The sequence below is a fragment of the Brienomyrus brachyistius genome, chromosome 13 (genome assembly GCF_023856365.1).
Source record: "Brienomyrus brachyistius isolate T26 chromosome 13, BBRACH_0.4, whole genome shotgun sequence".
NCBI lineage: Eukaryota > Metazoa > Chordata > Actinopteri > Osteoglossiformes > Mormyridae > Brienomyrus > Brienomyrus brachyistius.
Genome location: NC_064545.1, coordinates 2,447,501 through 2,548,608, shown reverse-complemented (window position 1 = coordinate 2,548,608; position 101,108 = coordinate 2,447,501). Strand labels below are relative to the sequence as shown.

Sequence of the window (101,108 nt, the reverse complement as noted above, 5' to 3'; positions counted from 1 at the left end):
AACAGTTAATGATAATATTCTATCTGTCGGCCATGTGGCTTTAAGAGGTTGCTAGATGTGTCTCCTGCTATGCATAATTGCATCATTTGACATATCACTCTGGCCAGTTGCTAGGCAGAATGCCTCTATAACTGATCGGCCTGCAGCTACATAGCTAATCCTCCTTTTTCTCTCACACTCCTAAGAGAACCATGCTGGGACAAAGTTCATCCATGTATCCTAAGGCATTCAAATGTTTCAAAAGGAGAGCAATCTGCCATTTGTTAATCAAAAGCCCAGGGTTTTAAAATGGGTTTTACTTCCCTGTGAGTGTAGTTTACAGCATAGGAATAATGTCAAAACAAGACATGTTAATCTAAATAATAATAATTCATAATGAGTTTTGTAACATTCATTTTAATTTACTGGCTGTCTGGCTGTTCAGCTTAATTTCTGCCACCAGCCACATTTTATGTACATATAGCTCTGTTGGGACAAAAATCTGAGAAGACGTAAACATATCAATGGTTCATTTATTTTGCAGCGTTATAATGATTCATTCCACTTTGATGCTTTTTTTCCCTAACAAGTTCTCCTATTAGGTTTGTCCTTCAAATGAATAGAAGATGTTCTATAAGATTTAATTAAACCACCATTGCTGTGATATTTTCTCCACACTCTGTTAACACCATTTGGGTTTTGTGTGAATCATTCTGTTCCCTAAAGCCACAAAATCATGCAGTTTTTAGAACGAAAGCTAAAGTTATGTTGAATTTAGAATTAAGAATTGGCAACAAATGAAATAAATGTCTATGCAAAGATTAGATGAAAAGCTGCATTTCATTGATATTGTCCTGTAAATAAAAATGTATCACTCTAACCTTTAAATTCAAAGTTTATATATATTACTCTACAAATTGTAAGTTCAAAAAACTTTGCCTCTAATATTGTACAACATAGATAATTTTGCTTTTTACAAATTTTTACCGTAACATTTTTTTTTCTGTATTTCAGGACCTGGGCACAATAAACATTAACTTTTCATCTCTGTCAGCAATCTGAATGGCTGTCATTTGCCAAAAATAAGATGCAGTGTAAGTGAAAGTGGCTTTCTGGGAAAAGCAGACGTCCCTGCCAGGATTTGGATTGACTTCGGCAAGCAAGCAGTAGTTTGCAGCCCTTGCAGTTTTACTGGTTGAACATTTCTTCTTTGCGTGTGCTTTACTCACTGCAAGTATTTATCAAGCATAGCAAATCTTCTGAGCCAGGCTTGGAATCTAAGTACAAACATAATAATAATAAAACAATAATAATAATAATAATAATAATAATAATAACAATAATAATAATTTAATGATCAGTGCTTCATTCTGGCATGCATACACCTAAATTCACTAGGATACTTACATTTTAAATGAGAAAGATTAAAGCTTTCAGGCTGTGTCACGTGACCATCGAAACAGAGTCTGCTGGAAGGCACATCAGACTGATCACCAAGTTCACACACAAACAAACTTGCAAACACAGTGATATATTCATCAGAACAGCAAGCACAAATTTGTGAAACAAACGATTTACCAGCCGGTTCTCTTTGTTTTCCTGGATCCTTTTTTGTCTTCAACGTGTATTTCAGCCATTGTATATTGTTCAGTTATTCAAATAATACAGCAAAAGGTATTCCAGTAACAATCCTACCAATTCTATGTATGTTACATGTTAGAATTGCTAAGGGATTTTCAGTGTTCCTCACTCTGGACATTTCCCCAGAAAATGCATGCCCTATCTTTCTCTGCCATTTTTATTCCAACGTGTCTTGAATTTGTTTGACCTCTGTTGTTATGCATGTATCTTAGAGGATAATTTATATATAACAATTTACATAGTGCTATTTCATGCCAGGCTTGTAATTATGCACTGATGACTCTAGGGATTATGAAGTAATTAAAAGTAGGAACAAGCTTGTCTTTATATAGCTCTGCCATTGTGTGTGATTTCAGCACCTACCGCATAAGATCTGCATAGCCATTTAAGCCATGAAAAGAGAGCCTTGCTTTGCGGATAGACTGTGATGCCTTCACAAACTTGGCATCAATGAGTCAGACTGCCAAAGGGTGAGGGGGCTGTCATTGTAAATTCTTTTCCATCATTCAGAGCTGATTATTCATTAATGCTTTGTTCATTAAATCATTGTGCGTATTAAAGCTTGACTGTTGTTAGCAACCTCCAACCACTTAGAAAGTGGTATGAACTTATATTTATGGTATTAAACCAGCTTACAGCCCCTCATTGGTTGCTAAGCTAGGTATATTATTGTTATTTATCTCCAAGATGTTTTATTTTTGATGAATCTCATGATTCAAGTTTGCTCAATATGTAGTTTTTTTTTCTTCATTATGCATGTTGAACCAGGGTTCAGTTAATTATATCTCATGAGTGCTGCCCCAAAGTTTTCCATGGTATAGGGAAAATGATCATTTTGGTCATGTCAAAACTCAGTTTTTCTTTAGAGAGACTCTTTGAAGCTCTTTGAACTGCAAATGCAGTAAAGGTCAATGTCTGGGAAGCTCTTTGACCAATAAGAGATGCATTTTCTAGTTTTTGTTCATTTATAAGAGAACTTGGCTCTCCGAGATATATTGTGGCATATATTCAGTCCTTCTGCATTTTTTCCTATAAATTATGGATTATATTCATACTGTTTAGGTACCAACACCCACAGACCGAAGAAAATAGGAGCAACTGCCTTAATTAGAAGAGAAGTCTTTTTACGGGAAAAGAATTTTTTCTGATAGTTTGTTAACAGTCATATGTATAGCCAGTTATGTATTTATCAATGTTCGTAACGGAGCAGTGGCTTTGAGAGACAGTAATTGATGATGTCATTGGCTACTGCTCTCAGGTGAGTGTGGCATTAGCAGTCATGCACAATGACAGTGAAGATGAGACTGGCAGTGTGGGAGGAAGTCTATTCACGGAAATGATACCAATGATATCAACATGCATTTTTCATGAAGTGTACTTTCAGATACAGAGAGTACTTCAGGAAAGCTGAACCTGATAATTTCGGACTATGGACAATGTGGTGGACCAGATATTTGCATATTATTAAAAGTTATAAAGCATATATATATATATATATATATATATATATATATATATATATATATATATATATGCATTCAGTACAGTTAATTCAATACTTGCGAGACATAGGTACCTGGAAATAGTGTTTGAACTGAATGGTAGGATTTCAGAATCTTGACAACCTTGGTATTTGCACAGTATGCTATGAAACAGCAGTAATAATAAATGTAACAGTAACAGTGAAGCTGTGCCTTACTGCAGTAGTTGTGCAATAGTGCATCTAAATACCAGTGTATTGAATTTCAAAGAATTAAAAAGCTGGTTGGCACCCCTGTTATTTCCGAGGCATGTGTCTTCTGCCCAGGTCCATGATGTTTCCTGGAGCTCACTGACTGGTTCTCCATCCTTGAGTTAAAAGGCCATTCTGCCCTGTAAACTGTTAATGCCCAAGCTGGTAACCACAATTATGAAGTGATGTTGGGGAGAGGAGGTAGAGTGGGGAGGGGTTATGGGGGAGAAGAAGAGACGAGAAGGATTTATTTTAGACGTGTGACTCATGACTGAAAGAAACCGTAGCACAGTCCACAGTTAATCTATTTTCATCTTTTTCACTGTAGTTGAAAGAATTCATATTCAAGGTCCCAGAAAGGTGATAACATGGCCAGTAAAGAAATGGCTACATTTATTCACTGTCCTGTTCGGAATGAATAGCTTAGCTATAGTTAAATGAATACAGAGCAAAGTCAATAAAGCCAGAAGACAAATATAAACAGAAATTGCTTGTAGGACATCTTTTTCAGAAGTAGAAGTTTGTGTGATTATTATTTTTGAATGTTTTAATCGTCAGTACATTCCGTACTATAATCAATGGATTATATTCTTCATAAATGTTTCTTATTTTGACTTGTACTTTTACTTTGTAAAATATGAACATTGTAACACTTAAACATGAAATAAACATCTATCCATCCATTTTCTGTCCTTCTTGTCCTGCATAGGGGGTCCATAGCCTATCCTGGAAATTCCGGGCACAAAGCAGGGAATAACACAAGATGTAGCACCAACCCATTGCAGGACACCAGTTAAACAAGTGCTTCAATTTTCTTGAAATTTGATATACAATGTATATATGCTTGAATACTTAGGTAGTAGCCACTTTTCAGCTGAGTTTCAGCCATTAAATCTTTTGGGTAGGTACACCACTCCTCCAGCGTAACACACCTGTATCTGGCAATATTTGGCCAATCCTCTTTAGAAAATTGTTCTGTATTCTGACTGGGTCACTCTGTGTTTTATACCTTTTCACACTGTATATTCTCCACATTTGGTTTGGGCCATTCTTAAAATGAAAGGTCTTTTTTCAAATTTCAGTTTTCTGGGAGAGGTCAGCAGGTTTTCTTCAATAATCTATCTATATTCAGGACCATTACAAGTGCTCCAGTGCCTGATGAATTGACACATCCAAGGAAGGATGCTGACTCGAATGCCTCAGACCAGGAATAGTGTTATTTAAATTATATTCGGGATTTGTTTTAACTACGCACAATGCTTTGCATTGAGGTCTCATGTTTTCATCAAACCATGGACTCAGAATCCATCCATCCATCCATCCATCCTTGCATCCATCCATTTTCTGAAACCGCTTATCCTGTTCAAGGTCATGTGGGGTCCAGAGCCTATCACGGAGGCTACAGGCACAAGGCAGGGAAGAACCCAGGATGGGGGGCCAGCCCATCGCAGGGCACACTCACACACCATTCACTCACACATGCACACCTACGGGCAATCTTGAAACTCAAATTAGCCTCAGCATGTTTTTGGACTGTGGGGGGAAACCAGAGTGCCTTGAGGAAACCCCACCTTTCTTCCCCCCGTGTTCTTCCCCCACATGGAAGGAATATGCAAACTCCACAAACTTGGAAATCAGGTCCCAGAGGTGTGAGGTGACAGTGCTAGTCATTGCACCACCGTTCCGCCCCAGCTACAGAATCCACAGAGGGAAACTGACCTCAATGTGGGTCCCTTTCTTCCTGGAAGAATTTCATGTGGCACAGATTTGTGTAGATACTTCTGTAATTTTCACAAAAAGTCCTACAGCTACTTCACAGTGGTCATTAGTTTCTTAGTGGCCTCCGATCGGATTCTCATTCAGCTTGGTAAGATTAGCAAATCTAAGCGAGCTGCTTGTGCTGTGTCATGCCTTTCACTGCTTATCTCTGATTCTTACTGTGTTCCACATATATTTTGATCTACTGTCTTTTTTGTTCCTTAATTTTGGGTCCCTGCTTTCAGCTGTAACAACTGGAATGGTTCTGTGGATTGTTAATAGCCATGAAGAATGTAAAACTCATTTTAAAATTGCATATGTCTCAACTTCGGAATCATTTTTTTTTCCACAGTTTGCTTCTCCCACAATCTAAAACCTGCGGTCCTCTACTTTCATAGTCTACATACAGTATAGATCTTCACTGCAAAGTACATTAGCAAATGCTATATTTGATCAGGTAGACCATAATCCCCTCTTTTAACTCCAGAAATCTGCTTTAAAAACCATCAAAATAAATGACAACATATTAAAGTTTCAATACATGTCTGTCACATTTTGCACAGATAGTATTAATATTATTTCTGCAATCAGCACCAGCTTCTGACGTCATTCCCTTTGTGCTCTATTGCTTTCCAGTTTTATTCCCTTAATTAATTATTTATTCCTTATTTTTATACAGTGTGTACAATGTCCCTCATAATATTAACCTCAAGTAAACACACTTTCATCCTTCTCATAGCCTCATATTGTGACTGTCACCATTCTTTTCCCTCTTGATACCATTTTAGTTATCTGCATTATCTAATTATTATCAATGACCACCACAAAAATCTATCTGTCAACCAATTTACACAATGAAAATGGTTTTGGTTCCATAAACTCCAGAGCATGAATCATCTCTGACGCAAGTGCATTCTCCTCTTCCACAATACTGCTTATTACAGCAAGACTAAATGTTAACCAAAGGGATGACTGATCTCTAATACACAAGGACAGCTTGTTCCTCATATGTATGGAATTGACCCTGAAAGTTTTCCTAGCATTTTAGAATATTCTTAACTTAAAAAAACGCTGCAACATTAAATACTGCTTACCTGGGCATTCAGCAGTTGGCCGGCTTGCCATTTATGTTCATAATGTGCTATTTGCCTCACTTATGGATCACTTTCGACAGAAGCATTTGCTAAACAAAAATAAATATAAGTAAATGTAAATAAATTATGTTTATGGTGTTTTTCATCTTCTATACCCATTATCTATGTCAGTAAGATTGAGTCCTATCTCAGGAAGCACAGAAGGTACAGTATTGAACATCCAGAAAAGGATTGATTGATTTCCATGCATCCATCCATGCATGTATCCATTCATCCATTAAACAACCATTTATCTAGTACAGGGTTACAGTAATCCTAGATTCTGTCAGGAGAAGCCCAGGTCACAAGTAATGGGACACTATGAAAAATAGCAATTTACCTAATTTTTACAGAGACCCAGCCCCTATCCTGGGATTGTCACATACTGCAGTGTCTGTAGCTTACAAAAAAATGATGGGATGAACAAATGCATCTAGTCAACAGAAGTCATGTGGCCGAAAACGTCTTGCTAATGAGAGTGGTCAGAAAAAAAATGCCTAGACTTGTTAAAGACAAATAATCTAAATACCTTGATTTGATCCTGGAAACAAAATGGGGACCTTGGTACTAGTTTAAAAAGTGGCCACTGTTGTGTTTTAAAGTTTATTTAACAGTTAATTTAGAGAGACAGTGTTCATAGAGCTGCCTTTTCATATTTACTTGATTGTTTTTAACATTCATTTGCTTTGTTCATGTATCTTAATTTATAGATACATGTCTGTTTTGATATATTTCCTATATAGATGCAGGATCAGATAGAAACAGTTCATGTCATTTTGCACAATACTCTGTTTTGTACTATGTGTACTGTCTTTGCACTTTGTGAACTTTATGTGATTCCTGCTGTTTGCAAAATAATCTCCCACTTGGATCAATATCCCAATATCTTAATTACCTTAGGATGTATATTGCACGCCAGTCTGTGATTTAGGGATATTTCAAAATCAATTACATCTTCAGCTTACTGTTTCTGTTTTTATGGAACAGATACATGGTAAGTTTACAGAAAGCAACATTTTTAGGTTGCATTTTTTTGGTTATTGGCTGGTATATAGTAACCTCACCCTTTTGCATCATTCCAGTGATTAATTTGGTATATATCTGGAACCTCTTGTTCTTACCCTATTTTTGGTCAGTGGTATATTTACAGAACTTCAAGTTCTGAAGGTTTCTTGATACCACATTGCTTGCAACCTACTCAGATTCTCCAGCTTCTCTTGTAACCACACGTTTGTGTGAAGCATCAATATTAGACATTTAAGGTAACCAAAGTGAGAGTAGCAACTGTTTTCAAATTTTCGCAATATTCCAAAATTCTTCATTTTTGCGTGTGTATTGAGGGGGAGTACCGGCAATAAAATTTGTCAAGTGTGTGTGTGTGTGTGTGGGGGGGGGGGCAGGCTGTACAATTAGCATAATTAGATCATGTGATACGCAAACCATTATTTTTATATCACAACCCCATAACTACTGTAGGATGACCCACCAGGAATTCTCCTGACGCTCCTGATTAGTCACTCCAGCACCGAGTCCTAGAAAGATTCATTTAAATACAGGTATCTGATGACTTATGTCCTATCGCATAACGTCCAATCACATTTACATCCGAGGTTCATTGTAAATAATATACACTGATTGAGAGATGCCTGAAAGCAGAGGCAGTGGGACATTATACTGTAGCTGGTGTATGGCTTAGTGTAACAGGGGCAGGTGAATGGACAGCTCTGTCAGCCGCATGATGAATCACTGGCCATATCGAGTTTGTAATAGACCTACAATATGCATACAGTAATGTGTATGTGCTAGACAGCTACAATAATCAAATATGATGCAGATACTGTGCCTATACTGTGCTATATCATTACATGAAGTTACTTACTATACCGGACAATAAAATATTTTGCCAGTTTCAAGCGTCTTCTTTCTCAGCTCCTATTGTTTGCTACAGTGCACATCTTTTGATTTTATAGTGCAGTTTATGTCTTATTTTTTGTGAAACCTAAGTGCAATCTCTTTTTATTCTAGTATATTTACATTATTATTTGTTGTAGAGTGCCGTGTGTATATTACAGTACCAAACTTAATGTCTTGTTTCTGCCCTATGACTATTGATAGGCCCAAATTAACTCGTGTGCAGAGGGCCCAGTCACAAATGCAGATGAAAGTTGGCAGATACCTGTATACTTTTATAAGAACAAATATTACTCAGTCATTGTCTTTTATCTGAGTCTTTTATTGCAAAAATTAAGATACCATAAACATAAAAAGGTCAAGTCAATAGTCCAAGTAAACGAAATGTTTAAAAAATAAAAGTTCACATCACATACTTTATTGCTTCTGTTGCATTCATTCATACTAGGAGTGTTTATTAGAAGATGGTATAAGAAATATATATTTTTTAAAATACAAAATACCAGCCCATGATCTTGCACCAGTGTACAGTATGATCACGTAGATGTCTAAGACAGTGGCGTTTACCTCATCTTTCTGACCTCATATACGATATAAGTGCATATCTTTTACCTTGCTGAGCAGTTAGACCTACAGCTGTGCCTCAAAGCTAAAAAAATTAAATAAGTACAAATAATATTATTTTTATAACCAAACCTTTCCTACAATAAGCTTAAATTACATCCATAAGCCAAATTCCTAATTATTTACGCTAAAGATGCAGTTAAATAAATAACTATACCTTCCTTAAGATGTGTTAGAATATGGTTACCATATGTATTACTATATGTGTTATCAAATAACCAGAGCTTGTTTTTTTTCTTCGAAAAATAACTTTGAGTAAACAAGATACAGAGTAAATATATTTGTGTAAAGTCTGTTTAGTCCTGATGATGGTGTTGAAAACACACGTTCGTGTCACAGCATGTGGTCATGTTGGCACAAGCAGAGCTTCTGGGATTTAAAGGACACTGAGGTCATGGCAGGACTTTGACTTCTGCTTGAAGGCCATTTTCTTGTTCTTTCTGGCAACTATCTGACGAATGAAGCGCTTGGCTTTCTTGCTGACGCTCTCATGCCTCCTACAGGTGGCCTGCCGCCGGGCGTTCTGCTCCTTGCTGTCTTGGCGCAGCCGGATCTGCCTCACGATGCCCTCGAACAGCTCCTGCACGTTGTGGTTCAGTGAGGCTGACGTCTCTATGAACTTGCAGTCAAAGACCATGGCGCAAGCTCTGCCCTCTGATGGGAACCAAGAGGAATAACTGAGAAGCTGGCTCAGCAGCCCGGATCAAACCTAGGATCTTTCCAGATCCTTCATGCTTGATTCATCCCGAAATAAATTAAAGAGCAATGACCTCGGGAATAATTTGTGTAGCATCAATCTGTTTTTATAAGATGTAATAAAAGCAAATACCAAAATTAGACATTTTGCAAAACAGTAAAATTCTAGCAATGTAATGACAACTTTTATGCTGGTAGAGAATTATTATTTGAGAAAAACCAGTCTTACCATCCACAGAAACCTCTCTGGAACGAACCAGGTCACTCTTGTTCCCCACCAAAATAATGGGGATGTTGTCTGTTTGCCTAGCACTGCGCAGCTGGATACGCAGTTCGGACGCCTTCTCGAAACTGGTCTTGTCCGTGACTGAATATACAATGATATAGGCATCTCCCATGCGCAGACACTGCTCTCTCTGCCATTGGCTGTTTTCCTATAGGTTCACAGAGATGATGCACGTTATTTGGTCATGTTCCACGCAACTTACACTTCAAACATGATAACCTGTTTTATTTGCATTGCTTTTCTACAAGAAAAGTACAATTTCTCAATAGTATTTTATCGTCATGTAACATATAAGGTCAAATTAACTATTTGTAGCTGCATATTTACCTGCTCTGCGTCATATAATAAAATTGTGGCTTCTTCTTCATCCACAACAATGCACCGGTTATACATGCCTCCTGAAATGAAATGAGTTTTTCAGTTGGGTGGTTGGTCGAGGTGCAAATATCAGTAACATATTTGTAGCGCATGAGAATTATTAAAGAATCAGAGTATAATCATTCTACTACAGTCATACATCCGTTATTATCCGTTATTTCGTTTAAATAAGAAATGGATGTGCTTATACTGAGTTATCTAATCAAAGAGGTGAAAGAGAATATAAACTTTGATGAAGCTACGCGTCTCGTTTTAAACTGTCTATTAATGCGTGAACCTACACAAAGGTGTTCTTTTAATAAAAATTGTTTCTATAACCAAAAATGCTCTAACTGGTTCTTACCAGGTCATGGATTGTTCATTATTATTATTATTATTATTATTAGTAGTAGTAGTAGTAGTAGTATTAGTACTACTACACGCCGCCTCCAGTAAGTTACCTGCTTCGTCGCAGTCGTGCCCGTCCTCAACTTGCCCGAAAATCTGTGCGAGACAGGACTTGCCAACGCCATGTTCACCCAGGAGAACGACCTTGTGCACGTGTCCTTCGGGGCGACTGCTGCTGAACGGCTCCAGGGCATCGCTCCGAAGCACAGCTGCCTGCCTGCCCAAGAGCTCGGAGTTTATACCGCTGTCCGCGGTGAGGCTTCTTTTGTGGCGACTTTGATGGTATCCCGAAAAAGGAACGGTATTCCTCTTTTTCTCCGTATTCCGCAGCTTATTGCCTTTGTTAAGAGTCATGATTGGGATCTGTGAATTAAAGACGGGAGTTAACAATCACACGTACAGTTTTTGAAGCTTAAGTTAAATTCAAAAGTATATAACGCACACTTACAGCAAATTTAGTCGATGTCTTCCAAGAAATGCAATTAAAGATATGCATAGCTAAATTATGTTTTGCAAAATTATGTAAATTTCCAATAAGTATATTAAAAAAACAACGAGGATTCGATCAGACAAGTATTTTCATACGCAAACCAACATTTCTGTCTTTTCCCTTAAACTGCTTCTTCGCCTGTTAAAACGATGTTTGATGTCCTAAAGGAAAAAAATATTTTGTGCTGAATTCTCTTGCACTGTATTTGTTCTTCCTGTGCTGTTCAATACCGGGGAGAAGTCGTCTTTCCATATTTATGTGCCCGAAAAGTGACTGACGTCAGCCGCAGGAAGTGTATGTCGGCGAAAGTGATGTCGCTCTTTATAGTAGTGACATCATAGTGTGCACGAACGGAGGGCAGGTAGCGATCTCAAGTCTGCTTCATCGAGACGTGAGTCACAAACAAACGTCGACCTACCTACCCGGTGGGAGGAGAGAAGGAGGGGTGGCAGGGATTCTCCCTCCGTCTCCAAGCCTACAGGAATGATGTAATACAGTTGTGCGCGTCAAGGACAGTCAACGATGTGTCTGCGGAATGAAATGCAGCAAGCTGTCGGAGAATACAATAATGCATGTTTTTTGATGTGTTGCGTTTTACTTTAATGTTAATTTTGTGATTAGCTACTAGATTTTGCGTTTTTTAAAATAAATATTAGTATATATTATATTATTTTGTATAATAATATACAAAAGCAATCGATTGAAAGTGCTTTTCAAAAGACGTGCTATTAACGGGTGGGTCACCTTCAAGGAGGGAATTTCTAATTTTTATCATGGAAAACAGGCAACTTCTCTCTCTCTCTCTCTCTCTCTCTCTCTCTCTGTATGCACACACACACACACACACACACACACACACACACACACACACACACACACACATACAGCTCAAGACTCGTTAGTCAGTATCAATGCTGCAGTACAAGCAGAAGAGCACAAGATCACCAGAGCAGTGTCAGAAATGAGATGTGTGAAGCATGGAATCAAAGAAATAGCCATAGATGTGATAATACAGAAAGCTACCAGCAGGGGATGTGTGAGCTGTGTATGCTAAGAGTCCCCAACCTTTAAGGCTAGTTCATATTTCACTTTTCCACACGTTTTCAGGCTGAAGATTTGTTCTGCGGGCGGAAATGGTTCACACATTTTAGCATCTGTCACTGGTCTCGTGATCCAGTGCCCTTTTGCTAAGCCTAGATTTCCACGGACAGGTTAGCACCATATAAAAAAATGTTATGAGCCCAGTAGGAGAGATGCCCCAAAACTAAAATTTGCCAGGGTGGGTGAGCAATATGAAATGTATACAAAATACAAGACATTTTCGTGGATCCATATGGGCAGGGGTGCTGTTAGGTCAGTTCCACAGCCGATTTAATGCTAAGGAATTTGTGGAGGGTCCAGCAGGAGAAAAGAACCTCACACATCATGCTTCTGTGGGGGTGGCGAGCTAGGAGTGTCCTGGATTACATTTTGAGGAAATTTATTAATTGTTATCCTGAAATTTCATTTTGTAGTTAGCTAACATTTCAAAATATTCCATACGACATTACACCAGTGGTGCCCAACTACAGTCCTGGGGGGCCGGAGCCCTGCACATTTTTGGGTTTTCCTTCATTTAACACACCTGATTCAACTCCTTGTGCTAATTACCACACAGCTCTTGAGCTGAATTATTCATGGTGGAACAGGGAAAGAACTAAGCTACACAGGGCTCCAGCCCTCCAGGACTGGAGTTGGGCACCACTGCATTAAACTGTCATTAGAGTGTCAAATTACCAATCATGGAAGTTGTAGTCTTTCAATTGTAAACACATCTGAGAAACATTAAAAAAAAGCTGTCAGTGACTCTCCAAATTCAAGCTGACACATCAGATCGATACCACATATTAGAAAACCATGAATAACATCAAAACAATGCACATTTTATTGCACATTGTGAGGCATCAAGATTGCACATCATAGATTCAAAAATATACAGTTGTGGTCAAAAGTTTACATACACTTGTAAAGAACATAATATCATGGCTCTCTTGAGTTTCCCGTTATATCCACAACTCTGATTTTTCTCTGATAGAGTGATTGCAACAGATACTTCTTTGTCACAAAAAACATTCATGAAGTTTGGTTCTTTCATGACTTTATTATGGGTTAACAGAAAAAAGTGATCATATCTGCTGGGTCAAAAATATACATACAGCAACATAAATTCGCAATTTTGGTGACTTAGAAAGTTGTGTCAGTGAAATGAGCTTCATAGCATGGCCTCTTAACTTCTTGTGAGTGATTATGAGTGACTACAGCTGGTGACTTCTCTGAGGCCATTTAAATAGGGCTCATTGGATACAAACGCCCACAAACGCTACAATGGGAAAGTCAAAGGAGCTCAGTATGGATCTGAAAAAGCGAATTATTGACTTGAACAAGTCAGGAAAGTCACTTGGAGCCATTTCAAAGCAGCTGCAGGTCCCAAGAGCAACAGTGCAAACAATTGTTTGTAAGTATAAAGTGCATGGCACTATTTCATCACTACCACGTTCAGGAAGAAAACGCAAGCTATCACCTGCTGCTGAGAGAAAATTGGTCAGGAGGGTAAAGAGTCAACCGAGAACCACCAAAAAGCATCTCTGCCAAGAATTAGAAGCTGCTGGAACACAGGTGTCATTGTCCACAGTCAAGCGTGTTTTGCATCTCCATGGACTGAGAGGCTGCCGTGCAAGAAGGAAGCCCTTGCTCCAAAAGCGGCACCTTAAGGCTCGACTGAAGTTTGCTGCTGATCACATGGACAAAGATAAGACCTTCTGGAGGAAAGTTCTGTGGTCAGACGAAACAAAAATCGAGCTTTTTGGCCACAATGCCCAGCAATATGTTTGGAGGAGAAAAGGTGAGGCCTTTAACCCCAAGAACACCATGCCTACCATCAAGCACGGTGGTGGTAGTATTATGCTGTGGGGCTGTTTTGCTGCCAATGGAACTGGTGCTTTACAGAGAGTAAATGGGATAATGAAGAAGGAGGATTACCTTCAAATTCTTCAACATAACCTAAAATCATCAGCCCGAAGGTTGGGTCTTGGGCGCAGTTGGGTGTTCCAACAGGACAATGACCCCAAACGCACATCAAAAGTGGTAAAAGAATGGCTAAATCAGGCTAGAATTAGGGTTTTAGAATGTCCTGACTTAAACCCCATTGAAAACATGTGGACAATGCTGAAGAAACAAGTCCATGTCAGAAAGCCATCAAATTTAACTGAACTGCATCAATTCTGTCAAGAGGAGTGGTCAAAGATTCAACCAGAAGCTTTCCAGAAGCTTGTGGATGGCTACCAAAAGCGCCCAATTGAAGTGAAAATGGCTAAGGGACATGTAACCAAATATTAGCATTGTTGTATGTATATTTTTGACCCAGCAGATATGATCACTTTTTTCTGTTAACCCATAATAAAGTCATGAAAGAACCAAACTTCATGAATGTTTTTTGTGACAAAGAAGTATCTGTTGCAATCACTCTATCAGAGAAAAATCAGAGTTGTGGATATAACGGGAAACTCAAGAGAGCCATGATATTATGTTCTTTACAAGTGTATGTAAACTTTTGACCACAACTGTAGCTGTGAAGGTAAAGTATATGATAATAAAAAAGACCATTATGACTCAGTGCTTTAATAAGGGGGATAATTAATCTTATATTTGAAACATTATACCATGTCATTGTTCACCACATCAAAAAGCTTCAAAATACATCACAGCCCCAGAAACTATTATTTGGTTATTTACGAACAGATAAGCAGAGCAGGACCACCTAGATGGCAAAATTCAGTAGGGTCCCAATCGACCTGGGTAGGATCGGCTGACATTTCACTATTGTAAGCTATAGCTTACCTTTGATAGGCCTTCCACTATGGGGCGCCATTTGTCAAGTGCAGCAATGCTGAAATTAATGCCTCCAACTTGGCAACATTTAGATGCTGGGTTTGCCTGTCAGTTCGAGAGGTGTAGGGTTATGTTGGGGTACATTTAGTAGTGGTTGGCTCGCCAGGGAAACGCTGTAATTGAGGGGCCCATTAACAGTTCAAAACTCTATGTTAGGGACCACAGTCCCAATAATGACGCCGACACAATGCATTCGTGTCTTCCACTTCCCCAATTCTCTGTGAAGCAGCCCCAGAACCCAAGGACAAGAACCAGCCCCCCCCCAAGGAGTGGACACGGGATCACAGCCTGTTCCCAAACCGCCCCAGATTTTCCTGAAATATTGTAGTTACAAGTCTAATAAAAGCAGCTGAAACTGGATATCATTTCAGCAAGCAAGCCTTCTGCATGTTCTGCTTGCCTTCTATAATTGATTTTATTAAAGCTACTCCATCGGCAAGCAAGAATTAATCACCTGTTGTTGCATTGCTCTCCAATTCATTGCTATGCCTTCAGAACAATGCACCCTTTCCACCTATACTGGTAGTACTAATGATTGAGGAGCCATTTTACAAAACTCAGTTCACAGGATGCACTTTTGAGAATATTTTCGTGGAAGTTATTCATGGATTATATGCGGACTCAGTGAGTTTTGGCTCCCAATACTGTAAGTGAAACTTCTGCTGTTACTGGTTTGCCAGTTGCTCTGGGTACACTTATAGAAACACATGCATACAGCATTATACATCTTTAATGTGCCTATGGAGTGTGGGTTGTATTTCACACCGATCTCCCAGATGGTATTGAGACTTCAGCCACTCATTTGAGGTACCACCATTAAGAAAACACTATTTCAGGACCTGCTTGACAGGCTTGGCCTTGTGGCCAACTAAATGATCAATGTAATTTGCAAGTAATATTACTTAAAATCCAGCTAATTTGGTGGCATATTAATTAATGTATGAAGTAACTGTGAATTAACATTCCTTAACTTATGACCTACTTAGTGTGAAGTTATTACATAAGGCCACAGTGGTTCCATCATTAGTCGATGGTGAATAACAGGAAATCATGGTAAATATTGTATTAATTCATGCATTAAATCATCAAGAAGATAGATAGATAGATAGATAGATAGATAAATCGATAGATCGATCGATCGATCGATCTTTATTAATCCCTCGGGAAGGTTCCTCTGGGAAATTCTAGTTTCCAGCAGCAGTACACCAGCAAGTGTACTTCAGTATATGATTTGTGCCATTATTATAAAGTATGACCTTTTTTATTTTTGTGGTAGCAAGAGGCTACTTAAGTCACTGTCCTGATAAGGGAGGAAAACCTGATTGTAGACTTTAGTACATTAGTAGATGTGCCATTTGCTTGAGGGTACTACAAGTTCAAGGCGAGTATATTTTCATAAAAAGCAGGCTGCTATTTTTATCAGAATCGGAAATGCTATTTATTTGAGGAGACAGCTAGCCTTCGAATGGGTGAAACTCCAGTCATAAAAGCAAATACCATGCAAAGCATTGAGTTTTCTCTGTAAAAGCAATCCAGTGGAGCAGTTTATTAATCTGTATGTCTTGAAGTTAGTCCAAGAAGCCTGATGTCATTGTGACCTCAGGTTTGCCAGAAAGTGAAGGACAACAAGTCTCTCCCTGTCTTACCATTTACACAATGTGCCATTTAGTTTCCTTCTGTCCAGTGAAGAGGCTTTTCCATTCTTTCACCAGTTTGACATAGTGATGAGATTTTAATCAATTCCCTGTAACAGTGGATATTTTAAATCAAAATTCATTAATTTAGTTAGCTACTTTGTGTCACCATTGACTTAAAAGTTTTATTGGAATGTTTCCATTAGCTCAGAAACTCAGCGAATCTTTGAACTTCATTCTATGTACTTCACATGCCCTTGTTCAAGGGCCCAATGATGAAATCATTCTGCCAACCCTGGGATTTGAACTGGCAATCGTCTGACCATAAGAACAGAACCTGAACACACTAAGCCAGACACCACCCCCATGGCTAGAGATTATTTTTTATGTGAATACTGACAGGCTGAGAAGCAAATCCCACAAAAGGATTAAATTCTGTTTTGCAGAATAGTGAGAGATCCATAGCTTCACCTAACACAATAACATCTGAGCCAGAAAATGACTGACGAGTGAAGCAGTGAAGATCAGTGTTTATTAAGGAAATTGCTACAAATACAGAGTAAAGTTCTTATTAAACTGAAATATTATAACTTCTAAATGCACATGACCATCATCATTAGTTATGTGTAAATGCATGAATTGCAGCCAGTGTATGGGAAATATCTTTCCGCTCATGTGTGTGTCAAAAGGAGTCTTCCTGACTTGCTATGTCTACCGTGGTCCATCGTCATCAAAGGAGGCTTTGATGGTGAGGTTCCAGCCGCACGGAGCAAGGTGGGCGATGGCAGTGCGATGCAGAGGATTCAGGGCAGAGTGCTGCCGTGGATATGCGGCGACTTTCATTCATTCTTCCACTGCTTTAGAAGACCGAGGTCTTCATCATCAGGTAACCACATACCAAAACAGGAAGCATACTGGCCAGGTAGTCTTTAATTTTGCATTTCTTTGAAGGCCACCTTGCAACTCTAACCAGAATATACAGATAACATGATGGATGGATGTTTCGTACTCTCTTTCTACTACTCCTTGATTATTTTTTCTGAAAAATATTTCACTCACCTGCACCTTGCTGGTGATATATCTTAGGATTATTTGCCAAGATCAAAAGTAAAAAAAGAATGGAACACAACACCAACAACGCTGGAGAGAGAAAAATCTCTGCTTTACAGCAAGGTTCTGTCAAGCATTTTCACTTTAAAAAGAAAGATAGCTTAGAAATATTTACAAAATGGGATTATCTGAAGTAGTCAAATATAGAGCCTAAGGTGAAGGAGGAGGTTTTACATCTATTAACAGCCTTTGTTAGCCCAGATTTTAACCACTGTCCGAATACTTATTGCCTCTAATAGCAAAAGTAATAACACCACTGGTAACAGTTTAAATATCCATTCATCCATTTTCCAACCGGTTATTCCGGTCAGGGTCCCAGGGACAGTTAACATTGATATACTCATTGTAATCCAAAGACACTGAATTATAATTTAAAAAAAGCTTAATAGCTTATATATGTAATTTTCTTTATAATCTTAATGCTTTAGGCTTGCAACTTTTTAAAATCATGCTGACAATACTTGTTAATCACTCCAACACCATGTGCACTCTTTTTAGTGCTTTTAAGATGTTGGGGAACTTCTGCAAATACAAATGGCATCTTTGAAAGGACACCCTCCCCATTATAAAACACTCTTAAACTACAGTTCATTAAACACAGGCCTGTATCCCTTCTTCTTGTACAGTAATATAACCCGAACAACCACTTAACACACATTTGTATTGGTTTAAAGGAAGCTGAAATGTGCAAAAGCTAGAAAATGTTTCTTAAAATAGTATTATGAAGTCATTTAACTTAAGTGCCATACAATGATGGTTAGCAGGTAATCTCACTAGCAAGTCGAGAGCTCGCAGGAATTAGCAGGTATTTGCTGGCCACTACCATTGCAACAAGGATTTGCTGTACTGTCAACTGCTCACATTCTTTATCTGTAGGACTGAAAACTACAGGGAAAATAATACGCAGAACGCTGAGGCACAAAAACAAAGATCAGAGACACGCACGTGCCTTGCAGGACTGAACACCAGGTCACATGTGCGTGATAAAAGCGTTGAGTCATCTCTTGACCGGTGGTGTAACTGAGGTCCTGCTTCATTCGTTTTGCCTGCATAGCTACAGTGCTCTACCAAGAAGCATCTCTTCCAGCACAAAACAGCAGCACATTTATCAAACTTTAAAAGTATTACCAGATATATAAAAAAAAAATCACAACTGTAAATGACTTATCTAAAAATGCTATGTAATGGCCTGAAATTTGTACTGTGTATAGAGATAGATATCTCTCCTCCTGCCCAACTACAGAGAGAAATTTGCATACAAGCTTGTAACAGTTCTGTACATCCAGGTATTACACATGCAGAAAGCTTTATGTTATTAATCCCACTCAGTGATATCCCTGGAGCTCAGAACAATATCACAGACAGAATAAGGATGCTCGAGTTGTCTGCTGCCCGTGAACACACTATACAAATCAGGTCTGAAACAGTCTCAATCATCCTCACCTACCAAGGACAGGGCCCTAAGTTAATGGACACCAAAAATATATAAGCAAATGAACCAACAAACCTCTAGCAGTCAGACATGTGACTTACTTTTATGTTAAGTGCAGCAAGTGAAACTGAATTTTGTTTTTCAAAAATATATACTTTTTATATGCTTCATAAAAAAATACTATTGTAGCAATTTAATCAGGTAACAGCAGTATGAAGAATAAATGCATTTCTATTCCGTTTAAGTTCAAAATAATACAACAATTTAATTATGTAGAAAAACGTGAATGTTTGGAAGTATTCAAGGACCCTAATAAAAAAAGGTAGAGTTTGTACTGGGGATGGTCATTGCATAACCATGATGTCAGTGGTGAGTCTGTTGCCTTATTCTGTGCTGAATTTGAACAGTACTCTTTACCGCAGTACACACCACACTCACACACACTACTCTGTTTGTATAGGAGATGTAACAGCAATTTGGTCCTTTCTTCAACACAAAGAAGTGAAAACAAAGCGACCAAACATGAACTGCATGATGTGGTTTTCCCAAATCAAATACCACCACTTAAAGGGTATTGTCATCTGAACCCAAATCCCGCCTCTTCATGTACTGCAGCGTTTATGTTTCAGACCCGTTTTTGCGATGGATAGCTGCTCCCCCTAGTGGGCAAATGGAGGAGTTGGTGCTGCAGCGGGGCTGAGCAGCAGAGTGTGGAACAACTGCAACCAGAACAAGGAGGAAGGGGGTTCAGTTCTCTGAAAGTGAGAGAGCAAGAGCAGCTTGCAGGGCCTCCTCTTCATCAATGCTGTAATCCTGCAAAAGGGAAATGGTATAGCTGGTCAGGTGGCTGATTTTAATCTGTCTCAGGAGCAACCAAGGTGAATCAAAATGGAGTTTTTCTGATATAGTGACATGATCTCCATCGACGTCCATTCGAAAAATTTGTGATAACAGACAACTGAATCAGACTGATGGTTCAGCACATAACGCAGACTCATTTAGCACCTGATGACTGTAAAGAAAGTATCATATACTGTCCCAAAGAGGTGAATTTAAAATCCTGGGGCGGCAGTACATACTTGGTTCTGTAAAGAGATATAGTGTTATAACAATGGTCATTAGTTAATTTCTCTGCTAGAAACTCCTCACCACAAACGTGTCATAGGAGAACTTGTGTCGATGCAGGAGGTGCTGCAGGAAGTTGGAACTCTTGTAGCTGGGGTCACCCCAGGGCATGGCAGAACACACTGGGCAAACCTGGCACAGGGACGGAGCACCACTTATTAAAAAGAAAAAAAAAAAAACAGTGTCACCACTGTACAGGAGCTCATGTATAAATACATGATGTTTCTTCCCGTCTCCTTCTGCTAAATCGGCTTCAGAGACGTCCTGTGCTCTACTAATGGCAGACCAGCCGGCTGGCAGACTCACCACTCTGTTGGGATCATTGCGGTGATTCTCCATGCAGTGCTTCACCAGCTCCTGCTGGTCCAAGTTGCGGGCTCCACAGTACGGGCACACGAAAGTGGAGCGGTTTGGGATATTGCTATGGGTCAGAACCATGATGTTAACCACACAGGGAAACGGGCATGTTAAGCCTGGACCATACCAGTCCCCGTTCCCTATGTATGGAAATGACAAAGGCTGAAAAAAAGGCTTTAGCTGTTATACGATCATTGGTTACACAAGAAAACGCGACACGTTAATAGAAACCAATGTTTCTGTTGACATGTAAAAGAGTGTGGGAATGAACACCAAAAGGCAAGCGTGAGTTTGATTTATCAGAATGCATGTCTTTAGATCCCATGACAGATCTTGATGAGGCACGCAAAAAGCCTAGTAAATCCTAGTTGAAAAATATACCACCAGATGGCGCCATACTCCCAGAATGCCATAGCAAATTCTATTCTTCCTCAAACAGAGCAGATTAATGACCAACAGGGCTTTCTTAATTTTTTTTTTCTCAAAACAGACACCCTCCAACTCTGTATGTGCCTCAATTTAAATCACATGCCTTTGGATACTAGTGACAACAATCAGTCAGGAAGCTTGCCTGAAGATATACCACCTTTACCTACTTTTAACGGATGTTTACAAAGAATGTCTTTGGAATCTTGTATTGGGAAAAAAAAGACTTTGGACTCTTTAATAGCCATAAGAATGAGGTTAAAAAAACTGTGGAGTTTTTAGAGGAGCCACCAGGAACTATTCGAGGTTTGGTCGTGTAACGGTGAGCGGCTAAGGCAAATGACATGCTTACCTGGGAATAGGCTGTGAAGTGGGCACGACTGGCACAAACTTTGGACAGTTTGCCATCTGTTCCTGAACTTTAGCGCAGGACGAGATGTGAGAGCGCATTTTCACCAGGGTGACCTGCAAGCAGACTGCGGCGTTCAAACATGGTGTCTCAAAGGAAGAAAAACAGCTGAGAACAAAAGTCATTTCACACCAAGTCTGATCTTTCACAGCAGTACTGGTTGGAAAATAGTACGATAGACTGGCATTGCAGGAACAGAGAACAGCGGGTTAGGTGCCCCTGGCTACTGAGAGGCATCACATAGAAGTGCTGCATGCCATCAGGCTTTGCGGCCAGGATCCATCCCACCCCCAATCTCATGTCCCAGGTTCTGACCTTTTTATTGCAGCCTCGGCATGGCGCTTTATAGGAGGAGAGCTGCTTCTCCGCGGCGGAGCACTTGTCCACCTTCTTTGGGTCGAAGGGCATGCGACATAAGGGGCAGAGAGGCGAGGCCACCTGCAGGCAGGGCTGTAGACACTCGCCACAGAACCTAGAGGAACACGGCAGGGCAAGGATCACAGTGAGAAGGACCCGAAATCTACGCTCCTACCTCATCAAGCACCAAACAATGCAGCCAAAACATAGTTCTCTTACACAGCCTAGTGTAAGATATATGTGCTGAGCAGGTGACACAGGAAGACACCCAGATTACTGTTGCAATATTATAGCACAGGGGCACAGCAACCTGGAAATGTCTAACAGTTAGCATTACGGACACAGATCCCTAAAAGCTGAAAGTAGAAGACAGCACCTGCGTCCTGGGGACAAAAAATGCCTGTTTAATGCGCTGAAGATAATCCTGTAGTCAGCACTTCTGATACGGGCAGGAGTTCTAAAAACAGAGTTTAAAAACAGCCCATAACATGTGATAGCCCTATGACAGGAAGTCAGGCACAGGGTAGGCGGGGTCACACAAAGGCAATTTATGGAAACACAAGGCACGAAGTTGCTGGCAGTCTGAAGCAGCGCCTCATGCAGCATACTCACATTTGGGGGGGGGGTGCAATTTAAAGTAAGACTAGACATTTGTGAGAAGAAAGACATTCCGCATTGGAGATGGCCTCCTCAGCGCCTGTTTGTGAGATACATCTGAAAAAGCCCGTCAGTCAATGAGCACATGTTGTGGTGTGGAAAGTTTGGGTTTATTTTGTAACTTGTATTTTGTAATGCACACAAGCGATACGAGAAGGCCTACTCTCGAATCACAAACCTCACAACCCGCTGTATGAAGATAGCAGTCAGAAGAGAGTAGCGCCTCCATTCTGCTCTGCTATTTACCCAAAGGACACGCAAACGAGGTTAAAGACGACAGGTGAAGCCACACACATTCCTTTAAAAATATATCCAGTAGCTTCGGCCCGTTCGAGTCTCCGCCTGGGTCACATGTGTGTGGAGTTTGCATGTTCTCCCCATGTTGTCGTGGGGTTTCCTCCGGGTACTCCAGTTCCCCCCCCCCACAGTCCAAAAACATGCTGAGGCTAATTGGAGTTGCTAAATTGCCCGTAGGAGTGCATGTGTGAGTGAATGGTATGTGAGTGTGCCCTGCGATGGGCTGGCCCCCCATCCTGGGTTGTTCCCTGCCTCGTGCCCATTGGTTCTGAGATAGGCTCTGGACCCCCCGCGACCCAGTAGGATAAGCGGTTTGAAAAATGGATGGATGGTTAAATTAGGCCAAGCCAAAATCTTTTGTAAATACAGCAGAACCTTGGAACGTGAATGCCTCTGAACTAGACCAACTCAGATATCGAACGGATCTGTTGAACTTATTTTTTACTTGTATCTTGACATAAATCTTGGAACTCAACCATTCCTGCTACAACTTGTATGGGTTGAGACGAGATCGACCAATTCGGACCTCGAACAGGCCGGTCGAGAAAAATGTAACCAAACAATTTGACCGAAAATCTGGAAAACAACAAAACAAAACAGACCTCCTAAAGCTTGTATAGATCGAAACACATCTCTGATGGGCTGACATAAAAGCAAAGGGACGTACTGGGATGCTGATGCCTATGAATGGCTCTCAGTCTCACGGTGCCTCTCGACTGAGCTCGACGTGTGAAAGCTGTGTTCCAGTGTTCAGTCTGATTTTTGTGCTTTATCTATAGTACATTTAGTGATCCGTTAATCATGGTCCTTAAGAAAGTTAGCAGTGATAGCGGCAAACCAAAGAGGAAAGTAGCGAGAGTAATTGTAAAACTTAAAAAGGCAATTATAGCAAGACTTGAGGATGGTGCACGTGTGTCTGCTCTTTGGAGAACTTTGGAGAATGGGATTGTCATTTATTTTGTTTATTGCTTTTGCATGTGTGCTTTTTCATGTGTGTTTTATTTTGATTGTTAATGCTTTTTATCATTAGGCAGGTAGATAAGTTTAAATAGGCAAACATTTGGGGGATCTACAAAGGATTCATTTACATTATTTCTTACGTGGAAATTCGACTTGGACCTCAACCAATTCGACCAGCCTTCTGGAACAAATTAAGTTTATGTTCCAACATACCACTGTAATTACTACTGGGTATAAAGTGATAAAAAGGAGCAATAAATGATGAGAAAAGCTGATGGGACGCTAAAAAGAAGTCCTGGTGGCTCTAGCTTTGTCTGAACTGGTCCATGTGGTGCAGAATGAGGGTGGCATCAACCAGTCAGCCATTAAAGGATTAACCTTCAGTTCTAGTTTGATAACTGGCCACAACAAGCAACATCCGAATACTAATAGCAAATCAAAACTCACTGTTGTTGCTGGGCAAAAACTAAATTGGTAGGATATCGCTTATATTTACAGCATAGCTGAGATCATTACAAGTGAGTTTCAAAATGTAAACACCTGGAAATTTTACTGGAGTAATTCTGACTGAAGGCCTTTATCAACAGTGATTCAGTAGGGTTCTTCCAGGGCCTTGAACTGACAACCTTTGAAAAATTTGCCTTTTTAAAACAGTTCAACCCAGATGATCGTCTGACATGAGGTATGATCACAATGCCATCTGATATCAAACAGATCGGGTTCAGACATATCCAATAACAGACATGGACACGACTTATTCATTGTCAAACTTTTCGACAAAAGAACACAGAGGCTTTTACTGCCTTGAATTACTTATGGCTAACATAAAGTGTGCTTCAATATTCAATCTCATTAGTTTTCAGCTAAAGCTTCAGTGTTATCAGGAATTTGCTACTGAGAGTGCAGAATCTTATACACAGACATGCTAAATAGCCTTTTGAATCGCTTTTAAAAAACAGGCAGGGGGAGAAGCCTGGTTCCTGAGAACTGTGGATACAAGAAGTGTCAAAAACAAGCAGAATAGACTCCAGGCGATAGGAAAGTTTTTGTGCACATCCTCTAAATAGGGTAAAAAACACTGAGCAAAGGTCTGGTGGAGTGAAGGAGGAGGTCAGCTGGAGAAGGCAGTAGAACATTAGTGATCTCATTCAGATCACATGACCCAGCCACCACATTCAACTTCATGTTGCATATCGAGCTAATTTTAAGCACGGAACACCTTCCGCACCTGTTAAAAATCCACCGCTTGAACACAAATTCTGATACATCCTAGCAAATGTTAACAAAAAAAGGAAGAAAAAACAGGAAATAATAAAATATTGACAATGCACTGCTACACTGGAGCTACACTGAAGTAAATCTGTAGCAAGTTGTGAAATTATAAAGAAACTCCAAACTGATAAGCTGCTACAATCCAAATACAACAAGACAACATTAACAAAAATAATGGTTCTCACATCTCTAGGGTTCTAGGTCCAACAATGTATGCAAAGAGTTTGCAACTCCATTTACATGAGTTTACTTCCTCAGAGACATGGTTTGATGTGTACTGGGGTCATATAAGCCACTCTCAGTGTGTGACTGCATGTGAAAGTCTGTCATCCTGTCCAGGGTGTCCCCTGCCTTGTGCGTCTTGCTTCCTGAAATAGACTTAAGGCTCACTGTGAACCTGTACGAAACTGGTACTCATAATTAGGGATTATTGTAGTAAGACTTCATTCAATTTTCAATATGTCAGCAGCTTCACATCTTAAATTTACTGCAGAAGTCTTTGCTGAACACCAAGCGGAGACTTTTTGAAGATGCCCACTGTACATTTTGAAGAATACTGCCCCCACCCCCCAGAATTTTAGTCAATGTGGAGTTTCAAAACCTAAAAATTTTCTTTTTATTTCAATCGTTGACTCCAAACGTCTCTTTAATGTGAAGCAGGCCAATGATGTACAAAAAGAAAAGAGTGGAGGGCTCCCGTTCTCCCCCTGTTTCCCTTCTACTCTGCTCCCTCCCCCCTTCCCCCCTGACCCAAATAGACTTACATCTCGCCTCATGTCTTCTGGGCCTTTCCCAAACTCATCTTGGGTCTACGGAGAGATCACATCTCTCATCTAGCTTTAAAGATTCCTATGAGCCGTGGTCATGGAGAAACACTTGCATCTATTATTCTGAGAAAGACATTTCTGAAGATGTGGTGGGTGCCTTATTTTACATGTTGCCTTAGTGGAAAAATATTACTGTTTGACATACCCATCCATAATGCTGGTTTTGATACTAAATATTTAAACATGTTATAAAGGGACTGGTTTTGTTTTTTGAAATGGTCTAATACTGAATTATTTTCAAAGTTGTCATGAGTAGGGTGTAGGTACAGCTAGGAGCAGAGATGCTAATGCTCCCTCCTTCTAAAGGTCGTCTAAAGTTATTTTATCCTTTAAATAAAAATCAAGTGGTACAAAATTATTATTATTTGCATAACTGGCATGGAAATTACCAGAGGGACGGAGTGAGTGTATGCGGACAAGTAGACACCACGTGATTCTGAGCTGGACTTCCTCCGCGAAATTCACTATATACAAATGTACCACATGTGCAGTGTTACAAAGCTTCAGTTAACATGCTATGCAAATACATGCCATTAAGAAAACAATCCGACCTGATTCATTCTTTCACTTCTTTATATCCCCAGTAACAACAAGCACTGAGGAAGTAAAAGAATAAAAAAATGACTGTTCAATGCATGAATACCTGGATGGGAAATTTGTGTGTGAGAGAGTGAGTGTGAAAGAATAAGGCAACAGAAAGTAGTTGTGAAACCTTGCAGGAAATGGCAGATGTGCACACTAGTGTGTCCTTTTTAAGTCACTTCTTACTTCAAAAGATAGCTGCCTAACCTCTGAGCTACATCTTCACCACAGTGTGCACTCCAGTGTGCTCAAGCGTTTTCTGACTTTCAAAATAGTCAATCCCCAAGTCAGAATGAGGCAAACCTCAAATGCAGCATCGTAAGCACTAATGCTTTCACCCCACTAAAGCTGCAACACCGTTTTCTTGCAAATAATCTATTCTACAGGAAGAAAATTACAGCCAAAAAGTCTGCCTTTTTGCCTTTATTACTAAACTCTATCTCAAAAAAATCCCCTATGCTTCAAAATACACAGCAGAGACACATTCAACTTTCTGATAACCAAACTGCTTGGTCTGACCACGTCTAATGGATACCAAAATACTCATTACTCTGTTGTGTCGAGTTCCTGCTGACATACAAATATATAGATATATGTAAACCATCTCAAAAATTCAAGAAAGATTAAACTGATTCAGAGGTTTTCTGAAACGGTACACAGCTGTGCCTGTTAAAATCATCATCTAAAATTGTCAGCAGGAAACTATCATAGACGAGTCTGAATAAAAGGCATTGCTTTCCCACAGCAAGCCCAGGGTCATGCAGAAAATCCCCTTGGGGCAGCAAACGTACCGGGCTGCAAATCGGTAAATAATAGTAACATGACCTTCACAACATAACATGCTCCATTTTTAAACTACAGAAATAACACTTTTAATAATATGCCAGTGGGAGACATTAGGTGATATTTTCAGCCTAAAAATAATAAAATGTCAAGCGTATGTGGTTTTTTAAATTGCCTGGATTATTTCCTACATTATTTTAAATATAAACGCCCTCATTAACTAGCCTACATATCTTTAATTGGTAAATATGAGAAGAAAGACGAGTAGTCTTTATACACACAACATGTCTCATCTTGTCTGCACAATGTTCGATTTTATCGCACTCTTCATCAACAGACTAACAATTACCCTAAGGATGTTCTGCATATTTCAAGTTTCTGGAAAAGAAAATATCTTAAACATGCGCAAAAAGAAAAATAAATAAATAATAACACTGCCTACTAATAATCAATCCACCGACGACAACAGAAAAATCCCCGTCCCGATACGTCACATGCTCCCGGGTAGCCTACTTAAAATCATTTCCCCTTTTTTGTTTCACATTTTACACATATTCTTATATTGACTCCAAAGGAAAATCCTTGTTGAACCACACTGTTAGAGCTGAGACGGAACAGAGCGTGCCGGCCGGCTTTCCCATCGGTGCTACCGACGCAGTCGGGACGCCGGGGCATCGTAAACAGCACCGTACTGCAAGCACCTTAACGAGAAACGCATATCGCTGCGTTACATCTCCCCGGTTTTGCATGATTTCGCCGCCCCTTTCGTGCCCTTCTATAGGACAGCGGCTCTCATTCCCACAATCAAAAAATAAAATCTACAGAACCCTGTTCTGAGCCGGTGCCCATTAATATGGGACACCTGATCGTGACTCCACGAGTTACAGTGACAACAACTACTGCTAAAAATATTGTTAAAGCCTTTTATTTCGACAGAAATTAATCAAAATTGCAGTAGCTTATTTATGAAGGTATTGTTTCGGAACCAAAGCGACCCGGACACTCACGTGTGAGCGCAGGCGGCGATGCTGACAGGTTTGTGGTAAACCTCCAAACATATCGGGCATGAGAACTGGGCTTCGATGCTCTCGGCAGAGGCGGCCGCCGCTGACCCGCTCTGCTGAGCGTCTTGCTGCTGATGTTGCCTGAGCTGGGCAGCCGAGACAAAACTGCGGAACATCGCCATCGCGGACGCCGTTCCCCTTCGACACTCCAGAGTCGCCGTTCAGTGTGGCCGCTTAGCGATCTAGCCCTGGTTTTGCTTCACCGACTTAAAAGGTGTAGCATCTGTACCGTTCAGAATAGACGCTGATGCAAGAGAAAACATTGACCGTAGGGCACTAACGCTGCCTCTGTGTCGAAGATGACATACCGCGCTCGAAGGAAGTAAACATTGCAAGACAGCTAAAACAATATACTTTAAAGTCCCTTTCAGCTGCGGGTATCTCTGGATACTGTAGTTTACTTATGGTTTCGCTTGTATGAAATATATATATAATTGAACTACAATCCCCAAAACCATCGGTCTAACGTATATGCGCGATCGCTGTCTGGTTTTTGTGCCCAAAAATAGCTTCAGATACAGAACCGTCACAAACGCGGGTTAACTGTGCATCTAACGGACGCTATTCTGAAGCTTTAGTGATATCTCGGCAGCTGTTGTGCAGTTTTGACGTGATAGGACAATTGATCCTTCTTAAACCGTATACTGTAGGCTTTTGGCAGATAAGTGTATTGTGAAAACAACCAGATTAAAGTTAATTTAGCTAAGCAGTCTATTGTGTTTTCTCTATAAATAGACTATTTCAGTACAAACACACACAATGCCAATAGTGCCTTTTAATCGCATTCGTTATTACTGAAATGACAGTAGACGAAGACCCGTTGTCTGATATAAACAATCTAAAATATAAGCAATTTCTGGAACTATGTTGCCCTTGAGAGATTAACCAATAAATCGCCAACTGTTTTATCCATGAAAATACAACCTTTTTTGTACCAAGATCATTACAGTTTATCGGGTTACGTCTTTGTTTAGCACCAGTAATAAATAACAGTAAAGTATCAGTACGTTAAACTTGAATAAGTTTAATTGTTAATCACTTACATCAATTTCAACTAATAAAACAAGTTTTTTTCTTTTATTATACAATGACCACAAGACCTCAAAGAAAAAGTTCCTCTTGAGTCATGAAAAATAAATTATTCGCTGAATATAGGGCAGTTGGGGCTGAATATAGAATATTAAATATTTGTGTACTCTGATGAACTGTCTAGGGTCTGTTTGTCGATGCTGATGGGCTGCAGCTCATAGTGACTCACCAGCTTCTGTATGCCCAGGGCCTGACATAGTGTAGAACCTATAGATGAAATCATAATTTATTTTTACACCTATCACCTCTTACATGTAACTGTCAACAGCATTCCAATTTGGAGGTCATACAGCCACATTTAATAAATGATTCTCACAGTCAGCAGATATTTTATGTTCATTACAAAAACAGAATAGTTATAAAAACCAATGATGTGTAAATAAGATTTAAAACGTGTATACAAATGTGCTGGCAAAAGAAAGATTTTGACTAGTTTGGAATGTACTTATTTGGATTGGATTTTACCATAGTATTGCAATGGGATAAATACCGATAAATGGTTTTCTTCAAAGTCAAGGGATTCTTTGTGCATCAGGAGCTTACAATTACCGACAAGATAACTATTCATCTAGCCTGTAAGAATGCATGTTGATTCACAGAGTGTAGGTATACTGCATTTCAGCACAGAAGCCAGCCCTAAGAGAAGTGTCATTTCATTGAGTTATGTAAAGTGGTCCCCCATACTAGGAGTCCAGGGAGAGAAGGATCTGAGCTGTCAAGCTGCTAAGTAACTATTTCCACACATTATGGCACTAAAACATAACTTATTTCACCATTAATTCTTTCTTTAGCAGAAACTCATAGCCAGGGCACCTGAAGAAGAGAATTCCCTCATAATCCCTCATCTGTGTGTGTGTGTGTGTGTGTGTGTGTGTGTGTGTGTGTGTGTGTGTGTGGATTAGGCTTATATTACTTTGTGGGGACCATTTTTCAGGTCCCACAAAGATCTGTGAATGCAATCATCCATCCATCCATCCATTTTCCAACCCGCTTATCCTACTGGGTTGCGGGGTGAATGCAATCAAAAAAGTACAAATACCAAAAGCCTAGTATTTTGTTTGGTTACTTATTTACTTATGGTTAAGGTTGGGGCTGGGCAGGGGTTAGGGTCATCATGTTGAGATTAGAGTTTTCCCCATAGAAATGAATGGAGAGTCCCCACAAATATATAATTTCAAACCTGTGTCTTTGTGTGTGTCACCCAACTTAATAATGTAACACGCTTCAAACACCTACCATGTGATTCACTTAAATTATCCTTCATATGGAATGAGATTTTATTTCGTACTCATGAGAGTCATTCAGCGACTTACAGGAGGATAAGCACTTACAGTAACTGAGGAAAATTGTTTAGAGACCAACATAAGCATAACAGTTGTATATTAGGTTGTTGCACGACTGGGTTTCTTACTCTATTTCTCTGCAAAGAAATCAAATGAAGGAAAAGTATTGATCGAAAGGTGCAGTTTTCTTAAAACCCACATGTCCTGGTTCTGCTGTTTTTCTAACTAGAGATGATACTCAGCCTTGAATCATAACTGTGACTTTTCTTCACAGTCATATCTTTCTTTACACTCCCACTAATCCACATTGACAGTGTATCATGGCGAGATACTAACTCTAATGCATGAAAAACAGACAAGCTCTCATTTAGAGAGAACAGCATGTGGGACAGCGGGGAGAAGATGGATTTCTAGTCACGTAAAAACGCAGTGCATGTTTTATTGCCTCATTTGCGAGTCCATCAATACAGTTAAACCAAGACATCCCCAGCTACAAGCTTCAAATGAAAGATACTTGTTCTTCAACAGTGATGGTCCTGTAAATATGTTTCTGTCATTTAATAGCAAATTCTCATTCAAACCAAAATGCTGCAATAGGGACTTGATGTGTTCTGGGAATGAGGAATAATGGCATAATGTCATAGAAGAAACTAGGCTCCGAAACCTACACTAGTGGCCAAAATTGTGGAAACACCTAGCATTTCTGCTATTATACTTTAAAAAATACTACGCGAATATCAGCAGTGATGTTCATAAGAAATCAAAGAATGTAACAAATACCATACATTGTACGATTAAATAAGCAACTGGATCAACAGTGCTAATCCTGCAATCTCTAAAACTTGGAAGTGTTTCCACAATTTTGGCCATTAGTGTACATTCTATATATTTTTATTTTGTGCTACATTTTCTGTGAAATACACTCTGAATCCCAGAGTATGTCCCTGCACCACTTTACTTCTCAGGTTTTAAAAATATTATTCCTTGAAACCTTCTACAAAGTGAGGAATTCAATCTAAAGTTAAGTAAAACTGCACCATGAAACATAAAAAGTACTTATCAGCAGAGGACCTCAATGTTAGATGAGAGTGAAATAGAAGATGATAGTGTCAATTTGCCACTCAACAGCTTCTGGAAGATGTTCTTTCTTCACAGGTGCATCAGTTTGCTCAACAAGTAGTAAATCAACCTGACCTTACCTCCAGGCTCGATTACTGTAATATCTTATTCTCCGGCTGTCTAAATAGGTCATAAAATAAACTCCAGCTAGTCCAGAATGCAGCAGCCAGAGTCGTCACCAAAACTAAAAAATATGATCATATTACTCCAATTTTATTCTTAACCTATAAAGCCGTAAATGGTCTTGCACCGCAGTATGTGAGTGACCTCATTTGCAACTACATTCTAAATCGTACACTTAGATCACAAGATGCACATCTTCTATCCATACCCAGAATAAAGAATGTTTCTTTTGGGAGAAGGGCATTTGCTCATAAAGCACGACAGTTATGGAATAAACTTCCTATTAGTGTTCGGAACTCACACACAATCTCTGCTTTTAAGTCAAGGCTTAAGACGTACCTCTTTCGCAAGTCTTTTGGATAGTCCTCTTTTCTAAGGTGAAGGGAAATCTGGAGGTTCATGGTCATTTGAGATTAAAGGTGAAAGAGGGGATTGGTGCTGTCGTCCTGCCACTCTCGCCGATCACTTAAGCTATTCATGGTAGTTTGGCTTCACACCAAAACCCCTGGAAACCCTCATGTCTGTGCTTCCTTCCAGGTTTCTCTTTTAGCCAGGTTGTCATAGTTACTTTAGTCCTACCTGAGGTTAGGTTAGGTGTAGGGCAATAACTTTTCTCCATCTTCTCGTTTCCGAGCTGATCCTGAGCCGACTCTACACCATGTGAACCCGCACCTGGACTCCTGGAGATAACTACATGAAACTAACTGAGACTTTAAAACTAACTCTAATGAATGCCAATATAAATGCAGTTTCATGCTCCCCGGTCGCCCAGAGGAGGATGGGGTCCCCTTCCGAGTCTAGGTTCCTCTCAAGGTTTCTTCCTGCTAGAGGGAGTTTTTCCTTGCCACTGTCGCCTCAGGCTTACTTGGTGGGGTTCTGGCCGGTTAAATGTGAAGTGCTTTGTGACAATGACTGTTGTTAAGAGCGCAATATAAATAAAATTGAATTGAATTTGATTACAGAGGTATGTTACAAACGTATCAGTACCCCCAAAGATCATAAGAATGGCTATCAATGACATCATCAGCTAATAATTATTATTCAATATGAAAGCTGTGCTTTTATCTTTTAAGTATGAAAGAGTGGTCAAAATAATTAATTAATTAATTTTATCGATAGATCACTTTTAAACAACTAGAGTTTAACCCAAAGTGCTACACAGGCAATAAACCATTAAAAACAACACAAATGACAAAACAATGTAACAAGAAGAATGTAAAACAATACAGAAATAACTGAAAAGAAAAACAATAAGAGACTAAAAAGAGTGACAATCGATAGTCAAACAACTATTGTAATAAAAGTGTGTTTTTAGACTAGACTTAAAAACAGGCAATGAGGGTACCATACTAACATCCAGGGCTCAGCTATTCCACAATTTAGGGGCCATGAGAGAAAAGGCTTAGTCACCTCTCTGTTTTAGCCTAGACCTTCTGGTGGTCAACATAAACCAATCAGCAGGCCTGAGAGACCTAGCTGGGGTATAAGGAGTAATCAGGTCAGTAAAGTAATTAGGAGCAAGTCTTCTAATAGCTTCAAAGGTGAACAGGAGAACCTTGTAGTTTATCCTAAAATAATGCAAGTACTGACGTGATGTGGTCATGCCTCTTAGTGCCTGTTAATCTGTAGACAGGAGAGGGAAGCTGTACTGACTCCCGAATATGGGGTGTTAATCGAGCTGAGATGAAATAAACGCATGTATATTGTTTTCAAAAATCATCAAATGATAAAAAGGGTTTGACTTTGGATAAAAGTCTTAATTGAACGAAGTTCGACTTTATCACTGAGCCGATCTGTTTGTCCACTTAAAAATCACTAGGGGACCTAGGTTAATATGGAAGGACTCATTAGTCCTACTGGGCCGAAAAATGAGGACCTTAGTTTTACTCTCATTGAAGCTTAAAAAATGTAAGGCCATCCAGGCTTTGATGTCCTCCAGGCAGTTCAACAACAGTTTTAAAAAGTTGTTATTTTTCTGTTTCAGAGGCAAGTAGATTTGGGTGTCGTCTGCATAACAATGAAAATAAAAGCCATATTTTCTTAAAATAAATTCTAAAGGAAGCATGTACAAGGCAAAAAAGGAGAGGCCCCAGGATAGGTCCTTGGGGAATTCCACAATGGAGAGGTGCAGAGGAGGATATACAATCACCTATGATGACAGAAAAACGTTTGTCAGGTTACATTTAAACCACTCCAATGTGATGCCTTTAATGCCCACACAATGCTCCAGACGAAAGATGAGTATGTTGTGATCAACAGTATCTGCTGTAAGATCTAAAATAATCAAGACGACATGATCACCGAAATCAGTGGATAATAGGTCATTAAAAACTTTTAAGAGAATTGACTCAGTGCTATGAAGGGCTTTAAAGCCTGACTTAAAAGGTTCAAGAATACTGTGCCTGTCCAGGTAAGATTGCTATTGTAAAAGAACAATTTTTTCAAGTAGTTTGGACAGAAATGGGAGCTTGGAAATTGGTCGGAAATAAAAAAAAACTGAGGTATCCAAATTAGATTTCTTTTAAGCAGAGGTTGCACAATAGCACATTTAAATTGCTCTGGAACAAAACCTGCAGCCAAACTACTATTCATAATTGCTTGGATGCTTAGTCCAATAGTCTCTAAAGTCTCTATAAAACGATATAAAAAGAACAGCATCTTTGGGGCTGGCTGATAATCTTATACACTGAATGATTTCCTCGAGAAGAGACCCAGGCTCAACCCAGCTAAAGGAGGCTGAGCAGGAAACAGCAGTTGATGGATCACAGGAAGGGGATACATTAAGCGCTCAAATGTTAGCAATCTTATCGACAAAAAATTGCAAAAATGTTGCACAGGTGTCATGGGAAGCCTCTAAACAGTGGGTCTGTGTGGGATTAAGAGCAGCGTTAATGAAGCATAGTACACGGAAGCAGACACAATAATAACCATCCAAGAACATTATACATAAAACTCTATTCCTCACATCTTCTAAAATGTTGTAATCTGCTACATAGGGCACAAAACCTAAACTATGTTGATTAGTGATTTACAGATACCATTTCCCCTAACTACCAACTGTATAAACACACAGAGCAGAGGCAGGATGCAAACGCAGAACCCCGGTGGTGTGAGGCAACAGCACAACTCACTAAGCCACCATTCCTCAAGATAAATAATGTCATTTTGCTATATATTATGTATTAAATGTAATTATAGAAAAGCCTTAGTCATGAATTGGTTATTACTCATAAGTGATAGTGCCAACTAGTGACCCATTTCACCTCTAAATTCTAAAAACAGGACATTTTAGAATAGGCTGCTTCATCAGCTTTATTGGGGAATGTTCTAGAACATTCTTAAAATATAGTACTTGTTATTTTAGGCCCTAAGATGAGATTTTTCTTTCCTTTTCTGATAACACAGCAACAATTCACAACAACAGTTAACAACATAGTGGTCAATAGTTTACCCACTGCTGTTTTCATGTCCAGCAATGAGAAATGAAGCCTATCTTACATTCACTTCCCAGGTTCATGAAGAATTGCTCTTCCACACATCCGTTCGCATTAATGCTTGTCCAGTGCAGGATTGCACTTATACTAGAGCTTATTCTGCTAAGAATAGGGCACGAGGCAGAGGACACTCTCTGTGGGATGCCAGTTTGAGGAATTGTGTATCATGTTAATGGATTTGAGTGCTCAACGGAACCACACACAGAAATAAGCAAGACAGGAAGAAATAAAAACCAAGCTTGTGCAGCACGGGATGTGGGATGAGTTTGCAAGGTGTAAGAGGAAATATTAAAGTGATCAACAGGAAAAGAAGCAGGTGGAATTAATCAGTTCAATACATTCAGTCACCCCCCGAATGACCATGCCCCCCATAGGTGACTCTAAGCCTTTTTCCTAGAGTTTGCATGGTGAGAGAGCCTAACCAGTCATTCACCCAGATAAATATACGTAAAAAAATTTGATAACACTTTTCTTAAGGGTGCTCTTCATAAAGCTACATTATGCCAACCTAAGCCCTTCATGACAGCCCACATATCTTGACAAAGCTTTTATAAATGCTTGTTCCAACTTTTATAGCTGTCAAAAATGCTGACATTGGCAAATCCAGTGTCAGGTTGACATATCACCCTATGACTGTTTCTGCACTTCAGTGTTTCAGAGTGACATAAAGTGACACAATTTGTCATGTAAATCCAGAAGGTGAATACTTTTTAAAAGAGTGTTAACATGGCCACAATTAACAGTAGCACAGTCTCACACCTCCAGAGGCTGGTGGTTTGTATCTTGTCTGTGTGTCTGTGGTTCTGTGTGTGCAGAGCTTAGATGTTCCTCCTGTGTCTGTGGTAGATTCTATCTTGTCTCTGATTCTGCGTGCAAAGCTTAGATGTTCATCCTGTGTCTGTGGTTCTGTGTGTACAAAGCTTACGTGCTGTCTGTGTCTGTGGTGGGTTTCCTCTAGGGTCTCTTGTTTCCTCCCATCAACAAGATTATGAAGAACCGGTGATGATAAGTTATTCATATTTGAATGTATCTGTGTTCTGGTCAATAAACCAGAACTTTTCTCAGCCTGTCACATATGTGATATACGTATATGCATTTTCGACAGAACAAAAAGGTGCAATCTACATTATTCCGCACTGGCAAGTTTATTATTAATCAGAAATATGTAGAAATTTCCGACACACAACTATGGATACGCAAGCAAATACGTATTCATGAATGCATTGCATTTAACTGAAATGCAAAAATAATTCCTTCCACTAAATTTCTGCTGTGCTACTTACACCTCTTTTACCAGCACTTCCGTGTAAGTTAGCGTGACGTGGTCAATCAATCAGCAAGTTTATTGCTATAAGACAACGAGGTCATAGAACAAGACTAGACAACAGTTAATTAATATGCAGACACGCCACCAATTGGACAGGTGAGTGAATTACTCACAGTTATGGTAGATTGCCCTCAGTAATATGTTAAACGAACGGCTTTCATATTTTCTCATCATTATTAAAAATATTCCATCGAAGACAGAAAATGTTAAGGAGACATCTGATCATGACACAAAGTAAAACCATTATGGTTTCAGGTGTCTATGGGATTTACAGAAATTACTTTACAAAGCAGCGTTATTATAGCTAACGAAATCTAAGACTAAATCTGAGTGAAAAAATTATTTCGTTCTCAATAAATGAAGACTAAATAAAAAATATATTGAATAATGTAATACGAACTAAAACTTCCGCCATGTTGGTGCATTTATCATTTGGTCGAGGTACTGGTATGAACTCTTTTTTCGTGTTTGTCAAGGTTGTGTATAATGTTTTCAGCAGGAATAACAACAGTGTTCACAACAAACGTGAAGAAATTCTTCATGATTCCAAAATAATTGTTAAAAACTGCAATCCAGAGAGGAAAGATCACGTTTTATCTAATGAATGCGGCTGAACATTTTCTCTATTCCCTCTCTCTGACAGCATGTGTTGTGCAGTGGCTTATGTAAATGAAAATGACTACTCATTGGATAAAATATGAGACTTTTGCTAAATTGAAAACAATTACCAAGCTTTGTTTAATGGTTTGCCATTGGATTTAAGTTTAACTTTCTTGCAACATTCTCAACGGTTTTTACAATAATTTTCTTATTGCTTTACTTTAATATTTCTAGTAATAATTCCTCACTCTGTAACTCTTACTTCTTTAAAGGTTTCACTGGAGGACACCTAGGTAGACTTCTCCAAAAGTGCCATATCCTATAAAGTGTGTGCATATTGTGATCAGGAAATGGGAGCGTCAATAAACCAGGCCCTTCATAGCTATAAAAACATTATGGTGTTGCAGGAAAGAGGTGAGGGGATTGGAATGGAATGTTAAGGCAAGAAATCAAAATGCTTCACACGTTCTACTTAGCTGATTCTTGTCCAGAGTGTAAGTCACTATGAATGTGTTGCTGAAACATGGTACTGAAAACTAAAATTAGTACTGAAACTAAATAAAAACTGAAACTAGAAATGTTCATAGCCTAAGAATGAAACTAAAACTATTTGTACAGTTCATTCATAAAATAAAATGAAACTGAACTAAAACTGAAGAGCAAAATGATAAAATAAAAATGAATGCAAATACGAAAACTATAATGTAATAACAACGTTAAGACATGGATTAGTAATGAGGCACCTTGCAGTGTATAAGATTTGACAAGAAATTAAACAGTAACTCATTTTGTGGACAATTAACATATATGATTTTATTGGTTTTAAAGTAGAACAGAATTTCCAGTTATTCATGTTAGGCCGTCAGTTGTATGAAGTCAATGCACGATACTCTTATTTAGTTTGTAACATCCATAAAGATAAAAATACAACTTAAGAAAAATAAAACTAGAAAAATAAAACTTCTCAGGATTCATAATTTCCAGATGCTTTTGTGACATTGAGATTAAGCTTTTGTTCATTGTGGTCCTGTAACCCTCCATGTAATCCTCGTCACAATGTCACATATGGGTTAAATGTAGAGAACACATTTCATTGTTGTACACTGTGTGCTGTGGTGTGTCAACAATGATCACTGATCAGCAAATTCTAAAAAAGTATTCACCTTTTGTTTTACAGATGGCTTTACTTTAATTGTCAGTTTATGTCACTCAGACACACCGAAGTGTAGAGTCAGTCTTATAACCTTTTATTTCACTTGAATGAAAAAAGTGTCATAACACAACTTTATATCAGGAAAAACCTATGACAGCTGACATAGGGAAACAACTCGACCCACCAGTTGCCAATGTCAAAATGACGTTTTTTGTATGCTTGAGTCCAGTTTTACTTCTATTTTAACACCTGTTCATCAGAGCCAGATGTAGATTTTCAGTTCTCTTTTCTTGACAGTGCTCTTTGAGTTTGACCTTTGATCCTGAGTCCTCCGGCCCATTTGGTGAAACCTTCCCCCTCAACATGCAACAACATAAATCATATGCAAATGATCTGATAAACCTATGACAATTGACATAGAGTGACATGTCAACTTCACACATGAGTTGCCAATGTCAGCATTTATGTCAAGATATGCCGGCTGACATGAAGGGCTTATGTTGGTGTCATGTAGCCTTATGAAGGGCACCCTTAAGTAAAAAGTTAATAAAATTTTAAAAAACAATCTAAATGCTTTTACAATAAATTATTACACATTAATATGACTAACATAAGCCACATTTTCAAATATAACTTTACATTATAAATAAATTTTTATTGAATTTAATATGTTCAAACTGAGGGCGGCATAGTGGTGCAGTGGTTGGCACTGTTGCCTCACACCCCTGGGACCCAGGTTCGAGTCTCCGCCTGGGTCACATGCGTGCGGAGTTTGCATGTTCTCCCCATGTCGTCGTGAGGTTTCCTCCAGGTACTCCGGTTTCTCCCCACAGTCCAAATACATGCTGAGGCTAATTGGAGTTGCTAAATTGCCCGTAGGTGTGCATGTGTGAGTGAATGGTGTGTGAGTGTGCCCTGCGATGGGCTGGCCCCCCATCCTGGATTGTTCCCTGCCTCGTGTCCATTGCTTCCAGGATAGGCTCCGGACCCCCCGCGACCCAGTAGGATAAGCGGTTTTTTAAAACGGATGGATATTCAAACAGTATTTTCATCCGACCAGTAGGAGGAGCATTTGCAGAATCACATATGATGCCCCCCATCCTACAGGAATCAATAGCAGATGTTGCTTTTTTTTACTTTTTGAGTTTTAGTAAGATAGTCTGTTAGTAGCAGAAAAATCACAGATAGAGCCCGCTTTCAGTTTTTAGTCATTTCCATACACTGGAACACTCTGTCTTGTACCAGATCAGCCTGGCACTTGGAGTAATGCAGTCATTGCCATATTGTCACACACATTAATTCTGGCCTGTTTTCCTTCCCATCCATGCCCCAGGTCATTTTCCACCACAGTGCTTATACTTTTCGAACCATAGTAATGACAAAGCTATCAATAGATTGACCAGAGTGTCTTTGATAGCTTTATATGTCACTGGTGGGTAGGAGAGACATTAAATAAATTAGCCATGTTCTCACATCCAGTCTTAATCAAGATTACAAGCAGCTTTAATTCCAAACATTCCTAAACAAACAAACAAATTTTTGGCTCGATACCATCCATGTATTTAATAATTGAAATATTCACAACATGACACTTGGGGGCAGTGTTGTTACACTGTTCAATAGCACCACTTGTCAAACCTTCAAGCTGTTACCAGAAAGCTGAGTATAAGTGGTTTTCTAATGATGGCGCAGGCAGTTTAAAGCTATCAAGACAAACAGCTCAGATCTCCCTGGGTGTAATGGGATAGCCTTTAACAATGGAAAGATATAAAAAATATTCCGGTAAACAAACCTCTAATTAAATGTCTAGCCTGGATCAATAACGTCCCACAGAGATGCGTGTGCCAAGTCCACCAAATGTATTACCTATAAAATTAAATTAAATAATAACAAAGAGATATATTGTTTGTTATTTGAAATTTTATGAGTATTGCTTGTTATTACGTTTCCACTTCGGATATACGAGCACTCAAAAGATGTGTCTGTCACAATACACACACACACACTGGGGGTCGAAGCCGCTTTCAGTACAGTAGCAGACATTTTGCCACTGCAATATAAGCAAGCGGACAAACACCCCTGATACATAAAGTCAATGTATCACGCCTGTACCATGTAACACAGCAGTCTATGTTACATGTACATACACACAGATATTCCTATGTATGTAACATGTAACAATATTTTAAAAAATGATGACTTATTTTAAGATGAAAAACCTTTTTTTTTTTTTTTTAAAAAAAAAAAAAACATAATTCAGCAACAAGAAAGCAGCTTTTTGACAGTATATTGTCTGTATAAATGCATTTGTTTTTAAATAAAACCATATATTTCCTCAGCTGAACTGAATGCAATGCTTCCCCTGTTTAACCCATCACAAACATTGGTTATAAAAACCAACCCACCCCATTGTGAGACTCTCCTGTTCTCTGTTGAGTGTTATTTTTTTCAGCTGGTGCAGACTGAACAAATGCTTTATTGCAATACTCTCCCCCCCGGGGGGCAGACGTGGGCGCAGATTTGCCTGTGCCTCAGGGACCTCTACTGTATACTGCTTGCATTCCTTTTTTTTACCTTTATCAACTGTCCGCCCCTCCCTCTCCCCCATCTCCTAATTATTAGCTGAGGACACCTGTGAGCACCCCTGAGTTTTATTAAATTCAGCGAGTATGACTCAGAAGACCCCAACACCCTGAACAAGACCTGTATGGTTAAAGAGTGTGTGCAGGATGTTTTATATGTGTGTGTGGGAACTGTGGGGGTGGCAAGATGGAGGAGGGGGGGGGGGACAGTAAACAGATAGAAATATCTCTTCAGGGCAATTACATCCCATAAAATAGGTGCACACAGCATCTGTGTGGCTGTCTAACCCCCCTACTCCCATTCTGCTTCTGATTGGCCCCTGGAGACTGTGTGGGTCTTTGTGTGTGTGTGTGTGTGTGTGTGTGTGTGTGTGTGTGTGTGTGTGTGTGTGTGTGTGTTTGCAGGGGGGGACATAGTGTCAATTAGAGTAAGGACCCCTGGCCCCATCCACCCAGAATTTCACCCCCACCCATCATTGCTTAACACTGTGTTTGAGGTGAACAAGTACCCCCCCCCCCACACACACACACACAGCACAATGGTGCTCTGCATCCCCGCCCCCATAGCCCCAATTCACCCTCCTGTGCTCCTTTTCTGTGTGTGTGTGTGTGTGTGAGAGAGAGAGAGAGAGAGAGAGAGAGAGAGGGAGAGAGAGAGAGAGAGAGAGAGAGAGAGAGGGATGTTTGACATATAGTTGGATTTGCAATAAGGCAGGTTCTCTGTTTGAGTTTCTGACCCTCAACATGTGCTTGACTTGGTTCTTGCCAGCAGACTTAATTGAAGGTAGGAAAAGCAACAGCTGAGTTGTTTTATTTTGAAGTGTGTTTGAGTCCAGTTTTACTTCTATTTTAACACCTGTTCATCAGAGCCAGATGTAGATTTTCAGTTCTCTTTTCTTAACAGTGCTCTTTGAGTTTGACCTTTGACCCGGAGTGAAACCTCCCCCCTCAACAGGCACCAACACAAAACATATGTAAATGATAAATACATAAAATGTTATTCATATCACTGACTATACTAACAAGCCCGAGAAGTAAAAAAAGAAATAAGAATGTAATACAATGTCAGTTTCAATAAAACCCAGAGCAATAATATGTATTTTAACAATGACTTTTCTCTTTTTTTGAGGAGGAAAAAAAAATCACATTCATCATTGGCTTATTGTCACACACCACAGCTGCCCTTCCAAACAGCCATGCAGTCTGTAACAATGAGAGGAACAACAAATGCAAATGGAGACCTTGATTTATGATGTAAAAGACCCGAGGGGAAATGGGACATTGCACAAGTGTGCAACTGGACTGATTAGGCATTCATGGGCTTCACTGCTGCTCCCAGAAGCACGTGTGCTACTGCACAGTCAAAGCAGAGGCCATAATGAGCGTCACATGACCTGGCAGACACACACACACACACACACAGACACACACACGGGCATGTGAAGACAGCATCTCTTGTGGATGCCAGGCCATTCAGCAGACTATTGATTGGTGTCTAAAATGCTTGTCAGGACCAGATGAGGCCAGAACACGATGGGCTGGTGGCTGCATTTGCCAGAGGCTGGCTGGGCTTTAAGTGTTCCCTGTGGAGTGACAGGGGAGCAGGGGGGGGTGATCTACATCCACTCCCTTCGCTGTCAAATTCTCTCCCAGGCTCAGAGGAGTGAGGCAGCCCAAAAACAGCAATAACAAGAACGGTGATGGTGAATGTTACAGAACCACCACAGTGTTTTACATGGAGGAGTAATTTATGGAATTGCTGACGACCTTTTCTAACCAATCAGATTTGTAAATACAGCTGGCAGGCTTTTGACATTGTGCATACTATCGCAAATGGAAAACTGGTGCAGGCACTTAGCCAGCTCCTGTGAAGACTCTGGTGTTTGCAGTCAGCGGGTGCCTTAGTCGTGGCAAACACTACCAGACTGAAGGCATGTGCAGTGACAGCCCCTGAATCTTCTGAAGTGCCCCTTTAAGAGCAGACAGTGAGTAATGGCCACCTGGTCGTCGCATCTGCCAGGAACCAATCAGAGGCTTCATAGGTCTTTAGAACACAGGCAGCAGTAGGAACCCCCAACAGACTTGGGCACTGCATGCTCAACATTTTTTAAGGGTTTTTAAGGAATTTAAAGGAGATAAATGGGCATTTATCAACACTCATGAGCGCATACACAATAATTCAACACAAAAAAACAAAACAAAAACACCAGAAGTCAAAGTACTATATATATTAATTGGGTGTTAATGTAGGGTTAGGGTTAACCCTTTGTAAAACTTAGTAAATTATAAATTATGTGCTAAGTATTTTAATATGAAATACCCCCCACAGCCACATGTAAAATATCACTGTATTGATTCACAAAAAAAAATCTGTATTCATTTCTGCTCCCTCCTCCCTTTTTGCTGCCACAGCTCTTTTACAATTCCAGGTCAGGGTAGTGGCTGTAAAATGGGATAGCGATCTTCACAGCGCAGTCACAATGGGAACCATTTAATCAGCCTGCCTGGGAGTGCGACCATCGATCCTGGCTCAGTCTAGCTCTTTGTAAGAACTAGATCAGTATTGATCCCATTGATTCCACTTCCAACATTTCACAGTAACTTGTTTTCCTCTTCTTTGTGTTCAATACCATGCAGATCTACCAGGAGTCCCAGAGACCGGGCTGGATTTTTAGAAAAACCGAGCGATTACCTGATGCAGTTCAGTCATTCTCAGTCTCAGAGGCCTCCTAACAGTCCACAAGGGCTTGTTTTGCCTCAGCCCAGCATGTACTGAGGATTGATGGGCGGCTCACGGCAATCAAAACCATTTGCGGAAGTTATACTCCAGTTCACACTGACTGATAAAGAAGGCTGATATTGATTCAGAAGCTCTTCAGGAGACAGCAATTTGAACATCCTGTGGGACCACAAACAGCTCCCCTTTCAGTAAGGCAAAGCCCCGGTCCTGAAGAGCAGGTAATGGACCGTCCAAGAAATTCCATATTAAAACACATCTGCCCTATGAGTAATACAACACTCAAATATTTATAGAGCATGTAATGTTCTGCCGGTACTTAAACCCTCTATGTGTTTTTCTCATCATTTGTAATCTCCTAGTTGATCACCTGTTGTGGAAGAGATCTACATCAAAATAAGGAGTTAATAAACCAGGTTTGAGGCAAAAAACAAACAAAGTTTAATACCACCCCTGAGCTGTAACCTGCGTAAACGAGTCACTCCCTGACTGGCATGTGTCTTAGTGGGTAAGTTTGCTGGTGAAAGCCCAGGGTTGGCAAAGAGATGGCACAGTACCTTTCAATTGAACTGAACCCCCATTGGCCCAGGATGCCCACATGTGTGTATTAATAAACACAATGAGAGAAAAAAGAAAGAAAACAAACAAACAAACAAACAATTTTTTTTTGGATAACTGTGTCTGCAGTAAATAAAATATAATTGTTTGGATCCACACCATGCACTTTACCTGCCTGTAATCGCCTTGATGCTGAACCACATATTTTCTGGCTCTTGATCTAGACATACAGTCCCTTTATGATAATGTTTTATATTCTCTCATAAGTTCATGTTCCATCTACTTGTTTGTTCAATTTATTTATTTGTACAGCCCAGCACATCCCTAATCATCACGTTCATTGTGTACACCTGTATCTAGGTCTGCATGTATATCCCTGCCAGTAACAGCACTGCAAAGAAAAATTCACTATCTGTTATGCTCAGTGAATTAAAATGATTCTGATTTGGTGATGACAACTTCAACTACTGGGAAATGACTGCGATTGGAGGAAATTCAGAACAGCTGTTTCCAGCTGATACTTTGTTTTCTGATTGGTTGGTCCCTCATTACCCAGGCAGCTCTGATTCACAACCCGTCCTTCTTTTCAAACCATTCGGGTTTGAAAAAAGCTTGTTATCTACAGAGAAGGTCCTTACTGCGTTACTGTCCTGTTCGTGTGGGGAAGTGCGTTTGTTGGTTTCGGAAAGGTACACAGTCCGTGAGTAATAGTGCATTTTTCAATTCTCTTTTCAGATATTCAAATAATATATTGGGAAATTCCATACGTTCAAACGGTTCGGTTGTTTATTACTAAAGGCATTTGTTGTATGAGACACAAAAGTTTTGTTTTAGAAATCCACTCTAGGAATACAGTCTAGTATGGCATAAACTGTAATGTCATTGCCATCATGTCATTGCCATGGTAACTTAGGCTGGCGCTGCTAGGTAGTAAATGGGTTTTCTATCTGCTGGCCCCCTTAGATAAGGAGGTTTTGGCTTCTCTCCCTGCTAAGAACCAGGTTTCTGTGTCTCATCGTATTACATGCTCAGTGGAATGCCCCATCCATAGGACCGCCATCTCTCCGAGGCCCTTCCGCTTGGCACTTCCCAGGAATCCCTAATCTCCTCCCGAGCTTGCATCCAGCATCATAAGCTACAGGGAGATTTCGTGTAACTACACATTGAATGCGTCCATCAGGGCTGTCAGGGAAATCACAGCACTCACACCAGGGAATCTGCTTGTTGAGATTTGTACTTCCAAAAGATATCCTTCTCTTGCCTCCCAAAAAGAACGAAAAGTCAGAAGCTGGCTAGTAAATGGGCGAACCACTGAAGATTCAGCTCCACGATGGTGAAGCTCTGAGTTGGGTTGAACCAATTTAATGTTCTCCAAAAGGCTATTAAATACCACAACAACTATCATGGAACTTTTTTCCCTCAAATTACAATTTGGTCATTATTATTATTATTATTATTATTATTATTATTATTGTTATTATTATATTGCAGCAGAAATTCATGGAATATAAAATTTCGCAAGCAGGGAATTTCTAATCACATTCCCATTCCTACATGTGCGTTTTGGAGGGAGAATTGGGATTGATGTGCAGAGCAAAACCTGCTTTCAGTTCACAGGCATGGAAACACTGCTATACCTCAGTGCTCACACACACACACACACACACACATACACAAGCGTGCGCACGCTAACAGACACACCAACCTATCCCTCTCTAGGCATGAAACTCAACATGACAGCTCCATGCAACAACTTATGATATAGCTACGAGAACATCCTTTTTTGGGATGGAGGTTCAGGAAGTCCAATGGATGGGCATTGTACCCAGATAACATATTTCATTGGTCCCCTCCTGTAATCTGCATTCACGGGTTTATTATAAACCTCATGAGTGTTTCTGTAAAGTTAAAAAAAAAAACTGTTTTATAACTACCGAGACCAAGCTGTGGGGGGTGTTTATCTATTTCTCCCAGCCCTCTGAAAAGCTTTATTTTATTTATAAACTTTGAACCGTCTTCAGATAAGGTGCCATTTTCTGCTGCTGTCATCCTTGATCTCTCCCACCATTCTCTCCTGAGCGTCCCTTTGAGGCTGCCGGCCCTCCCACCATCAGATATGGCTATCTGCCGTTAGCAGCTGCCGCCGCGCGACGCCGTCGCCTCTTCCTATCGCCAGCGTGGCCAAACGCCAAGCCCCGCAGAAAATGAATCCCCCCTTTTCTCCAGAAACCCTCCAAGCTCCCAGAAAGGGGTTCTGCAACACATTCCATTATCTGCACTTTCAGGCTTGGCGTTAAAAAAATGGAGGGAAAGCAATGGGAGGAATTAAATGAGTCCATTAATAAAGTGGACGACCAGCAGGCGGGGCAGCCCATTGTCCTTCTGCAGAGGGGAGCATTTACATTTTCACAGTGATGCTGTCCTGCCTGTGTTTCTGTCCTAGATTTTTTTTTGTGTGTGACTCTCTTTTCATCTGTTGTTTCACCTTTTTTCTCTGGGGTGCTCTCTGTCTCTGCTAAATCCTTGCAGTCGTTTATCTGATGCCGTAGTCTTGTTGATCTGAGGTGGCCAAAAGGATCTGACAGTCTGTTTTGGGGTGACAACACCCACATCTCCACTAAAAGACCTCTTTTGGATGACAACAGTATGGCAGTTTTCCCACATCTCCACTCAGAGATACCCCTCTCTCCTCCTCTCTCTCATGACCTATTTAACCCAAAGTAACCTTTTCCTTGTGTTCTGGCACCTTCCATTGCCCTGTGGAAAATCCCGCATGTGGGTGTTTTCATGTATCAAGCAGCACATTGTCATGCCATCAGTTGCTCAGTGAATCATTTGCCTGAAGCTGCAAAGGCCTGAAATGACCAGCATGAAAGAGAATATAAAATGATTCTGCAAACTCTAATGATGGTGCAGATGCACAGTTTGTCTTCTCTCAGCAGTTTTGTAAAAATTCTACAACTTTTCTTATTGATTTATTATATATTTCATCTATCTATCCATGCTCTAGCTGCTCTCAGGCTTTCAGGGAGCCTGGAACCCATCCCAGGGAAGACGAGGTACGAGGCTAAGGTCTTTCTGATTGAGATGGAGAGTTCAGACATAACACACACACACACACACACACCTGTACTTGTATCTTTGTGGGGAGCTTCAATTTATTCATATGGGCATAACCCTAATCCCAACAATGACAACCTTAACCCCTACCCAGCCCAAACCTCACCCATAAGAAATCGAACAAAATACAAGTCTTTTTTTGTGTTTATTTTTAGTTTTTTGATTGCAGTCACACATTTTTTTATAAAATTTGATGGTCCCCACAAAGCCAAAATAACGGGTTTGGTCCCTACAATGTAATGTACTCTATTCCTGGGCCACACACAGACACACACACACTATGGGCAATTTAGATTGACCAGTTCACCTCAGGGCTGGCCCACCCTATAGGCAACATAATCAACTGCCTAGGGCTCCATTTGACTTGGGGGAACAAAAGAGCAAGTGAAAAAAATCTGAAGAAATACCCCCGTTTGCATTCCGTGCCATTTCAGCCATTCACACTAGTTTTAATATTGCACCCCTTTTTTGTAAAATACATAAAGGCTGGCTAGTTAACAGCCAAACACCATGTGCTACTGAAATGCTTTTAATATAAGTGAATTGACAAAATTTGTTTTCTACTGCTAGAAGAGACCAGAAGAGAAGAACCTTTTTCTTAAAAGCTTTCTTAGCACTGTATCCCATGGATAACATGAGTCATTGCAACCTCAAGATGAAAGTCTCTTTAACTGACGTTTCACAGATATTTCTTCACTGTTTCTGAAAATCTTATTCATTTCTGGGTTTGATTTTTTTTTCCAGTGGGTTTTGCAGAAATCTTACAGTATCTGTACTCCATGCTTCTGCAGGATAACTTGAAATGAGATGTAACACAAACTGTAAGACCTCGGCTGCTCATCATTCTCATCACCCTGATTGATCACTGTACTCTGTGCCGGACTCTGGTCTGAAATGCCGTAATTAGGAAGTTGAGGTCACAATAGAGGATGTGTGCATGTCTCTCTTGCCAACTGTCCCACGGCGACGTGCATGGCACAAGGTGATCGCACTACCATGCCCTCCGTCGGCCAACCACCTCCTTCACCTTCCCCATTCTCTCGTTTCTCCATCCGTGGCCCCTTGCGCATGGAATATTCCGGCACAGGGGCCTCATTATGGCTCAATCCAACCTCGGCGAGTGTGCAAACAGATTAGCTGCTTAAGACGCTCCCAATCCCCTCTCCCGCTATCAGTGCCCAGCACACCCCTCAGATAGGAGCTGGGCTCAGGGCTTATTTCACTCTGAGTCATTCCACTGCTCGCTCTTCCAGAATGTGCCTGTGGCGAGGGTGTGTGTCACGGCTGCATCTAATACAATTAAACGTCATTCACAGAAGGCACTGGCTTACTTCCTCACAGGCTGGCGAGAGGGACAGCGTTACTATACAAATAAACCCCAAGCCTCTTTCACATTAACATAGGTTATTTTTCTTCATGCCCTGGTTAGTCTTTATATATTTCAATGCATCCAAATCCTGGTGGTACCGTCCCTGTTTGAAATGTACACAAAAGAAATAAAGAATGACTATACAAAATAGAATAAAAGCTAATCAAAGGAAAATGAAGTGGACCAGACAGTTTTTTATCCAAAAAGCAGGCCGCCAACTCCCAGGTTCTCATCTTCTCTATGGAGATTAACCTGGAAGACAGGCACATTAGGGGCCACCAGAAGCCAGTCACGCAGGAGACAAACCTTGGAGAACATCAAGGCTCTTCATCCATCACTAATTACATATTTATATATTTGTTATATCCTAGTTGTACATTACATGGAAATCTCAAGGCTTAGTGATGTCAAAACAACTGAAACGAATGTTGCTTGAAGATACGAAGGAATTCCACCATAAAAGACTAGGAAGCTGTACAATCAGAAAGCATCTGCGCTATGACTGCACTCCTACGATGGTTGGACAAATCAGGAGATTCATAAATCCCCATGACCGATAATTCACACAATGTTCTGCGACTGCTCGTTGGCCATGTTGAGAGTCTGTCTGTTGAGACCTGCCTGTTGGCAAACAATACTTCATCACTGGAAATGTTTAACATTCACATGGTTGCCTGTTAAGTGAAACTTGAGTTAAAGTGCCTGTTTAGAATACTGACTAATCATCATTCACAGCTACTAGAAACAATACAAAAATACCGTATTGTTTCTAAGAGAAACTCAACCGGATTCACTAGCATGTGCGTTTCTGCATTTGACCCCTCGTTTTTAAAAATGTAGCATGGTTTTACCCTGATGCCATACCTCACGTGTCAGTACCGCTGCAGACGGAGGAGAGTGCCACAGTTGATGGTTCTGCCGGTCTAGAGGAAGCGGCACACGCTTGGGCAGCTCCAGGTGTCCTTGCGCTGAAAACACCCCCCCCCCCCCCCACTCTCTGGATGTGTGCTTGTCCAGACATAGGTACGGTAATTAAACCCCCGACTGAGCACAAAATGCCTCACCTGCTATCAGCGGTGACCCTGAAGGGACATATGGTGGGTGGGTGTAGCGGGTGTAGACTGAACGAGCGCGCACAGGTGAGTCGACAGGTGCCAGCCGAACCAGCTACACACAGCCAGCCAGCTTAGCCACTTTTACCCAGCTTTATAAGTGTTTGCTATTTTTGTTTGATAAGGTATCCTTTATTGATCCCAGGGGAGGATTCATTAAAGTTGACACCTGGTGTTTCCTGACCGAGAATCAAACCCTGGCCACGGTGGTGAGAACAGTAAATGCATGTGAAGGTTTGCATATATTCAATAATCCTTTTCATTTGTAAATATTAAATATTCCAGACATTTTGAACAATGCTTTCTTAAACTCCTGTCATGACCATAACACATATAACAGATAAGGTCTTAAATGCTACAGCATGAACTAAAAGAGGAAAATATAGCAGAAGACTGCATTTATAAAGAGGTTTATTCAGAATCTTAAATAAGGTCTTATTAGCATATTTTAATAGTAAGCTATGCTATTTGCATAATGAGTCTTCCGCCCATAAAGCACACAGCTATAGATGATGAATTATTCATTCATTTGGGACAGTAACCCAGCATAACATACATCTCTTAATTATAGTTCATTGAATGACTGTAGCAGTTCTTTTGTTCTTTCCACAGCTTGCTGGGCTGCAAATATACGATTTTAAAAACAGTTAGAGTTGTTCACTGAAATAGATCAGCTGAATTTCATACTTGAAGTCAAAAGAAATAAGTAAGAATACTGCCACTGGAATCTATGGCGTTTTTCTTCTCTTTGGGTGAGTAATAAAATTGACAATTTTTATGTTTTATGTCTTTACATCTGGATAACGGCTGGTGACTTGAGGATTGAGAAAAGTCCCTGTGAGTATTTCAGGATTATGCAGATCACACCTCACCTTCTTATAGCACCTAGGAATTATGGGAAACTGAGAATTAGAATCCAGACTGCTGCCTCGCCTTGAAAGTCGCAGAAATGTTACAAAATTCAAAAACACACTGATTGAACACATTGATTAAAAATGAGCGTGTTTAAAAAGTTTTTGTTTCACTTCATGATTATTAGCATAAACTGAAACTGCTGTACTGTGACTGAGAAGAAATAAATTTGTTACAAGACATTCTGTGAGAAATTGGGTTAATTTGCATAATAATGCATTATTTTGGATTTCATTCATCTTAATAAGTCCTGCCTGAGCTTTCATATCTTCCATTCTCATGGTCATGTGTTACAGTGTTCCGTCACCTTAATATACATCAACATTTCCATTAAGGCTCCAGAGTTAAGGCACTGGAAGCTCCTTATAATACATAATGCAAGGTCTTACATCCTGAATGTAAAATGCAGACAGGTAGAAGATCTTCTTAAAGCCGATTTTTTTTGGATTCTGAAATGTATATCCATTTGAATATCACCAAAATGTTTTTATTCAAAAATTTCCCAGTTTTTAATGGATGATCATACAGAATGTTCAGTTAACTTTGAAATATTTTTAGGTCTCCTTTTCCAACTTTTACTGGAAAAAAGTCAAATATAAAAAGAACACAGTCTATCTTTAATATAACGCTTAGCAAATCTGATACAAAAAAAGAAGACACTGTGAGAATGTATATTTGTTTTGTTTTTAATTACACAGATAGATAGCTTAACACAGACGTCAACCTGAAGTTGAATTATTTTACAGTGTCACATGTCCAACACGACGCACAATTAGTAAGGGAATTAGCAAAAAGGGTAAAGCATGCAATTAAAACAAGCTGAAATCAGAAGTGAAGTCTCCTGGCATACTTCACTTTTTAATCTAGAAACTGATCACAGGTACCAAGAAAGTAGGAACAGAAAACATCAACCATCCCATTTGTGTAATCATGTGTTGAAGACAGTACAAAAAAGCTTTCCTTTACATGTGGATCAGGCCCTTTCTGGACTTCCAGTACTTCTGAGAAACGGAACATCTCTACAAGGACATGGAGAGACGCAGCTGCATCCAATCGACTACAGACAGTTCTGCTGCTTTTCAACATTGTTGGGCTCACTGTACAAGCTAATTAGACCATTAAGGCTTAAACCCTTAGAATAGTAGCCAATGCATTTTTCACATGAGACGAAAAATAATAGCATATGTTTTCTTTGTAAATCAAACTCCAAAGACACACAGCTATTTGCAGAAGAGTGTCAGACCACATGCATGTCAAATATATTTAGTCTTCATGTGAACAAAGTCTTTTGCATTGTAATCATCTAAATCAACTGAAAAGATCTGTAACCTTACATTTAAAAAAAGACATAAGTGAACTGAAATAAACCTCTGTTACTGTTTTTGTAGACAGACTAGCCTTCATTGTTAAGGACCAGCATTTCTCCCTTACAACTAATGTCCACCAACTCCCTGACGCCATTTGGATATGAACGAGCTTTCAGCATGTCACAGCCTAATGGCCCACGGTCCAGAGTTTTTTGCTTCCCCTTCTGTGTGAATTTGCCAAATGATCCAAAGCCGTACTCTGTGGAAACATCACAGACCAGCACTTGTGGGAAAAATCAAACCCCCTCACAGCTACATGCTCATATGTGGCCAAAAGATGAACAAATCAGTGGATCGGATAGCATTAAATGTGTGAAGTACAGAATTCATCATGATTGTGATTAGTATGGAGCACACCTTTCACAAGTACACCCACCAAACACAGTGAGGAGCGCCACAAAAGTTAATCCTCCAATCCCCACAGTAAGGTTCTGCAATACCTCTACTGATATATGATAAAAACTGCAGCCGCTCAATATTCTTTGAATTCCTGTAAAAAGTTTCACAAACATATGCAAAGGAGTCTTGGTTTTACAGTGTAGAACACCAGCTGTGAAGCTCCAGGTCAGGAAATATGATTTGCAGACAGAAGCAGTATCTTGATTTCTTAAAAAAATAAAAAAACAACTAAGCTCACGGATACATATGAACTAAGCGTGCTTTGATCACAAAAGTCTATCTCACACACTTTGGTTTTCAAATTCAGTTGGTTTTGGACTGTTTCCACAGACCTGTCCATAGCATATAAAAACTGAGCTGTTTACTGTTTGGCCATACAGCTTTGTGTAATAGCTTTGGTCAAAATTTAGGCATTAACTTATCTTGCAAACTTGTAAATCCAGTTGTATAGCCTCTAGCCCCTACACACCAGAAAGCACAGGCCTTTAAACAGTTAGCTTAATTTCCAACACAGACAAATAAAAGCTTGTATTTACTATATTTTCTTTGTTGTGTTTCTTCAGTGCAGTCTAAACAAGACCTTGAAAAGTTACAAGCTTTCTTCTACCAAACACCAAACTTGATCTTAACAAGCATTGTGTTGGAAAGTAAAGAATTTTCCCAATCATTTTTTCAAGTGCCCTTACATTATTAGCATGCAGATTAACACTGCAAATCAATTAGTTCTCCCTCAATGTTTTCTCAATAGATTGGGAATATAAACTGCATATGAGCAATGAGCAAATATGCATGTAAGAACAAGGAACCAAATTAATGTATTTTACCACTTTTAACATTATGTTGAATGACTACCAACTCACGTTCATTTTAGGGGGTGAATTCAGCTTCAGAGAGGGCAGAGCCACTGAGCAAGAGGTAATATGGGGGAGGGGCCTATCACGAGTAAACACTTGCTGAACAAAACACAGGTAATGCAATTAGGATCCATATATAATGCACACAAAAAGATTCAGAGTACCTTGCAGTTTAATCACATTTTAAATATCATATATCATATATTAATCTGAATAATGGAATATGAAAATAGACAATTTACATATGTAATGCGATAAATGGTAAGAAAAGCTATTAACACTAACATACCCAAAAAATCCTATTCTGCTGTTCAGTCCCAACCAGAATGGTACAGAACATGGAAACTGAAATAGCTGGGGAGACAAAGAGCTTCAATGTTTGGTCCATTTCAGAGGTAGGCAGCCCATTCAGGTAAAACAGCTGGAGAACTTTCTGTTCTAGAGCTTCCTGTTCCTTCTGAGAAGACTTTTCTAATTGTAGAGGATTCATTACAAAGATTAACAGGGCAGCGGGTCCACAGTCGGAGCATGAAAACGGACAAGAATGACATGATGTGTAGGTTTTATTATGCATGACTGTGAAAATGAGCGGTTTGGCATTAAAACTAATTGTTTCTTAGAGTGGGGAAACATCAGACTACTACTGCGAGTGGTTGGATGCCTTTATTGGAAAGGTTCTCTAATGCCCCTCCATCATTTGGGACGTTTATCAGAAGCAGCATTTTGTGGATGTCCAGACAACACAACATATCGGTGTTCGTACTTTGTAATTAGGAGACACTGATTTGATTGACAGATAAGTCAAGGCAGCTCCTCCTTTTCCATGGAGATGGCAGTCGTGCACCACCGCCATAGCTCATGAAATATCAAGCTGGCCTTCCATTATTCTGAATGTGACATTAAGTCTTGTGTTGGATGACCACACCTCACTACAGTGCAGGAGCTCGGGTGAGGGAAGGTACTAATGTACAGAAATGGCGGTTTCTCAAATGCACATCATTGTTCATCTGGAGTGACATGGGACATCTGTAAATGGGTATAGCCTCATAATAATCTCTGTAAAGCGATTCCAACCCCCCCCCCCCCCCCCCCCAACGCCCGCCCCATCACCTCCTTTTACACACAATACACATTTTCCAAAGAATGAAGATTCGGCCTGAGTCACTGCTATCCCTTCAATAAAAAAAGACATGAGAATGACTAAAACATTTCTCTTATTTGGCAAACTCACGTCTGGACCTCTTTTAAATACTATATACATTCACATTAAGTTACTGTTATTATTTTAAATAAATTTATATTATATTTATATATTTATAAAATGCCCTATGGGGTTCAGTTGAGGTTCCATTCAGTAGCTAATTTTTCTTATATATATTATATATATTGCACCCCTGTCCTCTCAATGTTTCATAATGCAAGCCATAAAAATACTCTGCGTGAGCATTCCATTGGATACAACCATTTGTCTTTTACCAAGTATTTATTCCTTTGCTCAAGTTCAGCCCCAATCAAACGAAAGACAAAGTCCTGACACGCCCTATCCCAAGAATGGTCAGGACACACCTTCTGTCGCAGAGAAAAAAAAGCCGGTGACAGCACATGGTCCAAAACTACAAACTAGTATTGTACAAATGAGTTTTGTGTCTTCCCAGGTATCTGCTCCAGTGTTCTGTCAAAGAGGGTGGAGGGGAGGTGACTGGGAGGTGGTGCAGGAGGTGCATGGAGGAGGAGCAGTTGAGGGACGGGGGGAGGTAGAGAGAGAGGTCAGCGTACACCAGTACGAGTCTCTTTAGTCTTGTCGCGCTTTGGAAAAGAAACAGGGAAACTGGAAAAGTTAAACCCACACGAATGTCTGCCTGTCTGTTTCCACTACAGAAATGAATCCGGACAGGAGACTGATGTCAGTGTTCGCCGCAGTTTGTAACTCTTTGAGGCTTATCTCAGATCTGACACCCATTACTGACTGGAGATCAGAACTCATTTTTAACTCCATTCTCATTTACAAAAACCAATATTCTTGTGCAGTCTCCCGTTACTGTTATTTGCTGTTTTGGTTATGGTCAAAGGTGGTGGCATCATTAAGTGTCACGTGGACGTTCTCTCTTCTCCTCAGAGTAATCCAGACGTCACGCCAGACTCACGTTGAGCCAAACATCTTGTGCTGCATTTAGTGAGCTACAGTCTCTGTCGATGTCCCTGGTCACTGCCGCTTGGCTTGCTCCGTTTTCAGGGCTGACGGACAAGCTAAAGTATCTCTCATTTTGGTTACAAGACGAATGCTTCCCCAGTCTCCTCATAACTTTGGCAGTGTGATAAAAAAAGGTTTGGATTGTGTTTGTTTTGTTTTTTTTTTCTAGTTCATTTGGGTTCACATAAGCACAGAGAGGTGAGTCCGGTGTCGATTTTATTGGCTCGCTAGCAAGGTAGTTAACATGGTTTCCTCTTTTGTTTCTCTCTCTCTTTGAAAATTTTTGGACTAGTATTATTCTTAAAGCAAATAAAATCCATCAAAATAATCCTTCACAAAGAATGTAGATTTCTTCTTTCAGAACAGGACTCAAGGAATAAAATGGTAAAGTCATGTCCCTCCTTGAGCAACAGGGAGATGTAGACGAGTGCCCAGCAAAGAGGGGACCCCAGCAGCATGGGATACCTTAAGTGACCTACTCTTGGAGATGGTTCCTGAAGTGATTTTTATCTGTCTTTTGTGCCATGGTGGTGTGCCTACGTCCTTATGGTTCAGATCCCAGACCTACAATGAACTGAATTAGGCTCCTGCATCGTTACAAAATCCACTCTGGACTTAGGCACCACCGTGTTGTTTTACCAAAGCAAATTAGGCAAATCAGAAATATTAGAAAGCTTACAGAGATGGATTCAATAGCCGTATCTGTACTGTTTACAGTGCAGTCCATTTTTATTTCAATGTCGGAAAAAAAGCCAGCCATTGATTTTCAAAATATTTTTCTTTCTTGGTAAAATATAGCTTGGCCATACCATAAACCTTCACTTGTGACATCTGAACGTGCATGGGTGTTTGGATGGCTAAAACAGGAGAGGTGGAATCATACGGTATAACCTGATTCGGGCTGACAGAACGTGATCTTCTGGGTACTAAGAAGCGGATGCAGTATCCATGGCATAGCTAACTACAAATGGGGTATGACGGAGAGTCTGTGGGCGGTGGCTGGGCCGGCGGGAGTCAGCGGGACACGCCGTCCAACACCGCTGGCGTGGCAGGAGTGGCGGACCGTGAGGCACTGCTGGAATTGACTTCCTTGGGGCTGCTGGAGACGCTGCTGGTCCCACCTCCAGGCAGAGTCAGGGGTGCTGGCGGGCTGCTCTCTGAGGGTGTGGGTGGTGCGGTGGATGAGGATGAAGAGGAGGACGAGGAGGAGGACGGGGTCCCCAGCGGCATGCTCTGCAGGCCTTGGCCGCAGACGTGATGGTGCTTCTCCCAGTCCTTGTGCTGGCAGAAAGAGCCACAGTATCGTGCAGTGTTGCAGCCGCTACATGTCTCACTGGCCTTGCGTCCACAGTTCCAGCAGCTCTGTGAAGACAGGAGACCAATGTGAACATCTACAGGAGTCCCACTGCGGAGACCGGATACCATCGTGGACATCTGCTGGAACACCACTGTGGAGACTGGAGACCAGTGTGGACATCTACTGGAGTCCCATTATGAAGAGGAGAGACCAGTAGGGACATATACAGGAGTCCCACTGTGGAGACAGGAGACCAGAAGGGACATCCACTGGAGTCCCACTCTAGTGACAGTTGACCAATATGAACATTATTGAAGTTCCGCCAGGAGACAGGAGACCCCTGCAAATACCTGCAAGAGTCCGTCAGTGGAGACTCCTTAATCTGTTTGCTCACCCATTGACAGTTGAGAGTAGTGGTTCAGGCTCATATCGCAAATGACGGCACATGGTCAGTGTTTGTATCCTTGCAGGCAGTTCTTTAAAGATAACCCTACCCTGCTGTCTCCACCTCTGTGCAGGACTGGCTGCCACCATATGACAAATAAAGTATCAGTGAACCTGTGGCTCCAACCATGTGTCAACATGGCTACGGTCATTCGCACAGGGCATGCGATGCGCCTGTAATAAGGACACGTCAACACGGATATTTTGGGCATCTACTTGTGTCCATATGTAGACAGACATACCCTCCGCCTGAGAGTGAAGAGCGGCTGTGAGAGTGAGCAGGTGCTTAGGGGAGACCTGAGAGATATCCATGATCTTCATCAGCCATACTCCCACTGGAGTTAAGTACGGCCATGTGCCTGGCAGAGGTCCGATCAAGAGCAGGAGATTCTCACCTCGCTGGAGTCCTCCTGCTGGTTGATTACGGAGAGCGCGTCCTCCGAAGCCTGCCTCTTGGCCTCGGCCAGCGCCCGCTCCATTTTGGACCTCTCGGCTGAGATCATCTCGTGGGCCTTGCGTTCCGCATCTGATACGGCCTTCTGGAGCTCTGACATCGCCTGCCTTTTCACCTCGTTCACAGCCTCCTCTAAGAACAGAGAGAAGGGATGGGGGTAAAAGAGAGAGGATAGTCAAAAGCCCAGACCTGAACCCAGGCTTCTTCTGTAATTGTCCTTTACTCAAACACTCTAAAGCTTTATCTCGGGAAACAGATGTACATCATCCAAGATTTAAAACATTCTGCCAGAAAGTCCTTAATAATTGAATAAAACAAGTCTGGTAACAATCATTTTGAGTGCTGATGACAACCAATTTCTTTTAAAGTTTATTCTACGGTCATCAGTCTGTGTCCTCTGTTGAGGATATTTGTTTTTTACCAAACAAATAAAAAACAAACCACATAATCTATTGAATGTCCCCTACTTGCATAATACAGGCAACCAGATTTTCCATTTTGTTAAGATATTTTGTAATATCGAAGCAGTACTCAGTTGTACTGTAATAAATAATTTCACAATATGCTCTTTAGTTCTGAAATGTAATTCATTATCTAGGTTCTTACCTCCTAGTTGATTTTATTAGAACACACTTGTAAGCAATTTAATAAATATTTGTTTTTTTTTAAATCTTTTTTTTTTTTTTTTTATCTGAAAAAGCTCATAAAACCCCTTGACTCAAAATTTGGTCAGGCAGCAGAACCCACAAGCCATATTACATGTTAACAGCCCCTACAGATGGGAAGATGATTACACTCCCTGATTTATTTGTGTCGTTTGTGGCCTCGGACACAGCTGTCACAGTCCTCTTGCTGTCCCACGTCCACAAAAATTTAAAGCTAGACAGACGATCCCTGCTCTCTCTCTTCAGCAAACCCGGCACCAATTCCATCACACTCCATCAGATTCCTCTCCCATCCCAACCAACCCAAGCCGTTGAGTTGGCTGATTAATTATATCAAGGCAACTCCTGAGCAAATCCTAGTGTAATGAGCCCTCGGAGAATGGGGAGCAGTGTTTCTAATGTCTCGGACCAGGAAAAGCCGGACTGGGGTCAATCACCACGTTTTCTCTCCTCTTTCCATCAAGATCCTGTCTGTCTGAAACCTCACTGGCTTTTTGGTAGGACGTGGGCCAAGAGACAGCATCATATGGGACACAAGCAACCCAGTGGACCCTACAGCACCAGTGGGAATAGCAGCCAGCCGTTACTCACCCTGTTTGTTTTGCAGTTGCTTTAGTGCTGGTGAGTGCGGTATGCTTGTGGTACCTAGGTGAAGAACATCTGCAATTAAAAGGGCAGTCAAAATGCAGCACAGATTGTATACACAATAGCCGCTTGTACACTGGACTAATCACGACTGGGAACCTCAGCTCTGTCCCCAGCCTGTGTTCCACCCCCAGCCTCAGCTGTTCCCCCAGCCTGAGCTGTGCCCCTATCCTATGCTCCACCCCTAATCTGAGCTCTGTCCCCATCTTGAGATCTGCCCCCAGACTGAATTCCACCCCAGCCTGAGCTCCGCCCACAGACTGAACTCCAACCCCAGCCTCATCTCTGCCCACAGACTGAACTCCGCCCCCAACCTGAGTTCTGCTACCAGCATAGGTGTTCCCTCCGGTTAAAGCTCCGTCCCCAGAATAACTCCAACCCCAGCGTGAACTCCGCCCACAGACTGAATTCTACTTTCAGCCTGAGTTCTGGTCCCAGCGTAGGTGTACCCTTCAGTTACCCTTAAGACTTTGCCCTGCTCTAAACCTAAGCCCTTCTACCCCCCAGCATAGATCCATACTCAAGAAATTGGTCGGCCTCAACACTCTGATCTGTATCCAAACTGTATTCTCTGTCCCAGGCTGTCATGACTGCTCTGACCCTACAGTACAATGTGCTCTGTCCCCAGACTGCATTCCAGTCACAGACTGTGTGCTGCCCCTGGACACACCACAGACAAACCGATCCTCATTCCAGCTTTTTATGTCTAACATGACCTCTGTAAAACCTTTTAGGCTGTGTCCTGCCTGTCCCAGGTTCGATGGCTTCTCTCCATCCGTTTTTTAAAGTTGCAAACTGTCCTATTGAAAGTCACAGTTCACGATATCAGGAAAAGGCTGTGACGAAAAAAAAGGCTGAATGGAAAAGTTTATTTTACTGTGTAAATGGGCTTTCCAGGGCGGCATGGTGGTGCAGTGGTTAGCACTGTCGCCTCACACCTCTGGGACCTGCGTTCGAATCTCCGCCTGGGTCACATGTGTGTGGAGTTTGCATGTTCTCCCCATGTCGTCGTGGGGTTTCCTCCGGGTACTCTAGTTTCCCCCCACAGTCCATAGACATGCTGAGGCTAATTGGACTTGCTAAATCGCCCATAGGTGTGCGTGTGTGACTGAATGGTGTGTGAGTGTGCCCTGCGATGGGCTGGCCCCCCATCCTGAGTTGTTCCCTGCCTCGTGCCCATTGCTTCTAGGATAGGCTCCGGACCCCCCGCGACCCAGTAGGATAAGCGGTTTGGAAAATGGATGGATGGATGGGCTTTCCCAAGCCTCACCCCTGTCTGACCCAGGCCACCCAACTGTTTACATGCTGGGTCACTGCATTTTCACTGTGATTCTAAATGCAGCTGCCTTTCATCGAAGAGACAGATGGAAAGCACTTCCGCCTAATGACTCGACTGATTTGCGGCCCCTGGCCTCGCGTAACTAGGCGACGGGCAGGTGCTTGGCTCTTACCGGCTTTCCTCCAGATCTCCTCAGGCAGGTATCCTGTGGACGCCCTGTGTAGGAAATCTCGGGGAAGATCTGAGGCACACAGAGAGGAAGAGTGCTGTGTTTTCGCCACGTCATCTGAGCCAACGGACAAGCTTTAAGTCTGCATCACAGGGTTTGAAGGCATCATGGGACACATGGTGGGCAGTGTGCATGTGTGCGTTGGCATGCTTGCAGGATTTTTTGCAGAGGAAATACCTAGAATCTGCGTCTGGCTGCTGTTAGCGGTACCCGAGGTGGAGTTGTGAGGCAGGGGGGGGCGGCGCTGGGAGGAGCCCCCACCTTTTTTCATCTCCTCCACGTCACTGTAGCGACGGATCCAGTGGTTCATCTCCTCGCGGTCAGCCTCCTGGCAGCGCCGCAGGACGGTCAGCGAGCGCCGCGTCTTCTCTACCATGTCCATGATGCAGTTTAGCAGCTGAAGGGTGGGGGCAGGGCAGAGGGGGGAGGAGGCACATGGAGACTCAGGGCTGCTGTGCCTGTTTGTTCCCAGAGTCCTTCACTCTGACGACGAGGGCATATGTGCCGAACGGGAAGCGGGCACAGGGGGCAAAAGTTCACCACAAGCAGCGGCGCATCCAATTGGAAAATGCAATTAAAAGGGGGCGTCACCCTGTGTGACTCTCGTTTGTCAGTGGGCCAATGGGAGACCACCTGTGGACACAGAGCTCCGCTGTGCCTGTTTCGGTTACATAGAGACTGTGGCTGCTGGAGATCATTACTGCAGAGTGTGACATCCAGCAGACCTGACACCTGGTGTTTACCGCACTATTACTATAAATAATAACTTCTGTCCTTCCATCAACCCAGCCCCAACTAAAACTGACACCATCACTTTCTCCCCGAGGCTATAAGCTCCGCCCCAACCCACAACCCCAGTGCCACTTACATTATCAAGGTGCTTCCACTCCTCCGCCCACTCGCGATCCGTCAGCCGGTGGTCGATGACCTCCTGGCGTACGCCGTGGGTCGCTGTAACTCAAAGAGACCCCCAGTCAAGGATCAGCCCCCAGCTGGCCCAGGGAGGTAAACGTAACAGCGCGAGGCCGTCATGTAAATGAAGTTCCAAAAATCCATTATATATGCGGACGTTTTAGATAATTAATACCGTATTTCATTACCCTAATGTCCACCGTAATTTAATGAAAGCAGTGGTTCACTCGCCCAGATTGACATGTATATAGAAATGGCCCTGCACCCAAAAGTACAACAGAAATGCCCCCAGTGGGATAATTAAATGGGGTGGCTCACCCGTCTGCCGGTGCCGGTCCCGAGCCTCACGGTGCTCGGCCTGCCGGTAGGCATCGCGGTAGTGATGGGCCATGGCCATGTCCTCCAGGCGGTAGTGCTGAGGGGTGGGCACTGCCGAGTGGGCCAGGGAGTTGGGAGGATGGGCGTTTAGGCCGTTGGGGGGTGGGTGGCCAGCCAAGCTGCCACTGGGGCTGTAGCGCTGGCTGGGGCTGACGGTGCAGGGCCGCTTAGTCAGGTGCTCCGTATGCAGACCATCCCGTTCCGCGCTGTTCTCTTTGGTCCTGATGGGAAGTGAGGCCACCTGGTCAGACATCAAGTGCTTGGGACGTCCTTTCCCACCTGCGTCTCAGCACCCCCCCTCCCCACTCCCCGCAGCATGTCGACGATTTCCTCAACACACTGGAACACCGACAGGAATCCGTCCGATCATCCAACAAAAACGATTACACTCCAGAACTCATCACCGCCGAAACAGCTTGGCTGCTGCGTGCCACCCCCCCCCCCCCCCCAAACCATGGACAGGACTTCTCCATCCGACCAGATAGCCCAGTACACTCAGTTTTCAGGATGAAGTAATAGAGCCCCCCCCCCTACCCCAACCTCCCCGCTTGGATCAGCTCAAGCAGGGGTTCAGCAAAGCACCATCTGGACAAATCCCAGACATATGGGCAGCTTCAGAGAAACTCGGGGAGGGAAAAAGATTATATGCATCTTAAATTACAATGAGTTTTTTTTTCCTTCTCTCTTGATGCAGCATGTTCAGAGGCTACAGGAGACATGGCGGGCGAGATCCTCGGCAGCGTTTGGATGTGTGAGAGAAGATGCTCAGGATCCGGGCACTTAAGCGTGTCGCTCATACGACAACCACAGCATCTGCCCTATCCTCTACTGCTCAATGGAGAAAGATGGCCAATATATCTCCAGCATGGGATGGCCCAAGATCACCATGCATTGAAATGATCTGGAATCGGTAGAGAAGTGGTGCAGTCCGAGACCGTAGTGCCTCACCTGTCGGGAGTCTGTCTCTTGCCGTGCTCGTTGATCTCCAACAAGATCTCAGAGGAATCCAGGGGCGAGCTGGCGTTGGCATCCAGCAGCAAGAGCTCGTGCTGGGCCAGGTATTGGGCCGGCGTCTGCTTGGCCATGCGGGCACAGTGCAACAGCTCCCTCTGCAGGAGGGGCAGATTGGCCTGCATGGGAAGACAGGGAGAGGAGGATGAGACAAGTCATAGCCCATAATGAGCAGTGGAGCTTCATGGTCACACATCCTCTGCTCTAAACTGTTCTACCCACTGCTCATGGATGACAAGATGTTATTTATATATTTTAAAATCCCAATAAATCCATAAAGCCAGCACTGCCGAACATCTGAAGGCACATGGAAGCTTCATGTTCTTCTCTTCCTCACTCATTTTTTCATCTCCGCTTGGAACTACGACACTGACAGCCCATATCTCCCACAGTCCCTGAGCACAGTACACACTAAGACAGTGATCTTACACAAAGTGTATGTGTGTGTGTATGTGTGTATATGAAGTGTGTGTGTCTGACAGCATGGACCTTATAGCAGTGAGTACAGGAAACAGCCAGGGCTACAGTCATATTTAGGACATTGTATAACCCAGAGGCTTAGCCTCCTGAAGGGGCATTAATCGGCCACTAAAGGAAAATGGCAGGTTAAGGGGTGGGGACTGTTGACACAGCCAACCAAGGATGTTGTGACAGTAGGTGGAGGATCATCGAGCGACATTTGGCGCCACAGAAAAGCCTGTCAACATCTGTCAAGAAAATCTCTGCTCCCCATTCGACGCCTCTCCGCCCAACTCCGCTCCCCCCAAAGACAGTGCGGCGACAGGTTCGGCGTAAACACACACATGCCAGATTTAATTAATTGACAATCATTGCCATATGGGTGTTCTCAGGACGCCAAACAGACCGAGCGGAAATCCAGGTCTGCTTCTTTGTCTTCTACGCTTCACTGATATCCACACATCGGAAAGACAGTGCAGAGCAGCAGCGAGGCAAATCCAGCCTGAGGCGTGCCGCACATGCTTTTGCAAGTGAGTGGTTTCAACAGCCAGCGCCAAGGGGACCAGGGGACAGCCTTACCTTCAGGAAAGGAATGACGAAGGGGCGGAGGGGAAAGTTGGTGGCCTCCTGGAGTTTGGAATGAAACTCCTCGATAGTCAGGGTTGAGTTCTGCGGACAGCAATGAGCAAGACGGGTCATGAGTGTGAGGTGGGCAGCTTCTGAGGACATGCCAAAGAGACAGAAAATGAAGAAGCCTGATGAAGACGTGGAGATGATGTCATCACACAGTACAAGAGCAGAGCAGCTCCAAATCAAGGGCCACAGTCCTGCAGGTTTCCAAGAGTGACTCATTTACACCCAACATCTGCCACACCACTGAACTCAAATCGAGCATGTATTTCGTTAACTGACATCCAGAGCAAAATGAAAGATTAACCATTTACATGGCTGGATACTTTAGATCATAGTAAACATCCTTCTCGTCCTGGGATCTGAGCCTGAATCCTTAAGGGGTTAGGAAGCTGTGTATTTAAACAGCACGCTAAGCCACTCACCACCAAGCCCAGCACGAGGCTGCGGACGCGCTCCCCAATCTCCGGCGAGATGTCGCTGCCGAACTGCTGCAGCGTGGTGAGGAAGCGCTTCAGCTTGCAGAGCTGTCGGGCGCCGCAGGCGGGAGGCAGCTGCTGGGTGGACAGCGAGGCCGTGGATGACATGGCTGGCCCGTTGCTGAAGCCGTTGGGGGTGGAGGGAGCCCCATTGAGCGCCGTGGGCGAGTGGCCGCTCCCGTTTAACACTGTGGAAACACCAGGACGTGGGACAGTGTGGTCATACCACGTGCAGCCCCCCACCCGCTCCTCCCTGATCTGCTCACTGGGCGATTCCCGCTGGGGCGAAGTGGATGCCAAAGGGCATACATGAGAAATGCAACAAAATGTGCAAGTTGATGCACTTAAGCCTTAGATGAAGGAATTACAACTGCACTGGTGTTTCCAAGCGGGGCGTAGTCTACAGACTAAAACTGTTACCTTCTGCTGCTTTTTCATAATCGGAACCATTTGAGTACCTCCCTACTGCCCCCCAGCCCCTGCCCCCTCTGGTCCACGTGCCCCACTCATTCACTAGAACGCAGCTATAAGGGGAACTTATTAAAGCAGACCCAAAAATATCCCCGCAGCCTGTGTTACATCTATTCCGATAGCAGGTGTGCTGCTAAATCAGTCCGCGCACATGTCCGCCAGCTGAAGGCAGCTTTCAGGTCCTGAATCACCCCCCCCTCACCACCACCACCACCACCCCCACCGGTGCCAGCATTCCAAACCATGCATTACTGAGAAAAATGACTCAGGTCTCCCTTATTCCCCCATGGCCCCGCGTAGACTAACGGCCTCTTAAATGACCTAAAAAATCATCAGGCTCCTAAAACAGCATCGGCCGCTAGCATGCGCATTTGTTTACACATAACAATGGTTTCGTTTTGCAGCTGGGAAAATGATGTAATTAAAGGTGCTTTTGTTATATTTAGGATGTCGCGTATCCAGAACAAAGGAGTTTTGCCTTAACAAAATACATGTAAATGAAGAGGTACACTTCAGAATGAAATTTGACTCCGTCGCTCTCCTTCTTTGTGATTGTGCCTTGCCCAGTGCAGTAGATAGGTACTTCCATTGCTGACCTCACTCAGAGTTCCGGAATATGTTCTCTGTGGTGAGTTTTTGAAGCAGAGGGTGGGCAGCTGGGGTGGTTGCCATGGCAGATGAAATGACACGGCTCAGCGTTGCTATATAGGGAAGAAACCAGTCGGGTACCCGCCACTAGACCGCTGTCTGTAAACAAAGCTCTCGCACTAAAGCACACCCAGTGGATATGGCCACAGCGGACCACCGGCTGACATGCGGTCACACCCACACAGGACACCTGCCACCTGCAGCCACGCAGACGTAGCTGCAAACTGCCACCGCGTCCCCCCACGGGCATTTACGCAGCCATCTGATTTGCATGTGGCAAGGGAAGAAACAACCAGATAAAGGCAGGACATCTGCAGCTGCTAAACCTCAAGGTAATAGTACAGAAGTACAGAGGGTGACTACAGTGTCAGCTACACACAACTGCACACCCAAATTAACCACCTGCACTGCAGCCTGGCAACAAGATGCGGTTCAGCCTGCAAAGTACACCGCACTTCGCAGTATTCACCCTAAATCTTAAAATTATTTGTGAAAGCGATTCACATGTCATGTGTTGGACAGCTGACCAATACAAAGTTACCCGGGATAACTGCGACTTACTAGTGTTAGGAGTGAAAGAGGCACTACGATTGGTGGCCTGGTTCACTGTGGGGGGAGGGGGTGGCATGGTGGGCGGAGTCGATCTCGGTTGCGTTTTGACATCAGCGGGTGAATCTGGCATCGTTCCAACCTTCTGTTTTTTGTCACCTGCAAAAAAAGAAAAAAAAAGGACCAGGTGAGCAGGGTAGTGAAGCGGCACAGTGCAAAGAGGTCACCAAAATCAAGATGCATCGCAGGGGTTCTGCAAACAAAAAACGCACATTTCCCACAGCCTATTCATTTATTATCCTTGTCACTGACTCTTATAACCTTATAAAGAATAGATTATTAAGGATTTCCACCATAAACTGCTTGAACACTGATACACAGAACTGGTACACTGGACTGACTGAATTATATGCAGGTCTACAGCTGTCATGGGGGAAGGAGGCTCAGGTGAGAGGCAGAGGGACATGGTAAATACAATGTCAGTGCTCCTGGAAACGTCCAGTAACACCTGCTGTCCTGCCCAGCAGCTGCTCTGCCTGACACTTGCAGCAGCCCTTCCCACCCTTCCCATAACCCACACACTTTCGCACACACACACACACACACACAGAAGACGACTCGGTGTGGCAATGTCCGTCACGCCAGCCCAAACAAGGCAAGCTCTGCCCCGGCCGTACTCAGGTGGCCTGGTCTCTCCAAGAGCTCAAGGGCTGAGGGTCACAGCAGCACTGCAAACAGGGCAGGACTTGCGGGGACGCTCTTCATGCGATGCCCCTTCTGATCCGCTCTGCACATGCATGTGCACTTATAAAAATCAGGGCTCGGGACCAAAACTTCTTTGTAAAGAATCTTTTCAAATCAGACATGCAGTTAGCCTATATTACTGAGTATTCTCAAATGTGTGTATATATAATAATATCACACTGGCTAAAACTGTCCACCAGTCAACAGGGAACTACAATTTGCAAGTAAAATCAAATATAATCAGTTTCCACAGCGTCAGTATTACATGTAAACATGGAGCCTGTACTGGGATGACTTTTCCTTGGCCAACAGGTGCCATTTATACTGCTGCCTGTTCTTCTGAGTAAAGCGCGGCGTTTCATTCTGTATATCCCAACATCTGGTAATTCTTCTTCAGCAGAAAAACATCAGTCTGGACGATATGCAGAATAGGACAGACCAGTTCATGTTGGTGTTTATTCAACTGGAGTTTACTGAACTTTTCGCTCACACTCACTCAGGGGTTTCAGACGAAACACTACTGCTCTTCAAAGGAAGAAAACAGCCTTCTGTGTGGCACCTTCTCCCTCCCCTTTGTATCTTTAGAACATCCCTCCAGCACTTTATCTGACACCTCTACTGCTGCCACAGTCAAGTACTGAACAAAAATAACCAAGAGCGCTGAGCAGCTGCTAAAGCCCAAATACCCATGTCACAGATCCTCGAGCTAGAATGGGGCAGCTGCAGGAGGCCGTCAGGAGTAAAGGGTTCAAGCAGCCCTGGCACGGAGCCAGCGGAGAGGTGAGGGGAGGTCAGCAGACCATGAGGAGCAATGAGAGCTCCTCTCTGAGGTGAAGAGTACGAGAAACAACGAGAGCTCCTTTCTGAGATGACTGGAGTGTGAGAAGCAACAGAAAATCCTCTCTCAGGTGAGAACAATGAAAGCTTCTATCTGAGGTGACCAGAATGTGTGGAGCAAAGAGAGCTTCTATCTGAGGTGACCAGAATGTGTGGAGCAAAGAGAGCTTCTATCTGAGGTGACCAGAATGTGTGGAGCAAAGAGAGCTTCTATCTGAGGTGACCAGAAACAGCTCTCTGCAATAATAAAAGTTTGAAGAGCAACAATAACCAAGAATTCTTCTCTGAGTTTACCAGCATGTGAGAGTCGACAAGAGCTCATTTCTGAGGTGATCGAAGTATGAGTAGCCATGAGATCTCATTCCTTTTTAACGGTACGTCATTCACAAGTTCTATCTTTTAACATAGACCTTATGAACGACGTAGGGTTAAGAAGGTTTTGAGAAACTCACCCAGAACATGAGGAACAATGATGTCTTCTCTCTAAGGTTCCCCGTGCATGAAAAACAACAAAGGCTCCCCTCTGAGGTAACCAGAGGCTGAGGAGCAATGAGATCTCCTTTCTGGGGTCACTGGGTTCAGCCTGACTGCAAGATACGCTTGGTGCTGGTGGGAACAGAGACCTCACAATGACACGACCACAAAATGCAAAGTTAACAAGGTGGCAAGTCTCACGTCAATAGGGTCTAGCCCTCACAAGCCTGCCCTTTCATTTCAGTTCACTTTTCAGCCCTTACAGTGCCAGTGAGGGCTCTGCACATACACTGCACACACACGCTCTGTGGCTGGCAGGAGGTCCTTCTTTCATTCGCTCGTCCCCTTAAGCCACTGGCTGCCCCATTTCTCATAATGAAGCATAAAGCATAAAACAAAGACTGTGAATGACCTCAGAGGAAGTTATTAATTAGTAACACCCACGCAGAGGCCCGAAGTGAGACTACCATCATATAACACATTTCTCATTCACACTTTTCTTCTAATTTGTAGCGACGTCCATCTATTGTGATATGAAGTTTCACATCTGTAGTTCAGGATGAATATTTGCAAATAACATCGGGGACCAGTCGCTTGGCACCTTGGCCTCACCCGGCTGACTTAGCCGGGAGACACGTGTCCCGGTGGAGGTCATTGTCCACGCAGGGAAGATGGAGGGCTTTGACAGGAAGAGCCAGCGAAGAGCAAGAGCATTCTGAGTGACAGCCACCTGCCGGGGATTACGGGTGGCTTTCTAATCAGACCCGGCGGAAGGACGGCCTAGGACACGGCTCTGGGCTTTTTCACTCTAATACATTACAGCGTCCACGGCATCCACACGCCATCTGGAACCATCTGTGCTTCCATTGTCCTGAAGGACAGGAAGCCCTGTGCCGAGAGGGGGAGAGATTGGCCCGAAAGACGCGGAGGCCAGCTGGGCTCCATTCCCAGAGCCCAGCAGAGAACCAGCGTATAAAGACAACCATCTTGGATGTGTCCATGTGTGTCCTGGAGGATGTGACCGCCCATAATCTAATTAGGAAGCTCCCTTTTCCCACGCGGACACCGTTTGTGGTGATTTTGCCTGTGCAACGCCCCAGCATTCACAGACTCCGTCATAAAGGGAGGGTTTTCTGTGGAGGAAAACTGCGTTCTTAATGTGATCCATTCTCATTGTGAGGGGAGGGGAGCAGCGGGGCAGTGTTTTTTTTGTTTTCCTTTTCGGCAGATGTGCAGCGATGCAGGCCCCCGTGTTGAGTGGTGTCCAGGTGCATGCTGTGCCGTGTCTTGGCCACACCGGCAGGTGACGGCTACTGAACGCAGCGACCCCGATACGGGGGCTTGGTTTGTTCCTCCTCTCCGCCATCTTTTTAAGCCCCTCTCTCCGTCTTTCCAGATGGGATCTTTGTTCTGCCACGATCCCCCCCACCCCCCACAGTCTCTCTCCCTCTCTGTCTCCCTCTAATTCTCCCAGTCTCCAAGAATGCTGTTGTTTTTAATTTGGCCCAGCTGTTCTGGCTCACTGCCCGTCAGCCTGACTGCCCACATCTGCTTCCCATCAGCCTGCTGAGGAGTCCACACAAACAGGGCCCTCACATCAAAACATGGGGATTAGAGGTTCCCCGCCTCTGCCATGCACACCCGCTCCCCATAGCGTCCTCCAGGCTGCCCACCGCCTGACCCCTCCAGTCGCCAGCCAAATCAGACAGGGCTGAAAGAGCGCGTGACCTCCGACCTCCGAGGTGTGAGTGGAGAAAACGTGACGGCTCCAACAGTCCTCATAAATCAACTAGGTCCACTGGAAATTACAGACCGCCATAACTCAGCAGATCCCGCTAAAAGTTATGCTGTCTGTCCGTCTGACTCATGCCTTAAACCAGCCATCAGATCGTCCTCAGCTGTCTAAACACAGAATTTCATTAACAAATGACAGGCATTTAGAAAATATTTACGGAAATGTGGCCCTATACGCATAATATCCATAAGGGGGTATTCTTGGGACTGAAGAAGGACAGATCCCAGCTGCAGAAGTGTGATCCTACCCAACTTTTTAACTCCCTAACCGTCACCATAAAATATGGCAGGACTACACTTGTTATTACTGACTCTCCGAAACCTTTGGGGTATCCCACTGATGTGATTCCAAAAGGAGAGAGAATAACTTGGGTCCGGAATGAAGGATCACAGACGGGATTCAGGTGTAAAACCCAGGTGATGTAAGATTTCCTCTGCAATTCAATTTCACACAGATTTTATTTCCATTATTATATGCAATGGCTTTGAGGACCAGCAGAAAAATCTGAGCAAACAGAAGCTGACAGTACTGATGACGGCGCACAGATGCACTCTTGCCGACATTATCGGGTGAAAGTTTGTTCATCCCCCACGCGGAATGAAACCCTGCAGGCTGATCCTTAATAAAAAAGGGAACTTTTGACCTCTTCTCCTGAGAAACAGAGGACACACATACACACACAGACACACACACGCACTTGTGAGCGATAGTAACAGACACCAGCACATGGCAGCCGTGGGGCAGATGGGCTGGTCAGTCGCTCATATGTGGGCGGCAGTAATGGGGGGGGGGTCCACTTTAATGAGCGCATTGGGGCATGACTGGCAAGACTGGCTGCTGATGGGAAAATGGGGCAATAGTGAGTGAGAGAGTATGGGGGATGGCCAAGGTAACCTGGGGAGAGCGTCTAAATCCCCCCTCCACAGAAGAACATTCTCGCACCACAGAATGTTTCACCTTTGGCAAATTATGATCATCTGGCCTCATTTCTGGGGCCAAAAATCTGAGTCTCCGAATTAAACATGGTCGTGCTATAGTCTGCCTCTCTACATGAAAATGACCACTGTTAAAGGTCCATTCATTCATTCGTTTATTCATTCATTTGCTCATTCCCTCACTCATTCATGCATCTGACATACCGCTATTAAACTAATAAACATGGCCTTTAATAACTGATACATATCTTGGGATGCGAATACACAAACTGCACACACACACAGAGCATCTATGCATTCAAGTCCCCAGTCCTGAAGGCGTGAGGCTGTAGGGTCACTCTCCATGCCATAATAATTTCTTAAAGAGTTTCTCTTGAAAAGCAAGGCAGTGTAACGGTACATAGCCATGTCTGAGACCGCAGCACGCAGCTGGCAAGGATACATCTAATGGCAGACACATCCGAATGAGTCTGTGTTAAGGAGAAAACTCTCAGGTGAAAACGCTTAATGAGACTACATGCTCAGCTGTGCCGAACGCGGGGCGATGTGTTTTCAGCCACTCAGTTAGCTTCGCCGGTATCTTTTTCCAGACGTGACGGAGTGGGGTTCTACCATTACTGTAAGCTAATAAGTTTAGCACAGAGGTTCATTAAGACATGGAGTTACAGCCACGGATCCTGACCCATTTAGAGCGAGATGCTTATTTATCCAAAGAAAGCTACCTGTTATACAGTTAGTGAAACAGAGGCATCTTTCTCAACAAATTAACAGCCGACTCTTCCTGGGACTTAAACCAGCAACCTCCAGGGCAAGTCCTACAAAGTGTACAGTACTATCCCCCACCTTTTGATAATTTCCCTGCCATTGGTGAGGTGAGGCCCAAAGGGTGGAGTTTCTCTCTGCATGGAGCATATACCTAAATATGACTGGCTGTCACCCACACCACCTGGGGACGTCTGCGCCTCTAGCATGGGCCTGTCACTGGCACATCTGCCACCAGCTTCGGGGACAGGTGGGAGCGCCGCCACACTGCTCACTCCTTCTGCGGCTCCGGCATGGAGCGACACACTCGCTGCTGCCATCTCAGGGGTGTACCTCAGGGTGCCATCCAATAAGAACTAACTTTGAGAGAAAGTTATGTGTTTTGTTTTGTTTTTTTTATCTGGGTGACATGTATACAACTGAAAAGAAACAAGATGCTGCATTTTTTGCACGGCGGTTCTGTGAAAATACACCGGCAGGTACATTGTGAGCAGTATTATATGACAAACTAGCCATACCACGCAGTCCACCGAGGTACCTGTACCAAAAATGACCCATGGTGCAATCTGTTTATCTTTCGTGCGTTTACACAAATAACCCCACCCCCCTCAAAACACCTGCAACTCTGCCGTACCCCCAATTAGATCATCAGGCTTTTAATTACTCTGTTAATTGCAAACAGGCAGAGCGAGTGCCGGCTTGGGAATTGAAAGCGGGGGCTCTCTCGGGGACCCACGTCGACGAGAAGCCGACAAACAAACAGTTGAGCGTGCCAACGGCAGCAAGGCCCAGACGGTTGAAGATGGAGGGGAGGCTGACCGCACCAGCGCACACCGTCTGCTGGAGCGCCTTCCAGCACCGCTTCCTGTCAGACGGCACCATTAGCCGCCCCTCGGAGCATCGGCAGCAGAGAGGAAACATGCTAGGGGCCTCGGTCCATCTGGATGAGGCTCTGCTATCGCTGGCAGGGGGGATGGTACAAGCGAGCATCCCCAAAGCACGGCGTGACACATCGGACCACACAAACATCTCCTCATACGCCACATGCCGTCCCTAGGCGGCCCTGAACCAGAAGTGTTTTTTTTCCCAGAATGCTCAGCTTTCACCCGGCTTTGTTCAGCCGCGGATTATCCGCGCGGTCCACTCCCACGGTCCTCGTGCCTTCGCTCCCCACCTCCCAGATGTTCCCGTATTTCTCTCTCTCTCTCTCTCTCCTCTCTGCAGGAGGAGCTGCTGTGTTTGGATGAGGAGGCGTCTCCGGGAAACGGCCGCCAGGCCCTGCTTCCTGTGTGACAGGTGTGCGTCGGCTGCCTGACAGCTGTTGCTGCCTCCGCTCCTAGCTGCCGGCCAGGCCAGGGCCACCTGCAGCCCGGCATTGCACTTGTTTGCGCTCAGGCCTGACGTCACCCATGCCCGCAGGTTTATAACTTGTGAAGAGCCGGGCCCGACTCGCAAACCTCCAGACTCCCAGTGTGAACTTCAGGCTCTGCTCGACTCCTCTCGTCCTATTTCTTTGCCTCTCAATAGCTACATTGGTCACTCCGCTTACAATTGTCGCATAATCATCTACCGCTACAATTCATAGTTTGTCGATGCTTCTCCGTATCACTTTTTTTGCTAACCGAGGAGTGTCATGCAGCTGAATCAGGGTTTAATTCTTCCTCCTAATCGCTGCCATTCAGCATGGTGTTCCTTACAAGTTAATTCAATCAAGGCAACATCATGGCTTTTGATAATTGCAAAAGTGGCTCCTTCTGCCTGGTGAGTCATGGGCCTGTCTCTCTTCATCGCCTTACCCAAAGGTACCCCCCCACCCCGTCCTGCCTGCCTCTGCCTTCCAGAGTGAGTCATGTGACAAGTTAAACAAGGAAGCCTGACAGGTTTCCCCTGCAGAGCCTGCAATCCAAAACTAAATAAATAAATAAGAGACACCCCCCAACCCCCAGGTTTTTTAATGCTGAAAACCACTATCAGTGTGAGTCCTGTTTTTTTTTGTTCCCCAAAACACAGAGGGAGTAGTCACACAGGTAGCTGGATGATTGGCAGAATAATGATTTTTAATGGTTACTAATTGCTGATTGTAATTATGAATAAATTGTAAGTAAATAGTCATTAAGATGACCTAATGCTGTTTACACAGTGGGTTAATATGTAGATCAAAATGGAAATGACAGACCCCGGGGGATAAGACAGTTGACTGGTATTTTCAGTTCCTTCTGTCAACATATTGCAAAAATATACCGTCTGTTTAAACGTTTTACGGTCCAAGGTCAAAACAAATACAGACTGTTTGCATTTTCAGAGGGTATATATATATTTTTTTTCCCCCAAGATATTTCAGTGGCACTGATATTGCATACAAACCTTTTTGAAAAAGGTAAAGCCACATTCCTGTATACCTCTTTACACAATACATTTCTTATATAATGTATATATTCCTATAAAACTCAGCTTAGGACATAGAACTTGAGGTAAAACACGCCTGGGCCGGCTGCTCAGGTCTTTATGAGTCGTTAGAGTTGCGTCCCTTATGGTCTGCCTGGCCGAGAGCATTGGAACAGTCCACAGAAAGAGCTGTTTCCAGAAGATAACGGCCTTTAATTTCCACAAATAGGTTGCAAAACCACCCCCCCCCCCTTACCGCCTGTGGATCTCTGATTCTGCCCAGAGCCTTTTAGATACCTTTAACCATATTGTGAGCAGGACGGCTCTGCTTCACCTGTCCGAGCTGGAGCTTCTCTCCGCGGTATCCAGCCTGCCACGGATCAGAGTGGCGAGAAAGATGATTCCGGAAGCAGGCAAAGGTGCAAAGAAACTCAGGGTGAAAAGTAATGATGAGAACTTTTCCGGGATTAAAAATATCCCCCAGCACAGATTACACAAATACTGTATGTGTCCCTGATTCTCCGACTGTGAGCCATTCGAGACGACACTGCCGGTGCATTGGATCTGATGACTCCTAAGTGTCTTGGTTTGTCTATAATGTAAACAGTGACACAGATGCATCTGTCTACATCTTACATTTGCTGTCAATCACACTCATGTAAGATTTTAGGGAACCAATGTTCCTGTTTCTCTATTTTGTATTCAGACTGCATTTTTGTCTCATTGTCTGACTAGTCACACATTATCAAAATCAAAGGTGTCTTGAACTATGCCAGATTATTTAAAAATATCTGAAATTTCAGAAATAATGTAAAAATGACCTATCAGGGTTAACATTTTGGTCCAAATTTGCACCACATGCATAGAGATCACTAAAAACATTGATGTAATGCCATAAGAGATTTCAAGCTAGACTAGAAAGCCAACAATGAGATTCATTTGTGTATCACAAACAACCGCATGGGATCCCTGTGTTTATAATATTGCATCTGTCTGAGAGACAGACGCGTCACAAATATTGATCATTTCCTGATACAGTAAAGAGGATGAATTTGGATTCATTAGGACATATTTTCACCCATGGCCCACGTGAAAGTGTATAGGAGCACCAGGAACACAAAATCCAAATCACTTTGTTTTTTTACAAAACAATTTTTTAACGTCTTAATTGATGTTAAACAAAAAAACTTAAAGAGAAAAACTTTTTGTCGCTTAAAAGTTTTCTTCCATTCCAGAAGAAATGGTGACCTACTGTTAGTGGTTTGGAGTTAAGGCTCAAATAAGGAATAAAATAGTGATGAGATGTTCCTACAAATATAACAGTGCGTGTGTGTGTAGGACTGTGTGTGCTTGTGTGTACGAGTGTTTGTGTGTGTGTGTGTGCGTGCGTGTGTATGGGGTCCAGGATGCCGGCTCCCACACTTCCACGTCCATGTGTTTCGCATTTGGCCAGATGCTTAGAGGCTGCTTTCCCTGGCGTAATGACTATGTCACAGTAATGTTAAACACATGTGGTGGAAACTGGAGCCTGTCGCTCACTGTAAGCAGGGCAGCCTTTACCACTATTTGGAGGTATAAACAGAAGGAAACCATAGCAATCTGTCCGCACTTGAACCCGGGCGTTTTTGGTTTCTGCCCTTCTGAAATTAGCTTTGGATCCGAAGTCGTTTCCGGAAGATAACGTCTAACATTTTGAAAATAATATTGCACCATTTTGCCGCAGCGAAGATCATTGAATCCGGAGCACCGCCAGTAGAAGCCCAGATGTGGAGGGGAGGGGGCTGTTACCCACCCTTAAACAAAATAAACCCAAACGTCATGGTGCACTTATCTCATTTTCCCTTCGGTATTCCCAGGTGCAGACCCGGGATCCGAAAGCTTTACTGTACTTAAAAGTTTCAAGATTATCTCATTTAAGGTAACTGCCTCTGACAACCGCTGCCACTGAATCGAAACGGCAGATATAAACCAGACCCGAAATCCAGGGCACCCCGTTAGCTGGGTCCCTAATCTGTCCCAGTACATAGCTGCGCAGTGAACGGCATGATGATGTCGCAGTAACCACAAGCACAAGGACACCGATGAGGAGGTTGGCTCAGTCAGCTGTGTGTCCAGGTGTTGGCCTGCTACCCACCAGCTGACCCCCATGGCCACAGGCCTAACCCCCCCCCGTAGGTCACCATCTGCTCCGTGCCGTGTTCAGAAGGCGGCCAGTTTCATCCGTAAGCAGCTGCCATAATTCCATAATTCAATCACCCGTGCTTGACCGCCGCTCTTCCTGCAGTGGGTCACACTGTTGGGAACTCTTAACGGACTGGCTGAACCCTCAGCGACAACCTGAACACTGACAGCCTCAACACTGATTACCTCACACGCATGTCCTGTACCAGACTATGTCAAATTGCATTGTCCCCTATGCCTGCATATTTCTGCATTTGCCTGGAAAATCTGTTCCACTGCACCGTCCCTAATATTCTTAAACTAGTATTTTTACTTCCTCAAGCCAATGAAATCAATGCTGATTTTTTACATTTTTTGATAATCATTGAAGTGCTGGCAAAACACTATTAACCGCAATAATGTACTCCTAATAAACCATTCTTTTTGAACTAGAACCTGGCACATAAAACTGACCAGTTATCTACCACTGTCTCTTATTCACTTTGAGAGATTTGCATTATGTTTACATTATACCTGATGTACGTAGTTATTGTTGTAATAGTATTTATTGCAAGCAACTGAATTTGCATTTGTGAGCTGTGTTTTTGTTTATTTTGTGTTTATCGGGAACAGAAGGACATGCAGAGTAAAATTTTCATTGTTACCAGAGTTACCATAAACTCTATAATATTTAACTATTCCGCATCGTGCAGCACTGTGACTAAAATCCCGTCAGCGCGTGAACGTGTCCTGCAGGTCTCATCGGAAAGGTTCATTAGCAGGGCTCACTCTCTATGACAGGCACAATAGCACAGCATCCCGCTACTGGGATCCATCAGCTCTGGCACCGCGTCTCCGTCTCAAGCCTCCGGTCTCCCTGTGAGTGTTTAAACACCGCGCTAGTCCCATCCATGGCAGGGCGGACAGAATAAACACGCGCCTTGAATAATAAATGGACTCCATGGGCACTTAAAGATAACGCGGGAGTACCAGTCTTTGGCCGTAATGCACTGTGCCGATGAGTTACCTCGTATTCATTTTGCTTTTATCATCTTGTTCATTATTAATCGGTTTTGATTTTTTTACTTTTTAACTAAGGCCAATTAAACAAATAATTGATGTCTAATCGTCAAAATAATCTATATTTTATGTTTATTTTATTTTCTCCGCGTCCCATAAACTGTTGTAAACAGAAGAAGACGGGTGAATCGACTTTCTCATTCAGTTTTTTTTTTTACAAAAGCTCTGCAAACACTTTGACCCTCCTGACCCCCCTAGCATGTACACGGACCACAGCCCGCAATAAAATCGAGGTGAGCTATTTCACGAATTGAATTTCTGGCACAGTTAACTCAATGAGGAGTTTGATTATCGCGGAAAACCGGCTCTGAGAAGTTTACTGGCAGCTGTTCCTCACCTGTCAAGCGATGAGCTTCATTTGGGTTTACGGTAACTCGAATCCGGACACCACAGATCCTAAGGCTCACAACCATTGTATCATGGCATTTGCTACACATTGCATTGTTCGCTGTTTCACTTAATACTATATAAAACACGTGCAATCCGACGCAGTTATATTTTCCTATTATATTACAGTTTCTTGTGTTGGGCCAATTGTTTTTTTATTAATTATTTATTTGGAGAACACTAACAATTCTACGAATATCATATAATAAATCTAGCATCCAGTCCAATCAGCTCATATTTGAAATGCAGAGTGCGTTTGTTAATTTGTTTGAGTAACCAAAATCGAAACCATCGAGCAGATGGGAAAACCAGACCCCATAAAACCTCAGCTGCTGACTTCCTTTCTTTATAGTATTGAAAACGAAAAGATGCTAAATAAACGCGTTATTATGTGTTGTCAGTGACGAGAAACTGAAAACAGACAAATCGGTTTAACAAAAATAAGAAGACAAACAAGGCAGGTTTGATAGAACAGGGCGAAAAAGGACACTGAAAGTCTAGCGATGCACTGAGACCGCATGACGGTGTAAGTATAGCGGCTGAGGCGTGGATGATGAGCTTTAGAAGAAAACTGAGATAATGGGGTTTGAACCTGCACAACCGTTACCAACGTGAATTTTACTCCGTAAGTGACGTACGGAAATCATGACTGAATTACTGCTATGACTCTCTGATTTTTCATCAAAACGTTAAACTGGAATAGAGTAAAAAAATAAGTACTACATTACTGATGTTGCAGTATCATTGGACGTAGATTATTTACATGAATTAGCAATTTTTGCTAACACGGTAGGCCTACATTCAACCATGATTGGTAGTATAGTGAAACTTATTTTGTTTCCACAATTACATCTTCGATATTTGGTCTATATTTAACAACAAGGCTTCCCCAGCACTGGTGCGACACGGATATCATCAACTCAGAGTCGGGCTGCATCAGTGTAACTTGAACATACCTTGAGGATAAACTAGAAAATAAATCCATCTTCAAGCAAAAAACAGAACATCAGTATAAATCGACAGCTTACCTTACAGAATACTGAATCATTAAATGTAACTAAAGTTAATCTAAAAGAAGGTAAGAGTGATGGCGTTACCTCAGGACACCATCAGCATTGTCTCCTCGACATTCCTGCAAAAAAATATTAAATGGAAAGCCTTCCTGCTGATCTTTACCTGTTGTTTTAAGTGGCATGTTTGTTTGATTGTGAAAAGCACCGCGTCGTAATTTGTATTTGCCATCGGCTGCAAGCCCTTGAACTGAATTTCTTTAAATGTAGCCTATATTGTACCTACAAACGAAGACGAAATATCTGTATTTACGGATAAGAAAACAACTCAGTTTAAATGGTCTTATATATGTCTCGAAATGCTTTCAACTTTTGAATCACAAGGTAGGTGCTATATAAAAAAATACGAAATTCTTCTTCTTCTTCTTCTTCTTCTTATTATTATTATTATTATTATTATTATTATTATTATTATTATACGTTTTGTTATGAGCCCGAATCGACGTTTATGAAAAAATACTCTAGCAAGTTTAGGAATAAAACAGCTAATATTAATTACTACAACTAACTCAAAAATAACTTGCAATGCAATATAATTTACGTATGTACGTAATTGTTGAGCAAGATATCAATAAGTTTACTCTCATAATGCACCATCCACGCCACGAATTCAGTCGCACGCTACTTGTGAGTTAACAGATACTGCTGATGATCCAATTGATGCACTTACTCTGAAGGTCGAGGTCAATCCGAGGTAATTGATGTAAAGATATTCCACATAAAACTGGCGAAAAAGGAGTGCAACTTGACAATCTTCAATCTTTCTAAAAATAACGGGTTAATAGACGAAGTTCATATTTACAAAACACCATTCATCAGTATTATTCTGTTGATCAGAGGGGAAACTTATTGTAGAAAAACTCCATCAATCTCGATTATTAAAAAACGGGAAAAAAAAGATTCCTTTGGAATTAAAGCGCTGATATTTTCTCAGTTAAATAAACGTTGAGGTATTAATTTCCCGAAGAGTATGTCCTTTACATGCAACGTGCCTTTGGCTTTCCGTCCTTTTATATAGGCTATATATATATAAATGACAGCCGATGAAGAGTTTCAGCACTCTGCCAATTTAGTTTCAGTTAGTACCTGGTAATTTGAACGCGGCCTTAGTTCTTAATTTTCCGTACACATCTAAAAGCCCTGAACGGAAGGAAACCACGCGATTCGGAGGAGTTAATAATTGCTTTTGTGGTTATAAACAGAAAACGGGTACACTCGAGGAGTTCACCGCTGAAAAGTTGCAGATGCCGACTTCATACATGAAAACAGGGCTACAAGCCAAAAAACGATGCCAGTTGTACTTCCAAGGTACAAGACGCAGTTGCTGTTGGCACGGATCCTCTGCGTCCCGATGTAAAATCCTAGCCGTTTGAGGACCGGTATTGTCGATCCAGTCATTTAGTGAAAACCACCCGTGTCTGTACATCCACAAAAATACGCTTTTTTGTTAAAGCGTAAATTTAATGTTGCAGTTCGTTGCTTCGGCCAGGTCAGCAAACGGAACTTCGAACCCAACCTTTTGCTGACCAAAACTGTTTAACTGTCCAGCGCTACATGTGCCGTTCACTCCAGTGTAACCGTGGTCTTCTCTTACTGTAAACGGGATTCCTGCATGTAAATAGTATTAAACAGCCATTTTCAATAGGCGATAAGAACCCGATCGGTCACGCTTTGTCTCCGCTCTTCTCATTTAGCGCTTGCTTTATTTGTAAGTAGTCGGTCGATGGCTTGGCGCTTATGCCTCGCATGCAGTCTAGCCGTCTATCCTCTATCTGCAAGCCCTGTGTCTGACTTTAAATCGCCATCTGGAGATAGCTACTCCAGGGCTTCCGTCCTCCCCCTTTCTTTCTCTCTTTTTGACAGCTTCTCGGAGCCACGAGTTGACAGCCCGTCTTGCTGCCCGATTACGCTATCTCTGGCTACGGCTCGGTCTAACTCCGCCTCTTAAAGACTTCCACCGCCTCATTAAAAATCTGGTCAGTTCATATTTGTTGCATTGTTGTTATGCTTTATAAAAATTATTAATTTTAGGAAGAATGGAGTTTATTTGTTATTAGTTTTAAATTAGAAAATAATCTTGATAACCGTATCGGACTGATAATGCTTCACTGAACACAGATAATAGATTCCCGTATACGTCGAGTATGCGCTGACTTGCGTCTCCTTTTACCGATTTTTTAAAAATAATTTTATGCGCATATATATACTAAAAAAATTTTTTTTTCCTTTTATACAGTGATCTGGTTGCCAAAGGTTAAGTAAGAAGCACATAAATATGATTATGCGCTCGGACTCACCTCGGGGCTTTTGTTTTTCTGATCTTTTTCGCGTGTACCCCTAGGGGCCGCTGTTTCCTCGTATCAATAGATAAGGAATGTTGCCACCAAGCCGGTGGCATGGAAAGTTTATTACGCCAATATGCGTCACATATATGAATTAACCACGTGACAACTGGCTGTCTTTTTCGTGCCCCAAGACCGGGGACAATGGAATTTTGGAGACGGGGATGAAAAAAAAACAAAGGCTAAGAAATATCTCTTAAATCTGTGTCCTTATAATAAAGTAATTATATGTTTGGTTAATTGAATATAGGCCTATGCATTCAACTATATTTTCTATAACTGTTTATCCTGGTCATCAGTGTATTCCAGGTATTATTGGACACACGGCTTGAGTACACAATGGGTAGGATGGCAGTCAATCGCAGGGCACACAGACACTCATAGACTATGGGGAAATTTACTGTACAGGCTACAATTAGCCCAACTCTGTGTCTTTGAACTGAGGAAGGAAACTAGACTACCAGGAATAAAAAAAATCCAACACTGGGTCAACATACAAAATCCACACAGAAAACAGAGGTAGGATTGAAACCCCCAACCATCCATCCCTCCATCCATCTATCCACCTATCGTCAAACCGCCTGTGTTGGTACTGTAAGAGTCACAAAGTGGGGGGAGGGGAGCTTGCACCTATTAAATTTTAATGCCCCGAACTATTTAATTAATATCCTGACCATGTCCTTGTCCCTTATTATGTTTGCTTTTAATGTTTTTACTGCCTGGCATTTTCTGTAATTTGGGTAAAAATCAGAAAACCAAAGTCAATCAATAAAACAGTTCTCAAAAGGACACATTGTATCTTTTCCATTCCATCTAAAGAAACATTAAATTGGTTTGTAAAATTCAACAATGTAATTCCAGAATGTTCAAAGAACTTCACAGAATTTATCAGCTTTACTGGCATGAATAATTGCAAATTAAAACATGTAAGTCTAATCTCTGAATGAAGTACATATAGTTTTAAAGAGTACTTCTGTGAATTAAGATAATACTTTCTTGTTGTTGGTACATGTATATGAACTAAATAAGTGGAATTGATCATTTAGTGTTTCACCCGCAAGTCAGTACATTTTTTGAGCAATGTTAATGAAATTCTGCATGATTAATAGACATTGGAATCAACATGGCACAGAGTAAATGTGTAGTTGTAATTTTGTACTGTAATGCCCTCCGTTCTGGTTTCCTGTCCGGATCCTCAAGCTTCAGCTGGTATAGAATGTAGCAGCCAGAGTTCTTACAAACACTAAAAAATCTGATTCTATTAGCCTTGTTCTATGCTCCCTTTATTGGTTTCTAGTTAAGTCTCAGATTGACTACAAAACACTGCTACTAACTTATAAAGCAGTGAATGGTCTTGCAGTAGAATAACTTAGAGATCTACTGGGCTCATACAACCCTTCTCGCTTGCTTCAATCTCAAAGAGCAGGATATCTATTGGTACCCAGGATAGAAAGTACTACAGCAGGCTTATAGAGCTCCTCACCACTGGATGTACGAGATTCAGGTTCGCTCTCAATATTCAAGGCTAGACTAAAAACACACTTGTTTAGTCCAGCTTATAGGGACTCTAGTTCTAGCTCTAGCAAACTGCTCACTCGCAGTTAGACCTATAGTGTGAGGTGTAGAGCTGGGTCGGGATCGGTACCATTGGCTTTGGGTGAACTGAACTGTCAGTGAACTGTTCTGTGTTCAGTGAACTGAACTGTGAGTGCTGACCTTTCAAGGACTCCCATACCTGCATTCCTACTTGCCTCTCCCTCCAACTTATGCTGCCATAGCCTTATCTGCCGGAGATTACATATTGCACTCACCTAGCTGTTTGCACTCCCTCTGGTCTCCGCTACTTTGGCTAACGGCACATTTTATTTCCCCTACCCCTCCTGGGGTGTGCTGCCAGGAGACCCCAAAATATCAAGATATTCTGCCTACTCTCTTGCCTGCAACACCTCGACTACCTGTGGCGTCTATCCGGCCTGTTCACCCTTCTGCCTATGACATCTTCCCTGTTTGCCCTGCTGCGGTACCACTGTTCATCTGGCCATGTGAAGCAGCATCAATACCTGCCTGCCCTCACCTGCCTGCCCCCCGCTTTGAGACTCAAATGTTAAAATTGGGATAGTGTGAATTGGAACTTCGCCATCTTGCTCATTTGACTTCCTCTACCAGCCCCTGGAGGACGGGCTCCCTCTTTAAGTCTGATTCCTCCCAAGGTTTCTTTCTCTTAGGGAGCTTTTCCTTGCCACTTTCGATTCTGGCTTGCTCACTGGGGGCTTTGGGCATGGATGCTGTAAAGCACTTTGAGACAATGTAATGTGAAAACACGCTATACAAATAAAATTGAATTCAACTGAATTGAATTGACTCCGGTTTCCCCCCACAGTCCAAAAACATGCTGAGGCTAATTGGAGTTGCTAAATTGCCCGTAGGAGTGCATGTGTGAGTGAATGGTGTGTGAGTGTGCCCTGTGATGGGCTGGCCCCCCATCCTGTGTTGTTCCCTGCCTCGTGCCTATTACTTCCGGGATAGGCTCCGGACCCCCGCGACCCTGTAGGACAAGTGGTTTGGAAAATGGATGGATGGATGAATTGAATTGAATTGAATTGAATAGATCCTGTCGGGTTAACAAATTGTACAATTTACATACTGTAGAGTTAACATACCATTCTGTACATTTGTGAGTTTAATGTTTTAATGTGCTAAATGCCTTTTGCTAATGCTGTGGTCCTCATTTATTATTCATAGGTAAGAAATAATTCCATCAGGACTGCATCTGTGATAAAATAACGATGCAATGACCCCTTTTACTCCCATTAACAATCAGCACTCTCTTCTCCAGGTAGGATTCTTAGTGCAATCTAAGTGCCCTTGGGCACATAATAGCTTTAGAAAGTCTATTCCAAACATCAGTGAGTCACATACAAATATTAAAATAGTAGCCAACTTTACTGAATTCAGCTGCCCATTAAAGGGAATTGCAGTAATTTCTACGTCCATTTTGCCTGTCAGCCAATGCTGGTTAAAACCCATTCACTCATACTGTGTATCCTCTCGACTGGAGTCTAATTGCTCAATTTGTCCATCAGCACTTTATCATAGAAGGATCAAGGAACAACATCGGTTTGCGGCTACAGCACAGATTAATTACGGAGTGACTCTAAGCTTCACAGAGCACCAGTGTCCTCTAGCTGCAAAAAATGGTCACAGGGTGTGATCAGCTTCTAGTGGGGGTCCTGTGTTGCTCTCTCTTTGTTATATTGAACTTGAAAAGCACCAGTACCAGACAGGTCATATGCATTATAAACTGCAACATTCTATTCTGATCATTCATTCCAAATTTAATTTTTTTTTTCATATTTTTTCATTTCCATAATTTTAATCTTTTTTTCTAATACATCACTTGTATGCTAGCCTCACTTGCACCCAATCTCACAATCAGGATACAAGATGGAAGCAGGTGTTCTGGTTGTGGTAGAGAGATCTAGTAAGTTCTCTGCTCGGCGCGGTAAGAATGTGACTGCTATCTTTTGCCATCCTCAGACACCAAACCATTAGAGATGGAGGTACTTCAGTGTCTAAGAAGATGCCGCTTCATTCAACGCTGAACTGATGCCTTTGGTGTCTTACAGCACATTTCACATGGGGGCTGATGGATCGATAAGCATGACTTCATAAGAGTTCATATATCCATATTGTAGCCATTCTTTTATATAATCAGCTTAATGAAGACAGCGGAGGCACCAAGCTTTGATACCAATTGATCGTATTTACCATATCGAATAGGTTATGGAGAGAGCTCATGATGTGCACAGCTAATGGCTTAATATTTCTCAGAACATCAGTTATGTAAATCTAGCCTCTACCCTATGAACCAGCAGCAAATGCCTGTAGCGTTCTCTCTGCTCATACATTGCAAATCCTTTCCTATTGCACCAGTCACCAGCCTGTGTGTTCAAGAGAGATAAGGGCTCTGCTTGCTGAAAGAGTTGTGTCTGTGTTGTGCTTCGGTGCTTGGATACATATTCAATATCGGTTATTACCGAATAGCAATTAAAGGGAGAGGCCGTGTCATTCTTTGGCAAACATTAAGGACTTTAATGAAAATGGTCCTTTAAAACAAAGCTGAGAATCGAAGGCATTTTACAAAAGACGTAGTAAGATATAGATATACATGACACAATGGTCAGAACTGTGATTCACCCTTTAGAAAACAGCATGATGGCATTTCGTTGAGTCTGGGAGAGAATGTTCTTTTACAATTAAAAGTAAAAATGTTATACAACATTTAATGAGGGTATTGGGATCTGGGTTGTATTATGTCTGCTTTTCCAGGCATGATTTTTAAATATTTTCCAACAGGTAAATTTTTATATCTAGGGAGAAATGTCCTATGGTATGCATATTAGGTATATCAGTCCTCTGACCTCACAAACGCACACACGGTTTCACAGGCATAACGCCTCACATACTGGGTCAAGTTACATTTTTTTCCAAATTATATACCAGTTGTACAACGCTGTTTTTTTGTCAGAGGCCTTTTTCTAGTCTGTTGGGCTGATTTTTCAAAATTATGCACTTAATGATGTGTTTACTGTTAAGTTAAATGACTCATTTCTGATGTCTATGTGTTTGTAGATGAGGTTTTGTCAATTTTGTAATGCCATCATGAAATAAATATCTTAATCATAAAATAAATCTTTGTTTTTTTTTTTTTTTTTTAAATCTGAAAACATGTTTTAGGAGATAATGAACAGGCTTGACATACACTTTTATGTATAATTTTGCCCAAAACAGATAAACTGGATGTAAATGAAGAAGGCAGGATAAGACGTAGACATCTCTGATGCCCAATCCTCACATGCCATCTCCACACAAACGCATCTCAACGGCCAGCCCAGCAGATCTGCTCTCCATCAGCTGAACCCCTCCATTGTCAGTTAAGAAACAGCCTATCAGAACCTACCAGTCCAGTTTTGGATCCATTTCACCTTATCGGGCATTTCTAACAGGAAGTCCTGAATTACACTTCCAGAGGCAGAGAGTTTTAGAACGGTGCCAAGTTTTGTGTGGGGCGTGTATCTGTGGTTGTCCAAACAGAGGACATCATCATTTCTGGAAGCCAGGTTTGATCATGGATAACCATCTGATTCTGGTACTGTTTTTCAGACTAGTTCTCCCCATAAGACAGGTCACACTCGGGACTATATAGGGCCGAAGGCAGCATGAGTTCAGTGACGCCTGTACCAGCCACAGTGAAGGTCTCCAGGCACGACTGGGTGGAGGTTATTCATTGTGGTGCCGACTGCACCGTGTGCAAGGCGATAAGGCTTGGAGAGAAGCTGGGCTGGTGTCTTGGCCTCTCCATAGCAGTTATCATCTACCGCAGCTGTGCATAATCCCTCTCTCACAGCCCCCCCCTCACTCCCCCCCCCCCCAAAAAAAAAGGAAGCTACTGTTATTTCTCATCGTTCCTGGGAAAAGATTCAAATCAAAAGAGAGTTGACCCCAACTACCACACCCCACCAACAGGTAAAACGGGCGACGGCGAAGAGTACGGCTGCTTCCGGCAACAGCAGCTCTGTGCTCCTGCCAGAATATAAAAAGAAACCTGATTGATAGAGGAAGCTGTTACTGGTGTTATTCTCTTTTTTATCAGAGAATTACAGGGTACACTTATGGCTAAGCTCATTTACCGTGAGCTTATCGTGACGTTGTTCACAAAGCTCATTATTTCCAAAAAAATATGGAACTGTCACAGGTAATTCAGGACATTAATGCCTAAATAAGCTAAATAGTCACTACCTCTTTGAAAGCACAGTCAGACATTTAATAACGTTTTTGCAATTCATTATCCATTTCCCAAACTATTCCTGCCTGCTACATTCCACATTTTTTATGTTTTCAGGGTATTGTATATCTGATCTGTTGAAAAGAGTGAAATGAAAATACTCACAGCACTCGCGTGAGCTAAAATAAACCCTGTCAATTCACAGTACACCTACAAACAGTCACGAATACACGCATAGTCTCACTCACTCTAACTCACAAACACCCAAACTGCCCTTATGTCAGGCGTATATTGTAGGTGCTGCAGGGTTTGCCCTTTCTGCTGACTGTGTGAAACACGCAGCAGGGTTTACTACTTAATATTTCATGCTAAAGCACAAGCAACCAAATGCAAGTTTCTTAACCACAGTTAGAATATCAATTCCGGTGGGCTAAGCAAGTGTTACTGACCTTCAAACTTCTTCCATGGGGTCCAGGCCATGGAGAACTCCTGGATGGGGCCTGCTTTGTGTGAAGACTTATCCATCAGACACCTGCTGCTGGCCAGTATCACTGCTGGGATTTGGGGAATACTCATACCAGTTACAGGAGAGGCCCAAATTAAATCACATCTCTTCTGCTTCTTGATGGGAACCTCATTGGCCATTGTCTGAATTTAGTATTCCGGTATTTAGGCCTAGGGAATACTCAAAAATCCAGTGTTTCCTAAAGCTTCAGAGGACGATGGTCACCAGATCTTCTCTCCTCGTGTTTAAGTACAGTTGGTTGTCTTCAGGTTCTTTTATTGTCGGCAGTATCACCTTGGATGCTCTGAATTAGGTGCACATTATCCATTAGTTCTCCTCAGTCTCTCTCTCGCGCTTCCTCCTTCCCATTCTCTGTCTGTGAAACCTGTCTATCAGCCATTCTTGCCTGAATCACGTGAGGCAAAAGCACAGGGACTCCCTCTCGCAGACCAGACCCACTGGGGCCAAAGCGCCTGAGCCGTACTGAACTCGAAAGCCGGGTGCCAGCTAGAGTACGCACCCATGTATGTGTGGGGCGTGTCACAAAGAGTCGGACCACGTTGAGAGCGCCTGAGAGCATGCAGAACTGCGTGTGGCTGTGTGTGAGAGCCAGAGAGACTGTGCGGTCGCGTACGTGTGGGCCACGTCTCCAAGGGACCCTGCCCTGCCTGAGGGGAAGGTAAACAGCACTGTGTGGTTGTGATAGTGCACAGAAAACAGCTCTGAGCTTCCACACGGGCTTCCTCTGTCAGGAACCAGCTGTGGTCATGGGCAGCGCTCTCTTCCCTTTCCCTCTAGACCCCAAGGGCGAGTCCAGTCTAAAGACTTCCTTCCCGCCCCCTTTGTCTCACCTACCTTGCCCCAGGCTCCCTGCCTGCTGATTGGCTGGCACAGGGAGCCTTTCTGGGAAGTGCGAGAGAAAGTGGTCCACCGACAATTGTGTATGCCTGGATGTTTACACGCATGCGTACAACGGATGTTCACCGCAACCACCAATTATCTGAGGTCAGAGATCCTGCTCTCAGCCTCTGGTAAACCAAATGCTGTCACATGATATCTAAGTATGACTCTGATAGGTGTAAGCATGCAGTGAAAAATTTGATTATACAAAATAAATATAATATAAATTTTACAATAGAACTCTTTGTCTTTGTCATTTTATTTTCACTATCCTGAATACTAGACACTATATATCACTTTGAAATATGATTTGTTTTCCCTGTTATCACCATCAGTATATTTACATTAAACATCATGGATGCCACATTCTTAGCACATGGATGACACAGTAAAAGCAGCTCCTCTTACAACAGATGCCCAGAAAGCCTGTGTGGTACTTGGCAGGGGTGTTTCTGTTGCATTTCACGGCACCTGAGACGTTGGCAGGTATTAAATGATTTAGCAAGGAACAAGGTACTGATTCTCCTGTAATTGTGTTCCTCTGTTGCATGGCTATTGCTGTAACACCGTGCAGCAGTTTTTCGCGACGATAAGAGGAGAGACTGGAGAGGAGGGCCATGCATTTGCGACACAGACTAAGGACGTGGCGAGGACACGGCGAGGAGCGGCTAGTCTGGCCTTATCTTCCTGCCATTCTGAGCACAGACTCGGTCCTCACGCACGTCAGGCCGGACTAGCTGTGTCAGAGAGATTCCACTATCAGTGTCAACCAGATGCCGACTGTCAAAGACGCACACTGGGAAGACGGACAAGCTGTTAATTATCTCTTCAAATCAAGGCAGAGAAAGAAAGGAAGCCATGGCTTGTAATTAAAACCTCAGAGGAGAAGCCATCCTTGTGTTTACAATTTCACTTCTCATTGGCCTGTTCATTTCGTGGGATGAACCCGAATCCGGTTCTGGCATGACATTGCAGGCAATGTTCCTTGGAGTATGCGTTCAACTGCATTCATCCATGCATCATACTAACAGCCACATCCACTTTCCAAAGAACACGTAGAATAAGCCAGATTTACAACTTCTTGTCTTATACATGTGTGCAGCATACAAGCTAAATATGAAACAAATGAATCAATCAACCATATATATATCATATAAATAAATACATAAATCAATATAGCTGATATATTGTTGAAAAAATACAAATGAAAAGCAAACAGCTGTTTATATACATTTCAGCTGCTTTATTTCTGTTGCCTTGCTCTTGAAATTATTGCTATTATTATTATTGTTGTTTTTGTTGCTCTTGTTCTTCATCATCATCTTCTTCTTATTGTATTATTATTATTGTTGTTGTTGTTGTTATTGTTATTATTATGCAGTTGCATCAGCAAGCATGCATTGTTTGTTGAATAGTGTTTTTGTTGAGTACAGTACACGCCTTGAAGGTTTCCTTTTGTGTATCGTTCCCCCGTTAGTCACTTGGAGTGTCACCATCTGTCACTGGGATTGTGTTGTATACATGCTGTATTCTTTTGTCAATTCACACCCCCCAAAAAAGTGGGACATCAAAGCGGAGACAAGCGCCCCACCCCCACACCCCCCCCCCCTCCCCCCCGCCACCCGTCCTGTGAAACAATTAAATGCAAGAGAAAGTCCGATAAGCCCTGTTGCTGTGGAGAGAATGGAGGCACCATATGGCGGGATGCTCTGCCAGATGCCTGGAGACTGCGACGCAGGGTAACGGCTGACCTTTAAAAGTCCTCTAGCATCACTTGTGCCGCATCCGAACTGAGAGGCGCTTGCAGGAGCCAGACCACATGCCTGCCGCTGTCCTCACCTCAGCAGCTTGCAGGGAGCAGCGAAAGTTTACCTAGTTTGACTTTCTGTTTTTAGTCTGCAAAGCGCCCACACTTGTCAGAGCTTCTCTGGCGACTGCAAAGGGAATAATGCTTCTATAAAAACAGTGTCGTCCTCAGGAAGGTGCCTCTGTCGGCCGGGGATGTATCTTATGAGGAAAAGCGTCTCTAATGATGTGTAAAATCGCGAGACATTTGCCTGGGAAGCCTTTCCATTTTGGGAGATCTCAAAGGCTTTCCGGTCACCTCCCAGCAAGAGTGGTTGTGGCTCCTCTCTCAGCTGTCTTATCTGATGCACGCACCTGTTTGGCAGACACAGCCCTCGGCACAGAGCTTCCAGTTTTTAGCCAAACTCCACCAGTTAAACAGGCCGCCAAAACGCGACCTCTTACTGATGCTTGCTGGGGGGTCTCAAAGTTTGGAGGTGCGGAAAAAAAAAAGCAGCACAGTGTATTTGCTAATTTACGAGTCTCCCGGATGCGTGGGGGACCCATTTCTGTGGACAGGCTCACAGGAAAGCATGCGGGTCTTTTCTTGGTTACATACAAACATTCATTCATTAGTGTCAACTGTGCACAACGCTGTGCCAAACCGTTGGCTGCCTGTCCTGTCGCTACGTGTTTATGTAACACTCTCGATGCGGTAAAATATCCTCACACTGGGAAGACAATGCCTCAGGCCCCAAAAGCGCTCCAGAAGCAAATCCCCTTTGACAAGATGGGTCCTCCACTAGTCATTTAAAACCTGTTTATATTCATTGTAGGAAAATATTTAAATTACTTTGCAAGATGGGGAGGCTGTAGGGACTCCTGGGAGAAAGAAAAGTCAGGTGACGCAGCCCGTTATCCAACTAGTCACAAGTGTTCTGGTTTTGAATTCTTTGACTGCTGCTAAAAGCAGACTGGAAGTTTGGAAGAGAATACTTGGACACTGTACCGCTTCTGAGACCTGAGCTCTGCCTTCCAGGATCCCTGAAATCGATTCCTCTTTTCCTCCAACCTGTTATCTCCTTCGAAAGAGAATAAGACCCCTCTTTGCCTTTCAAACATGTGTAGTGTTGAGCATTTCAGGTCCAGAAACTACAAATCCAGACCAAAAATTTGTTTCTACCAACCAGTTGAGCATAAAGAGTCACAGTCATGTAGTACTCAACTGGTTGGCAGAAACAATGTTGATTGCTCACCAGATGTTCTCATACTATTTTGTCTTTCTTGTGCTTGTTGACTAACATGACTGGCCTGCAAAAAAAGCTTTTGCTCCTGAGGACAGGAGGGGAGAGAGATTAACATGACAACAGGATCACAGGTGCCCTGAAACACTTTCCCGCTGTCTTCCTTTCTCTCGGCCTGCTGAACACAGCCTTCCCCTTTAAACGGGTGGCACCTGGGTAAGGAAACAGATGGAAACCAAGGTGCCCCGTGAAGCAGTTCCCTTTGCAGCTGGGTCTCGCTGGTGTCTGGGGCAGATGACAGTTCCCCAGAGAGCCAGAGTCCGATGTGGAAATAGAGGGCACAGTAGCACCTGGTGGGGTCTGGCTCACAACTGCTTTAACCCTGAGCACTCCTCAATTTACCCTGGATAGAATCAAAGATGGAGCTATTTAAAGCAAGTGTCGGCCTTATCTTTGAATCGTATTTGCATAGTAAGTCAAGTACAGTCATTATTAAGGGCATGTACTTGAAGGCCCACTGGGGGTGGGGGAGGGGACTAAGGGGGGCTCTGTTATTATACCTTCAAGAAAGTTACTCCATGGACTAGAATAGAATATCCTGCTGGATAAATGGGTAAAAAGTTAATCTGGAATTAACTGAAGAATTCAATCATGGAGTTTGATGAGTGCACTTGGGTGGTGGTGGGGGGGGGACAAAAAACTGGCATCCTGCTAATCTTACGTGTTAATGCATGTGGCTGATGCAACCATGATTTGTTACTTTGCATTGCAACCCCCGTTGTAGTGCATGAAGCATGAACGGATGATCCCTTTGATGCTTGTGACCCAGGGGTACAGGTGATAGAGGCCACCTGAAATTCTCCTGATGAGTCTCTCACCTAGGGATGCATCAGTCTCAGTCACAGAGGTGGGTAATTCAGGCCCAGAGATTAAAAGTCCAGATTTTGTTTCATCCAACCAAGTATAAAGAGTCACAGTCACAAAGTACTCAACTGGTTGGTTGGACTGGGTGGCATGGTGGTGCAGTGATTAGCACTGTTGCCTCACTCCTCTGGGACTCGGGTTCGAGTCTCCGCCTGGGTCACATGTGTGTGGAGTTTGCATGTTCCCCCCATGTCATCGTGGGGTTTCCTCTGGGTACTCTAGTTTCCCCCCACAGTCCAAAAACATGCTGAGGCTAATTGGAGTTGCTAAATTGCCCGTAGGTGTGCGTGTGAGAGTGAATGGTGTGTGAGTGTGCCCTGCGATGGGCTGGCCCCCCATCCTGGGTTGTTCCCTGCCTCGTGCCCATTGCTTCCGGGATAGGCTCCGGACCCTCCGCAACCCAGTAGGATAAGCAGTTTGGAAAATGGATGGATGGATGGTTGGTTGGAACAAAGTCTTGGTCTAGAGCAGAACTACCTACCTCTGGAGCACAACTGAAAAACTAATGCAATTCGTAACAAAGCTTTGGCAGCTAGTGATCAGCTAGATAGTTAATTGACTCATTGATTAATCAGTCAATTGGCTGATTGGTGGATAAAATCATAAAGGTGCTTTGTGCAGATCTGTGTGCATCCGATGGCTCTTATCACCTCCCACCATGGTCCCCATTCAGCTGTCCAGTCCACACCCCCCTCCTTTGCTAACGAGGGGGCCCAGCTGACAATGAGCTGCATTTGGTTCTCATTACTCTCCAGATCTCACAATAAACACGCAGCCCAAGACCCTGATAGAAATCATTCTACTTAAAACGGTTTTATTGTCACTTAAGAACAAAAAAAACAATCAATATAGAAGCATGTAAAGTTGCATTAACCTTCAGACGGGCTTTTCCAGTGCTGACGAGGAGGTCTCTGTGCATAGAACAGCCCTTCTCCACCCTAAAGTCCAGCCACAACCTGTTTTCCCAGTAGCTCTCATACCATATTGTGCAACAAGGCCATTAATAATTCATTAATGGTAGGCACTTTAAAAAGGTCATTGTTGAAAAACAATGGAAAGACACCTGTTTTTCATTGAAAGTAAATGATCATCTCTATTGCCTGGCATTTATTATTCTACCCCTATTGTTCTCAATTGTCTGTATTGTTAAATAATATTTCAAGTGTTATATTCTGGCTAGTTTGCTCATAGCCGTTACTAGTACAGACATACATAAAATATCAAATCAAATAAAGGACCTTGAACTGCATAGATATTATGGACTATAAGTGGACTGATGCAGAGAGGAAAGTGTGATATAGACCCATCGCCAGGTCTGTATCACACTGATAACATTGTCATAGAGGCAAGGGGTCAAGTGCGATGAAAATGATGTTGTCTCCCAACAAAGGCATCAGTTAATTAGCTAGATGTTTCAACCTTTTGATAACACTGAGCATCAGATTTAGGCTAATGGAGGAAAACGAATGTCTGAAATCAGAAGATGCCTCCGTAATAACCTGGAGGGCTGGCATTTCTCCTGAGGTGATAAGACAGTTTCATTGTGGTTGATTTACCAGGGTAGTTTTTCACCAGCCATTTCTATAGAGAAACATGCTTTCGGAACATCCTGAAACACTAGTAAACACAAGTTGGCAGAGTAATGTCACCATCGGGCCCCTGAGCAAGGCCCTGACCTCCCAGATGCTCAAGGGCCTGGGGGGCCCTGCTTTCTCAGAAATGTACGTTGCTTTGGATAAAAGTGTCTGCTAAAGAAATAAAACATAAGTACAGTAAAAGGTATGCATCGTTGAGGAAGCTTGTGCTGCAACATCACAAATACGGCATGAAACCAAAAGCACTAGACAGAGTTCAGCTAAATTTAAGAGATCAAGCTGTTTTAAGAGGGGAGAGGTCTACTGTACATGTGCCATCAGGAAAGATGTGCAAGATAAGACTTGTAACATAAAAGGTTAGGAAACAGATGGTTAGATGTGCTCCTCAACCAAGTCCGGTTTGATTAAATCAAGAGTGTGTAGCACGTTTTTGTTGTAGTTCTATTATTTTATGGTTTTTGTGTTGAATTCTTTGTATTGTAACACATCCTTAAGTTTGAGAAAGCAACATTATTATTATTGTTATTATTATTATTATTATTATTATTATTATTGCATGTCAAAGAAGCTACAGACACTAACCAGTAACCAGCTAAAAGTTGCAAGTTGCAGAGAAGGTTCTACAAAATCTCAGTACCAACCTGGGGAGGTAACACGGCTTTTCAGACAGCGGCTGATTGTCGTGAGAAGATCTGAGGTGTTCTGCCATCAGGAGGTGAGATTGTGTAAACACCCCTTACTCAGTCACAACATTTTTAGCTAATGCAGCTTTTTATTCCCTTTGAAAGTTCTCGCTGTTTGTTTCCCAACCTGGTCCTGCTGTCTCCCATATGCACGTCTCATGTGCAAAGTGCCAGCTGACATCTTGGAAACATGCACTCTGCTGGGAGCTGCCAAACGGATGCCGTATCTCTACATCTCCTGCGCAAGGATCAGTGTGAGAAACACTCATGTGTGTCTTCTTTCATCTACTGATGACTCTAACAGTCCTTGCAGCTGTTACTATCATTTAATCCAGGAAATCAAGGTCAGGTGACCTGTGCTGAAACATTTCATTATCTGGAGTGTCCGGTTTGATATTCAGTTATTGGGAATGTTCGGAAATATAAGTTAGCACAGCCGATGTATGACAGGGAGAGACGGTGAAGAAATAAGGGGAGATGATGTAGAGAAGGATGGGATATTGTTAGGGAGTGGGGAGATGATACAGGATGGAGTATGATGTAGAGAAGGACAAGATGAGATAGGAAAGGGGAATGAAGAGAAGGATGAGATAATGCACGGAAGAGGGGAGATGATTTAGGGAGGGGAATAGCTTAGGAAGAGAGGGCAGCAAGGGTTATACCCTGCAAGGAGACAGGGCAGTGAGTTTCAATGTAAATATCACATTTTAGGAGAGAGTGCTTTAGAATGAGAAATTATGGGCCATTTGATGGAGGTGATGTCACTGTTAAAAACATATAAAAGTTGTAATTTTTGTTTCTAGGTTCCTCACAGGCCGGTAGCACATTGTCAGGTAATAAGCAAAACAAATTTAATAATGTAATGATTTTGATTAACATAGCATCAAATTTAACACGTAGTTAAAATTCAATGGAATATGAAAGGCGTGTCAGTGAAATGTTTCCTGCATCCGTGCCTCAGTCTGCTCTCTGCATGCAGGACACAGCCATGCAGTGGTACGGCTTTAGCCATCTAACCACTGCATAGTTTGCTTTCCAGTCACTTTTATGGAGCACATTATTTAATTCACATTCCTAGTGTCTGTTCAAGCAATTTAAAGAGATTTTTTTATGTGACCTTTTTTGTTACAATGAGTTTATGTAAGTCCCACTGGCTCTGTAGATTAGATTGGCACTGAATGGACTGTAATTAATCATTAATAAAAAGTGTTAATTAGTTCTACTAGTTAACTGATTACTGCCTGAGCTGTCCATAGTGTTACAGCTGCATGAGATTTGGTCTGATAATATGAAATTGTATAAATCTGTTGGTGCAGGCACCATTTCAAATGGCGATGGTGGGTTTTGTCCTTTGTGTTTTATCCTCATTAGAATGATATAGACGGCCTTTGTTTTTATTAAATCCTGTGGAAACACCCAGAAGGATATGTGTTTAATTAGATGTGCAGTGAAGTAATAAAGCTGTAGGACAGTCTGAGGAGATTGTGCTGTTAACTAGTTTTTGCAAGTTACTTGGCCGACAGAGTAATGTGCAGTAATAATTTGGTCTAGAACGCTCTGGAAAAAGTTCTATGTAAGGATGAAGCGGGTTCTGAATTGTCTGGCCCTGCACCTCAGAGGAGAAAAAAAAGGTTTGTCCCAGGAGAATGAAAGTCAAATAAGCTGTGTGGCTGTGAGCAGGAAGGTCAGTGCAAGGCAGAGATGAAACTGTGCTCCAGAAAGGAAGACAGTAAACAGAAGCTGTAATAGGAATATCAAGCACGTGAGAGGAAAACAGGCTTCTCCTGGCCTGTACAAAGGAAGAGTGGTGCCTTTGAGAGCACTGGAGGAGCGACTCACTCCTGCGTGGCTCTGATAATGCCCCCCCCAATCCGCCTGCATCACAGAGATAAGGCCTGGTGCTGGCACGTGCCCACCTGATCCTGATTTCACAGTCAATATTATAGCGGGCTGACAAACAAGCTGCGTTTAAGATAAAATATATTTACAGACCCCTTCTGCTGTTGGCTCCTGATTATTAATCTCCGGTGGCGGCCTAAAGACAAGCGGGCACACCTTGCACCTCCCAAAACCAGCATCGGCCAGGACCCTGGGGGCTTTTGCTGGAAATTTCTAGATACTGTTGCTCCTTGTTCCTCGAGTCTTCCATGTGGAGTTTTGATGGAGTGCTGTTCCACTAAAATGTCCTCTGCTCAGTCCGATAGCTACCAACTTCCCCGACTGTGTGTGCAGCCCAGGCCTGCTCTGCTGCAGTTCCAACTCTCAGTGGCTGGAAAATGCTCTGTGAAAAGACTGCATCTTAATTTGTAATCCCAGGGGTAAAAGCCTATGTAGATGGGCCCATTAATGCACTGCTGTAGCTCTTGCTTTACTTTATTGTGGTCTATTTCCCTTGTTGCCCTGGCAGCACACACGTTGATGTATTGGATAAGTCAACAAGACAGACTGTATTTACTAGGCAATGGGATATGAAACTATTCTGATTTCATGTGTCAGTCAAACTTCAACTTTTGTTGAAGATTCGAGAGTCTTCAGAAAACAGAATATTTTCTGTGACATTGTAGTTGTTGGGGGAGGTGACTGTAAAGTTGACTTTGGAGGGGAGGGTTCAGATTTTATTAAGCAAGGTTAGTTGAGACCCCTTTTAATAGATTTGCCTGACTTCAGGCCATGTAGGCGCGCGTTTTAAAGCACCCCTGGATGTTAGTGAACTTTCCACGTTTCCATAGCTGAGTCCCGAAGCTCTCAGCTGCCCATCCAGATTAGCAGGTAGTTCTTGCCCCTCCACAGACAGCATACCAGCTGGCAGAGGGGCTTCAGCACTCGTGCCATCCCCTCAGGGGCTGCCCAGAAGGGCTACTCTCAACTTCCTGTAGACTGTTCCCCCTGCTAGACTTTCATATGTAATGCTCAACAGGGGTGGTGCCACAGGGACACTGGCCCCAGCTGAAAGCTGATTGGCCCCTAATGTGCCCTGTCATTTTTCACACATTGATTCAAAACACATCATTGGCTAATGATAAGGTTGGGCCCCCTGTGAATTATGGCCTCTCTTTTATACCCACGATACTCTAAGACTCACCCCTGGAACTCATACGCACTCTCATTTCTCACCATGGTATTCCTGAGTCACAGCATTTACAATAAAAATGAGGCTCAGTCTGATATGTTATATAACCCACAGCCTCTTTGTACACAGATGGAAACAAACCCACGATGTGGCGGATTCCCTAGTGATGGAGAGAGGCGTAAGCATGATAAGGAGAGCCCCCACCAGATGGTCAGAGAGACAGTGGCGACCTGGCGGACACCCTTACAAATGGCCAGGGAAATCAGGCACAGCACCAGCTACTGTTTATCTGCATGGACAGGAAAGTACAAATAGGAGGCTTTAATGACGCTTCTGACTTTGAGATTGAAAACATTTGATTTGTGCTGCTGCTGGACAGTCCACCCAAGTTGGGAATGGTTTGTAATGTCCACCCCTATTATTTTCAGGGTACATATCCTGTAAACCATTCCTGTAGACTAAGCAGGGGCCAGTGCAGGGCTGGGGGGGGGGGGGGGTTAAACCTAAATAGCTTAATAACATAAAAGCGACAAGGATGGATATCTTGATGAGTCAGTAGAGGGAAAATGAGTCATAATGAAAAAGTGTTGCTATTCTTTAAGCCAAATGAAAAAGAAATGTTCCAAAAGGACACCCCCACCCCCCCAACCTGCCAGGGTTCTCGGGCCAGATGACGAGTGAGACCTTAGTCCAGCTCAGCTCCCTTGGCTGTTCGGCACGGGCATCAGCTGGACCATGACACGATGCTGTACGCCGCGAGTCACAACGCCCCATCCCCTTGCCCCCCCACCCCCGGGGAGGCGCAAGGCAAGCCACCCTTACGTCTTCACACGCCAGGTGTGTGCTGCATCATCGCCGTGGGCTGCGGGCCTCGATCCACGGCTCAATGAGAGTTCGCCAGTCCTGACACCCCCTCCCTCTCCCCCCCACACACACACCCCCCCAGGCTGGTGCTGGAGCAGGAATCTGGCAGTCGGTGGCATGTATCCAGATGGCAGACACAAGGCAGGCAGTGCACCGCCGCAGTGAGGGGGGGGGGGGGGGGGGCAGGGGGGAGCTCACACTCTGCTTAATGAAGCCTCATGAATTATTCATGGGTACAAACATGCTCTCTCAGGGCACAGAAACAGAAGGCAGAGAGACTATTCCCTCCTTTCTTATTTATTTTTTGTATTTTTTTTTTTGGTTATAGAGTAATACCATGTTTGACTCCCCCCCCCCACCCACCCACCCTTGCATGGTAGGTGGACTTTTCCAAGAAAATCCAAAAATGTCAAGTCATCAGTGAATTTAACAGAGATACACAGATCACTGTCCATCCAGAACAGCAGACTGCATCGTGATAGAGCTGAAATATTCTGTGTGTATCTCCCTTTCATAGGCTGGGGTCCATGCTCTTAGTTTGATGGAACTTCGAAAGGTAGCAGCACCTTGAAAAGGTCACGGAAAAACGCTGTGCGCAGCTCTGGACCCCCATAGCCCACCACCACCCCTTCAGGATGTCAATGGGTTTAATGGCGTGTGGCGGAATGCGGACGCCCCGCCAATCAGGTGCGGCACCAGCTCGTGGGCAGGCCAACGAGGACGCCACACAGAGTGTCGCTGTGGAAACGAGCGGGGATGAAAAGGCCGACGTGAGACAGTGGGTTACGCTTGAGTGGACTAATGAGGGAATGAGGCGTGTCGCCGGTGTGCTGGAGGGTGCAGAGAGGCCGTTCGGTAGCGGTGAAGAGCCATTCCGCGCTGCTCGATAGGGCTGCCAGCTCAATCGTCGTATACCTCAGCCTCTCTCATGCACCGCAAGTTCTGTACTAAGTTGTCCTCTGCCTCTAACTGTGCATTTCTCTCCAGTGTGCTTTCCTCACCTATAGTCAGTAAAAAGACATTATTTGTCATTAAAAGTTGATTTTTTTCCCCTGAAAATACTGAAATACATCCTACACAGAGTAACAAAATGACCTGCACAATATTTTATCTTCTTTGACATCCAAAATATAATGATAATAATAATAATAAGAAGAAGAATACTGATAATAATAATGTTTATTTCAAAATAAAATGGCTGTTTCCATTCCGCTTACATTCCATCCCACTCATATGAATTCAACAATTTGGGTAATTAAATGCCACTAATAGGTATATCATTAATTTACATGCTGTAGGCATGACGATGGAGTCCAGAGACTTTAACTAATCCCGACGGAGCCTGTCCACTCATTATTACCTGGCCTCCTCTGACGCCAACCCAGTGGGGTGACAGGAAGGTAAATTCTAAGCGCATTGATCAATAGATCCTCCATGTGATTAGGCGTGCGCAGGCCATCAGCGGCGGGCTCAACGTAAAGCAGGGCAGCGTAGAGGCTGCTTTTTAATTGGCCACCTTGTCTGTTCTCCTGCACATCTTCTCCCTAAACAGTTGGCGAAACGCACCCTCCGCACAAGGTGTTCGTCCCATCCGGGGCAGCTTCCGGCCTGCTTCCCGGGGAAATGAAATGAGACTGGCTTGTTATTTTTTTGTTTTTTTGGGAGGGCTGTAGCTGTTGTTCTTTTGTGCAGACAATTCTTTCATCTGAATTCAGAGGGATTAATTACAGTGCGCTTTAGGCTGACAGAAGCCCCCCCCCCCCGCTGTGAAGTGATATTTATTTAGTATTTCCCCGCCAGTGTTTACCACACTAACATTACCCCACTCACAGACCCTGACATGCAACCCCCATTCCACATTTAATCTGTGTCACTCCTCCCAATTCCGAACTGTGACCCCCCAAAGCAAATCCTGCCCCCCCTCATCCTTTTCCACCGGAAGCCACTGCCTGCAGGTGCCCTGTTCTTCCACTGTTTTCTTTTCCAAACGGATGTAGGGACTCTAAAACCTCACACCCCCACCCCGGGGATTTTTCGAGTGTGAGGCATTTTTTTAGTTTTTTACGCGATGAACGTGTGGGGCAGCTATGAGATTTGAATTTCATTGTTCCGACGCTCCTTTTAATCGCTTGCATTCCCAAACTCGCTGTTGACGCGTGAACGTCCATATAATAGCGGCTTGTGTGGAGAGATAATGACCGGCACTCCCGCTGTGGGCTGTGGATGGATGGGGAGCGGGGGACCCTGGGGCTGGATGGCTCTCTCTGACTTTGATAAATGGCTAAATAAACAGGACAAATTGCCTGAATTTCATTATGGAAGTGGCTGACTGTGCTTTATAAAAGCAATTGTCCAGAGACTAATGGCACACAGACATAAACGCTCACTTGGAGCAGAAGCGGTGTTAAAAAAAAAAGCCGCGGTCACAAAATGAACCAGGTCTCGACAAGGCAACTAGCGCTGCCTGTTCAGCTGAGAGCCTGGGGACATGTTGTCACAAAAAGGTATTTACTGTGTTGGAGGGGGCATTCAAAACATCGCAGTGTTGTTGTGCTGCATGGGGTCAAAATACACAGAATAATATCAACGGGTTTTTGTTATAATTGTTA

At 42.8% G+C, this 101,108-nt stretch overlaps 3 protein-coding genes across 9 annotated transcripts; all 3 read right to left on the bottom strand.

Moving 5' to 3' along the window:
• Window positions 1–8,501: 8,501 nt before the first annotated feature.
• Window positions 8,502–11,578, bottom strand: LOC125705817 (GTP-binding protein RAD-like). Of its 2 annotated transcripts, none has more exons than XM_048972101.1 (5): window positions 11,438–11,578; window positions 10,579–10,888; window positions 10,088–10,158; window positions 9,704–9,908; window positions 8,502–9,432 (listed from the first exon to the last, which is right to left on the bottom strand). In XM_048972101.1, exons 2-5 carry the CDS (start codon window positions 10,877–10,879, stop codon window positions 9,155–9,157), a joined length of 855 nt encoding a protein of 284 aa, XP_048828058.1. In that variant the 5' UTR covers window positions 10,880–10,888; window positions 11,438–11,578; the 3' UTR covers window positions 8,502–9,154. The 2 variants fall into 2 exon arrangements, with proteins under 2 accessions (XP_048828058.1, XP_048828057.1); XM_048972100.1 differs by lacking the exon at window positions 11,438–11,578 and adding an exon at window positions 10,974–11,413.
• A 5,513-nt stretch (window positions 11,579–17,091) lies between these two features.
• On the bottom strand, window positions 17,092–28,677 carry LOC125705823 (E3 ubiquitin-protein ligase RNF166-like). Of its 2 annotated transcripts, none has more exons than XR_007381693.1 (6): window positions 28,178–28,677; window positions 21,751–21,907; window positions 21,379–21,491; window positions 20,550–20,664; window positions 20,268–20,397; window positions 17,092–19,931 (listed from the first exon to the last, which is right to left on the bottom strand). XR_007381693.1 is itself a non-coding variant. In XM_048972116.1 (6 exons), exons 1-6 carry the CDS (start codon window positions 28,354–28,356, stop codon window positions 19,866–19,868), a joined length of 738 nt encoding a protein of 245 aa, XP_048828073.1. In that variant the 5' UTR covers window positions 28,357–28,638; the 3' UTR covers window positions 17,092–19,865. The 2 variants fall into 2 exon arrangements, 1 of the variants encoding a protein (XP_048828073.1); XM_048972116.1 differs by having other exon boundaries at window positions 20,268–20,375; window positions 28,178–28,638.
• Window positions 28,678–54,542: 25,865 nt separating this feature from the next.
• On the bottom strand, window positions 54,543–88,051 carry LOC125705805 (protein CBFA2T3-like). 5 transcript variants are annotated; one of them, XM_048972066.1, is made up of 12 exons: window positions 87,379–88,051; window positions 66,186–66,332; window positions 64,452–64,693; window positions 63,976–64,065; window positions 62,875–63,056; window positions 61,867–62,147; window positions 61,505–61,587; window positions 60,814–61,033; window positions 60,580–60,648; window positions 59,075–59,143; window positions 57,760–57,950; window positions 54,543–56,985 (listed from the first exon to the last, which is right to left on the bottom strand). In XM_048972066.1, exons 1-12 carry the CDS (start codon window positions 87,572–87,574, stop codon window positions 56,638–56,640), a joined length of 2,118 nt encoding a protein of 705 aa, XP_048828023.1. In that variant the 5' UTR covers window positions 87,575–88,051; the 3' UTR covers window positions 54,543–56,637. The 5 variants fall into 5 exon arrangements, with proteins under 5 accessions (XP_048828023.1, XP_048828024.1, XP_048828025.1 ...); XM_048972067.1 differs by having other exon boundaries at window positions 59,075–59,128; XM_048972068.1 differs by having other exon boundaries at window positions 60,898–61,033.
• Between the last annotated feature and the right edge of the window lie 13,057 nt (window positions 88,052–101,108).

What these genes read in the sequence shown, in the direction of transcription:
- LOC125705817 (XM_048972100.1), bottom strand. Translation starts at nt 11,021, where the DNA reads ATGCATATCTTTAATTGCATTTCTTGGAAGACATCGACTAAATTTGCT. An exon ending in GCACGACTGCGACGAAGCAG is followed by an intron (nt 10,159 to 10,578) that starts GTAACTTACTGG and finishes ATTTCATTTCAG; the next exon opens with GAGGCATGTATAACCGGTGC. An exon ending in CAGAGAGGTTTCTGTGGATG is followed by an intron (nt 9,433 to 9,703) that starts GTAAGACTGGTT and finishes GGTTCCCATCAG; the next exon opens with AGGGCAGAGCTTGCGCCATG.
- LOC125705823 (XM_048972116.1), bottom strand. Translation starts at nt 28,356, where the DNA reads ATGGCGATGTTCCGCAGTTTTGTCTCGGCTGCCCAGCTCAGGCAACAT. An exon ending in ACTTCACAGCCTATTCCCAG is followed by an intron (nt 20,665 to 21,378) that starts GTAAGCATGTCA and finishes TCTGACCCATAG; the next exon opens with CAATATCCCAAACCGCTCCA. An exon ending in GCAATGATCCCAACAGAGTG is followed by an intron (nt 20,376 to 20,549) that starts GTGAGTCTGCCA and finishes TCCCTGTGCCAG; the next exon opens with GTTTGCCCAGTGTGTTCTGC.
- LOC125705805 (XM_048972066.1), bottom strand. Translation starts at nt 87,574, where the DNA reads ATGGCCAATGAGGTTCCCATCAAGAAGCAGAAGAGATGTGATTTAATT. An exon ending in GGACCGGCACCGGCAGACGG is followed by an intron (nt 61,588 to 61,866) that starts GTGAGCCACCCC and finishes TTTGAGTTACAG; the next exon opens with CGACCCACGGCGTACGCCAG. An exon ending in GCAACTGCAAAACAAACAGG is followed by an intron (nt 57,951 to 59,074) that starts GTGAGTAACGGC and finishes CTCTGTTCTTAG; the next exon opens with AGGAGGCTGTGAACGAGGTG.